This window comes from Pipistrellus hanaki (genome assembly GCF_964339955.1).
Source record: "Pipistrellus hanaki genome assembly, chromosome: 9".
Lineage (NCBI taxonomy): Eukaryota > Metazoa > Chordata > Mammalia > Chiroptera > Vespertilionidae > Pipistrellus > Pipistrellus hanaki.
Genome location: NC_140511.1, coordinates 40,616,248 through 40,760,426, shown reverse-complemented (window position 1 = coordinate 40,760,426; position 144,179 = coordinate 40,616,248). Strand labels below are relative to the sequence as shown.

Below are 144,179 nucleotides of genomic sequence, written 5' to 3'. Positions count from 1 at the left end.
TGCCACAAATTTGAAAACATTTATAATTATATCATAGTATTTTTTCTTATGTCTCAAGATCACAATTCACCCCTTCACAAACACTTTCTAACACTAATTCCCTCTTTCTCAATATATAACATTAAAACCATGGTGAATGTTGGTTATCTAACCTAAATAAAATCATATCTAAATTATACGGAATTTCATTCAGCCAAGAAGCATTACTACTTACAATAATGATGCCTAAGATGTCTGTATTTTAATCATATAGCTACATAATTGTGCAATATGATTATAAGATGAGTTAGGCTACTTTCAAGTTGATAACTGTTCATTAAAAGAAATAATTTAAGAGTGAAATGCAATCCACAAAATGGAAGAAGGTATCTGCAATACACATACCCAACAATGAACTCATATCCAAAATATATATGAAGAACTCCTACAAATAAACCAGACAACCCAAGGTAAAAATGGACAAGAGACTTGAATAGGCAATTTGCAATTATTCAGATGGCCAATACACATCACAACAAAATGTTACTACGCACCCAGAAGAATGACTACAGTGTAAAAGAGAAAATACCAAATGTTGATGAGAGGTGGGACAACTCTGCCTATCAACAGTAGAAAGAAATATTTGGAAAGGGGAATGAATGAGCTTAGCTAGATCTCACAAACATAATGTTGAATAAAACAAACCAGGCATGCATACTATGTGATTCCTTTTATATTAAATTCAAGAATAGATAAAATTTAACTATGGTGATTGTGCAGAAAGAGTTAATAGAGCAGGCCTGAGATTGCTATCCTTAGAAAGGCTTGCTTATAAGGTTGGCTATTTGGCTAGTATCCGGGTACTTGGCTGCTAAATAGTTTCCTATACTGATATAAAACTTGCCCTAACTCAGCCATGGCCAGGTTGATGGTTAGAGCGCCATCCTGATATGCCAAAGTTGCAAGTTCAATCTCTGGTCAGGGCACATACAAGGATCAAGCAATGAATGCATAAATAAGTGAAACAACAAATCAACATTTCTCTCTCCTCCCTCCCTCCCTCTCTCTCTAAAAATCAATTGTTAAAAGTTGCCTTAACTAATAAAGTGGCAATTACCCGATCTAGTAAATCCTATCTAATAAAAGTGATATGCAAATTAACCATCATTCCGAGGCACCCACCAGGCAATCAGAGCAAGTATGTAAATTAACCCCAACCAAGATGGCTGCAACCACAAAGAGCAAGGTGGAGGCTTGGGTTTCCCTGGCAATGGAGGAAGCCAAGCTTTCCACACACCCTGGCCAGACAAGGCTTCCACTCAAGAGTACAAAGTTTCAATTATAGAATTGCTAATGATATGCTAAGGCTGCCCAACCATTCGCTATGACGTGCACTGACCACCAGGGTGCAGATGCTCCAACCAGTAGGTTAGCTTGCTGCTGGGGTCCAGCTGATTAGGACTGAGTAAGATGGGCCAGACATGCCCTGGAGCCCTCCTGCGGTTCCTCCCAGGCCTGATTGTGCACTGTTGGGGTCCCTCAGCCTGGCCTGCACCCTCTCGTAATCTGGGACCCTTCAGGGGATGTTGGAGAGCTGGTTTCAGCCCAATCCCACAGGCCACTTCTCTTGGGAGAGCACCAGACGCAGGGCTCATGGCTGGTGCAAGCCTCTCCTGATCCGTACTGATTGTGCACAAGCCTGTGGCAGGCACAGTGGGGCATGAATGAGCAGGAGCGGCAGGTAGGAGCTGCAGGTGGCATAGGACTGCGGGTTTCAGTCCGATCCCTGCAGGCCATCCGGAGGGACCCTACCTGTGCATGAATCCATGCACAGGACCTCTAGCTAATTCAGTAAACACTTCTGGAAACTATTTCTTTATTATAATTAATTCTGCTCATGGTAAAAAAGAAACTGTCAAATACAGTAAAATTTGAAATCCTATACTATGAGGAGATTTGGTTTGGATAAAAAGACCTTGAATACATTATATTAAGAAAGATAAACCAGGCATAAAAGGACAATAATTGTATCATTTCACTTACATGAAATACATAGAACAAATTCATGGAGACTAAAAGTAGTCAGAAAGGATGGGATGCTGGGGGGCGGGGAGAGTATTATTGCTTAATGGTTATAATTTTTGCTTGGGGTAATAAAAAATGTTTGGAAATATATAGTGGTGATGGTTGCACAACATTGTGAATGTAATTAATGCCACTGACTTATACACTAAAATAATTAAAATGGCAAATTTTGTTATGTATATTTTATTTAAAAATTTTTAAATTAATAATGTAAAAATATACTGAAAATCACTGAATTGTACTTTTTTGTTCCTGTTAATCTTTACCCTTGGATATTTTTTCCGTTGATTTTTAGAGAGTGAAAGGGAGGGAGGAAAAGAGAGGGAGAGGGCCGAGGAGGGAGGGAGTGGGATAAAGAGGGAGAGGGGAGAGAGGAGAGAGAGACATCAACGTGAGGGAGATACATGGATATATCCACACACACAGGACCAGGTGAATTACATCTCAATTAAAAATTTGTGTGTTTTTTTTTAAGTTAAGAAAAGTTCATAATTTAGTCCTGGAATACTCAAAGGACTAGGTACATGAAAAGGGCACAGACTTGCTCAGTATGGCCCTGGGGACAAAACTAGGAATTCCAAACCATAAACTATAAGTTGGTATATATTTCCACTCAACACAAAGGAGAAACAATACCCGGGGCAAAGCAGAGAACCATCACTGGAGGCTTTTTAGGCAAAGGCCCACCAGTCAGGAATGCACAGGACAACCCCTAAGAGGTTGACAAATACCTTGAATAGAATGCAAAAGTGTGTGTCTATGTTTTTTCAAGAGTCCTTATGTTGATTCTCAAAGGGGGAGTGACCCCCCCCCCCCCAAAAAAAGGTTAAAACACCACTATAACTGAGAAAATTCCAGCATTTCAAGGGATATTGCACTAGATCTAAAAATCCTTCCCAGATCTACGGCTGTAAACCCTACAGGCCATACTCCTGGCTAAGAAGTGTAATGAAAAGAGAAGATATTCCCAAAAATGTCCTTGGGCTAAAATTTAGTTAAAATGAAGATAATGCTTATTAGGGTAAGGTTGAGTCAGATGGAGATTCTCCTCTTCTCTGGGCCCATAGAACCCCAAAATTATGCCTCATTCTCCTGAGCTAGCTCCTCCTCATCTCCCTGAACTTTTAAACATTAGGAACACTGCAAGGCACAACCCACCGACTTAACTCTGCTTTATTTAACATACATCCTGGCTTTAAATACCCTCTATAAACTGAGAACATCCATATTTATAATCTCCAGTCTGGAAGTCTCTAAATCCCAGACTTGTACATCTTTTTAATGGTTTTTGCTCTTAAATATTTAGGTCACTGATCTAAATATGGGCCACTGTGAGTTTATTTCTAGATATGGTTATGAAGAAAGACATCTATTCCTGAATGTCTATCAGGTGTCTTAAACTTCACGTCTCAAATCAAACCTTTAATATCCCCCATCTAAACCATTTAATTGGCTTCATCTTCAAAACATATCTCAAATGCAACAACTTACCGCCGCCTCCTCCTCTACTAACCTAATTTATTGCAATTGCCATTAATCGGTCTTCTGTTCTCACCTTTGCTTTCCTCCAATTTATTTAACAAGCAGCCAGTGATCTTGTTTAAAGTATATGTCGCTGCTCTAAACCCTTTGATGGCTTCCTATATCATTCAGAATAAATGCCCAAAGTGCTTCCCAGGGCCTACAATGTCCTAACTGCCCTTCCCTGCACCCCCCCCCCACCCCACCCCCCACACACTTTTCTGGTCTCATCTTTTCCCTCTCCCTCCTCCTTAAACCATCACTAGCAGTCCATGGACTTGTGGCTGTACCTCTAACAAGCATGCCCCGCCTTTGCATTTACTGTTTCCACAGATTGGAATGTTCTTCCCATAGAAATCTTCATGGCTCTAGCCCCCTTACCTACCACTGGTCTTTGCTCTAATTCAACTTCCTAGTGAGTCCTCCTCTGATTACCTTATTTAAAATAGCAACTGTGGCCGAGACCGGTTTGGCTCAATGGATAGAGCGTCGGCTTGGGGACTGAAGGGTCCCGGGTTCGATTCCAATCAAGGGCATGTACCTTGGTTGCCGGCATATCCCCAGTAGGGGGTGTGCAAGAGGCAGCTGATCAATGACTCTCTCTCATCGATGTTTCTAACTATCTCTCTCCCTTCCTCTCTGTACAAAATCAATAAAAAATATATTTAAAAAAATAAAATAAATAGCAACTGTGCTTCCCCTGCTACTTCTTATTCCCCTCTACCCCACAATATGCGCCTTTTCTCCATGGGACTGTATGTATCACTCCTGACGCGTGACATTTTAGTCTGTTTCCCCCCACTAGAAGGTAAACTCCATAAGAATTGTTCAATCATACACTCCCAGTGCTCAGAACAATGCCAAGCACATAGTAGGCCTTTCGTAAATACTTGTGGAACTAATAAATATAAAAGCATGTTATATTACAATCGTCTACTTATATTTGCCTCTTGAATGCACTGTGAGCTTTCTGCAGGCAACACTCATTCACTTGTGAATTTCCTGCACCCAAGACACAGCAGGTGGGTTGCTTTGAAATGACTACATCAACGACAGGCCAAGGGGGGGAAAAAAAAAATCCTCAGCCTTTCGAACAATCCCTATGAAGGCGTCAATACCAATTCCTGCGCCTGCACGTGTCCTTCCCTCACCCTCGCCCCCTTCCACCCGTTATCCCCACAATAACAGAACGAGAGAATGAGTTAACGGCCAGAGCTGGAACGAGTATCATTATCCCGGAGGAAAGATATTGTGACCTGAGATCAAAGAAGGTGGCCGGACTCGATCCGACCAGAAACACTGCCCCGGGGGGTGGGTTGTGCCAAGAAGAGGACAGAGCCCGGTGACGGCCCTCTTTTGACAGCTGTGGAGACGGAAGCCCCGAGAAGAAAGCGACTGGCCCGAAGTCACACAGCGAGCCAACCGGGGCAAGAGCCCCCTCTGACCGGCCCGCCGCCGCCCCGGCGGCCTCTCGCTCCGCGCGGTGCCCTGGGCCCCGAACCCCCGGCGGCGCACGTGCTCCCAGGCCCCCGGCGGCCCGCGCGGCCCCTGCTCGCGGCCCGTTCTCCCGCGGGGTCGGAGCCTGGGGCCGACGACGGTGCCGTCCCCCGCCTCCCACACGCCCCTCGCGGCCCGGGACCCGCAGGGGGAGCCCGGGCTGCCCGCTCGGCGCCGGCCGCTCACCTGGCCGGGTCCCTCGGGAACCTGAAGAAGGCCAGGTCCGACTGCGTGCTCTTCCGCGTGCAGTTGGGGGCCGCGCAGAAGTTCGGCATCGTCGCCCGCCCGCCCGCGGGCCGGCCCGGCGCTCCCCTCCCCGCCTCCTCAGGGCAGCCCGCCCGCCCGTCGGGGCCGGGGAGGGGAGCCCGGCCGGCCGGCCCGGCCGAGCGGCTCCGGCAAAGGCCGGCGCGCCGCGGGGAGGGGAGGGGCGGGCGGGCGGAAAAGCCGCGAGGGGCAGGAGGGGCGCCGCGGTCCGAGGCCGAGCTGGGGACGCGGCTCCACAGTGCTGTGAGCGGCCGGGAGGATTTACCGCCGCCACCGCCGCTGGTGCACCTCCCGCCCGCCCGGGACGCTGCCGCCTCCTTCCCACAATGCACCCCGGCGCCCGGGGGTGCCCTCTCTCTTCCCTCCGTCTTCCTCCCCGCCCCTTCCTTTCCGCCGACTTCTACCGAGGCGGGCTAGCGTGCGCGTGCGCGGGGGAGCGGGTGTGGTGAGGCGGAGGCGGGGCCTGCCCGGCGGAGGGAGGGCACTGCGCATGCGGGCGTGTCTCCCGGGGACGCTAGAGCTGGCGGGTGCGAGGCCCCTCCGGTAGGTCTGCCGTGCGCGGGGTTCTGCACCTCGGAGCCCAGCTTGCACGTTCCATCACTGGTGCTTCTCCGCTTGCTCAGGATACCACCACGTAGGCCTCTGTTGCAGAAATCGCCAGGCTTCTAAAGGGCCGCAGGCTCGGGCCGACCTTGGCGACAGACTTGAGCGTTCCCTGCAGATCTGCGTGCACGAGTTAGTTGCAGACGTGGGTTTGCAGAAGGTTTCATTTTGCCCCAGTGTTGCAGCTACTCCTTGGCACCATTAGCTTCTCAGAACGGGCTTCCCCGGCCTCGACTGAAAGCTGAGGTGTGAAAACTCAGAAAAGCGGTTGTTATTCTTTCCGGGTGAGGCTTCCACAGAGAATCAAGAAGAGGGAGCACCCTGATTCCCTTGCAACCGGATAGAGACCTGTCCCTTTGGGTAGAGATCGGTCTCTTTGTCTTCCCCCTCACAACCGTGACCTGTTAACGTTCCCGTATTTGCCAAAAAAATGAGTGACCGCTATCTAGAGCAAAGGATGAGTATAAAATTTTGCGTGAAAAGGAACAAGTCTGTAAGTGAAACCCACTACCTTTTAAAAGAAGCGTATGGGACTGAGGTCATGTCGAGGGCCAGAGTTTATGACTGGCACAAAAGGTTTAAAGAAGGGCGGGAAGATGTTCGAGATAATGCCCGGAGTGGCCGTCCAGTGACCCACCGGACAGATGAAAATATCCAGAAGGTCAAGGACTTGGTTTATTCAAACAGGCATTTAACAGTGAGGATGATGGCTGAAAAGTTAAATTTAGACAAAGAAACTGTTAGACTTATTCTGAAGGAAAACTTGAACATGAGAAAAGTTCCTGCCAAAGTTATATCGGGTATTCGGAAGGGTGATCCTAAACCTCGGAAACTTGACTTTCTTTCTGATCGTTCCAAAGAAAGTAGGAAAAATGGCTTGTGTCTGAAGAAAGAGGTAGCAAGTTCTGTAACATGGAGTCACCTCCGGTGCGAAGCTGGTGGGGAAATGCCACTGCCTGTATCTCAACCCAGAACCCACTCTGCTGCCAGCCAGTCCCAAGGCCTCCCCTTCAACAAGCCTTCCCCCCAGGGCAGCTCAGGATTGGTTCACCCTGTGGTGACAGGACCTCCCCGGAGGGAGCTGAACTTGAGCTAGAAAGCTGCCTCGCTGTTAGGCACCTTCATTTACTGCTTCTCTACATTCAATCTTGTCTGCCACCCCCCATGCCATGGCTCTCCTAGTTACTCTGCTGGACTGTTGGGCCCGCCATCTTCCTTGCTGTTCTCCACAGCTTTGAAAAATCTTTGGCTGTTAACTTCCAATGTTTGCTTGTTCTTGGTTTCTTTTACTTAACAAGTTTGGATCTCTTCACTGCCCAGGCCTTAGATCATTGTGGCTGTCCTGTTCCTATGTTCTTAACGTTCTGCCTCAGGGGGTCACACCGGTGAGAGGTGGGAGCAGGATCTCCTGCTGGAGTCTATATCTGCCTAGGGAGGCATACTCTTCTGGGAGGGACCCCAAGAGAAGGCCTCCAGTTCCAGTCTGCTTCACAGTCAGGGCCAGAGGTATGGTCCAGAAGGGAGTGTCATGCTAATATAGTGAGCAATACTAAGGGTCAGTGCAGCCCAAATGATTCATTGTGACCTGCCCCACCTCTTCCCCCCCAACCCCCCCCCCCCCAATGGGTTGGCCAACCCATATTTATATTGATCTACCCCTCACAAAAGAGCTGGGTTTGTTTCATTTTAGTCCTGTGCTTTCGACCCCCCCCCCCCAATCCCATCCCTACTCATTTGGGGTATCTTCTCTGCTGGAAGAGGAGGATCTGATCCCTGAAAATATAAACCAGGGGACTCAAACCCAGGCTGTGCTGTGTGGGGAGGGAGACCAGGTGACACCCTAGATCCTGCATTAAGGGAGTCTGCTGTCTACGTGCTCATGCCGATACCCACACAGCAGCCTGATCTTAGTGACTATCACCAACATTTTCAAGTGCTTTTTGAGCACCTGTATTTTTAGAACTTTGCTGGGCACTGATAGTGTGACCTTATGATACAAAATCACCAAGTGCTGGGTAGATTGCATGGATGAGGTGGTTCTTGAGCAGGATCTATAAGGAAAGATAGAACAAGGGGCTAGGAAATTAGGGAGAGCTTTTCAGGCAGGTGGAACAGCATGAAGCTTGGAAGCTACATTAGTAAGAAAATGATGGTACTTTTGGCTGAAATAGCAAAGTCCAAGGAGGAAGATAATGGTATTGCAGAAGATTAACAATTTGGAATCATTTTACTTCCTCTCCTCTGCCCCAAACTCTATGCCAGTCTATGAATAGTGGATAGATTTAACCTACTTACTTGATTATAATAACCTACTTATTTGATTATTATCTCATCAACCCCTTCTCCCCAAAGCAATCTATATACTAGTAAGTTCAAACCCCTTATATTTTCCTGCCTCTCTGCCAGGACTTATGGAATGGATCTTTTCTCAAGTGGGTTCCAAGTAATGAAACATCTCAGAATGTCTGGTGGAGGTGAAGGATGATTGGTTATTAATACCCTGTTTCCCCGAAAATAAGACAGTGTTTTATATTAATTTTTGCTCCCAAAGATGCACTAGGTCTTATTTTCAGGGGATGTCTTATTTTTCCATGAAGAAGAATACGGTACACATTTATTGTTAAATGAAAATAAAGGAAATTTATTACCTGTATACGGTACGGTAGTACAGTAGTTGTCAACAGAAACCAGACAAACTGAATCCTACAGTATCAAGAATTTACTCATTTATTCGATGACAATCATGTCATCATCTTCTGGAACATCATAATAACAATCCAATTCCTAAATTTCCTGGTGAATTTCTTGTGACTCCATTTCTTTCAGAATCAGTGGACCAAATCTCTCATGTTTAGCCTAGGGGGGCCTTATTTTCGGGGGGATGCCTTATATTTCATTCAGAAGGAATCCTGCAAGTAGGTCTTATTTTCAGAGGATGTCTTATTTTCGGGGAAACATGGTAGCATTTCATAGGATTGCCCGATGCCTGTGTTTTACCCAAGGATTTTTACATAGAACAGCTCCTATTATTTAATTAGTGAGTAAACAATATTAGTTGATAGTAGAGTTTACTGTTATTCAACAGTTATTTTTAGTTCTTTCCATATCGTCAAAAAAATTACAAGTTCACCACTAATATCTCTCAGTTTTGAGGCACTCTGAAACCTAGATTTTTTTCCACAAATAAAAGATAACGTGCAAGAAAACTCAAACCAAGCCAGATATATAGACTTCTACCTACTTAGTGATTTCTAGGTCTTCTATTTCTGGACAGTTACATCTTCCTACATCAGATGAGATCCGGAGTTCCCCACAGGCACTCTACACTACATTCTGGAACAAAAGCCCTGTGGCTGTTTAGTGCAACTGTGTGACAACTTCATATTTAAAAAAAAAAATTACTGAATTTGTTGGGATGATGTTGGTTAATGAACCTCATGTTAATCCTTAATAGTTGCAGAATTGTGTACTCCTGGGCAAGGGCCAGGATCCCTTAACAGTACCTACAGACATTATCTTCAACCTATTATAATACAGAGGTCCTGAGATAACTTATATCTGGACTTATTCCCATCCTGTGCACAGAGCTGGAGTGACCATGCTGGAGTGTAGGGTACCAGGAACAATGTTGGCCCCTTCAGGGTTTGGACACAGCAACCGGAAGCAGGTAATCAGGACTATTAACTCATTGTTTCAAGTAGCTATACTGAAAATGACTTAATTTATTATCTTAAGATCCTGTCCTGAGTAGAAGTCAAATGACTGCTTGAACCCAATACCATTTGCAAAGTTTCCTAGAAAGTACTCAATGAGATGATAACCCTGTTGTACCTCAGATTTTGCGGAAGTAAAATTACTGCCCAAACATTCATTCAGAGCAAACCACACGTGACTGTTCAGAATCACTAACCCCCAGGCTAGAGCATGATCTAGAAGTATCCTCACCTAACGTTTTTTTTTTTTTTTGCCCTGGCCTGCACCTTGCAGCCTGAGGCTCTTGAGCTCCTGATCCTATAATCTAAGGGACCCACCCATCACCATGCCCCAGGCTCTTGTCCTTGGGTTTTCTCAAACCTCTCTCAATTTATTCTTCATCAGTTTGCTCCTGCTTCTCCGTTTCCCTCGTGCTTTGTTTTCTGGTTCTAGACCACACCTCCCTCCAGTAGCTGCTTTGGTCACTTTGGTGTGCTGCCTTCAATTGCCCTTTTGGTCATTGTTTTTCACTCACCGTGCAACTAACTCCACTCTCTCCTGGGTTTTTGTTTTTTTTTTTTTTTTTTTTTTTTTTTTTAAATATATTTTATTGATTTTTTACAGTGAGGAAGAGAAAGGAATAGAGAGTTAGAAACATCGGACATTGATTCATCGATCAGCGGCCTCTTGCACACCCCCTTCTGGGGATGTGCCCGCCACCAAGGTACATGCCCTTGACCGAAATGGAACCCGGGGCCTTTCAGTCCGCAGGCCGATGCTCTATCCACTGAGCCAAACCGGTTTCGGCTCTCTCCTGATTTTTGATCCCCCTTCCAGCTCCTACTTCAGTCCTCGGTAAGGAAATTGTTCCAGCCCTGGCCCCAGGAGGCCTTCCTATCTTTAGAAAGTGGGATGGGCAACATGGGGGAATGTGTTCTTTTGTTTTTGTTTTTGATAAGGGGCCTGCAGAGAGGAAAAAAGCTTCTTTCCTCTCCCTTAGCCACTCCCCAGCAGTAATCAGTGTTACCAGTTCCTTAACCAGTTAACTGCCACGATATTTTGAATTTAACTTAAAAAGGTCCACTTCTGCTGAGACTGGTTTGGCTCAGTGGATAGAGCGTCGGCCTGCGGACTTAAAGGTCCCAGTGTTCGATTCCAGTCAAGGGCATGTACCTGGTTGCGGGCACATCCCTAGTGGGAGGTGTGCAGGAGGCAGCTGATCGATGTCTCTCTCTCATCGATGTTTCTAACTCTCTATCCCTCTCCTTTCTTCTCTGTAAAAAATCAATTAAAAATAAATAAATAAATAAATAAATAAATAAATAAAGGTCCCCTTCTTTCGTCTATAGTTGCTATGGCATACAAATAGTTAAGGAGGCAATTGATTATCTCTGGTACTCAAGAGAAATTTTTTAGAGATGTAACAGCCAAATTCCATTCTCATAGCAACTGTCTTTTCCTCTGCGGGAGTAGCTCCACCTAACCACAGGAGGTGCAGCCTCGCTCCCTGTAGGATGTCCGGAGGAGAGCTGGCCATCTGCAAGCCTTGACCATAATTTTCGAACTTAAAATGACCAATTAATGAATCTCTTTGGCTTTCATGCTGATCTCCCTTCCCATCCCCATTCTGATTCAGAATCCACATGGACTGTTATGTGCCACAGCTGGAAGTCCAGGAGAACTAGAACAAAGTTGTGAACTCAAATTGTTTCAAGTAGCTATAATGCAAAGGACTTAATTTATTACCTTAGATCCTGTCCTGAAACAATGCTATGTTGGTAGAATAAACACTTTGCAGGGCAGATTATCCCATCATTGATTTTATCCAACTTTTCCACCCATTACCCCACCCTACCTTACTCCACCTGATAATCAAAAACTTAAAGAATAAAATGTTCACAGATCTTTGGTTTTGAAAAATGTGGATAATTCTGCAGTCTTCCGAATTCTGCCACGGCTTTGAATCCTCATTGAAATGTGATTGGGAAGAATGTGTACCTGGGACCTGCTTTCCCGAGCCCTCCTTTCAGATCCATTTCCTAGTCAGAATTCACGTTTGCCACTGGATGTGCCCAGATAAATCTGGATGATAAATGATTTGAAGACATCTAGTAAAGAAGTGTGGCACTTTTGGGGAACAATCTGACTGTATCAACAACTGTTCAACCTGCCTGCTAAATAGATATCATTACCATCAAATCTTACTAGTCTTGGGATTGCATCTCACCAGAGTCCCATGTGGCTCAATTAGTAAGAGCTTCCTTTGCTGCTGGAGCTACATATGAAACCCTATGTCCTAACGTGTCTTAGTTGGGTCAGACCTCTCAGATTTTACAGGCTTTAAAATTCCTCCTGGGCAATCCTCGTGTATTTATCCTCTCTACCCTCTGGCTTATTAGATCCTTGCAAATACTATCCCAGCTGCATCACCTTTCTCCCGGTATTGATATTCAGAAAGAAACAAAACAAAAAAATCTGTAGTGGGAAACTTTAATCCCTCCAAGGACCCACTGAGGTCTAGTGAAGGGGTCAAAAAGGAAATGTTTTAGGATTTGTGGGCTATACAGTTTCTGATGTAACTACTCAGCATTTTATTGCAAAAGCAGACAGCTAATCAGGAAACAGATGAGCTTGGCCGTGTTTTAAAAAACAAACAAACTTTATTTATGGATACTGGAATTTTAATTTCATATAATCTTCACATGTTACAAAATATTTTTTTATTTTTTCAAACATTTAAAAAGATAAAAAGAATCATTTTTACTCTCCTTAGCTCACATACTGTAGAAAAACAGATGGTGGGCTGGATTTGGCCCAGGGACCATAGTTTGCCGACTCTTGGTCTAGTGCAGGTGTCAGCAACCTACGGCTCCAGAGCCGCATGCGGCTCTTTTGAAGCTTTGCCGCGGCTCCACAGGGCCGATAGCAGGGGGTGGTGGGTGGCGGGGAGCTGTATCACTTACCTTTGCTGAGCTGGAACAACCGGAGTGGCTGGAAAAATTACATTTTATGGTAGACATGACAGCATATCTAAACACACTAAATACAACCCTTCAGGGGAAAGGAAGCACAGCCCTGCACATGCTGGAGGAGGTTTTGGCATTCGAGCACAAGTTGACAGTGTTTGTCAAAGATTTACAGAGAGATACACTGTCTCACTTTCCCTCTTTGAGAGTTCAAACAAAGTCATGATACGATAAATTTGGAATATTTGAAGTCTGTAATCACCACAAAGTTTGTTTGGGAAACGATTCTGTGAGTTCAGAGAGGAAAAAACCACATTATCCTTCCCTGTCACTCCCCTGGCGATCGATCCATCCCTATTGAATATGACTGCATTTGCAGGTGTAAGTCAACCTGATCTTGAGATGGAACTGGCCGATATAGCCGACAAAGATATATGGGTGTCCAAGTTCAAATGCTTGACCGCTACTCTTGAGGATGTTGCCATTCTGGCCCAGAATCTTAAATGGAATGATATTGAAAACCTTTCCAAACAGGACAAACTTGTATTCGAAACATGGAATGCCATCCCCAACACTTATATAAGCATGAAAAAGTATGCATTTGGAGTCCTGTCGATCTTCAGCTCCACATATGTATGTGAGCAGGTCTTCTCCAACATGAACTATATTTAAAACAAACATTGATCACGCCTCACAGATGACAACTTGCAAGCCTGTGTGAAAATGAAGGTAACATCTTACAGCCCTGATGTGCAGACACTGTGCACTGAGGTTCAGGAGCAAAAATCCCATTAACCAGGTAAATTAAATATTTTAATTAGCTATTAATTTGCAAAAATATATTTTTCATTGTTAAGTGAAAAAGTCCTTTTTTTCTTCAGATTGACAGCTAACTGCACGATCCGGTATATAGCATTAAGGTAAGAAACAATATATGCAGTGTTATATTTGTTTTAAATGTCGCAATGGTTTTGCGGCTCCCAGGTTTTTTTTTCCTTCGGAAACGGGTCCAAGTGACTCTTTATGTCTTAAAGGTTTCAGACCCCTGGTCTAGTGTATATAAAGAGTATCTATAAAATGACAGATGATCAATTCTTTTCCATCAATATGCTTGCTACTGCCAAATTGGTCTGGTGGTGTCTGACAATTTACTATACACAAATTGCAGAATATTGATGGGAATCTTCATGGTGCCAGGGGCTTGAAGTAGAGCTGAATGATAGACTATTTTACTTTGACCTTATTCTGATTCACAAAATAAGTTTTGTGCTCTTTTTGAAAAAAGAAAAAAGAAAAGAAAATGATAATGTTATTGCATGTAACATTATTATATTTAAGATCATTTTTCTTGAAATGTTAATGTTTATTGTATGTAATATTATTATATTTAAAATTGTTTTTCTTGAAATAAAAAAGCAAACAAAATATTTTTTAAAAGTTAACAAAAAGTGATATTATACAAACTACTGCCTATATATGCCCTTGCAATATCTCAAAAAAATTTTTGTTAATATTGCAAATGATACCACATTGCAACCAATGATAATAGAATGAACTAAAGGTAGTTTCAAAATATTCCTAACCTCTGGCAGCATTTGAATAAATTTGTCACCCATGAAAGTGACTATATGGAAGTGTCAAACTCACTGAATTATATTTTTTGCATGCATGTAAAAAAATTATATATATTTGCAACTGGTGCCAAGATATGTCCTATTAGATGTGTTTACTTGTTTTTCCCCTAAAGAGAGCTCTATTGTGTCACCTTCATTTAAACTGATTTTCCAAAGTTGAACTAGAATCTCAGGATTGAATGGACCTTTACAAGGGTAACCCAGCTAGTCATGTTTCCCTTGAATTAAAGAGTAACTCAATCCCACAGCTGCTGAAAAACTGCATCTGAAAGAAGATTCTGTGTTAACTCAACAAATTTTTATTGAGCAGCTGTATGTGCCAGGTGCTGTCCTGTGTGTGCAGGGGTAGAGCAATGTACAAAAAGGACACAGTCCTTAGATCTGACAGTCTGAAATCTAATTATATTGCTCCACTTCCATGAAACTTGTTCCATGAGCTCACACTAACTCATTGTTAATTGCATACCTGGAAATAGGTATGACCTTTGCCACAGACCTCTATATGTCCCACTTAAATTTTATTATCCTTTAGACAGATCTATGCTGGTAGAAAAACACACTGGCAATGCTGGAAGTGTAAATTGGCAACGGCCTTCTGAAAAGCAATTTGGCAGTATCATTCAGGAGTTTTAAAAATGTTTATATCTTCTGATCCTCTAATTCCCATTCTGGGAACCTGTCCCAAAGAAATAGTCTCAAACGTGGGTGGAATTTATGCTTAACAACCCAGAAGTTCAAGAGTAGAAAATTGGTCATATAAATTATGGTGTGACTCTACAATAGACTATTATGCAATCCTTATAATTAATGTTTATGAAGAGTTAACACTGCCTGGCAAAATGTTTATAACGTTAAATGAAAAGAGTAGTATACAAAATTATATATATAAATCCAAACATGTTTTTAAAATGACTAGGATGTTGGAGGATGAGTATTTTTTAAATTCCCTGTTTCTTATCTTTTCAAAAATATTTCCAAAATACGATTACTTTCATTATCAGAATAAAACAGTGGCACCAAAAGTTGGTAATGGAAAGAGTGAAGCCAAACCACTAGCTTGATCCATGAGCAATCAATTAACTGGCTGAGTTGGCACAGGCTGTATGATACTGAGTTGGCAGCAGGAGTGGTCCAGAAGGGAAAGAGTCTGCCCCAGAGAAGAAGGGATGGGCCAGAATCCCTACAGAAAACCAGAGTGATATGATATGAAAAGACACCACAGTGGCATGCTTCTGTCATGTAGTCCTAAGTCCATGGTCGGCAAACTGGCTCACGAGCCACATGCGGCTCTTTGGCCCCTTGAGTGTGGCTCTTCCACAAAATACCATGGCCTGGACGAGTCTATTTTGAAGAAGTGGCGTTAGAAGAAGTTTAAGTTTAGAAAATTTAGCTCTCAAAAGAAATATCAATCGTTGTACTGTTGATATTTGGCTCTGTTGACTAATGAGTTTGCCGACCACTGTCCTAGGTAGGTAAAGGAGCATGTAGCAACCAAGTATATTTTGACAAGTGGAGAAGGATATGAAATACCCCTGGGTGAAATTAACCTTGTTTGGATTTCATTCTTACATTCTCTCATAAAAGTAAATATTCTCAAGATGGATTTTGCTACAAGTGACTCACTGAAGAACCCTTGAGCCTTCCGTATGACGTCTTTAGGACAGGCATAGCTTTCAATGTGCCAAGTCTACTTCTCCCATGCTAGGACACTCAGGCAACATGGATACACACAGGGATGTTAGCTATTCCATACTGAAAATACTACTCACATGTCATGTTGTAACATACAAAACCCTAAGGTTTGCAAAAGTTATTTTGTTGGTATCCAGAATTACTGTGCTTTTATTTATGTCTGAAGAGTAATCATTTTATGGAATTTTAAAGAGATAAATGATATAGATAATGCCTATCCATAGATGAAGTTGTTGTTATGCTGGGAAAATGTGTCCTTCATTGTTGCTTGAGCAAAATTTATCATTAAAATGCCAAATATATCTTTTAAATGACATTTCAAACTTTCAAATGAATACACGAGGTTTTTCTGTTTTGTTTGTTTTTTAAATATATTTTATTGATTTTTTACAGAAAGGAAGGGAGAGGGATAGAGAGTTAGAAACATCCATGAGAGAGAAACATCGACCAGCTGCCTCCTGCACCATCCCCACTGGGGATGTGCCCGCAACCAAGGTACATACCCTTGACCGGAATCGAACCTGGGACCCTTGAGTCCGCAGGCTGACTTTATCCACTGAGCCAATCCGGCTTTAGCATGCATGAGGTTTTATAGGCATATATATTATATATTTGTCCAGCTGAAAGAGTTCAAGATCTAGTCTAAGTCTTATTAGGTTTCTTGGTCATAAAAAGAACAAAAGAGTGAGACTTAGGTTTTAGTTCTGCTCCTTAACAAGGCATATATGACTTTGGGCAGTTCATTTGCACTCTTGGAACACTTTAGCTTACTCATCCCTAACAGGAGAATAATAACACCTGTCTCATGGAGTTGTTCAGTTTGTTCATTCAGCAGATATTTATTGAGTAATTATATGTATCTGACACTGAGAATGTAGTAATAAGATAAAAAAAAGTTCCTCCTCATGAGCATACATGTAAGTCAGGGAGACTGACAAAAAAAAAAAGATAGTGAGTAAAAATATAGCATTTTAGATAGTTATTAATAGATGTGAGTCTTACATTAAATAATATAGTATATGAGAAGCCCAGCACAAGACTTGGCATGTAGTAAGTATTCAATAGATAGTAATTTCTTTTTTAGTCTTCCTAGCAGCTGAATTATTCTACAAGATGGTAGTAAATTGGCAAAAAGCCTGACCCATTGTCTTCTATCTCTTGCCAGTTAATAAGCCTTAAACCTGTTTTTAATTAAGAAGACAAAAGAATTCTTACAGTGTGTCTTGTACTTCCTGTATGGCAGATTAATCAAGGTGCGCCTCAATACTTGGTAAATGGCCTTTTCCAAAGCCTGTTGGCAGGGTCCTTACCTGAGGCTAGTAGCAGGTGTTAGGTCCACAAAGACAAATGCATAGGGTCATTTTGCTGTTTAAGCAAAACAGAATAGGAGACTGTAATTGCTGTTTCTCTTAAAGAAAAGATATGTGCCCTATGTCCTGTTCCAAACAGTGTAGAACTGGGCAAAGTTTGCATTATTTATGAGATATCAGGGCATTGACAAAAAGCCAGGAAAAGGAGAGTTTAATGCCTGTGGTATGTTTATATTTCTGCCCATTGTAGAAAATTTGGAAAGTTTAGAAATGGATAAAGCAGCTGCCAAAAGTTCACCCCTCAAGTTCAGTTATTTCACCAGACCCATTTCTCTGCCTTAGCTTGCTCCTTCAGAAGCATTCATTTGCTGAATTCCTGCTGTGGGCTGGGCCTGGGCCTGTACTAAGCACAGAGGGTACAGTCCTTGCCCTTGGCAATGTCCAGTATTGTGAAATAGGGAACAGGACCAGAGGTGGAAAGACCACCGAGATTGTGCTCCTACTTTAGACTGTCACTTTTTCCCAGAGGACATGCTCTAAAGACCAAGCTTTTGTAAATAATTTGGAACAAAAAATTGGAATGATAGCACTTATGGTGAAAGTGGAAAAGAGAAAGTGGGTAATGAAGATGCAAAACACACAGAACAAAGTGCGTAATGAAGATGCAAAACATACAGAACAATGGTAATTGATCACCCCAATAAATTTAATTTTTAAAAAAAGGAACAATGGTAACTAACCTGTTGGCTGTACCAATCTGAACTCCTATGATGTAAAACGACCTTGAGCTCGATCTACAAGGATCCGTATGCAGTTTTACCTCCCAGAAGAAACTGGACATTAGGCTGTGGCCCAATATCCCTGTACCTTGCTTTAAGAAACTAATAAGTGAAAATTCAGAATTACAACTCAGATTAGAGGAGGAAATTGGCCCACAGAAGTTAAGTGACTTTTCTTGAATCACACATCTAGCTGGTGGCAGAGCCAGGATAATAATGAAGGACCTTGAATTTCACTCAGTCCAGTGAGTTTTTTCCGTTACTCCATTGGTAATAATTTCCTCTACCAAAGTGTGCATTCTTACATTCTTAAGATTTCTTTAAAATAGCGGTCACTCTTACATTTGATAAATATGATTTATCAACAGTTGGTTTACATGCAACTTTTATGGAATATATTTATAGCACAGAAGGTGCTACAAAGGTTTTTCCAAGTTTCCGTGGGGTGTCTAGCCCCCCTGGTCCTTCTTCCAGAGGTGTGTACTCATAAGTAAATGTTGGCATTCTCTCGTTCATTTTTTCCAGATGTTCTTCCCAAGTAGAGTGTTATGTTTTGTGTTTTTAATATTTCTCATATACATTTTAAAAATCTGGCCACATAAATCCTAATAAAGTTCTCAACTATCTCCTCTATGCTGTCTAAAGTTTCCGGGTGTGTTTATATTTATAATACAGTGTCTGAAGGCATGAACACTATCACATCATTAGGGCTTATATTTCTAAACCCTAGACTTGTGTTTCTGGATGTTCTGAAAATTCTTTACACTTCACTTATAAATGCCACTTTACTGTGCCATGACATTTCCATAGTAACGTATACTTCAAACAGGAAAACAGAGGAAGCCCAAGGTAAAAGAAAGTAGGTTTCAACTGAGAAAAAAAAAGTGTATATATTAAAAATAATTGACTACATAAGAAGGGCAGGTGTTCATTGTAGTTGGATGTCCCCTGAGAACAGCATGTCCTGCAGGCCCACCTTAGGAACCAGCAATATACACCACCCACCAAGTGACCCAATACTGGAGTCACACTTTCTCTGAGCCTCACATCCAGTCAAGGCCATGCCATTCCCCTAGCATTTCTTAGTGTCACCTACTACAACCAGACGGGTGGGTGGTCATCCACTTGTCACCTCATTGTCCTGAAGTCCATCTTCTACACCACGGCACATATGCTATTTGGTTTGGGGTTTGCTGAAAGCCAGAAGCTTTTTGACATCAGCCTTTTGAGCTGGTTCAGGTCACACTTTCTGCTGGAATCTTCCTGCTGGCATGTAGAAGGCACACTCCTACTCATCACTCATGACTCAGCCTTACCATTGCTGCTCTCCGTCCCCCACCCCTCTGTAAAGCAGCCACCCAAGTTCAATGCACATTCAAGGAAACTAACACTTCATTGGACTTATTTGCAAAACATTTTTCCTCCCCTCCAACCCATGAATTCCTCAAAAGCCAAGACCATATCTGATAATTCTGTGTATGCCCTGCATCCCAAATTAACTTGCCAGGAACTGCTCAATACATGACATGAGGAAGGTTTTCATATACATTTTACCAATTTTCTTTCATCCCTGACACTTCTATTATAGAGAAAGGGCAAATAGCAATATTAAATTATTTCCTCTAATTAATCTTTTAACGTGCACAGATTTTGTGCCCCAGGTCACTAGTATATGTTTTAATATTTAAAGAGGTAACATCATATAGTGATTAAGAGTATGGATTGTGGAACCAGGCTGCCTGGGTTCAAATTCTGACTCCATCTTACTAGCTGTTTACCCTCAGCCAGTTATATAATCGTTCTGGGCCTCAATTTCCTCATCTTAAACTTGGAATCATAAAAGTCCTATCTCATTGGAATGAGAAGGGGGTTAAATATTATAGATTAATATGTGAAAAGCATTTGGTTTAGAGCAAGCATTAAAAAATATTTGCTGCCAAAACCGGTTTGGCTCAGTGGATAGAGCGTCAGTCTGTGGACTGAAGGGTCCCAGGTTCGATTCCGGTCAGGGGCATGTACATTGGTTGCGAGCACATCCCCGGTGGGGGGTGTGCAGGAGGCAGCTGGTCGATGTTTCTCTCTCATCGATGTTTCTTTTTTTTTTTTTTTTTTAATATATATTTTATTGATTTTTTACAGAGAGGAAGGGAGAGAGAGAGAGAGCTAGAAACGTCTATGAGAGAGAAACATCTACCAGCTGCCTCTTGCACACCCCCCACCGGGGATGTGCCCGCAACCAATGTACATGCCCTTGACCGGAATCGAACCCGGGACCTTTCAGTCCACAGACCAACGCTCTACCGCTGAGCCAAACCGGTTTCGGCTCTCATCGATGTTTCTAACTCTCTATCCCTCTCTCTTTCTCTCTGTAAAAAATCAATAAAATATATATAAAAATATTTAAAATATATATCATATATACATATATATTTGCTATTATCTACACTAGAGGCCTGGTGCACGACATTTGTGCACTTGGAGGGGATGGAGGGGGAGGTGGGTCCCCTCAACCAGGCCTACACCCTTTTGAAGTCTGGGAGCCCTCTAGGGATGTCTGACTGACAGCTTAGGCCTGCTCCTTATAAATTTAACTGTGTAGAGAATTCCAGTTTGAGATTTATTTTCTTTCTGCACTATGAAAATGTTATCCTTTTGGCTTCCATTGTTGCTGATGAAAAGGCTGCTGTCATTGTAGTTAATAAACATCTTTTGATAACCTGTCCATTTTCTTCTTCTTTTATTTATTTATTTTTTTAATATACTTTATTGATTTTTTACAGAGAGAAGAGAGGGATAGAGAGTTAGAAACATCAATGAGGGAGAATCATCGATCAGCTGCCTCTTGCACACCCCCTACTGGGAATGTGCCTGCAACCAAGGTACATGTCCTTGACCGGAATCAAACCCGGGACCTTTCAGTCAGTCCGCAGGCCGACACTCTATCCATTGAGCCAAACCGGTTTCGGCTAACCTGTCCATTTTCAATGAAGGCTTCTGCATTTTCTTTCTTGACTTGTGGTTTTGCAGTTTCACTGGTCTTGACTAATTATGAAATTGTTTATTGACTGTCTTGGTATGTTCCTTCAATTCTAGAAAATTATCAACCTTTGTGATTGTTGAGTTTAGGTGACAACTTTACTGTGTTATGGGTTGTCCAGATATTTGGTCCAACATTAACCTGTATGTGTCTGTGAGGATGTTTTTGGATGAGATTAACATTTGAATCAGAAGATAGTTTAGCAGGTTGCTCTCCATGATGTAGGTGGCCTTCACCTAATCAGGCCTGAACAGAACAGAAAGGCTGACCCTATCAGGAGTAAGAAGAAATTCCTTCTGCCTGACTATTTGAGCTGGGACATGTCTTTTCCTGCCTTCAGACTCAAACTGAAACATCAGCTCCTCTAGGGTCTTGAGCCTGCTGGCTTTCAGATGCAGACTTATACCATTGGCTCTCCTGGTTCGCAGGCCTTTAGACTCAGCCTGGAAGTATACTTCAGCTTGCCAACTATAAATCTTGGGACTTGTCAACCTCCATAATTGTGTGAACCAATTCCTTATAATAAATAAATATCTATGTATATACATATATATATATATATATATATATATATATATATATATATAGTACAGATATAAGATAGAATTTTTTTTTGCATACACATGTGTTGGTTCTGTTTCTCTGGAGAGCCCTGATGCATACAGCTATAATATTTTAAAAAATTATTTCCCACCATTTCCCCTATTAAATATTTCTGGAATTCCTCTTAGAAATATGCTTGACTTTCTCATTTTATCCTTCATGTCTCTTAAACTCTTGTTTAGGTTTCTATTTCTTTGTCTCTTTCCTCCATTTTGACTGATTCCTCCAATGTCTCTTCCAATTCCCTCTTCAGTTAGATCTAATATGTAGTTTAATATCCTTTGAGTTTTTAATGTTTTTCATTTCTGGAAGTATTATATGATTCTTTTTTAAATATCCCAACTCCTCCCCCCCCCCAACACACATAATATTCTATTATTATCTTTCCATTTTAATCATCCTAAATTCATATCTCTTAGATAGTTCTATTTTTACTCTTCTCTCTAGTTGGTTGTGTTTATTGACTTTCTATCTTGGTCATTTCTTTCCTCATGTGGTTTGTTACCTTTTTTGAGCATCTTTATCAGGATTACTTTTTAAAAATATATATATATTATTGATTTTTTTACAGAGAGGAAGAGATAGGGATAGAATTAGAAACAACGATGAAAGATAAACATCAACCAGCTGCCTCCTGCATACCCCCACCGGGATGTGTCCGCAACCAATGTACATGCCCTTGACCGGAATCGAACCCGGGACTTTTCAGTCCACAGACCGACACTCTATCCACTGAGCCAAACCGGTTTCGGCAGGGATTACTTTTTTAGTGGATTCTGCAAGCCCCAGATTGTTAGGCATCCCTACAGAGCTACTTCAGATTTGTGTCAGCCATAACCTAAGAATTTTAGTAGGCTTACTTCAGCCCTAACTTAAGAATTTTAATAGTCTGGACCAATTTTTATGTTGTTATTTCAGTAGTTGCCTACATATGCAGGTAGAGAACATTTAAATCCCAATATGCATTTGGCAGGGATTGGGGTTTCTATAATATTTCTCATGAGTGCCATATCCACCCCACCTAAGGCCTTCAGACACCAAGCTTCCTTGAAACTTTTCTAACCCTGGGGTATAGCTTTTCTAGTCTCCTTTTCTTGGAAGGGGGCAGAGCTTTATGCAGGGGGCTGGGCTCAAGCTTCCTCACCTGACTGGGACTGAAGTCTCATGTCCTTCTCCTCAGTGTATAGTGGAACCTGGCCTTCAGTTCTCAGGATTTGTGTTTTTGTTTTTATTTTCTAATTTCTTTATTGATTAAGGTATTACATATGTGTCCTTATTCCCCCATTACCACCCCTCACCTCCCATTTATGCCCCCCACCCCCTGTTGTCTGTGACCATTGATTTGGCTTATATGCATGCATATAAGTCCTTTGGTTGATCTCTCCAGCTCTCAGAATTTGTAGCTGAGTGTGAATTCCCTATGTGCTGCTAAGGCACATCACCTGTACCCCATTTTTCATTTCTGGCATCTGGAGATTTCTCTTTATAGTTTTCAAAGTTAGCAATAAAAACATAACGCTTCTGGTGGGATGCGGGGCTCATCTACACTAGAATAATTGATCATGTTTCTGGAACCTGCCAGACTAGAAACAATAATTTTGTGAGAAAGATAATTATTGTCTCTATACTAATGAAAGACTAGGTGACCCTCATGCGACACCCTCACGTCATCTCAAGATGGCTGCCACAAGATGGCTGTCACAATATGGCTGCCACAAGATGGCCAGCAGGGGAGGGCAGTTAGGGGTGATTGGGCTTGTAGGGGAGGGAAGTTGGGGGCCATGGCTGGCAGGGGAGCAGTTAGGTGTCAATCAGGCTGACAGGTGAGCAGTTAGGGGGTGATTAGGCAGGCAGGCAGGTGAGTGGTTAGGAGCCAGCCGTCACGGATTATGAGAGGGATGTCTGACTGCCAGTTTAGGCCTGATCCCGGATTGGGCCTGAACTGGGTGTTGGACATTCCCCGAGGGGTCCCAGATTGGAGGGGGTTCAGGCTGGCCTGAGGAACACACACACCCCCCACCCCCCACCCCGTGCATACATTTCATACACTAGGCCTCTAGTTTTATAGATAAGAAAATGGAAATTTAGAATGGTTGTTTAAATTGACAAAGCCATAAAACTCCAAATGGGGAAAAAAGGTTTTGTATTCAGTCTGTTTGTCTACAAAACCCCATGCCAGATATGTAGATATCTTAACAGTAGCTTGGTACCTCTGGCTTCTCTCCACTGTTAGCCTTTTTGGTCAGTTCACCCCTGGCATTTTGCTAAGGCAAATACTCTGGAAAAGACTCCTCCTACTATTAGGTAAGGCCATTTGTGAGATAAGGCTGTTTGGGAGGAGAAAGTAAGCTGTGGACGCCTGACCCTGAGAGCTGCTGACAGGAGCATTTGGTGGGGCGGAAGTGAAAGCCAGCAGGCATTTCCACCGCCATCTGGAAGCATCCCGCACTTGTGCAGTAAGGGAAGGAAGGAAGGGATAAAGGGGAAAAGGGAAGGAAGGAGGGAGGAAAGAGAGAATGGGAGGCAAGTCTATATGTAACATGTAAGCATTCTAAAATGCTTTTTATATATCCTTTTGCAATTAAGAAGAGTCTTAGGATGAAAAGTTGACTTCTTTGCAGAGTTGTGAGGATCAAATATCAAAACAGACGTGAAAATCTCTTGAAAAATTCCAATGCTTCATAAATATGAGACAACCATTATTAATATCATTAGTTCTTTAGAGGGAGGAATTGTATATAAATATGAGTGTAAATAGAAACCCTTTGTTGAGCATCAATTACGTCTGAACACTGTGTACATGTGTATTAGAATTTTTTAGCTGCAAGTAATAAGTAACCATGACAAGCAAATATTGTAGATAGCTATGTTTTCTGACATACCAAGCATTCCAGAGGTGCTCCTTTGGCCTGTCCATCTTTTTTTTTAAATCCTTACCCAAGGAGTGAGGATATTTTTTTCTATTGATATTTAGAGACAGTGGAAGGGAGCAGAGAGGGAGAGAGAGAGAAAAAGAGAAAGAGAGAGATATTCATCGATTGGTTGCCTCCTGCTTAAGCCTGGACCAGGGCCAGAAATAGAACCTACAATCCAGTATGTTCCCTTGACCGGGAATTGAACTCCAGACCCTTTGGTCTGGGGGCTGACACTTTTACCACTGAACAAAACCGGCCAGGGCTGGCCTTTCCATCTGGATTACAAGATGGCAATGTTACCCAGGCCTAACCTCCAAGTTCAAGGTGGGAAGAGGTAGAGATGGGAGGGCAGTCAGACTTGGCAGTTCTATTTCATCAAGAAAGCAAAAGCTCTTCCAGTAACTCCCAGAAGAATTCCACTGGGAGTAGAATTCTATTAAATCTCATTGGCTTGTACATTGTCCCCCTAACCACAAGGGAGCTTTGATGAGAAATGGCTTCTGGGTAGCCACCTGATGGGTTGTGCCACATGCATATAAAGCAGCGTATTTGGCACTGAGTAAGTACTCAACACACTTTAGCTATTTTGCATGCCTGTAATGTGTGTGTGTGTGTGTGTGTGTGTGTGTGTGTGTGTGTGTGTGTTCATGTCTCCTAACAATCCTGTGAGGTATAATGCTCTACAAATGAGGCCTAATGCTTAGCTGGTAAAAGGTAGAGCCAGACCTTAGACCCATTTTTTTTTTTTTTTTTTTTTCAGTCAGAGGGCTCTTTTCATTGCTACTTTATGACTTGCCCTCCCCTTAAACTGGCCTCTTAGGTCTTGGTCTTAGAATAACGTTAGACCCAAGTGGGCTTGATGAAAAGAGAAGGTAGAAAAGGATCAGCTCTGAAATAAGTTGGTGCCTATCCTGGGGGTTTTCATGGAGTAGCAATGAAGTCATGAGAAGAGACTCCATAACTAACACAAGTTAGACGTGTGCCTCCACCTAAGTGTAGTCACTTTGGAGTGGTCACCCTGGGAGGCTGGGCCCTTGTTCTGAAGATAGCACTGCTGCCCAGAATTCCTGTGGGACTTTTCCTTTACTAGTCAGAAAAGACCTCAATCCCATTACTGCAAAATACACCTCATGTCTGATCCCAAACCCAGCTGCAGCTCCTCATCTCATTTACCACGAGTTCCAAACGGCTTTTGACTGTTGCCAAAAATAAAAAATCATTCCCCAGAGACAGAATTGTATTGTAATTTAGATGCAAAAGAACGAGTTGAATGCTCTGCAGGCAATTTTAAAATCAAGATGATAGAACAATTTAAAGTAGCAGAAGCACTATTGAAATAAATATACAGTCCCATGTCGATATCTTAAAAGAATACATTTCTAAATTTGGTCGTATAATTTCTGCTGTGTAAGAAAAATTACTCACCTTGAGGGGCATTGTGAAAAGAGCACTGGACTTTGTAAATATTCCAATGGGATAATGCTTAATGAGGGTCAGAGCACTGTGACATGGGACCACTCTTGCATTGTAAAGTGGTATCTCTTTCTCAGAGCAATTTTGTAATAAGCATCAAGAACCTTTAAAGAGTTTAAATCAGTTGACCTAGAAATTCCACGCATTTGAATCTTTCTTAGGGAAATAGTCAAAGAGGCAGACAAAGATTTATGTATACAGTAATTCATTTTACTTGTAAAATAATAAAAAGAAGTAAATAACCCAAATACCACAATGAGGAAACTGTCGGGTAAATTTTGGTGTACTCATGAAGTGAAATAATGCAGTCATTTAAAATGATATTTTTGAAGAATTGTTAGTGATGTTTGAAAATATTTACAATAGAATAGGTCATAAAATAGACTATTAAACTACATGAATTATATGTCCCATTTTTACTTTTTATATGCCAAAAAAAGGCTCAAAATATTACCAGTCATTTTATCGGGATGATGAAATCAAAGGTTATTTTAAATTTTCTTCAGTATAATTTTATATATAAATAATTTTTGATCATCATAACTAAAAATATTACTTTGTAATTAGAAAAATATGTATAATGAAAATTACTTTTTGAGAAATAAACATATTTTACTGGGAGAGAAGAGATCTGCCCTCAGGAAGCTGATGGCTTAATGGAGGAAGTGAGACATTCACAAATAAATGCATTCAAAGGTAACAAGGGCACTAATGGAAGTTTTACAAAGTGTGGAAGGAAAGACTAGCTCTTCCTTGGAGAGCTGAGGGTTGGTGAAAACAGGTAACATTTGTGGAGGGTCTGAAAGGATGAATAGGTGTTCTCTAGGGCTTTGTAAGTTGTTAAGCACTATGTAAGCAAAGGTTAGTTTGGGGCCTTTATTATTACTGTCAGAGTTTAGCTCGTATAAAGCTCTCTTTCTTGTCTCTTTCCCATGCTTTCTAAGCCCAGGATCCCTGGGACAGGAAGCAGTGGCCGTTAAACAGTCACACATCAGTGCTCTAGCAAGTGAACTGAGGTGCATCCAACTAAGGAGCAGATCCAGGACCAGAGGACATAAAATTATCTGGGAGCAGGGCCAGGACGGTGCTGGTGGGTAAACAATTCCCCTTTATTTGCCATCCTGTGGAAAGGCTGGCTTTGCTTGGGGCCTCCACCCTGAGTTATGGGGCCATCTCCACCTGGGGGATGGTAAAAACTGAGAGCAAGCATCACACATCAGTCCGTGATTTATATTGGCAGAAATGGTGTGTCAGATGTCCTTACAGCCTCCAGACAAGGTGGAGATGAAAGGAGGGGTGTAAGTGAGGGGTCTAGGAAGGCTGACAAGAGATGACTTGGGAGAAATCCTTAGAAGCTCAAGGTTAGGTTTAAAAGTTATCTAATTTAATCCTCCTGATCCCCTTCTCAACATTATCATGCTGCCATCCTTCTCTGCCTTCATGGTGGACAGAAAGGCCACCTCACCTCTTCTATTACCTCCCACCTCAATTCCTATGTTTCAGTCATTCCTCATTGTTCAATTATATGAGAAAAAATAATGAGTATGTCCTTCTGTATCTGCTTCTTGTTTATTTATTCAGGCAACAAACATATATTGAACACCTACACTAGGCCCTGCAATGTTCTAGATGTTGTGATAGAATGAAGAAAAAGACAGCCAAGGTCTCAGGTGCTCATGGGCCTGTCATTTGATCCATGGTTCTCTCGGACCATTCATTGCAGTGGAAAGACATACAATAAACAAAGGAACAAATAAGAAAATAGCAGGTTATAAATGTCAACGAGTCAGCTTTCAGAAGAACTTTCTATACAAGGAGAGCAGCTAATTCTAAGATCCTAACCTTTGTTTGCTCTAGGAACAAAAACCAGGAGCCTGACATTGTGCACTTTATCTGCAAATAAAAATCTTCTCATGTTTTAGGACTTGGCTTAAGCATTGCATCTTGCAGGCAAACCTCTCCTGATTTCCCCAGGTAGATGTGACCACTGTCTCCTTTCCCCACCATTGACTCTGAGTATGCTTCTGTAGGCACATTCTTACCATAGTATAGCATCGCTACTCCCTAGTGGACCCCAGGGCAGAGCTTCCTAACTCAACCCCTAATGCCCAGTACAGAGCCTGGCACAGAGTCCGTGATCAGTAAACATTTATTCCTTGAATATATGAAATCTCACATATCTTCTTGGTGATACTTATTCAGAATTATCAACTATTTATTTATCAGAGCCAAGTCCTATGTGGAGTACTTTCCACTCTGCTAATGCATTTTTTGTAATTAAATCTTTATTTTTGAAAGCATTACATATGTCCCCTTTCCCTCCACCCCCAATGATCCCTTCTAGCCCTCTCCTGCCCCTGCCCGAGGCTTTCACCACTCTATTGTCTGTGTCCATGGGTTATGCATACATGGACACAGACAGACTTTTATTGATCTCTTCCCACCCACCCATCCTCCCCCACCTACCTCATGACCATCATGTGTAGTGTTATTATATTATTCTGTAGTTGAAACTCAGAGAATCAAAGTGACTTCTGAGGCAACTCTAATAAGAATCAGAGCTGAGATTTGAACCAAGGTTTTTGGTTTTTTTTTTAAATATACAATATTTTATTGACTTTTTACAGAGAGGAAGAGAGAGGGATAGAGAGTTAGAAACATCAATGAGAATCACTGATCAGCTGCCTCTTGCACACCCCCGACTGGGGATGTGCCCACAACCAAGGTACATGCCCTTGACAAGAATCCAACCTGGGACCTTTCAGTCCATAGGCCGACGCTCTATCCACTGAGCCAAATCGGTTTCATCTGAACCCAGGTTTTTTGACACCAATATCCAATGCTTCATCTTCTATGTGATGAACCGGTCATGCATTAGTTAATACGGGAATCTATCCTCTCTTTTCTCCTAGATAGCTATTTCCCTGAAGGAAGGGTCAGTACGTGACTCCATTCTGTATTTTGCATGACAACCGCACAGTGGTTTGTGTTTGTACATATTCAGTACATGAGTCTTAAACATCCAAGGAGTGAAAAAGAAAGTATGACTGCCCACCCAAAGTGAACCAGCCTCTGATATCAGTTCATAGGATGGTGATGGGCTGGAGGGAGAGATGTTTTTGAGGGGAGGGGGCCTTCCCAGACACCTCCGCGCCCATCTGACCATCTCAGTAGTAGAGTACTTGTTTCTCAGAAATCACACCTTTTGCTCAGTTGTACATCTCAGCAGGCAGGCGGGGCACAGAGGGGAATGTGCCTGGCTTCCAGCGAGTTGGGAAAATGAGGTTAGGTTTCAATTCAGATAGTTATTTGTGTTTTCTGGGTCTGCACGGTCGATAAATTTTCAATGAGCAGTGATTCTGTTCCTCATCTTTCACGCTTTATGGGACTTCAGGGAATGAAAGCATAACATCCTGCTTTCCCATAAGTTCTCTGGCCGCTACCCTGGCACCAATTAAAGACTTGTCTATGCAATTAATCAAAACCAATTTGGAAGCACTCTGCCGCTGCTCCTCTGATGTGCTGCCTGCTCCACGTACAGTAGTTCCTCAGCTGCAGCCGTGGAGCCAGGCACATAGGAACTTTTGATGAACTGGCTGTACTGGCCCCAAGTGTTAACTATGTCATCTGACATGACTAATGAGGCTCCCAACTTGATCTGTGTGAGCGGAGCAGCCCTGCTGTCTGGAGGAGGCTCAGTTTCCACAGCCAGCCTCGAAAGAGGCTGCAACGTGCGTGGTACACACTCCATCATGTCAGCTGGAGTCCTGGAGGCCTCCAGTGTTGGAGCTGGGAGTCATCCACCCAGAGGGTGATGGAAACTGTGGACTAAGCCCTATGCTGGGCACTGGAGGGAATGTCTAGCTAAGCCTCCTCATTCTGTAGACATGGAAACCAAGACCTAGCAAATATGTGGGGCTTGTTAGATACCTGAGGGTTAGGGAGAGAAATGAAGGAGAAGAGATGGTCCCTATCCTTGAAGAGTTAAATTATAGATGCTTAGAAAAGTAACAACTGGAATGTGATGCAAGTACACCTTATCAAGGGTTAAATCATGGGTTTCCTTCTTTCATTCTGCAAATGTTTATTAATGGGAGGAGAGTGTGTTCTTGTCACCTCTGCAATCCCCAAAGCATGAAATCTGGAGTCAACAGATCCAGGTTACAGTCCCAGCTCTACTTTCAGTTGATGTAATCTTGAGCAAATCACTTCATTTTTCTGAGCCTTGGTTTCCTCAGCTGCAACACTGGGACAAGCCAATTACTACTGCCCACCCACCCTACTTCCTAGAGTCCCGGGGAGGCCCAGCAGAGTTCAGGTGGGTGAAAGTGTAAGCAAGAGTCTCTGCACATGTTATTTATTATTCATATCATTACAGCCTTGAAGAACTCCTGGCTGAAAGCTCTGGAATAAGGATCCACAGCTAGATTTAACTCTTTTCCTCTTCCTGCCCCTTCAAAATGCACAGGAAATAAAAAAGTATAAAACCAACTGGTCATATCTGCCTACAGGTTTAACAGTTTCCCCAGACAGTTAATGACACAGAAAGAGGAGGAATTCAGCCATTGCAATTTAACGTCTTTCCACACATTGATTGAGCACCTACCATATGCCAGATGTTGGCCACACTGTGTAGGGAATCGGAGTTGGATAAGGCATGTTCCTTGGCCACTTTGAGAAGCTCACCAGTTAGTGGGAGAAACAGACTGGGACATAAATAACTGAAGCATACTGCAGCAAAATACAATTACCATAAGAAAGATACAAACCAAGTGCTGTGGGAGGCAGGGGAGATTGGGAAATGTTTCCTCAAGGAAGTGGTATTAAAGGATGGGCAGGTTTAGCTCTGTCAGGAAGCTCCAGACTGGGGTAACAGCGTGGACAAATGCATGGAACCCTGAAAGGAATGGTCAGAATATGATCAGTGAGGGATGGGCTGTGAGCATGAACAAAGGAAAATCACTGGGTCCCAGCTCTGAAATCCAGGCATGGATGCTGCTATTTCGTTGTTCTCTTTGCTGGCTGGGGTCACCTTGGCCTCTCTGTCCTAATCAGAGAGAATCCCTTACTGGTCCTTCCTCCAGCAAGGCTGAATCCAAGCCCCAGGCAGGCAAGCCATCAGGGAATGAACAGGGAACAGCAACAACCATTAGATGCAAAGCAGCTGGGCTGAGAAGTGCCAGCCACAGCCATACCTCCCCGGCCCAGGTGAGAGCTTCGCACAAATGCAGCAATAACACCATTGTCTGGGGCATAACAAGACCGAAGCCTCTTGGCCTGGGTCACATGGGCTGTTTCTCTCCTTTCCTGCTTTGTCTAAAGAAGCCAACTTGTTTGTGAGTGCTGCTGTGAGAGTGCTTTTGTAGGGCTGGGAGCTGCAGCTAGACTCAAGGTATGGCCAAGGGGCAGCCCAGGGGCTCATATTTTCTGTCTTCCCATTTTTCACTATATATTGTTTTTTTATTTTATTTTATTTAATATACTTTCTTGATTTTTTACAGAGCGGAAGAGAGAGGGATAGAGAGTTAGAAATATCGACGAGAGAGTCATTGATCAGCCGCCTCTTGCACGTCCCCTACTGGGGATGTGCCCGCAACCAAGGTACATGTCCTTGACTGGATCCGAACCTGGGACTTTTCAGTCCACAGGCCGACAACTATATCAACTGAGCCAAACTGGTTTCGGCTGTATATTGTTTTTTACTGTGCAAAGAATACAGTGAAAAGTACATAAATCCTAAGATTAAGAGAAAGGAAGGAGAACACCTACTCACACATTATCTGTTTCCATGCCTCCTTGCCTCTTCCTGCTGTTCACTATGAGCATAATTTTTTTTTTGGCTGCTTTCATCATTGATACAATTATATATTCTATTTTTATTGCGGAGAAGTGTATCATACAGCTTTTTTCCATTTAGCTACTGCCAATCCCTGGTCTCCACACAGACAGGGCCCTGCTTGCCCATGACTGAAGAAAGATGCCAGGGCCATGTAAAAGTGGTACCTCCTAGATAACATGGTTGTCACTCATAACTGGCATCCACTGACTGCTTTGCCTTCACATAGACCAGAGTTGGGATCTCAGCTCCTCTGCTTCAAATCTAGATGGCCCTGCCCCAATCCCACTCTATCTCTTTGAGCCTCAGGTCCTTGTCTGTAAAATGGATATGGTATTAATACCACCCTTATGGGATTGCTGTGCAGATGAAATCAGATACCAGAAGGAATCATGATTACCCTATTCTTTTGTAAGTAATTGGATTAAAGGCAGGTTTGTGACCCAGCTCTGGCCAAAGATGTGGGAGGGGTTTCAGTGATGAGTAGCATATGCAAAGGCTTTGAGAGGAGAGATTTTGTGTTCTGCAAGAACACCTGGGAAAGGTTTCCTCACTCTTAAAAAACAAAACAAAACACCACAAATAAAGAGATAACCCTCTTCTGCTGCTGCATACTGTAGTATCTGGATGTGATGCCTCAAACTGTGGGAATCATCTTATTATCATGAGGAAAGCCAACCTAGGAAAGCTGGCAAATTGAGTTTGGAAAAGCATAAAGACAGAAAGAACCCAAATCCTTGATGAATTAATTAACCCATCTGAAACTTTCCTATTTCTGGACTTCTTGTCATGTGAGATAAATTTTTCTTTGTTGTTTCATTCATTTTGAGTTTTCATTTGTTACTTGTAGCTGCAGACATTCTAAGTGATACACATGTACTTTCTCATTTAATTGTCACCAGAAATCAATGAGAATGATGTTATTATCTCTATTTTACCTATTAGAAAATGAAAGCTAGGTAATTTGTCCAAAGTCATGGAGATTGGAAATGGCAGAATAGTATTTGAACCTAGTTCTGCCTAACTCCAGAGCCAGCGTTCTCAACCACATCATACTGAGACAATGAAAACTGAACCTCATCTGGCTGGCTCCAAGGACTATGCTATTTCTTCCATATTTTACTGCCTCCCTATTTCCGGAATGAAATTCCCAGAAACTTGAGTCCATGATATTTGGTACTTAAGATTTTATGGCCCCTGTTAGGAGGAAGAGGAGACAGGGTAGAAGGATTGCAAGAGGGAGGAAGCTAGACACATAAGTTGGCTTGGGTTGGTACTCCATTACCAGCAGATTGGGGCTTGGGATCTGTTGAAAGGGATAACCTGGTCCAGTGAAACACAACTGAACTAACTGTGGTGCTTTTGTACATGAAATTCCTGTCTTACTTCAGGTATTTAGTCCCACTTACCCAACTGCCCTAGTAGGAAATTATTTGGCATTGTCCCCTGCTAGGGGTGTTAGGAAGAGAGATTCCTATCATCAAATGCAGGATTGGACAAAATGACAGCTAAGACCCATTCCTTTGCTGAAGAGCCTAGGATTACACAAGAGTTACCAGGAAGGCTCTTATACTGAATCTACCAAAAAAATATGGCAGTAATGAGGTACACAACCAACTCAAATATTTCCAAGCATCTTGTTTTCACTAGGCCCTGTCCAGGACATGGTGGTACAGATGAATATACATGACCCCTGTTGTCTAAGCTCAGTCTAGTGAGAAGGCTAAGGCATGGGACCACATTATTAAAATAATGAGGAGACTATGTCCAGGGTTTAACAGAGAAAATACATTTTGTGGAGGAACCTTAAACAAGATGAGGTGACAAGTGACTGGAGCCACTTAGAAATATTGAAGGTAGCCTTGAGATGCGATTTGTAGAATGAGTAGGCTTTGAACAGGTGATAATGAGCAGGGAGAAGGAAGAGAATTACCAAGACAAGGAAACTCCATGACTGTAGAGAATGGCAAGTGTTCTTCTGGTTGGAGTATTTGGTGTTTATAGTGGAAGATAAACCTAGAAAAGGCATTTGGGGTTGTTCTCTGAAAGGTTCAATGTATCAGGGCAGATGATTTGATTTGGATTTGGTAGGATATGAGGAGCCAATAAGACTTTTGATCAGAAACATAACACAAGAGGCAGTTTGCTTTACTATATGGTAATTCAGCAGGTACAAGCACAATTGAAGTTGGAAAAGACGGAGAGTAGGGAGATGAATTTGAAGACTTAAGGAATCCCTTCTCCCTGACCACCTAATGAAGGCTTTGCAATCAGCAGAGCCCAAGTATCTGGCGTATTGCCGAAAAGCAGCATCAGTGGCCCTGGAAGAAACTCACACCTCACTCTCAAGATTCCTGCCGGCTCAAGGCTCACACACTACATGGCGCACACTGCAGAGGTGCTGACAGACCAGTGGACTGGGATCAGCTACACATGGAGAGGAGGTAAGACTGCCAAAGCTGAGTGCAGAGAATCATCACTAAAGACCGAAGGCCCCGAAGGAACCCAAGGCAGCTTCTTCTCAGCCAGCTGCAAGGAGCTCAGAGCAGGAGTTCCAGGCTCTGGGAGGGCTGGAGGCCCTAGATCCTTGGAAGTGCAGTGTAGTCCCAGAATGTGAGGATTGAGGAGGTTCCTGAAGGATCCAGTAACTCTTATTGAGTAGATGGGCCAGTTCTGCATGATTTCTGGGAGCAGCTCAGTCTTCTGGCCCTGGATCTAGACATGGGGGTTCCTTTGCATTTCCTCTGCATTGTCATTGGCTGAAGAATATTCATGCCATTAGCTGCCTCTGAGCCATGGACAAGCCCTTTTATGAGTCCTCTTGATTTCTTTCTACCTGATTCATCACCTAGGTGAGGCTCTGAGAACCAGTGTTGGCCCCTTTCTGACAAACTCTGGCCAGATATGTACATGTTTCTTTCCTACGCCTTCTTTAAGACCAGCATTCCTGGCACATTCCTTCTTGATAGTCTGTGTACGCTTGCCATTAAGTTTTATGAAAATGTGGCCCCCATGAAGTCATCACTCTATAAAGCAAATCCTGCAGGTAACATAAATAAGAGAAGGGGATAGGTTTAAGAGAAATTTGAAGTTTTCCAACAAATACACTGGTTTCTCCACTTTCACAAATAAATATGCTAGCCCCATTTTTTTTTTGAATGCCTGGTTTTTGTGGTCTAACCTCCATTTCCCCAGTTTCCACAGAGACACAGGTACTTAGAAATATTTCTCTCCCGAAAGAACAACAAGAATGCAAGTGTGATGACAAAAGGGTGTGGTGGAGATGAGCAAGTTACAAAACACATATGGCATCTGGGAGGAATAAACAATACTTAGCTCATGTGGGAAAGAGAGCCTAGTGTGGCTAGATCTTCTGATCTTTCAACAGAAGCAGGAGATCCAGAATTTTATCTGAAATCTCCCAATTTTAAAATGCTGACAAAACAACAGGGTCTGGTCTAAGCTCCTTAGCTTGGAACTCAAGCCACTTATGACCTAACTTTTGCTCATTTCCTTCCACTTCCCAACTGTGCCTCCATGCTGTTCCCACCACACCAACCCACACGCAGTGCCCTAGAACCTGACCTTTTGTCTTCACACCTCTGCTGGTTTTTGTCTGCAAGGCACATTCTCCTTTCTCTGCTTGGGAATCTTTTAAGCAATTTCTCAAGATTCAGATCAAACTATACTTTCTTCTGAAAGCTACCCTTTTCTTCGTAAGATTAGGTGCTCTTCATTTTTTTCTATGTTCCCACAGTACCCTGAACATATTATACTTCAACCAGACCTCCTACCACACTCCCCTGAAATTTCTGGCTTTCTTATCTGTTGTGCACTAGCTTGAGAACCCAGAGTAGGATAATGATAAATACACAAAGTAAAAATAGTTTCATCACAGGGAACAATGAAAATTCAAACAAGATAGAGAGTCAGAGGCTTGAACATTTCAAGTAGTATGTCCAAGAGGTGATACCACATGATAAACAGAAGACGAGCCCAGGAGTCAGGAATCAGGATGATTAAAACAGGTTGGAGTTAAGAAAGATGCTACAGACGAGTTAAGGGTGTCTGGAGCCTGTTTTTACGGGATGCTGAGATGTGATAGGAACAGAGATAAGTCTCACTGCTTTAATGTCTTAGTACTGGGCTCCACTATCAACCTGATAGTGGGATGAGTTTCTGTTTGCCATTTCAAGGATTTATTCTTTCAGCAAACATCTATTGGGCATCTAGTCTGTGCCAGCCATTGTTAGGCTCCATTAACTATAGAGAGGAATCAGGTGTGATTTCTGTGCTTGAGCATGTGGTCGGCGAAAGAAATGAACATATGACAAGAAGAAACAAATGCTACACAGAGGGAAGCCCACGGGGCTATGATAGCACAGAGGAAGGGCTCCCGGTCTATTAAAGCCCAGAGATGGTAATTTACTTGAGGTCATAGAGCTAGGGAGGAGAAGAACCAGGATGAGAACCCAGGCCTCTCAGACTACTCTTTTTCCATTGTAGAAAATTGTGAGAAGACAGAAATGACTTTATGGTGATGAGGGAATTTATGTGTGTCAGCTTGGTTAAGCTGCAACTGTATGGATCCAGATTAAAGTTGGTGAAAAATGATAGTTGCTTGAGATTTGGGAAGCAGAAGTGAATCAGCTCTCTGAAGACCATGGGATTAGTTGCAGCGACAACAGACATGGAAGTGCCGGTAGATTTCAGCTTGTCTTCACTCTCCTGCATTCCACATCCAGCTCTTCCCAACTGCTGACTCTCCTGGCCAATAGTAGCTCCAAGCCCACCACCAGACATTTGGCTGTGGACCCACAGACTTCTCCCCTACCTTTCCCCCAGCCTCTGCTTCATAGAAGCTCGTGTGACTGGCTTCTTCTCTGATGGATTGGCTGGTGACTCCACTGATCCCTAACTCCTCCACTTTCAGAGCTGCACTGTCCCAGCTCCTCCTGCAACTGCTTAAGTCCTAATTCTTATAGAAAATCCCTTATCCCGTAACTCACGGTAGTTTCACTTTCTCAGTTGAACACTGACTGAAATGCTGCGCTTTTCCAAAAATGAAAATAATTGAGTGTATAGAACCAACTAAAGTTAAAAGTCAGTTTCACCATAATTCTAATGCCTCTGCGTATTTAGTTCAGTAAATATTTGTTGAATTTCATTGAATTTTTACATTGCTTCTAGTTCTTCATTGGTAAAGATATCATTGCAAAGAATAGTTTCCAAGGAAGAGGTGTTTTGTTTTTTGCTTCTGTTTCTTTTCTTAGGATCAATACAGAGTATGGAATCCTTTATGGCTCAGAGTATGAAGTTTTGACTCAGGACCGTTGTGCTGGCTACATGTATTCTTCATCTCCTGGGGGGTATGATAGAATTTCCTCTGGCTTCAATTTTCCTCTCTCTCCTCACCTTCCATCCCTTGCAAAAGCAGAGAAAAGCCTCTCTCTTGCGCAATTTCTCCAAAGAAAGTATTTCACATTCTAATCAGATCTGGGGGGGGGGGGGGATTTGAAAAAGACATATTGGGTTACCCTTATGGGACTATGCCTCTGGCCGGGCTGGGTTGATAGAGGGAGAAACAAAGACATCTGGAAGTGGAGGCTCTGCTCACTGGGGCTGGACAGACAGCAATCAACTCTGAACCACTTAATTGCCAGGGAATTTCCTCCTTATTACCATTTAGCACTTCTTGGGAGAAGACATGTTACATGTTCACTTTGACTCCTGGAAGGCTGGATTAAAATGTTTCAATTAGACAACCATTTATGGATGTCTGTCCTAAAGTAGTCCTTATGCTAGTTGCTAGAGACATTACCTGGAAGCATTTTCAGCTGAAAAGGGTGATAAACAATGAGTTATAGCACAAATCAGCCAATAATAAGTGCTGAAAAGGAGGCATAAACAAAGCACCATGGAGCACAGGCAGTAATTATGCCCGTTAAGGGAGTGGTGGGGTGGGGAAAAGAAGTCTAAGAGAAATGTTAAATAATATATAGGCAGAGCAGGCTAACATTTGTTAAGCACCAAGCTGGGTTTAACAGAGGAAGGTTAACCAGAGGAGAGAGCTAATAATTACTTGCTGATCATCTATCCTATGCCAGTCATCAAGGTAGGCACTGTACATACATTATCCCCAAACCCCATCTGGAGGAAACTGAAGCACAAAGAAGTGAGGTAACTTGTTCAAAAACTTGAAAGTGCTAGAATTAGGATTCAAACCCAGATCTTTCTGACTTCCAAGAACATGCCCTGATCCCATCTGTGCTTGGAGAATTATTTTAAAAAAGACATTTGAGATGGACTATAAAAAAAAAAAATGAGAAGGATTTTGACAGGCTTCAAAAGACAAGTGAGTGGAAAGGATGGGGTAAAAATATTCTTGGAGAACAGCCCCAGGCTAGGTGTGAAGGTACAAGGCTGATCTGGGGCATTGTAGGCAGTCTGGGGCAACTGTAGGAAGACTTTACCATGTGCCTACACCACTATCTTCTTGGCTTCAACATGCCATTTGGTAATTTACTCAATGGTGCAGGGGATTCTAAGCTTGACAACCTTAGTCCTTGCTCTTAAGGAATCTCCAATCTAATTAGAGTGTGCTGTGGTAACTGGTGTCACGGATTATTTTGTACACTTCAGCTCAGGGTGTTGTGAGTGTATGTGTGTGTGGTGTGTTTGAGAGCACACGTGTGCATACTTACACAAGTGTTGTTTGGACCATTTCCTCCCCACATTCCCTGGGCTCTCCATAAGTGTGTATTCTTTTATAGCCTCTGCCTTTAGCAAGGCTTGGCCTTGATGTGATAAGTTGAAAGCCCACAGCATCTCAACAAGTGTCCTTTCAAGCCAAGCGAAACCTAACATGATCTTCCACTAGCTCACTTGAAAAATAATGATCAACCCTAGGGTTGCAAGGAAAAGATCTTCATTGGAACTGACACGAAAGTGGACACCTTCTTACATTTCTCTGCAGACTTTACATGTGCTCAACATGTCTTGAAAGATAATATGGCTCCAGCCTTTGGTTCAGATGGCTGGAGCAGTTTTAAAAATGCATTTTGCCTCTGGCAAATCACAGCAGAACGTCATAAACAGCTGGAAACTCTCTGAGGTGAAGACAAGCTGGATATTATGTTTGAATTTATAGCCCCCTTCCCCATGATAGTTGATTTCCATTTCTGACAGGGTTATTATTTCCATCTTTATGAAATATCTTGGATCACACCTTGGATAATTACTGATTATCATCAGCTCTTCACCTGAGGTGGCTTAGCACTTGGGTGAACCTAAAAAAATAAAAAAAAAATAAAAAAATGAACTAGGGAAAGCTCAATGTGTGAGATTATGTATTTCTATTTTCATTTGCAATTCCCTTTGGCTTTTTAATGATTGAGCCATTAATCATTGTCAAATCACCTTCCAAAGCACAGACAGTATTTTGCCACTTGGGTTCCAACATAGATTAAATGGCAATCGCGTGTTATTAAGTCGGTGCTCTCTTGTGAGTTCCTCTGGTATTCACAAACCCAGAGACTTTTAGGGTAAAATCAAGGTATCAGTGGCCATCTATAGTTTTTAGCTAGGGGTATACATCACCATTTTTTGAAATTTGATAGACATCCAAGTTATTCTGACAATGTACTCCCAGTTGAGAACCACTAAGAATCCAACATCCCTCATTTTGCTCCTTGAGGTTGCCATTCTATGCATCCTTTCATGCTAACACTCCTTTGCCTTTCCTGTTTCCTCTGCCATGATACCCCATCCTCTCCTCACTTTTCTGCCTGGTCAAATCCTGTTCACCCTGAGGCCCATCCCAAATGCTACCTCTGCTCTGAAGCTTTCTGTGATGGAAATAACCCTCCCTGGCCCCAGGTGTTCGTAAACACCTTTATGAACATGACAGGTTCTCCTATAGTATATAGAACTATGTGCATGTGTCTAAATTCTCCACTATGAGTTCCAGGAGGATAATAGTTGTATTTTATTCAACTTCCTATCTTCAGGGTCTGGTATGTGGCCTGACATTCATTCACTGAGTGAATGAGAAGGTTGATACCCAAAAGAAGTAAAGTAACTTTACTTTGGTTCATTTAATTTAGCCAGATTTGAGCTTCTTCTGCATTTATTCACTTTAACTTACAAAGAAAGATGTGCAAGGATCGGAAAAGGTAGAACTTAAAGGGTTAATTGGTTTTTAGTATTCTTTTAAAAATATCACTTTCCCAATAAAAGTAGTAATAGCTGATTTGATCTGAATTAGGAATGGAAGGCTCAATATCAATTTGAATTTGAGGAAGAGTTTTCAGATAAATCAAACAATCTCACAAAAATCCAAACCTCAATTGATGTTTAAATTCGTGTAGGCAATGTTAGCTTAAAAATCGGAATTGCCCTCTGGTTCCCGTGTGCCTTTGTACAAATTATTCCACCTTTCTGGATCTCAGATACCTCTTCTGTAAAATGGGAGGTTAAATTATTTATCTGAGGTTCTGTTACCTTAACCAGAATCATCAGTCAAGTGATCCAGCAGTTTCTTTATTTGGCTCTACTCCATACTTAGGAGAATGTAGTATTCTTCATAAGAGACCAAGGACTTTAATAAAATCATCATAATATGAGTAACTAAAAGAAAACTTGTAAAGCATAAAAAAAAAAAAAGAATCACTCATAGTTTTTTTGTTTTTTGTTTTTTTTTTTTACTGTAATATGTTATTGTTTTGGCATGTTTTCTTCCATTTTTAAAATACTTACACGTATATGTTTTTTCCATGTATCTTACGCATATTCCTTGATGTTAATTATTTGTAACTATTAATTTAAATGACTATGCAATGAGTAGGATATGTAATACTCTTCTATTATTAGGTTGCAATTTCTTTAAAAAAAATATATTTTATTGATTTTTTTACAGAGGGGAAGAGAGAGGGATAGAGAGTCAGAAACATCAACGAGAGAGAATCATCAATTAGCTGCCTCTTGCACACCCGCCAATGGGGAAGTGCCTGCAACCAAGGTACATGCCCCTGACCGGAATTGAACCTGGGACCTCTCAGTCCACAGGCTGATGCTCTATCCATTGAGCCAAACAGGTTTTGGCTGCAATTTCTTGATAGTACTGAAATTAGAATATCTATAAATATTTTTCCCATATTTCAGATTATTCCCACAAATGGGAATCCTGTATCAAGGGGTATGAACATTTTTTGTGACTCATCACATATTGCCATGGTTTATTTTAATAAACATCTGTGATTTTCCTATACAGCATTATTTCACCTTTCTGATAAACTATATGCTAATTTTCCTAGTGGGAACCAAGCCCACCCTCACACCCACACCATGTGCTTTAGAAATAATTGACTTTACCCAACCCCCTTTTCCTGTTCCCAGACAGTAACATGTGGTCAGGTCTGGAAAATCAGAGAATTATGTTTCTCTGCCCACCAACATGGAGATTCATGAGCAAAATAAATGGTTTAAGCCACAGCAATGGTTTATTATGCAACCAGATAACCAGAACGCCATAATATCTGTGTATTCTTGGAAAGAGTCTTCTGGTGATAGTTAACTTCAGAAAAATTCTTCTTCTCTGTAGGCCTTGTTTTCATTGTAAAATAAAACAGCAATGACTATGTCATTGGGAATGTTATGAAATTTAAATGAGATAGTAATACACACGAGACGTTCTTTTTATAATGAGACTTCAATAAATGTTACCTAATATTCAATTTATTTTCATCAAGTGGTTCTAGATTTACTTTTTATTTATTTTTATTTTTTAAAATATTTTTATTGATTTCTCACAGAGAGGAAGGGAGAGGGATAGAGAGCTAGAAACATTGATGAGAGAGCTACATCGACCAGCTACCTCCTGTACACCTCCCACCAGGGATGTGCCCACAACCAATGTACATGCCTTGACCGGAATCGAACCTGGGACCTTTCAGTCCGCAGGCCGACGTTCTATCCACTGAGCCAAACCAGTTTTGGCTAGATATACTTTTTATACACATAAATATAAAACCTGATTTTGTGTACACACACACACACACACACACACACACACACTCGCACTCACACGCACACACAGGCACATTGCAACAGTAGTTTCTTTTTTTCTTTTTCTTTAAAAAAAATATATTTTATTGACTTTTTACAGAGAGGAAGAGAGAGGGATAGAGAGCTAGAAACATTGATGAGAGAGATACATCGACCAGCTGCCTCCTGCACACCCCCCACCAGGGATGTGCCCGCAACCAAGGTACATGCCCTTGACCAGAATCGAACCCTGGACCTTTCAGTCCACAGACCGACGCTCTATCCACTGAGCCAAACTGGTTTTGGCTAGATTTACTTTTTATACTCATAAATATAAAACCTGATTTTGTGTACACACGCACACACGCACTCACGCACGCACACGCATGCAAGTACACACACACACAGGCATATTGCAACAGTGTAGCTTCTATATGCTCTCTCAGATCACTCACTTTGAAGTAAGTCAACTACTCTGCAGTAGTAAAGATGCTCAGGAGCCTCACAGGGAGATCCACAGTCAGAAACAGACCTCTTGCCTCACTAACTTGCCAACCATGTGAGAGAGCTGCCATGGAAGCTGACCCTCTAGCCCCAGCCAGCCTTTAGACAGCAGCCCCACTGACATCGTGACTGCAACCTCTTAAAGATCCCAAGCCGGAACCGGCCAACTAAGCCATTCCAACAGAAACTGCAAAAACTGTATGAAACATTTCCTTGTTCTTTTTAGTCACTATGGTTTGGAATAATCTATTATGCAGTAATAGTTAACTAATAGATATAACAACATGGGAAGGGATGTGGGAGAGAAACCAATCCAAGGTTGAGGACTGTTTTAGGGTCTGTGTGGAAGAACAGAGGTGGATGAATGAATTTGAAAGGGCTGATGAGACACAGTTTGAATTTAATGATAAAGGGGTTCGGAGTAGAAAGTAAAGTAAAGCCAAGAGGGCATCAGGTCTGCAACTGAGACTGTAAACTGCAGATTTCACAGAAGTTGAAAAGCAGGTTTGGTGAGGGTAAAGGAGTAAGAAATCTGGAATAAAAGGAAGTTTTGTTTAGAATGTGGAATACTTTGGTTACTGGTTTCACAGGTGGAACAGTTCTGGAGAAAAAAAGTACAGAACATAGTCTCATAAGTGGATGCTCGAATGGCAGTGCTGGGGAAAGGTTTTTACACCTCTTTTGAGTACAGAGGCAGAGAGGAAAATGGGAAAACCTAAGCTGATGATAGCAGACTGTTAAAAACATTCTTCCAGCTGAAACCGGTTTGGCTCAGTGGATAGAGCGTCTGCCTGCGGACTGAGAGGTCCCGGCTTCGATTCCGGTCAAGGGCATGTACCTTGGTTGAGGGCGCATCCCCAGTGGGGGATGTGCAGGAGGCGGCTGATCGATGATTCTCTCTCATCGATATTTCTAACTCTCTATCCCTCTCTCTTCCTCTCTATAAAAAAAGTTATATATATATATATATAAAACTTTCTTCCTAAGATCCCTTCATCCCTAGGGATGGAATGAAGGTGGCATGAAATTTGCATGGCTTGATGGTGCAGGGATAGCTGGTCTGGAAGTTGTGTGACAAGTTAGGAGAGTGCCAGCCTTAACTTTTGGCTCACGATATTGAAGATGGGGGTGAGGGTGGGGGAAAAGGAAGAACTCTATTTGAAAGGGCTTAAGTTAAATGTCACATTTTAGACAAGATAAAGAGGTGACAGCAGTGCTCTAGGAAAAGGTTGGCTGTGTAAAGAAGTTTCTTTGCATTGGCATCAGTTTGCTTATAAGAAAGCTGGAACTTTATTATGTTGGCAACTGAGAGCCACCGGAAAGTTTTCTGCGGGGGAGTGACATGATGAGCTTTGAGTTTTAGAACGCTCACCCTGACGCCACTAGGTAGTATGGTGGATGGATGCACTGTACAGGGGTACAGAGAGATTCCTTTGGTCTTATCATTAGCCCACCAAAACAATGGGGTAGGTGTTCAGGATGTAGTCTACAGTGAAGGAAAGGAATAAAGGCAGCGGCCAGACTTTCACCTGCTCTCTGAAGCTGTTCTAGCACTTCTGATCCTGCATTTTTAAAAAATATATTTTATTGATTTTTTACAGAGAGGAGGAGAGAGGGATAGAGAGCTAGAAATGTCGATGAGAGAGAAACATCGACCAGCTGCCTCCTGCACACCCCCTACCGGGGATGTGTCCGCAACCAAGGTACATGCCCTTGACTGGAATCGAACCTGGGACCTTTCAGTCCACAGACCGACACTCTACCACTGAGCCAAACCGGTTTCGGCTGATCCTGCATTGTTCAAAGCACTTTTGATCGTCCATGGAACCTGGATATGTAATTGCCAGTTATCCCCAATTTACTTCCTTCTTTCTTTTGTGTCCCCCATATGCTCTCATCTTGCTCTATTTAATATTCTATTTGTTTATTTTATTATTATTATTTTTTAATATTTTTATTGATTTCAGAGAGGAAGGGAGGAGAGATAGAAACATCAATGATGAGAGAGAATCATTGATTGGCTGCCTCTCATATGCCCTACATTGGGGATTGAGCCTGCAATCCAGGCCTGTACCCTGACTGGGTATCAAACCGTTATCTCCTGGTTCGATTTGCATACCTGTGCAATACTATAGGTTAACATATTTCCCTGACAACAGTGAAATCAACCTTGTCTAATATAGCACTACAAAATTAGAATGGTTCATACACATCTTGAAGAAGTCTGTTTTAAGAAATCTGCTTAATAGAGTAATGAAGTTTGAACAGGTATTGTACTCCAATACATTTTCCCAGACTAGGATAGTTATGTTTACTTTTCCTTCTTTGGAAGTGGAGGGCGGCTCTCATTTGATTTACCGCACATCGCCTGAAGTAAAAGTACCTTCGCTTGAAGCCACGGCTCTGCTACTTACTAGCTTGTTATCTTGTGCAAACAACTTAACCTCTATGCTTCTTCATCCATACATGGGGATAATACTGTTTCTCATTTTGTGGAGATTAAACAAGTTAATGTAGGTAATAGCATTTGGAATAGAGAAGGCCCTGGAAAAGTATTAGCTATTATTCTTATGCTGGGCACTAGTGTGCATAGATCTGGTCTCTCTTCTCAAATCACTCAAATGACTGTAACTCAGTGTTTTGAGTTCTGTAACAAGATGTATAGTAAGTGATGTAGGAACAGAGATGGGAATGCCTGTCTCATCCTTGAAAGAAGGGTAAGAGCATTTTTAGCTTTTTGAGGGTGAAGTTTGATCCTTAAGGAAAGTAATTTAATTCGGGAAATATGGTTCAGTCAGAGGCAGCATGGGGAAGGCCATGGCTACAAAATACAAATATGGCTAGGAGGAAAGGGAGGCTATGTGATAGATTATAGGTACTTGATGCCAGAGCATCAACATCACTTAAGTTTGTTAGAAATATAGGATCTTAGGTCCTATCCAGACCTACTCAATCTAAATTTGCACTTTAACAAGATCCTTAAGTGGTTCCTGTTGAACATTAAAGTTTGATAACCACTGGTCTAGAGCAGATTCTGGAGCCAAGCTTCTTAGGTTTAAATCCTTAGGTTTACTTATCACGCGTGACTTAGACAAGCTGTGTGTGTGTGCACACATGTGTGTGTGTGTGTGTGTGTGTGTGTGTGTGTGTTTATTGGTTTATGTGCAAATTGTTTCCCTTTTTTTAAAGACAAGCTATTTCATCTCCTTCCTATGCCTCAATTTCCTCCTTCGAAGTTTCTACCTCATAAAATTAAGGACTAAATGAATTAATATGTGAAATGTTTAGGACAGTATTGGCACCTCTTAAGCTGTAATTCTTGACTAATAGGCTTATTATGTCAGGGTTGATTTTATAAACAGCTTGTCTTTCCATTTCTACTCCTCTACCTGTCGCCTTGATGTTTGTTGTGGAGGAAGACACCTGGCAGCCAGAAGACATGAGGTTATGAAGCCCAGTTCTGAAAGATGAAACAGAGGGGCCGGAGACTGGGACCCAGGACACAGGCTTTATTGGTGGAGAATACCCCTGCCTGGCTGCCTTCCAAGGAGAAAAGAGCCCACGTGCTGGGGTGAACACGCCTTTTGAGGGGAGGAAAAAGAAGGGACTGGGCTTAGGGCATTCAGCACACACGGATTGGTGGTTTCATGTAAGGCACGTGATTAGGGACGTAGGAATGTGGCGGGGCGGGGGCAGGGGGGGCGGCTTAGAGTATTTGGCAGGTGCTGATTGGTGGTTCGATGTACAGTCCATATAAGGTGCCTTGTTAGGTGCTCAGGAATGTCCGGGCTGCAGGTGGAGTTTACATCTTTCTCTGTCCATCAGTTGGGGGAAGGAAGGATCTATCAAGCTTCCTTCAAATCCCAGGTTTGTGACATTGGGAAAGTTCTTGAATATGTGTTTTTGTCATTCATTGAACGGAGGAATCTTAATTATACTTGCCTCATTGAGATACTATGAGGCTCAATTCAAAGAAGGTACTTTATTTATTTATTTATTTAAAGAATGTACTTTAAACTACAATCTATTAAGGTTTTATTTATCATCTTTCCAAGAGTCTTAAGTAATAGGACTGAAAACAGGTGGCACTTCAAATTAGAGGGAAATAGATGGAAGGGAAAAGAATGCACTGAAAGACCACAGAGAGCAAGGGGGAGGGCTGGTGGTTTCTTGTCCCACTTTATGACTGTCTGAAGGGGCAGGCGTGGGTTTTACAGTAACCATTTTCCCGGACCTCAGAGTATTTCCAGCTAATGGGAAAATAGTAGAAAACTTAAGTGGTGTTACTTATTTTCTCAAGAACATAGACAGTCTCATACATTTGTATAGTGTCCACAATTTACAAATAACCCCTTTTTCTATGTTATCACAACATCCCCACTGTATAGCACTGACCACCTCCCCCCCCCCCCCCCCCCGCTTTTTTTTCCCCAAGGAAAAAAAGCATATTAAAAACCTCTTTGACTTGAACATTTTTTTTTTTAATCAGTTCCTATGTTTCCAAAAGTACAAAATTTAAGAGGGAGGGCAATCACAAAATTTGACTACATCTTCAATTCCAGGTACTGACTTCGATTTTATGGCCGCGAAGAATCGTATATTGGTCTTCTTTTCTCTTTGGGGGAAGGGAGGACCTATCACTCATCTGTAAAACAGGGACAACAGTACCTTCTTCACACAACTCTTCTGTAAGAACAAAAGCTAAAGGGTGAACCTACCAGGTCGTCGGGCCTCAAAATAAATCCCTTCTTGCCTTTGACAGATATAGCACGAGGCAGCACTATCATTCCCACTTCACAGGTGGAGAAACCCGAATTGGAGGACGCTTAGGGTTCCCCTTCTCCGCAACCTCGCAACCACTAGCTCAGGTACAAGCCACCTGTGCTGCCCACTACATGGATTCTCCTGGCGCAGATAACGCTTCGAGCTGCGTCGGAGGGGGGTGGGGGTGGGAGAAGGGAGCAGGGTTAAAAGCAGCCGATCATTGCTCCCAAGACTCCCATGAATCTGAAACTAATCCTCCACGTCCCTTCAAGGACATAGCGGCTCTCCTTCTAGCCCTAACCTCCCTTGGAATAAAGGTCGCGGGAAAACCTCGGCTCCAGCTGCCAACGCCATTTTGACCGCTATGGGTGACGCCACGTGCAGCAGAGAGCGCAGCTGATTGGCTGGGAGGTGGCAGCCGGAGACAGGGCGCGCGAAGCCGGGGTGCAGAGGGGGGACGGAGGAGAAGCCAAGGAAAACTACAATCCCAGTCCTCCTTGCGCGTGCGGCAGCCGACCGAAGAGTTCGGGTTCGGACCACAACTCCCAGCTCCCCTCGCGATGTCTCTCCGTTTCCTTTCAAAACGCGGAGGAAAAGAGGAGCGGGGAGAAAGGAGGCCTTCAGAGGGCTTTTCACCCAAAGGCGGGAAAGGCGAACTACATTTCCCGACGGGCAGCGCGCAGCTGCGCCTGCGCCCTGGCACCTGTCGCCATCTTGCCCCTTCTGAGGCACCGCAAACAAACCCGATTCCTGGTGTCCCCCTAGTCTTGGCGGAGGAGCCTTTTAGATGAGCCCCGAAAGGCCGGGCAGGTGGGTGACTCTCAGACAGGGTGCCGGGAAGAGCTGGCAGATGAGTCAGGCTGGGAGGAGCCCTGGGCTGAGCATGCAGAGCCCGGCTCGGGGCGCCCAGCCCCATCCTCCGTTGTCTCCTAACGGGATCGTTGGGTTCCCGAGGTGGGCTGAGGGGGGACTCTGGCAGGCCTCGTGCTGGGCCATCTGGGGTTCCAGCCCAGGGAGCCTCCCGGTGAGCTTCGGTCACCTGCCGGGCTGTCCACGCGCCTCCCCTCTCTCCTCGTTATTCTCTCCGCGGAGGAGGGAGCGGAGAAGCGCCGAGCTTGGCCGTCCGGGGCCCCTGACACCGGCTCCTGGCCCCGAAAGGCTCGGGTCGCGGGCTCGGGGTTGGGGTCGGCGCCGAACGAGCGGCGCCCCGGCCGCGGCGAGGAGGAGGGTGGGCTGGCCACCCCGGCGGCGCTGCCGAGAGTGCATGTTTGGGGAGGGGGCGGGGCGGGCCGGTCTCCTTGACACCTGAGTCGGGGAAGGATCGCACGCGATCCCTGTGCGGGGACCAGGCTCCGGCCGCCGCTGCCCGGGTCTCCGGGGCGCTGCGGCCCCGCGGGGGCATCGCTGGCGGGGAGGACGCCTCGGGATGCCGTGACGTGGTGGTGCCCCATTCCGGCGGTCGGTCGCCGGCCGCCTCCAAAATCCCGTCGGGGGCGGGGACTGGCGTGCGCAGGGAGCGGATTCTTGTAGCTCGGCCCCTTCTTCCTCTTCCCCACCCCTTTTCTTTTTGTCATCCTGCCTGCCGGGGCGCGCAGCCCGTCTCTCCTCGCTCCGGGGAGGCTCTTGGCTGAGAGGACGATGGGAAAAGTAGGGGGAGGGGGACCTCCACTCCGGGCGAGGAGTTGTTGGGAGTCCGCAGCCTCGGCGCCTGGAACGGGATGTAACTGTTCTCAGGGTTCGGTGCCCGACTCCTAGACCAGACCGTGAGCTGCTCGCTCGCTCGTTCTTTCGTTCGTTCGTTCGTTCGTTCATTCATTCACTCACTCACTCACTCACTCATTCAGTTCACTCTTCTCAGTCATTCATTTGTCTACTTAACACATATTTACAGCGGACCCACTGTGTGCTTAGCAGGTATTGCACAAGTGCCCAGCTCCGTGTTTTTTTTGTTTTGTTTTTTTTAATCTTCCAGCTTAGGGAATTCCCATTGCCAAGTAAGTTCCTAGCATCTAAACTTTTGGTAAATGGCTAAAGACGACAGGGTGTGCATTCATCTTTCATTGTTAGGATTGAGGAGAAAAGTTCTTAAGTTCCATTAAGCCATGTATGGTGCTAGGAGTTTTTCCATATTTTTGTTTCATGTAACTCATAAGTGAAAAAGCCAACAGAAATCAGGTAACTTGTCCAAGCTTACCAAGGTAGTAGTGCCTGTTTATTAAGTAATGTACCAGCCACGATGATAACTTCACATACACAGTTCTCTAATCCTCATCACAAACCAGGGGATGATACCTCTGCTTTAGAAATGTGTAAAAGGTATGCTCAGATAGGCCAGTTTTCTCGGGATCACACAGGCAGTAAGGTGAAACACGGAACTAGAGTTTACGCTGGTCTGACTCTGTGGCCTGTGCTTTTTCCAGTCATAGGCTGGAGTGGTATGCTCCCAAATGATCATTTAGTTATTTATTTGTCAGAAGTTGGAAAGTGTGGTGGTGAAAGAGTGGTTGTGAGATATTCTTATTGTTGGTTTTTCTTCCCAGCCTGTGGAGCGCCAGGTGAGTGTCCTTTGGAACGTACTTGGTAATTTGATTTTTTTTGTTTTGTTTTGGTAGGGAAGACAAGCTCTTTGGGGCTACCAAAAAGAAGCAGCAATGCCTGTTGTGTGGCCAACCCTTTTGGATCTCAGCAGGGATGAATGCAAAAGGATTCTTCGAAAATTGGGTATGCTTTTCATTTTCGGTGTTTTATGCCTCTGTGATACTTTTCTCTTTTTGTTTGGATCATGGCTGTTTGCAGGGATGACATATTTCTTGCTACATTAGAAATTCTTTAGTGGTATTCTTCTCGTCTTACTCATTGTTATTTCTCCAGTGCCTACCATAGTGCTTTGTACATAGTAAGTACATGAATCATAATAATCATAACAACTAAGAATTCTTGAGGGATACTGGGCTATTCTGAGTTCTTTACATTCTTATTTAATCCTCAAACTAAAAAAGGAGGTATTTTTCTTTTTTTTGTCCCCATTTTACAGATGATATAACTGAAGCTTAGAACTCAAGATAATGCTTTTAGTAAGTCCTGGAGTCAGTATTTCAATCTGGGGAATATGATTTCTGTCTCACTTTAGCATACTTTTAACCTTCATGAATGTATATGTGAATTACATATTGTTTCTGGATTGTAAGTTAATGTAAGCTATGCTCTCTTTCCCAAATTATATTTTACTATCAGTAATAAAATACCGTTTGTGGTGTAATGAATTACATAGTAATCCTATATAATAAAAGGGTAATATGCAAACTGATCCTAACAGCAGAATGAATGGGAACAACCAGTTGCTATGACACACACTGATCACCAGGGGGCAGACGTTCAATGCAGGAGCTGCCTCCTGGTGGTCAGTGCGCTTCCACAGGGGGAGCTTTGCTCAGCCAGAAGCTGGCTCATGGCTGGCCAGCGTGGTGGTGGTGGTGGTGGTGGTGGTGGTGGTAGCAGCCTCTCCTGTCTCCATGGCAGCGCTAAGGATGTCCGACCTAAGGGCTGAGGGAGCGGGGCCTAAGCCATTAGGTTGGACATCCCCTGAGGGCTCCCCGGCTGCCAGAGGGATGTCTGACTGCCAGCTTAGGCCCAACTCCCCTGGGGAGCAAGAGGGTGCAGGCTGGGCTGAGGGCCCCTCCAAGTGCATGGATTTTTGTGCACCAGGCCTCTTGTTTATTATATTTTCCGTTAGCACAGCCTTTCTCAACTAGCATTTAGGGACTTAAGCCCTAATATCGGGTCTAGTAATAATTAATGTCGTTTTTAAACATTCGTTTAAAATCTTGCTTGGCGTTGACTTGTATTGACATAACCTTCAAACACGTGGTATCTACAGAACGTGTGAAGTGCAATTAACAAGTTTTGCTTGAAAAGGTTTGTGTTTGGTTTGGTTTTTGTTGCAAAACTAGGGCTAAGAAGATGGCGGATGAAGAGCATATTAGGCACTGCATGCTTTACGAGTTCCAATTAGGAAGAAAAGCAAGTGAGGCTGCAAAAAACATCTGTAGTGCTCTTGGTCAAGATGCAGTTAGCGCCAGAAAATGCCAGCGTTGGTTTGAGAAATTTCGCGAGGGAAATTTTTCGTTAGATGACAAGAGTGGTCGAGGCCGTGTGTCCAATTTTGATCAAGAAGCTCTTCAAGCTCTTTTGGTGCAAAATCCTCAAATTACCCAACAAGAGCTTGCGACAACTTTAAATTGTTCACAAAAAACAATTTCCAATCAATTGCGTGCACTTGGCAAAGTCCAAAAGTTTGGAAAATGGGTTCCTCATGAGTTGACCGACAACAACCGTAATCAAAGAGTCACAATTTGCAGTTCGCTCCTCTCTCGTCAAAACTGTTTGCTGTTTTTAGAGCAAATTGTTACCGGAGATGAAGAATGGGTGCTGTATGTTAATTTGAAAAGGCGGCCTCAATGGTTGGACAAAAATGAGGCTCCGCAGCCCATGCCAAAACCTGACTTGCATGCGAAAAAAGTGATGTTGTGTGTTTGGTGGAATTTTAAAGGAATTCTTCATTATGAACTTTTACCATCTAACCAAACCATTACAAGTGCAGTGTATAGTGCCCAATTGGAAAGGTTAGCCCAAGCTTTAAGAGAAAAAGAACCCGCGCTGATTAATCGGAAGGGCGTAATTCTTCACCACGATAACGCACGACCGCATACTGCAAGAATCACTGCTGAAAAACTGCGCCAGTTGGAATGGGAAGTTCTCCCTCAACCTGCATATTCTCCTGATATTGCCCCTTCTGATTACCATTTGTTTCGTTCTTTGCAAAACTTTCTTCTTGGAAAAAAATTTAATAATGAAGAATGCCTCAAAAATGCATTGACCGAATTTTTTGCATCAAAATCACAAGAATTTTACAACAGAGGGATTAAAATGCTTCCTGAGCGTTGGGCACAAGTAGTAGAAAACAACAGCAACTATATTGTTGATTAAATTTTGTTGTATTGTTTAAATAAATTCGATTTAAAAAGTATTAGAAAACGACATTAATTATTACTAGACCTAATACTAAAGTATCTGTTGTATATAATGAACTAACTTCTTATGTATCCAGAATGATATTAGTTATGAGAAAAAGAGCAATTCAAATAATTTTCTGTATTTTGTGGTTCAAATGAGGATCCTTGGTTGAGAAATGCTGCTTTAGACTGCAAGGTAGAAGAAGGACCTTGTCTCATTTACCACTGTAGTCTCAGGCTAGCACATAGGTAGGTGCTCAGTAAATGAAAAAATATTTGAAAAGAACATTAAATGTTTTGGCAGTAGATATGAATTATTTAGGTATCTATGATTTTGACGGGAAAGTGTGGACCTTGAATTCAGACAGGCTTGGGGTCTTGGTTCTATTACATGATCAAGGACAAGTTATTTATTCTCCCTAAATCTGCTAGCACTTTCGTAAAGGAAGGTTAACAATATCTGCTGCATAAGTTTGTTATGTGGATTAACTGTATATAAAAAGGGCCTGTAACAGGGCTTGACATCTGAGCATACAGTATTTTAAAACAACTTTTAGACATTTTTTTTGCAGATGAATCTGTGAATTTTTTAAAATATATATTGTATTTTTTATTTTAGAGCGAAAGTGCGAGGGAGAGAGAGAGAGAAAGAAACATCAATGATGAGAGGGAATCATTGTTTCTGCTGCTTCCTGCGCACCCTTCACTGGGGATTGGACCCGCAACCCAGGCATGTGCCCTTAACTGGAATCAAACCTGGGACCCTTCAGTCTGCAGGCCTATGCTCTGTTCACTGAGCCAAACCGGCTAGGGCAGAACCTTTTCTTTAAAAGAAATGTTGGTCAGGAATTCCTATGTATAAATCTGATCATAGCTGCTCTTACTCTGCCTGTTAATAACTTTGGCTGTTTTTATTTCCCTTCAGGCCACTATGAAGATCTCTCTATTTTAAAAACTTAGCATTGTGTTTTAGTACAACTAGACAGTTGGTTTGTTTTTGTCTTTGGTCAGTCATTCTTTTATCTTTATTTTCCTTTAACTTTGTATCCAAACTTTTAGTACTAATTTAAGGATGGTTTTCTACACTTACATGCAGTTGCTATAATTTCTAGCAACTATAAAGTAAGGCTTGTATTTGTTTCATAGCTGAAATAATTAAGAGGAGCAGTTCGCAAGCGGCCGTGGTAGGAGCCTTTCGCGCCTCTGCGGCAGCGCTAAGCATGTCTGACTAAGCCAGCAGTCGGACATCCCCCAATGGCTCCTGGACTGCGAGAGGGTGCAAGCCGGGCTGAGAGGACCCCTACAACCCCCCTGCCCGAAGTGCATGAACATGGGGCCTCGATATATAAATGCAAATTCTTGAGCTATCACTCTTAACAGGGGCTTTATGGACAATAATATAATTGAATTGTTGATTTCTTTAAAGGGAATGGGTTGAGGACTTTATAAAAATGGTATGGTAAATCATTTGGGTTTCTTTTGGTGGTGTTTGCATGTGTTTATTATTTCATTATACTTATGTATCATTAAAGTTAACACTATGATAGAATGACATCAAAATTAATGTCCGAAATTGGTATTTGTCAGGATCTGAGGATACCCATCAAAATGGAAATCAATAAATGTGAAGGAGGTTGGGAAGCTATTAAAAGTTCTTTACAATGAGTGACTTTCTGGAGAAGGAGAGTAGGGGCCTTTGATTTTGTAGCTATGGTAACTGTTCTGAGTCCCAGTATTTTGTGAGGTTGCCACCTTACTTTTGTGCATGACTTTTTAATTAGACTTGGAGTGAGACTTGATACGGTATGTCAAAAATATTTATCACATTTCTTTAATTTCACTTTTTTTGAAGTAGTGTCTTGATCACTATAAATTCCAGAGCCCCAAAGTCAGTTTCTTTTTCTGTTTTCTCAAACTACTTTTCTCTGACCTCTCCATTTCTTATGATATTGACATTCTCCTAAATGTCTTGTAAACTGCAAAACAATTCTTTCCACATTCAGTTACTGAGTCCTATCAAATAAGAACTTTTTAGACTGGAATTTGAGGCTTTTCTTAGTCTGGCACCAAACTACTTTTCCATTTTCCTTCTCTATTCCCTTACATACACCCCTTGTTGGATTTTAATCCCCTTGAGGATAGGGAATTCGTTGTTTATGTAAATATTCTCCATGGTTCCTTGTTGTAGTAATGTTCAACTACTAGTTCGGTTTGAATTATTGACTATGCAAGTACAGACATATTTTTACTTCCCCTAGTGTGAAATTCTCACAGTAGTCACTGACTTAGTGGAAGTTTGATGTCTGTAGGAAACATTACCTGCTGTCTTATTCTCTATTCTTTTTGCACACTTGCCTTTTTCCCCTCTGCTTGCCTGGAGCACAGATATCTTCTGATTAAAACCTGTGCTTCCAGACGAGATGATGTGTTTCTCCTCTGTGCCCCTACCACTCTATTATACACTGTATCATAATTGTCTGATGACTTTTTTCTTTCTTTTTTTTTTTTTTAAATATATATTTTATTGATTTTGCACAGAGAGGAAGGGAGAGAGATAGAGAGTTAGAAACATCGATGAGAGTCATTGATCAGCTACCTCTTGCACACCCCCTACTGGGGATATGCCCGCAATCAAAGTACATGCCCTTGACCAGAATCGAACCCAGGACCCTTCAGTCCCCAAGCCGAGGCTCTATCCATTGAGCCAAACCGGTTTCGGCTGATGACTTTTTTCACTGTAGCTATATTCTAGAGTTAACTCTTTGATGGCAGGATTTAGCATACTGTCTGGTGTATATTTAACAGGACTCAATATTAATTTGTTGCATGAAATATTTCATAAGAGGGGCATAAACATTTAGAGTGCAGTGATTTCTTAGCTGGTTATCCTAGAGTTTTTCTGAACTCTACTTTGGGTCCTGATAATAGCTAAAATATTGATATGTTTTCTGGAGCTAAGTATTTCCTACACTATTCCAGAGCCTTGTTCGTCCAGAGAGACCTGGTGAAACATTGATCTTGTATCCAGCACAGAGTGGACATGCAGGATGTTTACAGCTGGGATAATTCCTTTGGTCCAGAGATTTCTAACTAATACAGTCAGCTCAGCTTTCCATATAAAGCTTTTTTTTAAACAATTAGAACTGTGAATAATATGAACTGAAGGAGGCTATTAGTTTATTATTGATATAAGTGCTGAGGATGCAAGTATCCTTGCTTTTATTATTTGGCTAACTTTGAGTGTCTTTTGTGTCAGGCATTGGCTTGTGGCAAATACTGGTAGCAAATTGAATTTAGTAAGGAGATAACTTTAGCCTGGGAACTTATTTCCCATCGTTTTGTTTTACCCAGCTACCTGTCTCTAGCATTAGTGATTTAAAACAACAACTATTTTATTATTTCTCAAGATTCTGTGGATTGCTGGTCTTGTCTGAGCTCTTTCTTTTGGCTGTTTTCAGTTGGTAGTTTAGCTGGTTGACTGGGCTCAGCTGAGATGGCTGAGCCTCTCTCCATGTGGCCTTTCATTCTGGGCTTTTTCATGGCTTGGTGATTTCAGAGTTCCAAGAGAGCCAGGCCCTGTGTGCTTGTCAGCTTGCATCACATATGCTGGTTTTAAAGGCTAAAGCAAGTCACATGCCAAATCAGGGGGAGAGGCATGGTTCATTGAGAGCCATTGAGGACTTTTTGGTTTTACTAGTTCCAGGGATTGACAGTTTTATCATAAGGGTTGTTGCTGTGTTGGTAGTATTAAGTCCTGTAAGAGTAATTCATGTTTCCTAATTTGCCTTAATCATTTTAATGGTTGTTTTTATAGCTTGGAGAAGCTCTTAGATCTGGAAGATACCTTCAGAGTCATATATATATTCTTTTTGAATATATATATATTCATATATATATGTTTTTTTTTAACTGATTTCATAGAGAAAGGGAGAGGAAGAGAGAGAAATATTAATGAGGAGAGGAATCATTGATTGGCTACTCCTGCACACCTCACACTGAGGATTGAGTCCGCAACTTGGGCATGTGCCCTGACGGGAATTGAACCAAGACCTCCTGGTTTATAGGTTGATGCTCAACCACTGAGCCACACTGTCCAGGCCCTTCAAAGTCTCTTTTGGATAAAGAAACGGGGGCTCAGAGATGAGAAAGGACTTGACCAAGGTCATACAACTTGTAAGTGGCAGTGTTGGAGCCAGAATCTGGCCACTTGACTCTTGTTCCAGTAATTTTTCAGTTACACAGTACTCAATAGTACTCTCAATTATCAAGGAGGTATGTGGACTATAGTTTGAATTCTTAAGCAAGCCTAAGGAATTATTTCAAGGATTAGAGGTGAAGATACCTTTCAGTAATGTTAAAACCTTCTTTATCACCCTTATTAGATTATTTAGAGTCTGTTTCCAGTTGTTGGTAGTAATCTGAGTTAAATGTCCTTTAGTGATAATGTGTGAGACAAAATATTTTCCGTTAGAATTTCTTTTTTCTTTTCTTTTTTAAAAATATATTTTATTAATTTTTCTTACAGAGAGGAAGGGAGAGAGATAGAGAGGTAGAAACGTCGATGAGAGAGAAACATCGACCAGCTGCCTCTTGCACACCCCCTACCGGGGATGTGCCCTCAACCAAAGTACATGCCCTTGACCGGAATCGAACCTGGGACCTTTCAGTCCGCAGACCGATGCTCTACTGCTGAGCCAAACTGGTTTCGGCTAGCATTAGAATTTCTACCTCCATATTTTAAATACATGACTTCTTGAGGCAGTAAAAAGAAAGTGATATAAAGTTATAAAAGCTACATTTTAATCTATGTTATTAGATAAAATTTTTGAGAGGAATTTAAAAAAATATTTGTATATTGATTTTTTTAAATCGATTTTTAGATTTCTTCCCCTGAAGCTTTACTATATGTAGCCACAGTATTAAAATATTGAAGGCCTTTCTTGATAAAATAATTTTCTTCTTCTAGAATTGGAGGCATATGCTGGAGTTATCAGTGCACTTCGGGCACAGGGGGATCTCACCAAGGAAAAGAAAGATCTTCTTGGAGAACTCTCAAAAGTTCTTAGGTAAATTATCATAAAAGTTTGTGAGACATTACTCTAGAATTTCATTTTAAGGGGTTTCAGTACTTTTCACACTCAGATTGAAGACAGGTCTTCAAGTTGTTGGTGTTTAAAGATCCTATCCCAGTCGTGTACTTTGTTACAGGAAATTATGCAATTTACCATTTATTCTGTAATATAATAAAAAAGGGTTTAAGGCAGGTTGTTTTAGGCTTGGGCCAGCTGCAAAAGGAAAGTATTTTTCATATGGGTAGAGGAAAGAAGAGCTGGCAGCAACTGGACATGAAGATCTAGAGTCTAGACCCAGTTACTTAAAAAAAAATAAATTTATATATATATAAATATACACACACACACACACACACACACACACACGTTTTTGTTGATTTTAGAGAGAGAGTAAGGGAGAGGGATAAAGGGATAGAAACATTGATCATCTGCTTCCTGCATGGCCCCCAATCTGGGCATGTGCCCTGACTGGGAATTGAACCTGCGACCTCTTGGTCCATGGGTCAGTGCTCAACCACTGTGGCACAGCTGCCGGGCTCACAGTTTTTTGAGGAGACGAAGGAGATACTAGGCAGTTGTCTTAATTTATAGAAATGGTGGTGATTATGTAGTCATAGCCTTAAGGATAGTTTATCCCTTCAGCTTCCTATTAGAGTGGCACTTGAATCCATTAAAAAATTCTTGTAGAAGGGGTTCTTTGATATTTTGATTAAGCCATTCTAATATCTTGAGCTTTCTCAGAAAATGTTCTGTTTTAACTGAAGTTTCCTTTCTGCATTTAAAAACAATTTTTAAAAAGTGAAAGTAGGGAAGAGGCTTTTCCTATATTAACATTAGTACAGGGACATTATTAAGCCAAATCATCAATCTTACTGTCTTCATGTTTAATAATTTATGTTTTTTGTTTTTTTGTTGTATATACTTCCTCATAAATTCTGCTTTCTAGTCCCTTAAATTTACTTTAATCCATAGAATAGATTTAGCTTTCACAGTAAACACTACAATTGGAAGAGTGGTATTTATTTTATTACTTTTGAATGGAATGCTGTAGCCTTTTTTCAGTATTGTTTTAGTATTTTCAATATTGTTTAGTATTAACTTTACATGTATTTAACCAGGTTCAATGTAAGCACATTTTTACCATAGTGGTAACATGACATACTGTAAAGACACATGGCTGAAATATGGAGTAATAAAGGAGTAATATCCTGGTGTTAAGTTTCATAGCAAGTTGCCACTAGAAACAGATTATCTTGTCATTTTCATTTCTTTATTATATTCATTGAACATAAAATTATAGACTGTGCGTGAGCTTTAGAGAGGACTTCAGAAGACTTTCTCCTGAGTGATTAGGGATCATTCAGTGAATTTGCATATTCAGATAATAGGAACCTATACTAATTTGATCATAGTCTGACATTACTGAGTTTTTGAGGCATTGACTTGAGATCAAGCTAAATTTGTCTTCCTGTGGTTTCAGATTTTCAGCTAATTCTGCAGTTACACAGAATCAGTCTGAATCTTTTTCTTTGAATTTAATTAAATAAAGCATTTAAAGATAAATGTTAGATTCCCATCTATATCTTTTTACAAATCAACTTTGCCCTCCCACCCCAAGTACATTGTTGGCTTAAACATTAATAAAAGTGTAGAAAAGAGCTGCCTGCTTGACAGAGTTCTATAATGGCTATTTTTTTTCATAGCATCTCAACAGAACGCCACCGTGCTGAAGTTCGGAGAGCAGTAAACGATGAACGGTTAACAACAATTGCACATAAGTAAGCCATTAGTCATACCACCCCTGATTTTTTATGACATAGTAAAATATAGTTTTGAAACAGTCTTCCTATTGTGTAGCAGATTCCTGAGTCTTAATAGTGATACTGCTCTACTCAGGGATCCTGACCATAATGCTATTAACTGTTTATTCAATTGGTTATGTTACTGCATTTGGTTAGGCAAGTCTAAATACTCAGTTCAAATCCCGTTACAATGTAATCTCTACAAAACTAAAGGCCCCCAGAATTTAGCAGATGATTCACTTGAAGCAGAGTTCAGTAACAAATTAGTATACTCCCCAAATTTGACATTCCGAGGTTCTTTGTAATGGTATTTGATATATATTTATATATATTGCTTTATAAATAGGCATTCTAAATTTTTTGATAACTAATATTTCACATGTTTTGAGATTAACAAAAAGATTATAAAATATGTGTTCTGCTATTAAGACATATGAATATAATATATTTTTAAAAGCCAACAAAATACAATTATAAAGGATTCTTATCAAATTATTTTTAAATCATTATAACTATTTGGCAGGTGGGGTAGAGGGTGATAGAGGATTAAGGGCAAGGATCAAACAGTAGAGTATGTATGGAGACAGTGCCTCCTAAAGAATAGAAAGGAACAGAAGTTAATCCTTTAAATGTTAATGCAAGATAATAGGAACATTTCATAAAATATAATTCATTTGTTTTTTTTATTTTTATGATGTGATAAATAGTGTATTTAAATTAATTGGCTCTGAAGATCCATTAGCTTCATGTTGTGCTTCACTGTTCCTCATTTTACTTAACCTATAAAATGGAGTGCTGTCTTTTTAACCTCATAGTTTGAAAGTTTAGCTATTTGAATTTTGAGAGCTTTCAGTGGTAGATATGTATGCACTGTAGAAAGCTGGCAGTTTTCCATTAGAGATATTAAATATTTAGTTGTCAGGCCAACATGGAACAAAATATTAATGTGTTCCTTCTTTAACTTACTGTAAATTTTTGAATTGTTATGCTCAAAAAGTAACAACTGAGCCTGGATTCTAATTTGAGAACTGGTAATGGGAAAGTAATGTGCTAGATAATAAAGTAGTTAATAGTAGCTTGTATACAGAGGCATTTAGATACAATATTAGTAAACCTTAAAACCATTGGAATAGTATTGTGGGGCAATAGTTGTAAGTTGATGCATCAGTGTCATACTTAAAAGATAACATTTATTTAGTCTCCTTTTCCTTTTTTCCCCTTTAAAGAATGAATTTATCCTTATATTTGGGTGAAAGACCAAGTTACAGGTATGCAAATAGGTTATTATTATTTCAGGCTTTTTCTTGTATTTATTTCAAAATTGAAGCTCTCAATTATTCAGGGGCGCATATTTCATTTACAAATTAACCTTGCCCCTTGCTTTTCCTTCTCTTCTCCTTCTCCCTCACCTAATACTGTCCACCCTTTAGCCATTTTGTTGCTTGGGAGTACTCCAGTCAGAGGGTGGGAAGGGAGAGGAGGTGAACTTTTTAATTAGTAATTTTATTACTTATTAGTTGTCCTGGAGAAGTTTGGTGGAATAATTTTCAAGTATTTGCCAAAGTATTTTTAGGTAATACGTGGGTTTCTTTAATCTGTTTGACCTCTCCCTTTCCCTCCTCTATCTATTAGCATGGATAATTGAGAGTTGGCTTTTATCTGCCTGTGTTCCCCTCCCCCCTTCTGATTTCTTTAATACACGAATTTAATTTTTGAAGTGCTTACTTCAGTGTATAATTTTAAACTTCTTAGGTTTTTCCATATTTCTGTTTTAATATTTTATATTGTGGTTTTAGTTTGATCAGATGTCACATTTATTTGTTGAGCCCAACCGTCAGAGTGGCAGTGGTGAGGAAGGCATAGATCCCTCATTTGCTCCATCTCCTCTGTCTTTCCCTAAGAGGGAGCAGCAGAATCTGGTTTTAAAGAATATCTGTAGGAGGGTGTCATACTCTGAGCCGGAAAAAAGCAACTCTAGCCAAGGAAGAATGCATCTGAATTGACTGCATTCCCCTTCTCTCCCGTCCTTCCCCCACTCAAAATATCAGCTTAGGCCCTAGGAATGTGGTTGAAAGGTGAAGAGAAAAATGAGAAGACTGAGCACAAAGGAGGTAGAAAAAAAAGGAGTGGGGTGTCTGGAATCAAAGAAAAACCTTGCCTGTGGCTTGAAGCATAACACTTCTTTATTATTTGGTACCAGGCCATTTATTAAGTTTGTTTCTCGAATTCAGTTTTGAAACATGTCAGAATATTATAGTATTAAAGCCTGGAATATCAAAAGCCTTCAGAGTCTTTAATTTGTCCACTCTTGCCAGCATTGTTTCTAGAGTTCAAAGAAAGAGGTAATTTGGAATTATTGTTCTCCTAACTCCTTTATCATCAGCCCAACATCATAGGAGACTGTGTGAGTTTCTATGTGAAAATGATGATTTCCTGTTAATGCCCTTTTCACCAAAGGATGTGAGGGCCAAGGTAGTTTTATTAGTTGTCATGTTAGATAAGGGGCTGGAACAAGGTTTCCACCCTCCTTTGCCATCTTAATATAACTTAGGTGTGCCAGAGAAGCCCTGGAGTAAGTAGTTTACAAAAATTTCTAAAATTTAGTTTAGATGATTTGTGCAACTAATGCATATTTATACCTTCATTGCTAAGCAGAGAGGAATTTTTCTAAATCTAATTCTAACATGATGTTTAATTTTTCATAATTTAAAAAAAGTTTGAGCATATTTGCATGAGTAGAAATTTGGAAGATTTGTATATTAAAAACTTCAGTGTGTCTTTTGCGCTGCAAATTTTCTTTTCAATAGCATATGTTCATGTGTTTGAAATTATTAATCTTCCATAATTTCTACCACCATTTAAACAATGCACCAGGTAAGTGTAGATAACACTTTATTTGTGTGGTAAACTCTCACTAAGCACATTTATTAGTGATATTCTAATAAAATGGTAGCAAAATAGGAGTTAGCCAAGAAAATGCTGAATATCTTTTCGAATTTTTTCCTTTGACAATTAGCTATAGCTGTTTCCTGCCTCTCTTGTTTATACCATTCTGTTTCAGAACTAGCATCAATGTGGAGATAATGTGTTAATAGATCTGTGAGGGGGTCTTAGGAAGTCCTCTTTCTCTTGTCTTAAGTAAGACTGTGTTAAATGATGAGGAAATGTGCATATTTCCCACAGTAACCCATCAACTCCTAGAAATTCCTTTCTGAATGGAATGTAAATCCTTCTCAAGTTGTAATTTTATTTGTTCTATTTAGTGAAAGTTGGTAGTAATTAGATAGCAGTGCCTGATTAGTATAAATCAAAAGCAAAAGCAAAAGTTAGACATAAAACACATTTGAAAATCTTTATATGCTCTACTTGTAATGTGAATAATTTCAGTAACATGATAAATGCTTGTTGAAGGAGGCAGTTAGTAGCTGTGTGACCTTAGGCAAGTTAGTTAAACTGTCAGTTTCCCTATCTACAAAGTGAAAATAGTATTACCAATTTCATAGGATTTTTGAAAGAATTACATGAGTTAATTGCATATAAAATGTTTAGAATAGTGCTATAGCAGAGATAGAGTAAGTGCTTAATTTATGTTAGTTATTATAATTATAACCATCATCATCATCATTATTCCACTGTCCCCTAATAAGGGCTTTTCTGTACCCTAAATATGAAGAATCAGTGGACAGAGTGTTAAACTCTAGGCTGGGTTATAGAAACTTTGGTTTTGCAAAAGATATAGAAATATTTCTGATTTAGTGAAGAGATTGATTGATTGACTCTAAGTGAATTTTAAACTTCAACCCTAATCATTAATCAGGAGAAGTGACACAACTACCTTTTACAGGGCCAAGTAAAGAGAGGAGATGCAACTATCTTTTCATATTTCAACCTCTGTTTGGATCCCTGGATAAAATTTGCTCAAGAACCTAGCCAGTTTTGCTCAGTGTTTAGAACATCGGCCCACAGACTGAAGGGTCTCGGGTTCAATTCTGGGCTAGGGCATGTACCTTGGTTGCAGTCGGGGCACCTACAGGAGGCAACCAGTGAATGTGTCTCTCTCACATCGATGTTTCTCTCTTGTATTTCCTTTTTCTTTACACTTTCTTTAAAAATCAATGGAAAAAATATCCTCAGGTGAGGACTAACAAACAAACAAATTTTTGCTCAAGAAGTTTAGAGTACAGAAACTGAGAATAGTGTCTGCTTGAGGATAGACTTCAGCAGCCTCAAAATACTTAACAGTGAAGAGTGGTATAAATAAATAAAATTAAAATAGTGGCAGTTTCTCCCAGTGTCCTCAGATCTAGTCTTTTTAAAAATAATATAAGGATAATAATATATAATAATAATATTGCCAGTGAAATATGCAGTGATATATACAGCTGCCTTCTACCCATCAGTCTCCCTCGTTTACTGCCTTCAGTTTTCCATCTTTGAAAGCCTTAGAACCTCTGGCCATGCAGGCAGTTAGATAATTTTGCAAAGGTTCACTGAATTCCATCCTTAATTATTGAGGAAAATTTGATTTTTAAAATTGAGTTCTTTTTACCTTTCTAGTTTAATTATAAAATTAAGTAGAAAAGTTAGTAGAAAACTAGATTTCATCCATACCACTGGATTTAAACTAATGAAAATAATACCGATATTTATTTAGAATGCATAGGAAAATCTTTTTAGAGTTTCAGTTATATTCATTATAATCAGATGATGGAATAAGATATGTAAGAAGCTAAGTATATATGAAATTCCCTGAATTCTATTTATAATTTTGATCTTACTTGCTTAAAATGAAGCTTCTCCTTTTCACCTAAGGTACTTTTTAAATGTAAAAAGTTGTATTTGTTTGAGCAAACATATTTGATTCACTTTCCGTGATTGAAAACTCTTGTAGCAGCGTTTTCTTTTTTGTTCAGTATGTCTGGACCTAATAGCTCTTCAGAATGGTCCATTGAAGGTCGTCGATTGGTACCACTGATGCCCCGGCTGGTTCCTCAAACTGCCTTCACTGTAACAGCTAACGCTGTTGCCAATGCAGCTGTCCAGCACAATGCATCTCTTCCAGTTCCTGCAGAAACAGGAAGCAAGGAAGGTAAGTAGAAAAATATTTGTGTATAGAGAAGACTTTTCCTAGATTCTTCAAGAAAAGTTGTGTTATTTTTTATCTGTTTATATCTCAGAGGTTTAACTGTTTATATCTCAGTTTAAAGGTTGCAAATCAATGAGCAATTTTTATTCTGAAACTAGAAACTGCTAAGTTTTTAGTCTCAGCCACAATTAATTTCCTCCCCCTTTTATGCAAAGTGTAAATTATATTAATTTAAAAATTGCAAAAAAATCTTCTTGGAATGAATTTTTGAGATTTGTGTGTTTTGTTAGGAGTGAATAAAAGGTTTTAATGGGTGACATGGAAAAATAAGTAAGATAATAAAAGTCACTTAGCTGCTGGTGAAAGATGCTAAACTTATTCTTTACAATATAAAGTTCTGTTTTTGTCTTCTGGAATCAGTGGTGTATGCTGTGTCTCTATTCCACTCAATGTGCCAAATCCGTTAGGGATTACCTGGCGGATGAAGAAAGCTTTCTTACTGTTACTTAATCTAGTTGACACATACTTTAAAAATCTTTGGATTTTCCTGAGGTCGCTAAGAGTAATATTAAATTTGAGAGTGCACATTGGATTGACTTTTAGTAGCTTACTTTAGTGTTGCATGAAAATGGCCTTGAAAATAATGTAGTTGTCAGCTGACTTTGGGGAATTGTCTTTTTGGAATAGCAGTGGGCTGTGGAGCAGAGTGAGATACCCTTTTTGTGCATGCCAAGTTCTCTTTAAGCTGAAACAGTTATATTCAGAGACAGTTACCAGGGTGCAAACTTGACCTCCATTGAGTTTCTGATTTGTTTGTTGTAGGAGAGGTATCTTTTCTTCCCACTTAACCCTTTCTATCCACAACTTTGGTAGAGTGGAAAGAATATAGGATTTCCAATAGTCAAATCTATGTTTGAATACTAGTTTTGCCATTTCCTAGCTCTGTGATCTCCAGTAAGTTTTTTAGCTTCTCTCAACCTTGGTTTCCTCATCTTTAAAATGTAGATTGGTATTGTAACAATCCTATATAATAAAGAGTTAATGTGCAAATTGACCCTCACACCTTCACAAGATGGCTGCCTATGACCAGGCCGGCAGGGGAGTTAGTGAGGGACAACCAAATGAATGGAAAAGCAGGCTGCGTGGGGTGACCAGGCCAGCAGAGGTAGGGGGAGTGAGGGGTGACCAGATCAATAGAGGGGGCAGTTAGGGATGACCAGGCCAGCGGGGGGTGGGGTGCAGTTGGGAGCAACCAGGCCGGCGGGGGCTGGCAGTTGGGGGTGAGTTGGCTGACAGGGGGACAGTAAGGAGTGACTAGGCTAGCAGGGGGGGCAGTTGGGGGCAGTAAAGGGTGACCAGGCAGGCAGGCAGGCGAGCAATTAGGAATCAGCAGTCCAGGATTGTGAGAGGGATCCCGGATTGGAGAGGGTGCAGGCTGTGCTGAAGGGACCCCCCCCTCCCCCTTCCCTTCTGAGCACGAATTTCATGCACCAGGCCTCTAGTTATTAATAATAGAAGACAAAGATTTAGTGTAGTACATTGTACTCAGTAAATGGTGCCTATGAGTTATTTTTGTTTCTTGTTATTCAAGATATTGAAATATATGTTGTCATTACTTTAGTTGAGTTATTGTTGCACTGCTTGGATGGCAAGTGACTAGTGAGTTGGTTTATAATAAAGGAACCTTGCCTTGTTTGCCCTAGTAGCCAAGTTGGAAATTGCTATGGTTAGGAAAACATTATCCATCACTGCATCATTGGTGCTGGTATTAATATTAAAAGGGAATTTAAGTACTGTTTAACTCCTGCCATGAATGGAAAATGGAAAATGATTTTAATTTTTCTTAGATAGTTTTAGACTTGATTTCTTTATAACTGCACTATTGGCAGTGTCACCTGTTAAATACTTGGGGGAAACCCAGTTACATGATGATTTTCATCATGTTCAAAAGGTTATTAATACCTTTTAATTTGTAAACCTAATATCTAGCACTGCCCTCTAACTTCTGATCACATGAAAACATTAAAATTAGCCTGTGGTAAAACTAATTTTTCTATATGAGTGGACAGTTTTCGTGAAAGTTAACAGCAGACTTTTTTTATTGTTCCTTCAGTAGTGGTTTGCTATTCCTACACAAGTACCACGTCAACCCCAACCTCTACCCCTGTTCCAAGTGGCAGCATAGCAACGGTTAAGTCTCCAAGACCTGCCAGTCCTGCCTCCAATGTAGTTGTCTTGCCAAGTGGAAGTACTGTTTATGTCAAAAGTAAGTGATATTCTCAGTGTTGTTATTAGGATCTTCCTGGCTAAATGCTGCAGCATAGGCTCCGATTAGATCTGCTTTCTTGGATTAAATCATTGATCCACAGGCTATTAGCGGTGGTTAGATTTTTGGAGGTTCTAAAGAATTCTTTACACGTGACTAGCTATATATTGCTTTTTAATTAGTTCTGGAGTTGAGAAATTTCTTTTCTTTTCTTCTCTATGGGGAATATGCCTTGAACAGTGCTATCCTTCAAGTATTTAGTTGTTTTGATTGTCATGGAATAGAAATGGGATTAGAAATGAAGAATGTGCTTATGTAAGTCATTCAGTGTTTACTCCTACAATTGTAATCTTTGTAGAGCTTTAAAAAAAATTACAGACATTATCTGTTAGATTCAGTGAAGCATTCTAGACGGTCCATCTTTTATATTTCTAATTGACTATAATTTTTTGAAGTTTATTTGTAGTTTTTAACCCCTCAATTCTACCCTGTAAAGCAGTTTACTATCAGTTCATTTTTGTTGTTGTTGTTGTTTTTCTTCTCCATTGATTTTTGGAGTGAGGGAAGAAAAGTAGAAGGGAGAGAGAGAAAAAAAAGAGAGAGAGAGAGGAATACAGACATCCATGTGAGAGAGTCACAGAGTCACATCGATTGGTTGCCTCCTGCACATGCCCAGATTGTGGCCAGAGGTTCGACCCTGCAACTGAGGCATGGGCCCTTGGCCGGAATGGAACCTGGGACCCTTCACTCCGTGGGCCTACTCTCTAACCACTGAACCAAACCAGATAGGGTGATCATTTTTTTGGTTTTTAATATCTATTTCTATTTTTCTGGTTTTGATGTTAACTAGAGATCATTAATATTTGATTTTAATTTTTGTCAATATAATTATAAACTTGATTTCTTTTTAACTGTTAGAGGTGGAATTAGCTGTTTTAGACAGGAATGATTTTAGATCATTGTCAATGTTGTTTAAATTAGACTCTAAAAATTAAACATGTAAGGAGTTATATTTTATTACAAGTTCCATGAGTCATGCTGTATCTTTATAAAAAATATCTTCTCCGTAGAGATTTTGTATGTGTGTTGCAAGGTTTTATGTTTCTCACTTGATTTTAAAAACAAACAAACAGTTGAGATTTTAGTACATAAAAAACTGAGAATTTGGGACTATTAAATTTATATCTGATTTCTGTGGATTTATCCAAGATGGTCTTTTAAAATAACTTTAGAGATCTACTTTTTAATAGTTTTTTTAAAACCTTCAAAGTGAACCTAACCATAAAATCACCATTTTACATAACATGTAGTTTGAAGTAACAAGAAATATATTGCTTTATTCTCAGAAGTTACACAGGCAACATTAGTTTGGGATAGAATAATTCATTCACTTAACTTTATATGTGCAAGGCATGATGCCAGGGAAACAACCAATAAGACTTAATCGTTTTCCTCTCATTACCCCTTAATTATGGGAGATATGCAGAATGACAGTCACATTGTCATGGAGTAAGTGATAAGAAGAGAATATACAAAGTGCTTTATAAGCTCAGAGGTGACATGGATTCACTGTGGAGATGGCTTGCAGGATGATGATTGTACCATGGTGAAGTGGTCGTTGATGGGAGGTAGTATTCCTCAAACAACAGCAGCATATAGAGACTTCAGATGGATAGAGTGTGGTAAGGCTTTGGGGAATGGTGAGCAGTTCAGTCTACCAGGATTATAGAGGTACACAGGGTTGAGTGGGACAGGTTATTGTGTTCTTGTAAAAATATGGGACTTTGATATAGTAATAATTTTGTGCCTTATTTTGTAGGAAGATAAAAACGGTTAAAGAATTTGAAACAGGGCGTTCCCATAAGATTTTATAACTGGTAGTAGGTTGGCGGGTGGAAAAGAAGTAGAGATTAAAAAGCATGAAAGCCTTTTAGGAGGTTGTTACTAAAATATGCAGGCGATAAGAGGGTCTTGCCATTAACATAGGAAAGAAGGCATTCAGAGACAACTTCTCTGTAGGAGGATTGATGGGACTTACTACTGACTGGGCATGACAAAGAGACAGGTTAAGGATGATTTAATGATACAAAGATATTAAAATACGGTGTAAAATACAATGTTAAATTGCTATAAAGATAGCAAGATTGTCCTTGTCTTTCAGGTGTTAGCTGTTCAGATGAAGATGAAAAACCCAGAAAACGCAGGCGAACAAACTCTTCTAGCTCCTCCCCTGTTGTCCTAAAGGAAGTTCCAAAAGCTGTTGTTCCCGTCTCAAAGACAATCACTGTGCCTGTGAGTGGAAGTCCCAAGATGAGCAATATCATGCAGAGCATTGCCAATTCCTTACCACCTCACATGTCTCCTGTGAAAATAACCTTCACCAAACCATCAACACAGACGACAAACACAACAACACAAAAGGTATATAGCGGTGGGAGTCTCTGCTTGCCAATTGCCATTTCCGTCTCTTTCAGTACAGTTCAGACTTAACAAACATGCACTGAGTACTTACTATGTGCTTGGCATTATGCTGGGAATATTCACATCTTAATTCTGCACAAACAGCTTGGGATAGGTATTTCACTTTTTCTAGATGAGGCTCAGAGATGCCAAATGACTTGCCTAATATGCCACAGTTAGCAGATCCCATGCTTCTAAAACTTTTATTCTAATTTATTATTGTAATGCTACTTGGAAAAAATTAAATATGAAAGATTATTTTTACCTGAGATAAGATGACTTTACCTTTAGGCACTCAGTTTTTACTTTGCTAGAGTAACAGAGTTATCAGAGTTAGGTGTTTCATACAAGAAGGAAGCATATGATTAAATGGATAATTGTCTTTTTTTTGTTGTTTGCTATCATCAGTTTATTCCTAACTCTTCTTCCGTATGTTCGAATCATCGGTATTCTGTCAATTTCATCTTACTAGAAACCTCTAACTTCCCACACTAATCTGGATGTTGATGGCATCCTAGGCTTCTTGCACACCTACATTTCTGGAATCTTCGTTCACTGCATTCCTCTTTCATGGTTTATTTACTCATTTGCTAGAGCATATCCAGCAGTAACTTCTTGGTATATAAGTGGATGGAGAGTATATTTTTGAGATCTTGCATGGTGGACTGATAATTTTTTTATGCTACCCTCCCACTTTCTTGATGGGGAAGTATTCTAGAGTGGCAGTCATTTTTTTAAAAGAATTTTGAAGCTATCACTCCACTCGCCGTTGGCTTCCAGTATTACTTTTGAGAAGCCCAATGCTGTTCTAATTTCAGATCCTCTTCTTTTTTTTGAAAACTCAGTAATTTTCAGAGTTCTGAAATTTCAAGGTAACTTTTTTAGTGTGAGTCCTTTTTTTTAATCCATTGAGTTGTGTACTGAGTGGCCTCCTTCATTTATTTCTTTAATTTTTTTCTGTTCTCTTTTTGGATCATCTATTATTCATCACATTGAACTGCTTGGATTGATTCTTTCGTTGTTCTTATCCTTTTCTCACTCACATTTTCCATTTGTTTGCTTTTTCTTTCTGCTTTAGTATAACGGTTAAAAGCCTGGATTTTGGAATTAGACTTTTTAAATTCAAATTTCAGTATTGTATTTGCCACTTAATATCTGTGACTGGAAAAACTAAACTCTAGACCTAAGTTTTCTTATTTGTAGAATAGGGAAAATAACATATCCATTTTATAGGATTCTGGGGGTATAAATGTAAAACTGTTAGAATAAAGTCTAGCACATAATTAATGTTTTATAAGTATTATTTCTCTGTATTCTTTAACTTTATCCTTCACTACTTTATGGAAATTTTTATTTTTGCTCTCATACTTTAAATTTCTGGTAATTACTTTTTATTCTCTGAAAGTTCCTTTTTTAAAAAATATACCATCCTGCTCTTTCATATAATCACTATATTCTCTTATGATAGTTCAGGGTAATTTTTGATGCTTTTTCTTTTACCTGTAAGTTCCTTTTATTTGTTTGTTTTGACCTCTCATATCAGAGTTTTCTTAAATGCTGGCTATTGATTATATGTGAAAGTGGGCATTAAAAAACTGACAGAAAATTCTGTGTATAGAGTGGCTGGTGACTTCCTTGTAGTTTGGCCTAGCTGGTTGACTATCCCTTTACCTCCATTAAGCTGTCACTCTAATTTGGGGCTTTTTCAGGGACTGGTCCGTTTCCTCAGAGGAGAATCTTCAGTTTCCTACATAGAGCAGTAAATCTTGGTGTCATCAAATTCCCTGGGATTTAGTCTTTCTTTAGGATGGGGGAGGATAACTGGGGATCTAAATGCTATTTAAACAGACTTTCAGCTAATTTTTTTCTCTCTAGTTCTACTTTTATCCCCACTTCAGAAGTATTTTGTGCTCTCAGTTGCTGAGTCTGAGGTTCTCTGATACAAGTTGTCTTGTTTTTGTTCTGTTTGCTGTCTTAGGTTTTCACTCTCTTGGGAATGCTTGATCAATTATTGCTTGTCTATTTTCCAGTTTCCAAAAGTTTTATAGCTATTGTCTCCTTTCCATTTTGACTTTCCAGGCTTATGCGGCTCTTTCCTTTAAAAAAATCTGTTCATACTGTTAGAGGAATTTGGGAGAGAGAGTGGAGGTAAATTTTTGTTTTCCATATGTGATCTTCCACCTTTCAATCTTCAGATATGACCTTCATTTAAAGAATCTCCTTGAGTTTTCTAGAAGGATACCATTAGCTAATATATAAAAAATATCATTTTCTTAATTAAGTAGAAGTGATAATAAGTTGATCTGTGGAATTATAATTCTATTTTTCATCTTAGAATGAGCATTATGGTGTAGTGTTAAAATCAAGCAAGGCCAAAACCAGTTTGGCTCAGTGGTAGAGCGTCGGTCTGCGGACTGAAAGGTCCCGGGTTCGATTGCAGTCAAGGGCATGTACCTTGGTTGCGGGCAATTCCCCAGTAGGGGGTGTGCAAGAGGCAGCTGATCGATGATTCTCTCTCATTGATGTTTCTGGCTATCTGCCCCTCTCTCTTCCTCTCTGTAAAAAAATCAATAAAATATATTTTTTTAAAAATCAAACAAGGATTTTTCTAGGTAAAGAGGCCTGGGATGGAACCCCAGTTCTTTCAGTTTGATCTAAGATAAATTAGTCTTTTTAAATCTGTTTACCCATTTGTGACTTGAGAATAATGCCTGTCTTAAAAGATTATTGTGAGGATTAAATGAGATAGGATATTTTAAAGTACAACATCATGTGTGTACTCAAAAATGTTAGCTCCTTTCCAATGCAGTTATTTTATGGAAAGCAGTGTTTTATTTATTTGCACCATTGTGAGTGAGTTGTTTCAAGTAACTAAACTCATCAATTAACTGGAGCTTACCCCTTAATATATAGAAATTGACTATTTTTGATGACTTCTTAAAAGTTATACTGAACATAAATTTTGTATTTGTAATTTGATGTCTCCAAGGTAGGCTTTTTGAATATCACTTTTTATATATTATTATAATATAATTATTGCTTTCTGGGCTAACCCTGTATTATGTGGCAATGTATTATAACTTTTTTACTGACTTCTTTGCTGGATCTTATTTTATCAGTAATTCTTCTCTCTACCTTCTCTCCTACTTTCTAAATTTGAGTAATAGTGTAGCAAAGTTATAGCTAAAAGAGCACCCACCTCCTATCCATGCCTATTTCCTTATTGTTTTATTTTTATTTATTATGCTTATAACTAGTTCACATATTACATATTTGTTTCTTTCCTATTAGAGTAGAAATTATTAAGAGTAGAGACTTTGTCTTACTCATCACTGTATTCTTCAGTGGTTAGAATAGTGTCTGGGATGTAGTAGGTGTTAATATTTGTTGAATAGTGAATGAATGAATGAATGAATGAATGGATTTGGTTCCAGTACTGGCTTTCTCACTATTCTTGAACCTTAGTTTGCTATAATACAAAGTTAATGACAGTACTTACTTCCTAGAGTTATCAGGATAATTAAATGAGATGATTCATGGAAAGTGCTTTACACAGTGCATTTGTTGAATTTTCAGAAATTGTCACCTAACATTATTAACCTTTCAATCTTCTTTGGTAGACCTATATAAATATACTTATAATAGATGGAGGTTTGCTTGTAAGTAAAGTTGGTGAACTTTTTTTTAAATTTAGTGACTTTATTTTTTTTCTTTCTGACTTATGAAAATGGATAGTTGAGGTCGTTACACTTGTGATGTTTATAAGAGTGCATATTTATCTCCAAAGTCATATATGAGTCCTACCATGAGATTTCAGCCTCAGAAGTTTAGATTTGTTCTAGTGTGTTTAAAAAATAAACATTTAAAACAAATTATGTTAAAAATAAGATTCATTGATTCCTCAAATATTTATTATTTGCTGTGTTCCAGATGCAAAGCTACTCTTACTTCATGTACACTCTACCATTAGTTTTATTATTTCTTGGACAAGCTGAGTATGGGTAGGACTAATAGATATTGTTGTTGTTTTTTTTGTTTTTATTTTGCTGGGTAGATGGATTTTTTTTTTGAAAACTTTGTAAGGCTGTTGACATTATTGTATTCACCTTGGATTTCTCACAAATCCTATGTAAGTCAACTTAGGAATTAATTTAGGTAAAGTGATTTTTACATTAAATATAATTATTTATGATTTTGTGGACTTGATTCAAATTCTAATAGGTCATATATTTTCAGGGTAGACAAACTTCCACCTATGTTAATGTGGTGCCATCTTTTTAAGTATAACATTGTATAGCACTTAATATAAACAAAGCAACAGAATATAGCTTTATGCTTTCATGTGCTTGATTTATATTTTTCATTTTATCCTTAGGGTGCAAGTCCCAGCACTCTTAAGGAGTTTTTGTGAGTGCTAGAAGGTCAGTAATTTGAATTATGGCCTGAATAAACACTGTTTGGTTCACTTGGTTTCAAAATCCCTTTATTTTCCCTGTTGTAATAAGTAACTTTAAAGTAAAAGTAGATTTTCTTCAAGGTAGAGCTCTAATTTTGAATAATCCCTTTTCAGATAAAAAAAATCAACCCAAAGACTGAAATTTCAAATATGTTTTATCTTTGTATCTATAACCTAAAACATGCTCTTAAAGACTCCAGATTTATTGTGCTGAAATTATGTTGTCTTAATGTTAGAAGCCTACATTCATATTCCAATTCTGAAATTGCAATATTTGACACAAGTGTGAATGCTTCCCCTTCCCTTGCCATGACAGACATTGCAAATTAACTGTGTCATGCTTTCTTGCCAAACCTTGGCAAATCCTCATCTGTGCCACAGAGTCCTTATAAACACTGTGCTTGAGAAAGCAACAACTATTAGTTCAGAATTGGCAAATGTGAAACCTAATTGCCATTACTACGCTAATTCGTTTGACTGTGTTAGTAGCTATGTGAATTCTTTGAATATACAGGGTATCAGAATTTTGGAAAAAGCTATCTAAAATTTTTTAATGTGGCAAAAATAAGTACATTTTATTTCCAGATTGATTTGGTTTATAACACCTTTGCTGATATCCTATTAACACTTATAAAGTAGTAATAATAAGCTACTAAAAAGTACCATTTGTTGACTGCCAAATATTGACCATCTGCTATGTGCCTGGCACTATGTTAGATGCTTCACATCATTATCTCATTTAATCCTTGTAATGATTTGCAAGGTAGGTATTATTATCCCTATTTTATAGATAAAAGTTGGAGCACAGATTTGAAACGTGTCCAGGGGTCACTATTTGTCAATGGCAGTGCAGGGTTAAGTTCAGGTTCTTTTGACTCTTAAGTTTCTGATCTTTTTACCATACTGGTCTCCTTCTTCTCAGTTTACATAATGGCTGATGGTTGTTTTTGTAATAACTATATAGGTATTTGCTCATCAAGTCTATATAGAAGTATGCTGGTCATGATGTGTATTTGTCTCTTGAGTCCTTAAAGTAATGGACATGTACTAATTATAGAGATAACACTTGAAATATATATAATAGAGATTTAGCCAAAGCTTCTTTGAGATGTAGGTATTGAGTATAGACATACTCAGTAAATTTTGACTAACTGATTTAACTTTAGGCCTTCTTTAGGATTGATAAAAATGAAAAAGAATCGCTACCTTAAATTCTTTAGATTTTTCAAAACAATTTTTCTGCCCTTGGTACAAGAAATTTTGATAAAATTTTGATAAAATGTCTATTCAGCTCTGTTTTGGGTATCACTATACCACTATGACACCAAGGATAAAACTGTAATACTACAGACTTGTAAATGATTTTTGTGTTCTCAACTGTAAAATAGGGATAATAATAGTATCTGCGTCATAGGATTGTTGAGAGATTTAAATAAGCCAATGCATATTAGCGCTAGGAGCTAATTTTGATTTTTCCCCCTTTAACTCAATCATTTCCATACATCAAGTCCTATTGACTTTACCTCTCAAAATAACCTGAAACTGCTCACTTCTATTTATTTCCACTAGCATCCCAGTTCAAGCAGCCTCTGTCATTGTCTGGTCTACTGCAAAAGCTTCTTTACTAGCTTCACTGCTTCCACGCTTGCATCTTATCACATAGCAGCTAGAGTGATCTTTTTAAATAAAAATCAATTTTTGTTGTAAAACCATCCCATGGTTTCCCATTAATCTTAGTATACAATTTAAATTCGTTACTCTGGCTTAAAAATTTGATCTGACCTCTGCTTATTTTTCTGCCCCTCCTTGCTCTATATGGTTTTGTTCCAGTGGCTTGCTTTGAGCTAATTCCCACCTTAGGACCTTTGCTCTATCCTGTTCTCTTTGAAATGCTTTGCCCCTATGTCATTTAGAGTTTTTAGCTGGACTGGCTATACCTGAAGTCTCTTTCTTGCCCTCTGCCCTCTGCTCCCTCCCTTTTTTTCTCTGTTCTCTGTTTCAACCTATGAGCAAATCCTGTTGTTTTCTTCTTTGAATATATTCAGAATCTTTCACTTTTCACTATTTCTACCATGAACACTTTGGTCACCATCATCTCTGTTTATTGCAGGAGGCTCTTAAATTTTCTCCCTGTTTCTATGTTTCTACTATCTCTGCTCTACTATACTTTTCACCTAGCAGATAGAGTAATGTTTTCTTTAAAAAACACACACACAACTTTATTTTTTGCCTGGGCCGTGGCTCAGTTGGTAGGAGTGTCACCCCATACACCAAATGTTTGTGGGTTCGATTCCTGGTCAGGGCATTACCTAGGTTGTAGAGTACTATGTACAGGAAGTAGCTGGCCGATGTTTCACACCTCTCTTTCTCTCCCCGCCTCACCCCTTCCTCTCCCTCTAAAAATCAATAGAACATAACCTTGGGTGAGGATTAAAAGTAAAATAAAAATAAAAAGTAGTTTAATTTTTAAATAGTTTTAGATTTAGAGAAAACTTGAGAAAACAGTACAGAGAGTTCTCATATACTTTGCAATAAGTTTCCATTATTTTTAACATTTTATCATATATTAGTATGGTACATTTGTTAAAATTAATGAACCAATATTGATGCACTGATATTAACTAAAGTCCATGGTTTATTCACATTTTTTTTTTTGAGTTTTTAACCTAATGTCATTTTCTGTTTCAGGATACCTTATTGCATGTCTTCTTAGGCTCCTCTTGGCTGTGAAAGTTTCTCAGACTTTCCTTATGTCTGATGACCTTGACAGTTTTGAGGAGCAGCAGTTAGGTGCTTTGTAGGATATCCCACTATTGCAACTTGTCTAATGTTTCCTCATGATTAGTCAAGGTTTATGGATTTTTAGAAGGAAGGCCACAGATATAAAGTGCCATTTTCATCATATCAGATCAAGGGTATTTACTGTCAACATGATCTTACATCCATTACTTCTCTGAATCTGTCTCCTACTACTTTCTACCTTATAAATTCCAATCCTATTTATTTGGCCCTTGAAGTTTCTTGAACATACCAAGTTTGCTTCTGCCTCAGGGCCTCTGTGTGTACTGCTCCCTATGCCATTGGATACTCTTCCTCTAGGTAGCAACATGCTTCTTACCCCTTTGTTGCTTACTTTTAGTTTCTGTTCAAATGTCACCTCATCATAGAGGTCATCATCAAATATTAGACAAAAAGTCATAAAGCACTCCATTTTCTTTTATGTCCTATCTTGCTTTATTGTCTCTTCCAACGTGACATGAATTTTTTTATTTGTTTATTATTATTCTCTTCCCCACTAGAATGTAGTTCCATGAAGTACAAACTTTGTTTTGTTTATCCCACTATCCCTAGCATCTAGAATCATGCCTGGCACATAGTAGATGCTCAACAAATATTTACAAATGAATGACTATTCAAATTTCTTTTTAGAAAGATTGTGCCAATATATATTACCTAAGCATCATGTTAACATTCTTACTTTACTGTCTTGAACAGCATTGCATGTTGTCTTTAAAAATATTTGGTTGGTAAAAATTTTTTGTTTAAGTATTTTTAGTTGTGTATTTATTTCTGTTAAATTGTTTCTTCATACTTCTGTTTCATAAGCTAGTCTAAATACATTAGTATAGCAGGTATATGGAAATAACTTATTTTTCATTTCTTAGGTTATTATAGTGACCACATCACCAAGTTCAACCTTCGTGCCCAATATTCTCTCCAAATCCCATAACTATGCAGCAGTCACTAAGCTTGTACCAACATCAGTAATTGCTTCCACAACCCAGAAGCCACCGGTGGTTATAACTGCTTCACAGTCCTCTCTGGTCAGTAGTAGCAGCAGTGGCAGCAGCAGTTCTACGCCTTCTCCTATCCCTAATACAGTAGCAGTAACAGCTGTGGTATCTTCCACCCCATCTGTGGTCATGTCAACAGTAGCACAAGGTGAGTGGTAATTCAACATGTAATTCTGTTCCTGTGTTCTATGGGAATTTTGAAGAGAGCTCTTTATTTTTCTGCTTTGGGTCTGAAGGCCTCTCCTGTTTCATCACATATTACCACTTTCCCTCTCCCGGTCTGAGAATGTCAAGATAGTAGGTTACTCAGTTTTCTTATATTAATATACTTCAAGATTTTCAAATTCACACGCATTGTATCTGATCACGAAGGTAATTAACATTCCCCAAATGTAGGTTAAATCTTGTCACAATAAATTTCAAAGGCGTATACAAATATCTTTAATATAGTGGGATTTTCAAATGAGGAACTTGAAATTACTTTATTATAGGTTCTTCATAGGCACTCAGTTTATAATTATGTACTCAGAGATATCAAATATGTAATCTCTTCAAAATAAGTTACCCAATGATATAAAGTAGGGGGAAAAGTATGATTTCAAGGACATGCCATTTGCCTTTTTTCAGTCTCCTAAATTTTTCTGTGTGGGCGGTAATGGGAGATATTGAGAGGAACTGAGGCTGACCTGAAGGACAATTGCTTCTTTATAGCAGAGGAAAGGAAATGTGGAAACATCATTTTTCTGTTAGCTTAAATCAGGTTAGATATGCACTATATTTTTATGTTCCTCCCAGAGGAAAGGTGAACAGCATGCAGTTAAGAAACTTTTATTTTGTGGGATTGGTGAGTCTTAAGATGGGGATCAGAGAGAAGTATTTATTATTTAGAATTCATACCCATGATGTAATCTATGAAAAAAGAGCATAGAAGCAACATAGGACAGAACCTAATATTAGTTTTTATTGGATTTTACTTGAATAATATATAGCTCAAGATAGACTGGGAAATATAGTTTATGAACTAATAGCAAATGCAAGCAGTTGAGTAGGAAAATAGTGTTTTTCATGATTGTTTTAATCATGTTTAATGTGTTCTATATAACTCTGTTAGTAAGGAAGAGGTTACATAGATGCAGTGTGGTCAGTATACCTTTTCTATAGCCCTAATAGTAGAATGCGAGAGCATCTGGTATTATTTTCTGGCTCTAATACTCATTTAATGTCTCAGTCAATAACAAGAAATAGCAGGCTTGCCGAAACCGGTTTGGCTCAATGGATAGAGCGTCGGCTTGCGGACTGAAGGGTTCCGGGTTCGATTCCAGTCAAGGGCATGTACCTTGGTTGCGGGCATATCCCCAGTGGGGGGTGTGCAAGAGGCAGCTGATCGATGACTCTCATCGATGTTTCTAATTCTCTATCTCTCTCCCTTCCTCTCTGTAAAAAATCAATAAAATATATTTTAAAAAAAAGAAAAAAGAAAAAAAAGAAATAGCAGGCTTGAAATTTTCTTTTGTTACCTTAACTGATTTTTTAAAAAGTTGTTTCAACTTTTCTATTTGTGCAGTAGTTAACTATAATATAGCATTATTAAAAATAGAAATAATTTTATATTAAAAGTCTTTAAAATGCTGGTTGTAAACATGATCTAAATTCATCATTTCAAAATTTGAAGGTAAGAGAAGCAAAGGCCACTTGTCTGCTCACCTGACCCTATATCAAAACTCTTATCATTGACAGTTGTTTTTCCCTTCTAGTCCTCATTACAGTTTGCTGAAGTTTTATTATATCAGAAAGGTTAATGTTCTTTTAAGGTTTTATTTGAGATAAGAGGAATATTCTTGGTTATTAATGAAATATCTTTAGACAAAATGAATATTCCATGCTTCTGTTTTTCATTCTTAATTTTCTCCTGCTACCCCCTGAAGCTCTTGGGAACTTAGGACTTCCTATTTTCTTATTTTCTTCTTGCATCCTGTATCTTTCTGTGAGTCTTAAGTAATTAGTTATAGGGGAGCTGGACAAGACGTCTCGGAGATTTCTCATGAATTCACTGGAATTCAGTAGAGCATGAGGGATATAAAAGTATCTGAATGTAGATAGTGAAGGAAACTGTATGATGATTTTGAGTTTCTGTTTGAGATATTTAATTTTTATATTCTAAGAAGTTAAGGCATCTTTTTAAAAAGATAAAATTTAATGGGATGATAATATATAGACTGTATTGTGATTCAGACTACGAGCTTCTGTAGCTCTGTGTAAGTACCTGGCGGACAAATGATTATTTAATGACCCAGTTAGAGTTCTTAAGAAAAGACTTTAATTTATAGATTATTGGAAGCGAAATAAAGAAAAGCTACTTTGCTATGCTAAATAATTCAAAAGATAAATGTTTCATTGTGAATTATTTTATTTAAAATTATTTTTATTTATTTATTTATTTATTTTTTAAAGAGAGAAGCAGGAAGAGAGAGAGAGAAAGAGAAACATGGATGTGAGAGCAGAACATCAATTGGCTGCCTCCTGCATATCCCGTACTGGTGGGGGTTGGGATGAGGGTGGCGGCAGATTGAGCCCACAACCTGGGCTTGTGCCCTGACTGGGAATCAAACCAGCAACTTTTTGGTGCATGGAATGACACTCAGCTATCTGAACCACAGCAGCCAGGGCAGTTATTTTATTTCATGCCATGTTTAAATTGGCTCACTAAACCTAAAAGGAAATGTATTAGAAATAAGATTTAAAACTTAGTTTACTTTGCTTTTATATTACATTAAGAACTTATATTTTCTAATGGAAAATCTGTTGAGAAACAAGTTTGAGAATATCCTGCTTGATATTTTTGTTTCTTTTGTGTTAACTTTTCACCAAGGGAAAGCAGTATTATTTTTTTTTGTTGTTGTTTTTTTTTGAGAATGAGAGAAATGATGCCGCCTCCCTTGAAGCTTTTGGGGATTAAATGTCTAATACGTAAAATATCACACATTATACCTGACATATAATGGGTGATTAATAAGTTATTGCTTTTATTGATTTACCTAGTTTGTGTTATCTGCTACAATAACCAGAAGTAACCTTAATTATACCTTACTATTGAATTTTTCCCCCCCTTACTATTCTACAGGTGTATCAACATCAGCAATCAAAATGGCATCAACCAGACTTCCTTCCCCCAAAAGCTTAGTGGGTACCCCAACTCAGATTCTTGCACAGTTTCCTAAACAGCATCAACAGTCTCCTAAGCAACAGTTACATCAAGTGCAGCAACAGACACAGCAGCAGGTGGCTCAGCCTTCTTCAGTGTCTCATCAGCAGCAGCCTCAGCAGTCTCCTTTGCCACCGGGTATTAAGCCTACAATTCAGATCAAACAGGAGTCAGGTAACTGGGAAATGTTTACAAGATATTATAATCCTTCTCTAATCACCTGCTCTCAGAATACCTCTAATATATATGGGTTTACTTCCATATATAGTTTCCTCAATTGCCAGATATTTAAATTCCAAAATGTATTTTGAGACTCTCCTATTGGAAATACCTATACAGAACTGGAGCTTGGGAATAGAAAAGGAATAAAAAGCAGTTTGCACAGCAGGAAGAGGTTTTTTGTTGTTATTTTTTCAATGAACTCTCAAGAGAGATAAAGAATGCTGAGGAAATAAACCCAGATTTTAGCATTATACTCTGTGACCTTTTGGGGTCATGGGAAGTGAACACTTGAAAAATTAGTCTGGTGAGTTGTGTGTTAGAGGGCAGTTCATATTTATGAATAATATGATATAAAATTTTCAAAAGCAGAAGAGGTGCTAAGATTATAGTCTAGAGGCCTGGTGCATGAATTTGTGCTCCGGTGAGGTCCTGCTGGTCCACTCCGATCAGGGCCGATCAGGCTGGGCCAGTTGTGGGGAGGGGCCGCAGGAGGATGGCCATCCAGCCCCACCCCCAATTGGGGTGGGGGGGGGGCAAGGCTGTGGGTGGTTGACTGTCCCATGCTGCCCCTTGGTTGAACTCCTGGGAAGATAATTTGTATATTAGCCTTTTATTATATAGGATCAGGTACAGTGAAGAAGTTTGTGGTTTGTGGAATAACAATTTAGCAGTTTATTGAAAGCTTCTCCAGCACAATGGGAACTCAGAGGTAGGAGTCAATTATTATAAGTTGTCAAATCATAAAAGTATTGAATAGAAAGGCAGGTAGGATGGAGGCTGAGTCACAGGGAAATTTAAAAAGCCTTATAACATAGGCTTTAAATAGGCCTTAATACCTTTAAAAGGAAAGAAAATGGGTGTTTTTTTTCTCTAAAGAATCTGGACTTTATTTGGTGATAGAATAGTATTTTGGAGGATACTGACATTTTCTATTTTTTTTTTTGATAGAAACATTTATTTTTTTGAGATAATTGCTGTATAACATTGTATTAGTTTTATGTGTACAACATAATGATTTGTTATGTATATAAGGGTAGGCAAAAGTAGATTTACAGTTGTGAGTATGCAAAACTCAGTTTATTCTTTTATTATTTTCCATTTGAACAACTGTAGACCTCCTTTTCCCTATCCCTGAATATTTTAAAGTGGTTATTTAACATCTATCACACACATAGTTACAAACTTATTTTCATATGATGATAACTTTTAATACCTACTTTCTTAGCAACTTTCAAATATACAATACAAGTATTGTTTGGTATAGTCACAGTACTGCACATTACATCCCCAGAACTTATCCTATATAATAAAAGGTCAATATGCTGAATGACTATTTGTTATTACGTGCACTGACCACCAGTGGGAAGACGCTCAACGTAGGAGCTGCCCCATGGTGGTCACTGCTCCCACAAGGGGAGCACTGCTCAGCCAGCAGCTGGGCTCAAGGCTGACGAGCGCAGCAGCGGTGGCAAGAGCCTCTCCCGCCTCCGAGGCAGCACTGAGGACCCCTTGGGAATGTTGAGTAGGCCTAAGCCGGCAGGTGGACATCCCCCGAGGGGTCCCAGACCATGAGAGGGCACAGGCTAGGCTGATGGATTGACACCCTCCCACCCCTGCCCCAGTGCATGAATGTCATGCACTGGGCCTCAAGTTTATATTATAACTGGAGTTTGTGCCTTTTACCGCCTTCACCCATTTTAGCCAACCTCTCACCTCTTGCTTGTTCTCTTGTATCTGTGAACTCTATTAGTTTTGTTTTAGACTTATTTCACCTAACAGAATACCATTCATGTTGTAAATGCAGGATTTCCTTCTTTCTCATGGTTGAATAATATTTCATGGTATCTATATACCACATTTCTTTTTTAAAGTATTTTTTAAAAATTATGCAGACTTAATATTTTAAGTATTTTCAAAATCCCCCAAATTATTTTTCACCCACATATAAGCAAACCTTAAAGTAATGTGTGATGAAATCAGTGATGAAAGAAACAACTCGTGAGTGAGGCTTATTCCCAGTTCATCACAGGCCTCAATCACAGCCTTGTCAGCGGCAGAAGCAGTGGGAGTAGTTATATATGCCACACCACTCCCTGAAAGGCAGCAATGCTCAGAACTGATAGAGACTTCACCAAGTTTGTCAAATCATTCCTTCTTCTCTGCCTTGGCTAATCATTCAGGGACTTCCTCACAGTGCTTTCCATGTTACTCAGTCTTCATTCTTGCTGATGGTTCCAGGACCATATTGATTGATCATTGGAGATTTCTCCTCTCTTCAGTCTGGTGTTAAACTTCATTGAGAGCATTCATTCGCCTTATCTCCTTCAAGGCATGTGCAGTGTGTTCGAGACTGCTGTCCTGCGCTTCAATATCAGTAACCTGGTACTCAGAGTTAGATTGAATGTATATTTCACAGCAGTGGTGGCCATGAAGAGGTCTGTGAGCACACATTCTGGCAAATCTTTAATCTTGGTAAAATCATTGCTAAATAATGACACCATTATTTCTCCGGTTTAGCAAAGTCCAAAGATAATTTGAACCAAAGATAATTTTCATCTGGATTGTAAGACTGATCATCTGAAGAACATAGTAGTTCCCACTTTTATTTTTAGAAAGTATTTTTAAAGCCTCTTCATATTCTCGGGCCGTGGCCGTGGTTGGCAAACTGTGGCTTGTGAGCCACACGTGGCTCTTTGGCCCCTTGAGTGTGGCTCTCCCACAAAATACCACGGCCTGGGTGAGTCTATTTTGAAGAAGTGGCATTAGAAGAAGTTTAAGTTTAAAAAATTTGGCTCTCAAAAGAAATTTCAATCATTGTACTGTTGATATTTGGCTCTGTTGACGAATGAGTTTGCCGACCACTGTCCTAGGGCAACAATACCATCAGATATCTCTCTGGATAAATTATGGCAGTAGGGACATCATATACTAGTATATCAGATAATGTAACAGAACCACCAAGGGAAGACATCCTGTCATCCCCTCTTGCTTGTGCATATGCAGTTGAAGCAGTGTTAGAGTTTTATACATGTTATAGACCATGCAGACTTCTGGATTTTCATATGAATGTAATAATATAATGTGTGGTTTTCTTGTGACTGGCTTTTTTCACTTAATGCTATCAGGGTTCATACATATTATACTAGGTTCTAGAGGCCTAGTGGAGGGAGGTGTCTCTCAGTCCGGCCTGCACCATCTCCAATCTGGGACCCCTGGAGGGATGTCTGACCACTCGTTTAGGCCCAATTCCAGTAGGACATCCCTCTCACAATCCAGGACTGCTGGCTCCCAACTGCTGATCTGCCTCTGCCTGATTGCCCCTAACTGCTTCTGCCTGCCAGCCTGATCACCCCCTAACCACTCCCATGCCAGCCTGATCGACACCTAACTGCTCCCCGGCCGGCGCGATTGCCTCTAACTGCCCTCTCTTGCCATCCTGGTCACACCTAATGCCCTCCCCTACCAGTATGATCACCCCTAACTGTCCTCCTCTGCAGACCTGGTTGCCCCCAACTGCCCTCCCTGCAGGCCCAGTCACCCCTAACTGTCCTCCCCTGCTGCCTTAGTCACCCCTAACTACCCTCCCTTGCCAGCCTGGTTGCCCCTAACTGCCCTCTCCTGCCAGCCTGGCCCTTCCCCCCCACCAACTGCCCTCCCCTGCAGGCCTGGCCCTCCCCGTCTGCCCTCCCCTGCAGGCCTGGTCTCCCCCAGCTACCCTCCCCTGCTGGCCTGGTCTCCCCCAACTGCCCTCCTCTGCTGTCTCGGTCTTCCCTAACTGCCCTCCCTGCTGGCCTGATCGCCCCAACTGCCCTCCCCTGCCATCCTGCTCTCTCCCAACTGTCCCCACTGCTGGCCTGCTCGCCCCCAATTGCCCCCCCCCCCTGCTGTCCTACTTGCCCCAACTGCCCCCACCTGGCGGCCTGATCACCCCCAACTGTCCTTCCCTCCTGGCCTGATTGCTCCTAATTTTCTCTGCCTCGGTCCTGACACCATGGCTTTGTCCGTAAGGACGTCCTGAAGATCTCCCGGTCTAATTAGCATATTATCCTTTTATTGGTATGGATTAGTTTTGGGTATACAGCTTAATAGTTAGATAATCATATACTTTATGAAGTGTTCCCCTCAATATTTTCAGTACCTATCTGGCACCATATATAGTTATTACAAAGTTACTGACTATATTCCCTATATTATATTACTTTACATATCTGTGACATTGTAAATACCTTCTTTTTAAAGGACTGTGGAATTATCCTGTGCAACTCTGGGCCTGCTATTTTTTGGTGATGAAGGAAGATCTCTTAAATATTTTAAGGAAATTTGTCTATTTAGGCATCTCTTTTCTGAGGTCAATTTTGATAAATAATATTTTTCTAGAAAATTATTTCATCCAAATTTTCAGCTTATCTGTAGGACTGAGCAAGGTAGTCTCTTATGATCCTTTTAAATTTTCCTCTGTGGTTATTTCTTTAGGAAATTCTTTTTTATGTTTCTTAAGCATTGTTATTATAATTCACCAAAGAGATAATAATAAAAATAATTTTCCCCTTGAACTTCATTGTTTATGATTTATTATAATTATGATTTCTTTATTTCTCTGATGATAATACTTTATTTATTGAATTCTTGTTATGTACTAGGCACTTTATACTTTTGATTTATTTAATCTGTAAAGATTAAATATTATTGTAAAACAGCCCTAGAAAGTATATAGTAGTAGTATATTTATTTCAAATGAGAAAACTGAGAGAGATTAAGTAATTTGCCTAATTATTCTTAGATGTCATAATTTTAACTTCTTTGTTAGCTATAAGAAGTTTAAAATTATTTAAGGCTATTAAATAAGTAGATTTATTATTTTTCTAACGTCTCAATCTAATCACCATCCAAAAAGTAATACAATTTTTAGTTGTCTATGGCAATACATTCAATCCCATGAAATTAGGATACTGGTGCAATACATTCAACTCCAGAATTATTTCAGTGAAGTTATGGAGGGAAAAATGTTACCAAAATTTTTCTTCCTCGGTTAACAATTGTTATTTAAAGTTATAGTTAGCATAAAATTTTACATTTTACATTTGGAAAGGCAATGTAACAATTATAATTAAAATTTTTGAAAAATATAAAAAAAGAATCATAACCTCACCACCCTAATATTTTTATTTAATTTTTGCATATTGCCTTTAACTTCTTGTCCAAATGCTTATTTTTAAATATATGTTTTTTATTGATTTTTTACAGAGAGGAAGGGAGAGGGATAGGGAGTAGAAACATCGATGAGAGAGAAACATTGGTAAGCTGCCTCCTGCACACTCCCTACTGGGGATGTGCCCGCAGCCAAGGTACATGCCCTTGACCGGAATAATCGAACTTGGGACCCTTGAGTCTGCAGGCCTACACTCTATCCACTGAGCCAGACCAGTTAGGGAAATTGCATATTTTTGTAGGTATAAGAATAATGTATCCTTTATTATTTGAGAACGTGTGCTATTAATACTTTTAAAAAGCTGTCAATTTAAGAATAAAGGTTCAAAAAGAAAACGTTCTTGCTTCTTTATAGTTTACAACAGCCTTTTTAATTTAAGAGATTAGAAAATACTTGGTGCAGTTGGGAATATATAAAAGCTACATTAACATTTGTTTTTGACTTCTTATCCTAGTCTTTCATACCCATCTTCATGAAACATTGTTTATTTGTCTGTAAAAGTTCAGGCCAATGACTGTTTGATTTGAAAGCTCTTACATATCATAAAGAAAAAAAATTGTTTTTATTTAAGAATTTAACAGTTTCTATAATGTTTTAATTGTGTTCTTGAATGAGAAATTAGGAATTTGAGAAGCAAAAGTTGGTGAAGAGTTTTTATCCACATGAATTTTAAAGCTTCTCTTTAGTCAAGACGGAGTAAATGCAGTAATGTTTATAACTACTGCCCTCTTGGCTTGGTATAAGGCACATGCATTTTTTAAAATAGTTTGTACTGATATTTATCTTTCTTCTTTCAAAGGTGTTAAAATCATCACACAACAAGTTCAACCCAGTAAAATCTTACCCAAACCAGTGACAGCAACTCTGCCCACCAGTAGCAATTCCCCTATTATGGTGGTTAGTAGTAATGGTGCAATAATGACAACTAAACTGGTAACCACTCCTACTGGTAAGTTTTCTTGAGCATTAGTTTATCTATTCATTATATAGATATTGAGCAATTTTTCTGTGTGTGACACTGGGGTTACAGATGTTATTGAGACAGTTCTTCAAAGAGGCCTTTCTTGACCTCCCACTTCCCTCCAACTAAAAAAAGTTCTTTCTCATTGTGGTATGGTCATCTGTACTTTTCCTTTAGAGTGCGTACTACAATTTCTATTTACTTAGCTACTGTTTGTTGATTTAATATTTTTCAGGATATTTATTTAATATCCTTTTTGGAGCTTTTTAGACCATAAGCTCCCAAAAGGATAAGGGAAATAAGGAACCATGTCTGTTTTATTATATATCCTATCTAATAAAAGAGTAATATGCAAATTGACCAACACTCCAACACACAAGATGGCTGCCCCCATGTGGTCAAAGATGGATGCATCCATGTGGATATAAGATGGCCTCCACAAGATGGCCAGCAGGGGTGGGCAGTTGGGAGGGACCAGGCCTGCAAGGGAAGGCAGTTGGGGGAGATCAAGCCTGCAGGGAAGGGCAGTTAGGGGGACCCAGGCCTACAGGGGAGAGCAGTTGGGGGAGACCAGGCCTGCAGGGGAGGGCAGTTAGGGGTGACTTGGCCTGCAGGGGAGGGCAGTAAGGGGCAATCAAGCTGGCAGGGGAGCAGTTAGATATCAATCAGGCTGGCAGGGGCTTGGTTAGGGGGTGATCAGGAAGGCAGGCAGATGAGCAGTTGGGAGCCAGCTGACCTGGATTGAGAGTGATGTCCGGCTGCCCATTTAGACCTAAAAGGGCAGCCGTACATCCCTTGAGGGTCCCAGAATGTAGCGGGTGCAGGCTGGGCTGAGGGACACATACCTCTGTGCACGAATTTCGTGCACCGGGCCTCTAGTATTTACACACACACACACACACACACACACACACACACATATAATACACACACACACACACATTTATATAAAGAGAGAGAAAGAGAGACATGCTATTCTGTTTTGTAAGTCGTTAGTAAGGATTTGTTGAGTGAATGAAAATGCAGTCCCGTTCATAAAGATCTCACTTTAATGAGGTTGAGAATCTCATTTATAGAGTAGTAAACATTCCTCAGACTGAGGGAGGCACAGGGTGACATTGTTCCTTGATATAAGAGCAATCAGGCTTTGCTCAAGGAAGTGACAGACGCTGCAGAACATTGATGTATGTATGTATGCATGCATGCATGTATGTATGTATGTATATATGTATGTATGTTAATCCTTACCAGAAGATATGAGAGCATCCAGGCTATGCTCAAGGAAGTGACAGTGCAGAACATTTATTTATTTGCTCATTTATTTATTTATTTATTTTTGTTAATCCTTACCAGAAGATGTTTTTTGCATTGATGTTTTAGAGAGAGTAGAAGGGAGGGGAGGAAAGAGAGACATATTGATCTATTGCTTCCCACAAGAATCCTGACCAGGGTCAGGGAGTGACCTGCAACCCAGGTATGTGCCCTTAACAGGGATCAAACCTGAGACCTTTTGGTGAGTGAGCTGACACTAACCATTGAGCACACAGTCCAGGACAAGTGTGTAGAACATTTTAAGTAATACAATCCTCAGTCTTTTCCCTTGTCTATTTAAATGGGATAATAATACCTATGCCATAAGGTTATTGTAAGTATTAAATGAAAACAAGTGTGTAAAGTCTCCAGCAGAGTGCTCAATAGCTATTACTATTAATTAATATTAGAATTATTAGGGGTTATGATAGAGAGGAAAAAAAGAATTATTCATTAATATTATTTTAAATTTGCATAACTCTTACCAATACTTTTGAGGATAGACAGAATTTAGATGATAGGATTTAGATAGTGTAAAATGATACCTGTCTGAAGTTTATAAGCTATCAGCTATTAGCCAGTATGTAAAGGTCTGTACAAACATTGCACTTAATCTCCCTTAGGCTCTCTTATCTCCATTTTCAGCGACAAAACAAAGACTTACAGTAAGCAACTTGCCCAATTTCATATAGTCAATGAAAGGCAGAACTGGAATTTTAATCCAGATCTGATTGATTCCAAACCAGTGCAAACAAAAATTGTGGTAAAATATATATAACATGAAGTTTTATATTTTCACCATTTTTAAGTGTGCAGTTTGTTAGTATTGGTACATTCACATATGTAGCCATCACCACTATCTAGCTCCAGAACTTTTTCATCTTCCCAAACTGAAACTCTGTACACATTAAATAGTAACTAGTCTCACCTACTTCTAAGATTTGGCAACTGCCACTCTACCTTCTGTCTCTATGCAAAGCCTGTGCTGTAGATATACCATTATTTTCATATTAAATCTATCATACTTCCCCCTAAAATTTTCACCACTAGGTACAAAGATATTAATGTTATGTATATATGATTCTTTATGTTGTGGAAGGTAGCAAAAAATAATATATCTATACTTATGTAACTATATTAGAGTGTTTCTTTTTAAAAAAAAAAAACAACTGGTTATATTGGGTCGGCAACTAAGCAATTGCGGATTTTTAAAAAAATCAAAGAGAATTTTTTCATGGAACTAAATAACTTTATTCTGTAATGTATTGCCCATTTTGATCAATGACCTTTTGCCATCTTTCAGGCAGCATCATAATCCCACGTTCAAAAAACTTCTGGTTTTTATTAGCAAAAAACTGAATCAAGTACGATTTGACATCATCATCATTATTGAAATTTTTACCATTCAAGGAGTTTTGTAAAGATCGAAACAAAAAGTAATCAGATGGTGCAAGGTCAGGACTATATGGTGGATGTGGCAAAACATCCCAACCAAGCTCCATTAATTTTTGCCGAGTGACCAAAGATGTGTGTGGCCTTGCATTGTCATGATGGAATACAACACCTTTTCGATTTGTCAATTCGGGCAGCTTTTCTTCAACTGCATTGTTTAATTTCGTTAGTTGTTCAATGTAGACATCAGAATTGATCGTTCGGTTGGGTGGTAAGAGTTCAAAGTAGACAATTCCTTTGTAATCCCACCAAACTGATAACAAAACCTTCTTTTGATGAATATCAGCTTTTGATGTTGTTTGAGTTGGTTCACCTGGCCTGCTCCACGATCTTTTCCGCTTGATATTGTTGTAAACAACCCATTTTTCATCGCCAGTTATCAGTCGTTTTAAAAATGGATCATTTTCATTACGTTTCTTTAGCAAATCGCAGCTGCTAATGCGTTGCGTTAACTGTGATTCTTTCAGTTCGTGAGGAACCCATGTATTGAGTTTTTGAACATAGCCAAGTTGTTTTAAGTGATTTTCAATGCATGTATGTGATACATGAAGCTTCTCTGCAATCTCACGTGTTGTACTGTGACAGTCCGAATTGATTATTGCTTTGATTAGGGCGTCATCAACTTCAACTGGACGACCAGAGCATTTTTCATCTTTGAGTGAAAAATCACCAGAACGAAATTTGGCAAACCAATTTTGACACTGCCGTTCTTTTAAGGCTTCGTCACCATAAACAGCACATAACTTTTTATGAGCTTGCGATGCGTTTTTCCCTTTGCGGAAATAAAAAAGCAAAATATGATGAAAATGTTCCTTTTGATTTTCCATTTTTCAACGAACGCCAAACGAAAATTACAAAACAGATCAAAAAACTTTTTTTACTGATTAACAGCTGAATAGCCAACTATCAAATAACAAAATGTGTTTTACATTTGTACTGCGTCTGCAAACCTAAAAATTCAACTGAAGCCATATATGTGTGAAACCCGCAATTACTTAGCTGCCGACCCAATAATTTAACTGATTCAAACTATGTAACATTTACTTTGCACTAATTTTTTTTTTTTCTGATTCAGATATATGTTTGTTATCAATTTAAACTAATTCTACTTAATGTTCTTCCCTTCCACCCTCTTTTGGATAGAGATTGTATTTTTAAGTGGTGAATAACTTGCTAAAATCATTTTTGGGGAAAGGGGTTGTTGAAAATGGTTTTCACAATGACCTTTGAATCTGATTATCATGGAAAAAAGTTTTTCTGTTGAAGAAGGTGTTATTTTAGTCATTTTCATTCTCCTCAAGACAAATAGTTCTTAGTTTAGGAATGGGATTGATTTCTGAGTTACCAGATTTGTAGGAAACTATAACAGGCTCATTTGATTAGTTTTTAACTCCTCTTTAGGAAAAGGGAAAAATCCTAGAAATAGTGGGGCAGAGTGTAAAATCCTTTGAGAAAAATATCTTTACAGGTCAATTAAAGTTGAGGAAATATGGAAATAGTGAACTTTTTAGGCTAAAAAGAAATATTTTTGGCAGCAGCATCTTTAATCTCTAATAAAATGATGGCATAATTCTTTAAAAGATGGAAATATATTTACAGGGTAGCAGAGAATAAAACAAATAAAAGTTTATAACATTTTAGGCAAACAGTACTGCCTTATTTCCTGAGTGCTAACATTAGGTTTGGCACTGAGACAGCATAAAACAGATGCACCTTAAAATCTGTAGCCTTAAAATCTATAACAGAAATAGCTAAAATGCTCTGGCAGGAAAGATAATAGTTTCTTTTGGCTTAAAACTAATGGAAGAAAAGTAGTAGGAGAAGGAACAGAGTTAACTTTTTCTGCGCTTAGTAATTTGATGCAACACATCACAATATTTCATGTGTAAAATTGTTTCAAATTGACTTGGCTATAGTTCTGTATGGTGCTTTGAAAACTAGCTGTAAATTGTTACTTAAGTCTTGACACCTTGAAATTCCATTTTCAAGTTAAAGCAATGTAGATTACATTGAATTATAGTAAAACTGTATAAATTGTCATTCTTCTATAAGCAATGACAAGTTTTTCTTTTGGCTTTTCCCATTTTCCAGGCACACAGGCAACCTACACCCGGCCAACAGTGAGCCCATCCATAGGTCGGATGGCCGCCACCCCTGGAGCTGCAACGTATGTGAAAACTACCAGTGGTAGCATCATCACAGTAGTACCCAAATCATTAGCCACCTTGGGAGGAAAGATAATTAGCAGTAATATAGTTTCTGGTAGGTATCTCTGAAACATATAAAAGATAACAGGTGATTAGAAGACAAAACATATTTCAACTGTTGAAAGATTCTGTTTGGTCTCAGTTTTCTGATTAGAAATCTAAAGCTTTTATTTAGTCCTCATGTTTAGTGATTACAGTTTTTTTTTTTAGTTTTAGTATTAAATCTTCACATATTAAGTTTTTGATTATTTTAAAATAGAAATAAATAAATGTTGCTTTTAATCATATTGGAAAGATTATGTCTTATATTTGCATAGAGATTTTTTAAATTATAAAATATTCTATTTATTTAGACCTCATAACTCTAAGATAGTTGACATCATCCTCAGTTTACAGGTACAGATTTAAGATTACAGAGATGAAATTGACTTTCCAAGATCACACAATCTAGATACTGGAAGAACTAGTATTTATTTATCTAAATGTGTTTGGGTAAACATAACGCATAATTTCAGTTACTAATGTCGCTTTAGCGTATTAAAAATAAAAATATATGAATATCTTTGCTTTTCACCATTTATAAGGACTGTTTACTTTAAAAAAATATTTTACTTAGATAGTGAAGGCTAATATTTATTGGTATTTTGGAACCTTACCTAGGTTTATATGATCTCATTAATTCCTAAAGTAATTTAGGTTGTGGATCCTGAAGTAAAATGTTAATATGGTTTTTGTTTTCAATGATTATTATTATTATTACTAGAGGCCCATTGCACGAATTTGTGCACTGGTGGGGTCTGGCTGGGTTGCCCTGACTGGGGCGGGGTGGAACTGGCCAGGGGAGGGAGGTCGGCTGGCCTGCCCCTGATCATGGTGCAGGGCACTGGTTGGGGATGGGATTGGCGGGGGGAAGGGGCCACAGGCGGTTGGCCAGCCCACCCCCTGGTCAAACTCCTGGCCAAATTCATGGTTGAAGGGACGTTTTGTATATTAGCCTTTTATTATATAGGATTTTTTTTTTTAGTGATAAATATTTTTTTATTTTAAATATTTTATTATTTAAAATATTACATGTTTCACCTCCCCATTGGCCTCTTCAATTATTATTATTTTAAAATTAAAATGATGTAAATAATCTTTGATCAAGCAAGTCCTGTGGACTTGTATGCCACAGGCGAATTGTTCTATCTTAAAAATGAAGGGATTGATATTTGTGGCATAATACGATGTTGCTGATAACCCAGGGAGTGGAAAAAAAAAAAAGCAAAGCAGGGCATGATATTGGCATAAAGTACTATATTTATAGCTGTTAATTTTGGCTCTACTTTTAAGTATAAATGAGAAAATCTAGCATTTGCCAAACTGAGGAAGGTGAAACCAGTAGGGAAAGACTTATCATACTCCGGATTTTAAGAGGCTATTTTAAATAACACAGTTAAAACTCAAGTTATAATTTATTACCTGACAATATCTTTAAATAGTATAGAACATATAGTCGGTTAAACATTTCTTAAAAATTATGTTTTTCATTGGTATGTAGCTTTTTATGACTCTTAAATGTTTTTTTATAATTCTCTGTATATTAATTTATGGTATTATATAGTTAGAAGGTATATTTAGATGTTATAAAGCCTCTGTTTTCAGACATTTATGATTTAGCTGCTTTTGTACTAGGTTAGAGCAATGCAAAACAAGCACATTTTTCTAGAAGCAAAGAGGTAGTCAGATAAAGGTTTTTATCATGTATACATTTTACCCACCTTTCTATTTAACTATAAAACAGCTCATAGTGGCTATTTCAGGAATGTGGGTATACATGAGAAGAGGGCTGAAATTTTCAGCACTATAGGATACACTTGGCACACAGTTGAAAGAACTCTATTGCATGGAGCTCATTTTGTCTGGCCCTCTGCTCACACTTTTATTCCAAAGAACATCCCTTATTTCTGACTGTTCTAAACTGATCCTTACGCTACATATTAATTTCCTTTATAAAGATAGTTCTCTTATTTTTGTTCTCTATGATACTAGGATTATAGATTAGTTTATTACTAGTTTTCAATTCTAAGCTACTTGTAATAAACTGGTAAGCCTGGTTGGATGAATTTAGACAGTTTCTGCTTTCACCCATGAGCAGATAATGCTGGATTCTAGAGTCTGTACATACCACAACCCCACACCCTATTTCCCAATAAGAAAAGATTACTTTTCTTAAAATACACTAAAAAATCTAGATGTAAGAATATAAGACTTTAAAAAGTGAGACTTTTTTCCTCACTGTGGGGAATTTGGAAAATATAGAAAGGTACAAGGAAAATTAAAAACTTAGAATTTTTATCATCCAGAGAAATGTGTTGAAATGTAAATATATATGTTTCAGTTCATTCCTTTTTCTATTCATTTCTTTGTGTATATATATTTACAGCAGGCATAAGGTGTCAGGTGGACATCCCCAGAGGGCTTCCGGACTGAGAGGGCGCAGGCTGGGCTGAGGATTCCGCCCTCCCCTCCCACTTCCTCCCTTTCCCCAGTGCACAGTCTGGGACCCCTCAGATTTTGGAGAGTTTGGTCTCCGCAGACCAGGCTGAGGGACCCCACCTGCCAGAGGGACCCTGCTCACTCTGCAGACACTCTTTGAGCTGTGGCACTGCCCCAGGTGTGGCAGACTGAGGAGGGACCATGGGAGGTTGGATATAGGGTGTATCCAGCCCTGTCTTGCCCAGTCCCACCCCACTGGCCACCTTCTAATTAATTTCTTTTCAATGTGCACGAATCCATGTACCAGGGCACTAGTTTCAGTATAATGCTGTACTTGCTTTGCCTTATGCTAAGCCTCCTCCACATTTGCTAAGCTGGTGGTCCTTATACTTTGGTGTAGTAAAAGCTTAGTTTACATTTCTTTGAGATAACTTTTAATGCTTACTTTCTAAAAAGTTTTTCTTAGCCAAAATTAGGTGAGGCTATATTGCCAAAGAAGTGGCATCATAATCAGTAACACATGAGGGACTGGAATTAATTAAGAATTAAAGTTTATATAAGTGAATAGTGGGCAGCCTGTTTTTTGTGGCTCTTAGCTTACTGTTTAGATACTACAGATAAAGGAAGAAACATTTGTGAACCTGGGGGTGCATAGATAAAAGTGTTTTTTTGGTGTAACCTGAGTGTTACCTTGGGCTATGAGATACTAGATGATGGCAAGTATATTACAAAGATATTGTAGCAAGATTATAAAAATGTGACATATAACCAGAATATTTTTATTCTTAGTACAATCTTGTTTCTAAATCTTTTGTACAAAATGCTAAAGTTTTTCAGTAGAAATTTTTTTTTAATTTTTCTCCTTGAGAATATATTAATCCATTGTATTTTTATGAGTACCTGTCCTTTGCTTAGTCATGGAAGAAAAATATGGCTTGCCTGTTTTCATAGGCAAAGGAAATTACAGGTGCAAAAGTTGCATTGGGACTGTTACGCTCAAGGACCCATATGGAAACCAACACTGAAGGAGAGGTATATACTCAGTAATCCTGAAAACTAAAGTCTGATGGAACCTGGAAAGCTAAGCAGAGGAGTTTGGCTTTGTGTGGTAGATAATAAGCCATAGTCAAGAAGTTACATGTTAGACTACAATTATGATGTGTATTGTGGAGTAGGAACTGTTAGAAATAAGGCGAGCCCCCCAAATCAGGGCTCCTGATAGAGCATGAAGCACCCTTGGGAGCCAGCTGCAAGGCACATATCTTTACTATTGCAAAAGGGTGTGTACCAACAGAGCCTGGCAGCATGTACACTAGCAGCATGGTCACTTGGCTTTTATTCCTGACACACGTGGTCTGTCCCTCACTCTTGATTGGAGGAGCTTAGGCTCACAGTCTTGTGCAATTGGCTAGAGGAGAAAGGGAGGAGTTGATCTTTGCTGTTTCAAAATGGCAGCCCCCATGGGAGCTGCAAGTCACAGGCCAAAATGTCAACTGCCTAAACTCCCTTCTTTGACTGAAAAGATTACTTGTTTCTTCTCACAGAACAAATAAGATCAAATTGGTAGATTAAGGGCAACATATAGGAATTTGAAAATCAAAATGGGAAGTTGGAACTAAATACAAGAAGGATTAGGAGGGTTTTAACCAATTTCACATGTTCTGGGTCCTTGGCATGATGAAATTAGGTGGTTTTTTATCTGTTTTTTAGGATATTTGCTACTGGTACCATCAGAACTATTTGTGTAGTAGAGAAAGTTGAAATAGGGAGAAAATAATGGGAAGCCAAAATATCGATAGATGAGGGTTGTCTATTGAACTGAATTTGATAATATTTTGAAAGAAGACAGATGTTGGTGACAAATTGGGTTCATTCACTACTTATTACTGAGTAATTGCCATACACTGTGTGCTAAGCATTGAGGAATCAGTGATGTGTAAAGATACAGTGTGGACCTCAAGAAACTTTCATTTTTGTCAGAGTGAAGACAAGGCATGAATCAAAGATTAGTACCCGGATTTCCAACTTGGACAATTAGAAGAATATAGTGTACAAATTTGATAGATAGATAGATAGATAGATAGGTAGGTAGAGTTCATAGGTAAGGAGAGAAGCAGATGTGGGGGAGATTGCAAGATAATACGATATTTGAGTGAGTAGATATAGCTCTACTAAGTAGATCTTAATAGATGAAATACAAATTTATGTATATAAAAATAAAAAAGAGATTCTTCCTCACTGTTTCCAGTGCTGCAGATTATAAGAGCACATGTTTAACCTGTGACTTACTCTATGAGTCAGTATTTAGTTTGTGGGTTTTTTTTTTATCACATAAAAATAAATGACTTTTCCCCATCAATTTTCTCTAGAGTCTAGTGTTATGTGAATTTTGATGAGCACTTAACTACCTCTTTTTTATGTTGTTTTTGATGAGTTTTTCCATCACACTAGTTACATAGATATATGATACTATGTTTGGGGAAAATATATATCATGGAATAGAGATTCTGATTTGTTTCAGTTAACTATTGGGGGAGGAATATTGATGGAGAAACTGATAGTAATATATTTAGGTTCTGAGTATGGTAGGTAGATCCTCAGATTCCAAAAAGATGTCTGCTTTAAGAGTTAATTCTTAATATTCTTTCATTCTAGGACAACTTGTAATTTACTATTCCAAGCCTTTGTTTTCATCCTCATGACAGCCTTCATGTCATCTTGGGATGACATTGATTACATGTATTAATTATGTACAACATAAATAGTTAAATATCACTAGTTCTTAACTCAGGCCTCCTTTTCTCCCCCCTTCTCTAAGGAACGACTACCAAAATCACTACAATCCCAATGACTTCCAAGCCCAATGTGATTGTTGTGCAAAAGACTACAGGAAAAGGAACGACCATTCAAGGCCTCCCGGGCAAAAATGTTGTCACAACATTGCTAAATGCTGGAGTAAGTAAGAACTTGAACTGCAGACTCAGCAATACACTGAGGACCTGAAAGACCAACTATACAAATAATTTGCTTAAGAACTTCAAAACCCCACAATGGCCAGAATGGCTTGATTTACCACCGCTGTGATCTATAATAATAACTGTTTACACACCATCTACCGATGCTGTTTTTTCACAGTAATTTCTAGAACATGTTGCTTATAGCCAGGTTGCTTATGACCATGATTTAGATACTTAGCTTGATCCTGATGGAGGATTCCGCTGGCTTAACTACTGGGGGACATCTGTTAGAGGATATTTTATTCCTGTATGTGGCCAGTAGAGAGCGACCAGTATTTGGCCTAGGCTGGGAAAAGAGAAATATTTGGGATTAAGACTAAATTAATTGATAGGGATTTATTTCTTTCATTTTTACCTTGGAGCTAGTAAAAAAATTTAACAGATTCAGTTATAGTTTTTTTTATTTATATAGTCAGTGGTTAAGAGGTTTGGAGTTAGATAAACTTTGGGTCTCTCAGTGTCATAGTTGTTTGATCTTGGCTAATGTATTCAACTTCTATCATCCTTAATTTATTCATTTGTATGCTGGGGATGATAATCTCTACCAGTGAGGTTTTTCACTAACTGGTAGATGTTTTGAGAGTGCTTAGAACAGTGCCTCACACATAGGAAGTCCTCAATAATTGTTTTTGTTTTGTTATTGTTATTACTCTTAGTACTTAACTGTTTAGGCTTGGTAATGTCCCTACTTTGCTTGAAAAAGAGTGCTATACTTCATTTCAATAGATCTCTATTAGCTTCCTAGGCATCACAGTCTTCACAGTGTTGATATGGGCCCAGCATTAGAGTTTTCATCAGGTGGGAAGACCTAGATTATTCCTAGCCTGAGTTCACATAGTAAGCCAAAAGTAAAGCCACAGTTCGAATTTAGATTTTCAGAACCTGTTTTTAATTTCATAGAACTTGATATGTAAGAGAGGTTACCATGTAACGTAGGTCCTGTGGTTATGTAGACCTAAGAGTTATTTGTGAATTGTAGTTGCTAGATATATATTATAGTAGGCACAAGGCATGACAGTTAAAAGAAGAGTATAAGACAAATCCTCTTTACCACATATGGACACGCACCTGTGCTTAACCACTTGCCCTCCTATGCATGTTCACACACACCCGACAAAAGCTTTTTTAAAAAATAGCCTGCTAGTTGGTTTTGAATTGTCTTAGAATGGGTCATTATACTTGGACAAGGGCCATCAAGCTGTTTAAATAGATAGGCATGCCCACTTATAAACCAGCAGCTCTTGGCCAGTGAACCAGAGCTCTTTCCAGAGAATGCAGCTGTGAAGGGTGTGTGTGTGTTAAAATAAGTAAGTGCACAATTGGCAGACACTTCATGTGTCCTCTAGGTAATTATAGCAGATAGTTAATCTTGTGATTTGTGTAATAATTTTGGCTCTTAAGTTCATAGTGATTTTCTTTTTTGCCAGCTCACCTGGGTGCTTTGTTTTCACTGGCTGTTAAGTTTAGACAGATACATTTAATGACTAAAAATTAAGAAAAACTGATAAGGTGAAAAAATTCAGATCCTTTTCTTTTTATTTATGGATTTTAATTTTTAAAATTTTACTAACTTAGTAAAATCACTGTATTTGAATTAAATTTAGTTAAGTTTAAGTATTGATTTAACAAATTACTAGAAATGGAACTTAAGAATAAAGCAGATGAAAATGTAGAAAATGGTGAAAAGTTAATGGGCTTATGCTATCTAGACAATAAGCTAAAGTGATATTAGTAACATACTAGTAATAAAACATGGGAAATGCCTTCAGTTTTTCCTGTGTGTTTTCCTATATGGCCTCAGAAAGAATGTTAAATCTTTGTTGATTTCATCTCTTGCCCATGCTTTTTCACATAGACATTATGCTATTTATCTTTGTCATTTATATTTGGGGATTTAGGCAGTTTATTTTATACCTGTGCTTTTAGCTATTGGTATAATGCACAGTAATTTTATTACATAATGTTCCTTTTAGATTAATTAGAAAATAAAGATGAATATGGGGTGGGGTAAGACATATAACTGCAACTCTATCATTGTTAACGTTTCCATACTCTATATAATAAAAGCTCAGCGACCCTTCGGCAGAACGACTGGTCAACCAGTTGCTATGACACACATTGACTACCAGGGAGCAAGACGCTCAATGCAGGAGCTGCCCCCTTGTGGTCAGTACACTCCCAGAGTGGAAACGCCACTCGGGAGACCTCAGCGGGAGTAGCCGCTCAGAGGTCTGGTCCATAGCCACTTGGCTTGACCAGAATGAACAGTGCTCCACAGCAGGCTGATCTGCGCGGGCCACACCCCCCCACCAGTGCAAGAATGCCGTGCACTGGGCCTCTAGTATAATTTTCTATAATTTTCTGACTTCTAATATATTTAGTCTATGAATGAGGCAGTATAATAGTTATTCTTATTCAGTAATTCTTTTAATTTACTCACCAGGAAATAATTAATGCCTTCTTTGGATAGAAAGTTAGCCAGATGACTTCTAAGATCATTTCAACTAAGTCTAGGATTTTTGACCACCTTGAAACATTGTACTTTGTTGCACAATTTATAGTTCTTTTTCCCATCATCCTGATAAAATCTTTAATGTGATTTTTTAGTAAAAGGACAGTTTTTATCATTTAAATGCTTATAAATCTCATATGTTACTGACTTCAATTTAGGGAGAAAAAACTATTCAGACAGTGCCAACGGGAGCAAAGCCAGCCATCATCACTGCTACAAGACCCATCACCAAAATGATTGTAACGCAACCAAAAGGAATAGGTTCCACAGTTCAACCAGCAGCTAAAATCATCCCAACAAAAATTGTTTATGGGCAGCAAGGGAAAACACAGGTATGCTCTAGATATGGTGATTTTTCTTGGCTCAGGTATGTTTTAAATTCCTAAAATTCCAAAGTAGAAATTTGAATGAAAAGATCACTAATATTTAAAAAAAGTTATTAAAAGTTATAACTACATGTGTATAATTATCCTATTTTCAAACCCTTTGTTTCACTCCTCGCACTTTTTAGAAATATCTAAATATTTGTGTCTTTTTTTTTTTGTGTGTGTGTGTGTGTGTGTGTGTGTGTGTGTGTCTTATTATGAGCAAAGACTGGAGAAAAGAATCCCCTTGGAATTCGTTGAAGTTGATAATTGTTATTTGAGGAGTATATTGTTGAGGAAGAATGGTAGTTATTTAGCATCTCTCCAAAAGAAAACGATTTACTTTTTATAAGCTAATATGGCCTTTGAAAGCACTTTATTTACTTAAAAAATTTGCTTTACTTGAAACTTAATAAAAAAGCTAGAGATCTGTTCAATTTTTCTACTACTAAAGAAACTTTCCTGGAAATTTGCTTGGGAAATTGAAGCTCAGGAATTAATCTTAGTTGCTGGGCTGCTGTGTATTTTACATGATGTCTGAGAATATCAAAGGAAGCAAGGTAGCTTTGGTTGAGAAATGCTATTCTAGAAATTTTGTAAAAAGTATTAATTTATCTATAAAATAATAATTTGAGTTTAGAATGAGTCCTCAGAATTATAGCTAAATAGTTTACTATCTAAACAAGTAAGTTTGATGATTTGTTCCATTATCTAAGTTGTATTATTTTTTCATTCTTGAATTATTAGAAATGGGTGACTTAATAGAGTCTGAAAAGGTTTAAAATCTTATATATGGGAGAAATAAAAAATAAATGTGGTGAGTTAACATTATTCCATGTACTGAATCGACGTCAACTCCTAGAGTCCAAATTTTGAATTGAAATGGTTCACTTTGAAAACCTTTCTTTGTTTCACTTGCTTTGGTATCTGTGGTTTTCACCTTTGCCAAGAGTTGATCTACCACATATTCCATATTGCTTCTAATAGTTGACTACATCATTGTTCCTCTGGGGATTTCTTCAGAAATGATTTCATTATACTTTGTATACGTGTGTCAGGAATTTCATTTGCTTACTAATGATAGAAAACAAAGAACAGTGACTTAAATAAATTAGGGTTTTATTTTTACTGTGTTAATTAATGTTCAGACTGGTGAAATCTGGAACTGTTATTGTGATACAAAAATTCCACTAGGAATCTTGTATCTTTCATGACTCATTTCTACTCGATAGCCCTAGATTGTAAAATGACTCCTGAAGACATCATAGGCAAGGAAAAAGAGGGGCAGATACTCTTGTCAAAATCATGGCTATAATAATATGGAATGTACTACTTAAAATGTTTTATGTAGCTTTACTATAATTTGCTCATAGATTGAATTAGTCTTTGATGAACAATGTTGTGCCCAAAACATAGTAAATGTACAGAATGCTGTTTAGTACACCAAGGAAATATGACTGTTCATGACATAGAAGATTGACATTTTAAATAGTGCTCTAATATTTGATACACTCGTTATATTTCTGCTCTTCTTCTAGGTTCTTATTAAACCCAAACCAGTAACTTTTCAAGCTACAGTTGTTAGTGAACAAACAAGGCAGCTAGTCACAGAAACATTACAGCAAGCATCCAGGGTGGCAGAGGCCAGTAATTCTTCTATTCAGGAGGGAAAAGAAGAACCACAAAGTTATACAGATAGTTCCTCTTCTACAGAGTCCTCCCAAAGTTCCCAAGGTAAGATTCATTTTCTATAATTACTGCTGACAATAGTGCCCTAGTTCCAAAATAGGTGCATCTAGAAATTTTAAATAAACAAATATACTTTGATTTGTCACCTCTTTTGATTTTATTTTCTTTTGTAATTAGTGAGCTGAAGTTTTGTTTTTGGTAAGGCCTACCATTCTTTACTGCAAGGCATATGTTCATCAAATAATTGGTAAACTTAAGGTAATGATTTTGACAGGGAGGTATTATCAAACTGCTTAGAGCTATGATTCCTCCTGTTTTCTTTGGGTAGGTAGAAGTATGCAAGAAAGTGAATATACCTTTTGAAATGGTTGTTGCCGAATCTTGAGAAAGAGTCAAGGTGGCCAGAGGTAGGCTACAAGTGGGCTGTAAGTAGGTTATCATGCATTGCAGTTGGCCTGGGACAAGTCCCAGTTTATGTCTGTTCTAGCATTATTATTAATAGCATTCCCTTTCACTCTCAAAGGTATCCTAGTTTAGATAATAATTATATAACTCTCCTAATTATAAGGAAGGGGCTATGAAGCCATATTCATAGTAGGGAAGCTTTTTGTTTTCAGTGCTGTTTTAATTATGTTCTTCTAGGAAGTCATTTGAAATTAAATCATGATCATAATCTTTGAGACCTTCTACAAATCTAATATTCAATTACCTTAAATCACTCTTATTGTCAGGTAGTATGTTATGACCAGGCTTATGCACTCTGATGCATCTAAGCAGAGTGGTTTATATTCCCTCGGTCATTCTTAGCCACTCTATTCCTGTCCCTGCCTTCCCATTATCCTTTCGGTAGTACCCTAATATAGACTCTTCATATTGTGCCAAGCACTTTATTTTTTTACTCTTAAAGTAGAGTCATCCCAAGTTAGTCTTACATGGTTCAGATTGCTAATTGTTTAATAATTCAATTTTAAAATTATTTGTTAGTTTATACTACGTACTAAGAATTACGCTAGACCCTATAAAGGTTGAGTAAAATATAGTTCTTGCTCGTTAGGAGCTTAAACTCTAGACTAGGGGATTAAAAAAAAATACATGTACAACTTCAGTATAAGAATTTTATTAGTAACAAAATGTTGTTACTAACAAAAATACCAAGTGCTGAAAGTTCACACTCCAGCCAGGAGCAAGTGAGAAAGCCTCATGAAGGAAGTAGCATTTGAAATGGTCTTTAAAAACTCATCAATTCAAAGTAAATTAAAAAAGTTGATTTTAATAAATGAACAATATGTCACTCATTTTGTAAAATATTTAGTTTATGCATTGGTGCTAAAAGGGGGGCACGAATAGTAGATGTGTGTTATGTTACACACACACACACACACACACACACACACACACATATGTATATCCTATATAATAAAAGTGTAATATGCGAAGTGTCTGACCTTTCGGTTGACTGCTTGACCAGTCTCTGTGAAACGCACTGACCATCAGGGGGGCAGATGCTCTGACCGGTAGGTAACCTTGCTTCCCTCCCTTCTCCGCCGCCCCGCTTGCTTGCGTCTCAGTCTCCATAGTTTTGCTCCCTTCTGCAGCACTTGGCTTCTTTCTACACTGTCTTCAGTCTTTGCTCTGCACCTGGATATGCAAATTAACCACCATCTTGGTTGGGGTAATTTGCATACTAGACCTGATTGGCTGGTGGGCATGGCTTGTGGGCATAGCGAAGGTACGGTCAATTTGCATGTTTCTCTTTTATTAGATAGGATAATCTCAAATGATGTTTTGAAATTGCTCTTCTCTTCCTAAGGGAGCCCTAAATCAATAAGTACTTCCCAAACATGTCACTTCATTAGTGAGTTTTCAGTTGCCATTCTAAGAATGGTGCAAGAGTTTGGCTATTTTTAGATGTGATTAAGTATAAGGTTTTCTGCTCTTTGATCTATTATAAGCATCATCTGTTTTTATTTATTAGTTTTCTTTCATTTTGTATTTTTTAAAAATATTCTGTAATACAGACATTTTATAGTTCAGATTAAATTAAGCATATCTAATGTAATTGAATATGAAGCCAGTTTTTATAACCTGCATTTACCCTTCTTCCCATATCCTTCTATAGCTCTTTATTTTTTATTTTTTAAAATATACTTTATTGCCAAAACCGGTTTGGCTCAGTGGATAGAGCGTCGACCTGCAGACTGAAGGGTCCCAGGTTCGATTCCGGTCAAGGGCATGTACCTTGGTTGCAGGCACATCCCCAATAGGGGGTGTGCAAGAGGCAGCTGATCGATGATTCTCTCTCATTGATGTTTCTAACTCTCTATCCCCCTCTCTTTCTCTCTGTAAAAAATCAATAAAATATATTTTTTTAAAAAAATAATATATATATATATATATATATATATATATATATATATATATATATATTATTGATTTTTTACAGAGAGGAAGGGAGATAGAAACATCGATCAGCTGCCTCCTTGCACGCTCCCTACTGAGGATGTGCCTGCAACCAAGGTACATGCCCTTGACCGGAAATGAACCTGGGACCCCCTCAGTTCACAGGCCGACGCTCTATCTACTGAGCCAAACCAGTTTTGGCCTTGTATAGCTCTTTAGTACATTCTCACAAAGACAAGGTGTTGGGAATATATATGCTGTGATTTAAAGAGAAAGGGATAAAGGTTTGAGTCAGTCTAAAATTGTGCTGCTTTTCAGGGTATTTCAGTGTCATAACTGCTAGAAATCTATGTACTACTTAGAAGTCTACTTTTATTTTATATTGCTTTTGTGGTTTTTAGTGCCACCTCTAACTCCCCCAAATAGCAACATTTTCTTTTAATGTAATTTAAGACAGGAGAAAGTAGCAGGAAGAGTAAAAAGATTACTTTTCTTATATTCTGTTTATTTCTAAAAAGTTTTAAGGTGGGTTAGATAGAATATAAGGTTATGTGAAGTAAAATGGAAGAGAATAAGGGTACAAAACTAAGGGTAGGGATTTATGATACCGTGTTTCCCTGAAAATAAGACATCCTCCGAAAATAAGACCTAGTGCATGGAAAGATAAGACATCCCCTGAAAATAAGACCTAGCGCAACTTTGGGAGAAAAAATTAATATAAGACACTGTCTTATTTTCGGGGAAACAGGGTAGAACAGGCATGAGGCAAATACAAAAATGCATCCTGTCAAGACATTGTTTTAAGTACGCCACATCTTGGTTTCTACAATGATTCTTCCAGAGCTTCATGATCTGGGAAGTCTTGGTGAAGGTGAGGAATAAACCAAAGTTAAGTCAAAGCTTCCTTATCGCATAACTTTTCAGAGCTGTTATGTGCTAATATGAGGAGTGTAGTATATAATGTAAAATGCTCCTCAACTTTTTTGACCATGGGACCCTTTTTTTGCAGAACATCTTGAGAAATTACTGTTCTCTGGAACATTTTGGGCGATGCTGTCTATGAAGGCCTTAGGCTTTATGACAGAACTTCAGAGGGAAGGTACATGTTACATCATAGAATGGATGTAGACATTCTGGGTTTAGTTTTAAAGAGATGGTTTAGTTGGGTAAGGCATTTGGGAATTATTTTATATGAGGAATGGTTAGTGAAGACAGACGATTTATCATGGAGAAGAGAAAACGAAGATTCAGTTGGGTTGGGGGAACATGGGCGATGTCATCAGTTATCTTGAGGAAAAGGAAGAAGAATTGGTCTTTGTAGATACATGAACGGAAACTAGAATCATTGGGTAGAAGTTACAGGAAAGCCTGCTTCCACTCCATAAAAGAAAATTTTCTAATTGTCATAATTGCGCAGGGTTGGGAAGGAAACTCTTTTGGAAAGTAGTGAGTTCTCTGGTGGCAGAGTTCCTGGAATGGCAGTGGTACTTTGTGAAGATTATAGCATAGGATTACTGTGAGCATTAAATGAACTTTTAAATCTTTTTTAGCTAACAGGTCTTATGATGTTATGAAAATGTGATATAGGCATTTTATAGTAAAGACATAGACATTCTTTCATAGAGATGCCTGACTCTGTCTTTGGATACAGTGTGTAGCTCTAGTACCCAACATGTGGTAGGTATTTAATAAATACTTGCTAAGTAACTTGTTGGGTTAGATATTTGAGGGTTAGCAGGCCACCATCTTTAAATGAGATAGGGTCACTAAAAAAAAAAAAAAAAAAATAGCCTTCCCAAAGAAAACAAATTCAACAAACAATAGATCTGGAATTTTTAATTATCATTTAAAAACTGTATTCCCCCATATCCCTTCAAAACAACAACAACAACACTGAGTAGAATGTGTACAATACCAGGGATGCATAATTTCCATTAAGCTTTCAAAAAAATCTACAAAATGGATGCACATCACAAATGAAATGGTACAATGAGATCAGACTCCTGGTACCTCAGTCATTACTTTGCTACCCCAGCATCAGATTTGATAGGCAGTAGATTTAACCAAGACTAAGCATAAGCCTATGGTAGAGAGGAAAATCACTCAGGAAATGGTTTTCACATCTAGGCTCACTCTCATTCTGTGTCATAGATGTTGGGATTGTTTTAGTAATACTTTGTGATGGTCAGCTACTCTTTCTGAGCATGGACAGAGAGTGAGCAATCTCCCCAGTCTCTATGGGATGATGTTATTTGTGGTAATGTCTCTGATAGGTGTTCCCATGTGGAAATTTGTGTTCCTTTTCTAGTCTCTACCATATCCCTCTACAAATGCAGTCCTTGCTTTTTTCTAGATAATCAATGTATATGGAATGGAGTTACCAGGTCATTCTTTGCCTATAGGTCCTTTCACCCAATCAAGGGATACTTATATCATCAATAGAATTTTTAAAATTTGAGCCGAAACCGGTTTGGCTCAATGGATAGAGCGTCAGCTTGGGGACTGAGAGGTCCTGGGTTCAATTCCGGTCAAGGTCATGTACCTTGGTTGCGGGCATATCCCCGGTAGGGGGTGTGCTAGAGGCAGCTCATCGATGACTCTCTCTCATCGATGTTTCTAGCTCTCTATCTCTCTCCCTTCCTCTCTGTACAAAATCAATAAAAATATATATTTTTTTTTAAAAAAAGAATTTTTTAAATTTGAGAACTTAGGTTCTCTAATATAATTCTCTTAAGTTCTATATATCTACTTTAAATGAGTTAGAAAAATTGTTATATGCTTCACATAGCATTTGGTATTACAGGATAGTATCCTTTAATTTTCTAGATTTTGGAGGAAATTTAATGGATGTTATACATCCTTCATGTGCCTTATGGTCCTACCTACTAGTGTGTGTGTGTGTATATATATATAAAATAACTTATTAATGTTAATTAAAAATTCCAGATTTATTGTATACTGATTTTGTTTTCTTTGGGAAGACTACAGGCAGTCCTCGAGTTACGTATGTTGCCATCTCCCATTTTTTATTAAAAGTTTTGACACATGTATATATGTGCTTTATGTTTTTTATTATTTATTTACCACAAGTAAAGGTCAGGAATTGTTATCTTTCTTTTCATTTTTTTTTTTAACTGTTTCACTTCATTACTGCTGTGTATGTGCTCCATGTGAGTGATGTAGGTGATTTTGTAGGTGGGTTCCGACTTACAGCGAAAATCTCGTTACATCGCACCGTAAGAACAGATCTCTGACGTAACTTGAGGACCTACTATATTGGTTTATTTTTGTTTTTATCTCTCTCTCTTTTATTTTTAAGAGTTGTTTCCCCTGCCTCAACCTCTTGGGACAGATTTGTGGTTTTCAAAAATATAATATTCATAGAAGGCCAAACTTGGGTTGCATTTATTCTTGTTTTGGGGGCACTACATGAATTCTTTTTATTATTCTGTGATGCTTTCCCTGACCATTCCAATTCAAAGCAGACTTTTTATTTCTATGTATTCATCTTATTTGCTCTAATCATTTGATTTTATCCCAAAATACAAAAACCATATGTATATCTTTATTTTATGTGTCTTTTATTATAATCCAAACTTGGGAATAGGGATCATGCTTTTACATACCCTGCATAATTTTCTATGTGGTGTCTTGGACAAAGGAATTTAGGAAATTAAAAGTAGTCTAGTCCAATTTGCTTATTCTGTAGATGGCAAACTCATAAATAATTTGTTGCTCGATTTGATGCACATTTAGTGTTTACATGCATACCGGTATAGCATGAATATAATAAACCTTGAATTAGGGTGTAATTTAATTTGAAACTATCAAAAAGACTTAGAATTGAGGACTTTCAGGCCACCACTACCACAATAATATTTCTATTGCCCTTCATGTTTACAAAGCTCTTTCACATGTATGATTTCTTTATATCCTCAGATCCTTAGAAATTCTGTGAGGTAAAGAGGTGATTTCATTGTTGCCATAATTAAGTAATGATACTAAGATCCAAAGAATCAACTTGCTAATAATTGATAGAGCTGAGGCTGTAGCCTCAGACTTTGAATTCCAGATGTTATATGTGTCCTATTATATCAGGTTGCTTCTAGTCTATCCAGTCCTTTGTCAGTGGACAAGATTTCCTTTCAGTAAATCAGTCATCCAATAAGTGTTCACTGGATGCTGAGGTGGTAATACAGAGCACATTTTCAGCTGTGTTTGGGAAAATGGATTCCTATAGCATTTTGTTCTTACACAAGCACATGCCCACTTACACAGTACTCATCTGTTTATTACAGCAGCTATCACATTGAATTGTAACTTGTCTTTTTTACATGTCTGTCTCCCCAACCAGATTGTGTGCTTCTTGAGAATCCTCTGATTATTCTGTGAGCTCCTTTGTATCCTCAATGCCAAATATAGACTCTGGCACATAGGTGCCCAGTTTGTTCAGTTAATGAACGGATGATTATGTGAATACAGACATGAAACATATTTGCCCTCTGGGGGCTTACAAGTCTTCTTGGGGAGATAAAGCATGAAGTTTACAATAAATACAAAAATTTTTTTAAAAGCAAATTGGTTTTTTGTTTTTTGTTTTTTTTGTTTTTGTTTTTGTTAAGAGAAACTTTGTTTATAGGGTTTGTTTTTTTTTAACTAATATAAAACAGATTCCCAGCCTGTAGTTCATGTAATTGCTTCCCGGCGTCAGGATTGGTCAGAACATGAGATTGCAATGGAGACTAGCCCCACCATAATTTATCAGGATGTATCCAGTGAATCACAATCAGCTACTTCAACAATCAAAGCTCTGTTAGAACTCCAACAGACAACAGGTATGAACTCACATGCTCAATTGAATGAAGCATGTTTTCTCTAGAGATGGGTTGTGCTAAAATACTACCACTGTTCCATTTTCTTTGTTCTTTGAGCACATTTCCCCCCTCTGGACTTGTCTATAATCATTGGTGCAGTCTGCTTACTAGTTAGTTCATTAAGATGTGCACAGGAGTACTGAAGGATAGATACAGTCAGTAGAAAGGTAGAAAAAAAATGGCAGAGCTCTTTCTTCTCTGTCTCCTGACTTAAGTGGACAATCCTGTTGCTTTTGTTATCAGAAAGGAGTAGATCTGTTACTTCTAAGTGGAAAGATAGATACAGTTCACCAGCTCTATTCAGGAATAGTAGGAGGCAGTTTGAAGGGCCCTGTCATCCTCCTTGATACTGATGGGACAGTTTTATGTTCATAAAATACCATTAATGGCCCTTTCTAGCATTCTGATTTGTTTTAATTTTATCTTCGTGTTTCTTTGAATAATTTACTTACTTGAACTTCCATGCAAAGCTATCCTCACAAGATTCTGTCAGTATTTCTAATAGTTACTAAATATCTTCAACAAACTACAGGCAAAACCTGTGTTATAAATACTGACCTCTCTATTATAATAGGTCAAAGATTGTCGGAATATTTAAGGGACTTTAGCAGTGATTTCATCCAACCCTTTCATTTTATGGATAAGTAAACTGAAACCTAGAGAGGTCACCCTTTTGGTTAGTGGCAGAGTGAGATTCTGTTAGTGGCAGAGTCTTGATTCCTAGTTCTATGTCCTCTCTACTTATAGGGTAACTTTTGTATTCTTTTGGTTTTGTTTTGCTTTGTTTAAATGATTATCTTGATTTTGTCACATTATATGCTTTGTGGGAATAGTCTGAATGATCATTCAGTGGATTTGATTATTGGTTACTACTCTTTGTTGTGACATTCACTCTACACTACCCCAAGAATACTAGTATTTAATGTAAGTCTTCGGTTAACATTTTAAATATTGATAACTATTTTTAACCTTAGTCATTTATTTCCTCAGCTCCTTGTTTTTTACATACTTAGCCATTTTCTTTAATGCCTTATAAGAAGGTAGAAACTGAGTAGTTCTGTGGAAAAAGTGATAAGATAAAAAAATAAATCTGTCCATGGAAACCATTCCTGATTCCAGACTATTCCAGAAGACATTTTTTTGCAGTAACACAGAAACCATTTTTTCTAATGTTGAAAATTTTTATTTTTTAAAAGTCATTGAAAACATTATAATATTTCTTTAGAGATTACCTTAAAATTTTAATGGAACAAATTAAACTGATCACTGAATTGTGTTATTCAGGGTAGGTGTGCCTGAGTGGAAATCATGCTTTGTGCTGCTTATTCACCCTTTGTTTTCAGGTTGGTGAACTCCAGGATACCAGGGCCTGCCTTGCAGAAGGGTAAAGAAAATGTTCGAAGGGAAATGTGTATAAGGGAAACAGAACCAGTTGTCTGGCCTAATGACAATGGGGGGGATTTTACTCTGCATATGAGTCCTTTTTGCTAGGCTTTTGGGTATGATCGCACAAGTTGTGGACTCTATAGCATAGCAGTCTGATTTTTCCTTTTCAACTCATTGTCTCCTTAGTCACTGCCAGTGTGGCACCCCAGAGGTCTGGTTCGTTATTCCCATGGACAACTCTGGTTTTGGTACTTGCTCGTAATAAAAGTTAACTTTTCCCCTTTTTTATGCAGTAAAGGAAAAATTGGAATCTAAACCAAGACAACCTGCTATTGACTTGAGTCAAATGGCAGTGCCTATTCAGATGACCCAGGAAAAGAGACATTCTCCGGAGAGTCCATCAATTGCTGTAGTAGAGTCAGAACTAGTTGCTGAATACATCACTACTGGTAGGTGTCCTTTTGAAAAGTATTATTACAATAAATAGGAGAGCTACCTTTCTGCATTTCATAGGGTGGTTGTTTGGGGGAGAATGTGTTTTTTACATTTCCGGATCTCTCTCAGTTTGCTCTGACAGCAAACTCACTTTGTCCTTGGGATTTTCTTTTTTTTCAATTGGCGAGGGGCGGGGTTGGGGGCGGAGGGGGGGGGGGCGAGAGAGGGGGGTGGCCGAGATAATAGGTTGCTACAGTTTGCAAGTAACATAAAACTGCAAGTTGGCCATAAATAATACTTGTGACTATAGGCTAACACTTATAAAGGTAATTTTTTTAAATCTAGAAATAAACATTTTTATGCATCTGAACTTTTTAATTTTGGGGGAGGGGGAAAGGTGGATCAAGGGAGAAAGAAGGTAGAAAATCCAATCCTTTTTTAATGTAAAGGAAAAAAGTGTGGAAAATTTTAAGTTATTATATATACTTAGGAGTTCTGGTGGAAAGTGAATTAGGTATTTGTTTAAAATACAGCCTGGAAGCAAAATACTAATGAGATTTTTGGATGGCGTATATAGAGAATGGAGCAGGAAGGATAATAGATTCTTTCAGATGCTGGTGAAACCACACCTGGAATACTGCTTTCTGTTTTGGACACTTCATTACCTTGAGATTTGAAATAGTTCAGAGAGTAGTAATGTGAATAATTCAGGGTTAGGAGAGAGGACTTATGAAGCACTATGTAAAGAACACCTGTCTTAAGTATTCCTTAGCAGTGATTAAAAGAGAACATAAAGTTAAAAATATTTTAAGGATGTAAATACTGAAGCAGAAAGGGAATTCTTTGGCATCATTTTAGAAGATATTAAGACTAATGGGTTAAAATTGCCAAATGGAAAATCCATTTAAAGATTATGGAAACCCATCTAGCATTTACTAGTACTTTAGAGATATTTAGCAGAAAGCTAAATAAAGCAGAGGGTAGTATGTTAGAGAAATCAGTATTGGCCTTGGTATAGACTAGATTATCATAAATAGATGAAAAGACCTATGATTTCTTCCCATACTTATCCTTTCAAGAGGTTGCTTTTCCCTTCTAGGTGAGCGGTGTGCATCCATTTGTTGTATAACCAAAGGTAAAGGGTGATTGTGTAGGGGAGAACCACTTCAATGTATGCGCTCTACTCTGATGTGGGAGGAAAGGAAAGCTCCAATCAGTGAAAGAGAGGAAGAGAGATTTTCTTTTTGCAGAATAGTGGGATTTTTTTTCTCAGAAAGAAACAATTTGATATTGGGGGGTAGGAAGGGGAGAGTTCTTTAAAGAAGTAAGTGACTGTTTTATGGTATTTATTTGGCCCAGGTAAGCTGTTTTCCAATGTTCACTCTGTGGCCTCCTTTCATAATCTCCTCCCAATAATATCCTCAATCACAGGCAGCATTTTCTTTGACTTCAAAGCCAGTTTCCTAGCCCTGGCCTCTTGTATTATCCTGCAATGGGTGTTAGTTTGTCTTAACTTTCCTGTACTCTGGAGAAGAGATTTATAGTATTTTGAATAAAGATTATTTTTAAATGGTTTTAGTTGATTTTCTATTAAATTCATTTTTTTCCTTAAAAATTAAAGTAATAAGTATAAAGATTAGTATGGACAGCAGAAATGTTTTATATAATCTGATAATCTCATCAGAAGTTTATTTTTTTAAATACCTTTCATTTTTTATGATGCTTTCATCAATAACAATTTCATTAACTTGCTTGTTTAATTTTAATATGATTTATTTTTCTCTTATTCAGTCATATTGTAGATTTCATTAGTTGTTTTGATATAAACGCCAACTCCTTTTTTTTTCCAGTTTGAGCACAAATGAAAGATTTTATTAATTCATATAATTTAAAATGAAAAATAAAGCAAACTGATACTACAGTACATTTATAAAGTAAGACTGGTGGTGCCTATAACCTCTCATATCAAATGTAGGCACACTAGTATGTACAGATAGCAACAATAGAGAAATGCATTTTTTTGAGTATAGATAGAATGTGTTATAGAAATAAAGCTTGTTTATGTTTCACTGGATAGTTTTAAAGTTCTGTACTTATTACACATAAATGGCATTTTTATATTGATTTCTGTAGTGATCATCTTAGATACCCCACTGATGACTTTTCTAAGTATGAAACCACTACTACTTGAAATTGTAGATCAAGATATATGAACATTAGCCCTCACCAATTTGGCTCAGTGGATAGAGCATTGGACTGCGGACTGAAGAGTCCCAAGTTTGATTCAGGTCAAAGGCACATGCCCAGATTGCAGGCTTGATCCCCAGTAGGGGGTGTGGAGGAGGCAGCTGATCAATGAGTCTCTCTTATTATTGATGTTTCTATCTCTTTCTCCTCTCTGAAATAAATAAAAACATATATATATATATATATATATATATATATATATATATGAGCATTAGAATCATGGATTATTGAGTTTTCATGTTCTCAAAATTCTTAGCTAATTTTCTAGAATTTTTTACTCTGTTCCTATCAGAAAGTTGATTTCTCAGTAAATATAAATATGTTTAAAGCTGTGTAGAATAAGAATCAGTGAATGTTTATACTGTTTAAAATGTTGAAAATCAGGCTGGTAAAATATGATTGATTGGCATCAATATAGATAGTTTACTACATGGGATCTTTGTAGCGAAAGAAAAAGAAGTGTGGTTATTTCAGTGTATACTCTTAATTATTTGTGTCAGATGAGCTAAGAGAAGATGAAAGAATACTGATTTTTCTATTATTTTGTTAACTTTATATTTTAGTACTTAACAGTTTAAGGAATATTACTTCATTTGGTCCTCTTATCCCATTAAAAAACAAAAATCAAACAAAATCTCTGAAGTTTCAGAAGTTAAATAAAGTTTACATGATGTCTTCAAATTCCCACAGTTGGTTGGTGGCAGAGTGGGGCAGAATCCAGGTGTGACTCTTGGTGATGACACTCTCTGCATTGTCATCTTGACCTCTTACAGCTTTAAGAACTGTAAGGCTACCTACCCTAATAAAAGAGTAACATGCTAATTGACCGCACCTTCATGATGCCCATCAGCCTATCAGGAGTGAGTATACAAATTAACCCAAACCAAAAAATGGTGGGTTAATTTGCATACACAGGTGCTGAGGGGACAGGGCATGATGCTTGCATTGTCACCATGGCGATGACACAGGTGTTATGCACCACCCCAGCTGCTGGGCAGCATGGAAAGGCAGAAAGGCAGCTCTGGGCCATAGTGGAAAGGCTGCTCTGGCCAAAGCAAAGGTCTGTTCTTGCACGAATCTTAATTTGTTCATCGGGCCACTAGTCTATATAATAAAAACCTAAGCGACCATTGCAGCAGAATGACCAGTCGGTATAATGTGTAGTGACCACCAGGGGGCAGACACTCAACGCAGGAGCTGTCCCCTGGTGGTCAGTGCCGCTCAGCCAGAAGCCAGGTTCACCCAGAAGCCAGGTTCATGGCTGGCAGGTACAGTGGTGGTGACAGGAGCCTCTCCCTCCTCTGCAGCAGTGCTAAGTAGCAGCAAGTCAAGCGGTAAGGAGCAGAGAGCAGGCGGGCAGTAAGGAGAGAGGGGTCCCAGACTGCAAGAGGGTGCAGCCAGGCTGAGGGACACCTTCCCCCCCATTCATGAATTTCGTGCACCAGGCCTCTAGTATAAACATAAAGGAGTGGATGCTTCTGGTTTTTGTTGCACTTGGAATTGGGGTCAACAGATTAAATAAACTTGTATTGTCTTACAATCCTAAAGAAATTAATCTGGGATTCCATTACAGAAACTGGGATAAAGGTCACTGGAGAAAGTGAGTACAACTCATAGGAGGGTGTGACTTTCTCGGAGTCACACGGCTCATAGATGGGCAGACTCTGGTCTTCTGCCTCTTACTTCACTTCACACTTTCTCTGTGATGCAGTATCACATATATTCCTTTAAAATGACTACTGGTTACATATACTGTAGTGGTTTCTGGAGAAATATCATTACCTCCTCTATTTTCAGTCAGCCATCGCTCCCAGCCCCAACAGCCCTCCCAGCCCCAGCGGACACTACTCCAGCATGTAGCTCAGTCACAGACTGCGACACAGACTTCAGTGGTGGTGAAGTCCATTCCAGCATCTTCCCCAGGAGCAATCACCCACATTATGCAGCAGGTTGTACCTCTTCTTTTTCTTCCTACCTTCTGTAACTGCACTTTGCCTGAAATGAGGTTCAGTTTCATCTCCTCTTGTAAGAGGAGAAATAACCGAATCAGAGTGTTTGTGTACTTCTTTCATCTGTGAGGAGTGAATAGAGGAAATGAGTTGAAAGCCTTAATAGAAAGTAACCAAGAAATAATATTCTTGGATTTTCTGTGCACTCTTATTATTTTGAAAGGGTGGGGCTATCTAAATGAATTTATGACATCAGAATTGGTCGCTGCTTCTATGATTTTTATTGTTATGAAAGAATTTATCACAGATAAATTTCAGATGAAATAGAAGTTGGCTTGTTTCGGTTTTTGTTACTGAGGTGGTTGTGTTTTGGTTTGTTTTTTCTTTCTTATTTGTTTTACTTTTTGATTTTATAATGAATCCTCATGGGAACATTATGAATAAGTAGATAAATAAATATTTGACCTTTTAAAAAAATTTTTATATGACCAATGAAGGAAAACACTCAACAGGGGGAATGATTTAATTAAAACCGAGAATCTGGTACCAAGGATAATGGGAGAAAGAAAACATGTTGATTGATAAGTTGATTTTTTTTGTCGGATACTGTGCTTTGAGCTTTAAATGCACTAACTTGTTTAATTCTATGTTCCTGTAAGATGGGTGTATTATCCCTCTTACAAATGAGGAAACATGCTTATAGAAGTTTAGTAACTTATCCTAGGTGGCAGAGCCAGGATTTAAATTCAAGGTAGCCTGCTTTTATTATAAAGTGATATCATAGTTATCACTTTTAAGTATTTACATAAATCACCAGCTCTCAACTACTGGTAGCAGTTGACCTTATTAGTAGGCAATATACCTGAACGACAATGAAGAAAATGTTGAATTAAAAACCTGTAGGTGTAAGTTTGTAAAGAGATGGGGGGAGGGTTTTAATTGAATTTTATAGAGGTGCAGCATATGACAAGGATGGGATTGGTGTCACTAAGGGAAGTCAGATAACCAGAGGTTTTGCTAGGTGTCAGATCTCAGCCTGGAGTCTGACCCTCTTCTGGCCAGTCCTGACATTGACCTTTCTCAGGGCAGCCAGAGAGGTCAGACAGGCTGGCCCCAATCATGTCACTCCAGATCAATGCTACTCCCAACACTATTATCACCAACACCAGACAATCTCCCTTCCCACTGACAGAAGTGCTCTTGGCCCCGCCCCCTCCTCCCCAGGGGGCCGTTGCCTGGTGGGCCTGGAATCTGAGTAAAGGGGTGAGTTGAGGAGGGCTAGTGCAGAGGGTGGTTTCCACAGACCTTTGTGAAGCCCCATAAACCATCTCCACTCTGAGCAGAGAGGCCCTCTGTGGGGACTGGGACGGGCATGTCCTCAGGCGACAATTCTTACCTCCTGGACCAGCGGTCACCAACCTTTTGGACCTGACGGACCACCAGTTGGCGACCGCTGTTCTGGACAGTGTTGGGCATGCACACAGCCAAAGTAGGCTTCTCTGCACCTTAGCTTTTCTCTGGATGCCTCACTCCTGGTTTGCTGCATGTTTGGTTAGCATCTCTGATTACAGGCTTGGAGCTGTTTCTGTAGCCAGGGCAGCGTTTTCTTTTTTTCTGTGTTGGGCAGCAACCTCAGTCTTCTTACCTATAAGTTCAGACCCTCTCAAATTTTTCTTATATTAGAAGTGAGTAGACTAGTTTTTTACAGTACTTAATGTCTGAGAGTTGAAATTACAGGAATCTCTATGTAAAGCCCCCTTTAGATTTGGAAATCTTGAGTTTTCTTAGTCTTATTAGGCTCTTTCCTCTGATAATTTTTGCATGAATCTCATAACTAAGTCTTTTCCAATTTGAGGAAAATGTAGCATTATAGGTGTTTTTCTTATTTCATTCTTACTTTGTGCCTTTTTCACTTAGGCATTAAGCAGCCACACTGCTTTTACCAAACACAGCGAGGAACTTGGAACTGAGGAGGGTGAGGTTGAAGAGATGGACACTTTAGACCCTCAGACAGGTCTGTTTTACCGATCTGCCCTGCCTCAGTCACAATCTGCTAAACAGCAGAAACTTAGCCAGCCCCAGCTGGAACAGACTCAGCTGCAAGTGAAAACTCTGCAGTGCTTCCAGACTAAACAGAAGCAGACCATCCACCTGCAGGCAGACCAGCTCCAGCACAAACTCCCGCAAATGCCCCAGCTTTCCATCAGGCATCAGAAACTCACCCCTCTCCAGCAAGAACAAGCACAGCCCAAGCCAGACGTACAGCACACACAGCATCCTATTGTGGCCAAAGACAGGCAGCTTCCTACCTTAATGGCACAGCCCCCGCAAACTGTAGTGCAGGTGCTTGCCGTGAAAACCACACAGCAGCTCCCTAAACTGCAGCAGGCTCCGAACCAACCAAAAATCTACGTGCAACCCCAAACCCCCCAGAGCCAAATGGCGCTCCCAGCCTCGTCAGAGAAACAGCCGGCCAGCCAGGTAACGGAATATTGATAGCATGCAAAGTTAAACTTCTCTGTTCACGGAAAAAATGAAACGATCACAACCCTATCATGATTAGCAGTGCTTTCTCCTGGCAAGAGGAAACTCGAAAGCCTCATTATGCTGGTGCTAGGGTACCCCATCAGAAGGTTGACATTAGGGAAGAAATGCACATGATTAATATAAGAAGGGGAAAAAATCATAGCCTCCGAAGTTGATTTTTCAGGCATTTTTTAAATGAAATCACTTCGGCATTGATCAATAGTGCATAGAAGCGATATCCCTAAATTATTTCTATTTGTTTAGGTTTAAAATATTTATTTCTATGCCTGTAAACTCTTATTTCTGTGACAGTAATGCTAAGTAAACTATAATCTTTTAAGGCGCTTCATTGAACGTCTTCCTTTATAGTTTGCATCATCACCATCTAGTTAATAAATTATCTTCTAGATTGCAGAGAAATTATCTCTGGATAGTTGAAAGAAAAACAATTTTCATGAAAGTCAGTGGCTTTGGAGTGAGTAAATTATAAATGCATAAATATAGAATCTGTGTAAATGTATTTTGAAGCAAAAAATTAAAAAAAAAACTTTTTATTTTAAAAAGCCGAAGATTATATGAAATAATTTGAGACAAATTGAAGATATACTGTGTAGAAATACAAATCCTAAAGGAAAATAAGACTTCTGTAACTTTTCCCCCCTTAATTTGCTATGAACTTTGGCTGGCTGAACTTTTGACCGCTCCTCTTCCCTAGGTTCTGTACGAGTAGCCAGTTTCTTCCCTACCAGCCCTCTTATCGAAACACCAAGCTTCAAAATGCCTTCCTAGTATAGCGCACGAATGTTTCGTTTACCATATTGTCTGGGGTGTTTGATAGATTTTCAAAAAGATGTAGCTGTAACACACACAACCCCAATTTGTTTTCAGGTGGAGCAGCCAATTATAACCCAAGGATCCTCTGTTACAAAGATAACTTTTGAGGGGCGCCAGCCACCTACAGTTACAAAGATAACTGGTGGCAGTTCTGTGCCTAAGCTGACATCACCAGTTACAAGCGTATCTCCCATTCAGGCCTCTGAGAAGACGGCAGTGTCAGACATTTTGAAAATGTCTTTGATGGAAGCTCAGATTGATACAAATGTAGAGCATATGGTAGTGGATTCCCCAAAGAAGGCTCTTGCCACTAGTATGCTCGCCGGTGAAGCAGGATCGTCGTCCTCCACCCACGTGGTGGTGGCAGGGGTGGCGAGTTGCACTCCCCAGCAACAGAAATGTAGAGAGTCCTGTTCAAGTCCATCTGCTGCCGGCCCTCCCCTAACAACAAGGAAAATCGATGCAGCAGGAATGCCCACCGCAGGCCAGTTCATGCATATTCAGAATGTAGGCCAAAAGAAAGCGGAAGAGAGCCCCGCAGAAATTATCATCCAGGTAAGAACTGGAAAGAACATGAGAACTCTTGGGCATCTTGGGGGTGGTGGGTTGGTGGGTTATGGGATATCACAGAAAAGGTCAAACCAAGATGGGGAAAAGACAGATTAATTTGAGATGGTGTTTGACAAATTTGGCTTAGTACTTATTCAACTATACAATTTTATACTAATTTTTTGGAAGTGAATCCCAGAAAATTGATCGACATTGTCAGACAGCACACCTTAGAGACAGTCAAGGACCCTGAGCCCATTCGTCAGCTTGATTTATGCAGGTCACACCTCACTATGTTAAATTCAGTAGATCACCCCTGAAGATTGGCAACTTCCTAGGGTCAGTTTTGGACTCTCTAATCTTTGCTCTGGGATATAATTGCATTGTACTTCTATTTCAAGTACATTTTACGGATCCTTTCCTTGGAAATACAGTTTTTGTTCTTGATCCAAATTTATGGTTTTTAGGATAATAAAAACTTAACTAACTGAAGTGTCTGGAGAAACAAGTGAGAAAATTTTCTAAGTAATTTAATTTTATATCTAACTTGGGATTAACTATAAAGCTTTGCTTTTTATTTCAATCATTATTATTGAAAAATCTCATTATGGTTACTGCCCTGTCTGGGTAAATAGAGGTTAGTGGACACGAGTCTTACATTCTCTTCATTCTCAACTCACCTTTCATCATGCATAGTCGACCAAGGTTTGCTCTGGACTAGCCCTTAGGAATTGTGTCTTATTCCCTCTCCCCTTGCAGAGTGCCAGGCTGATTGACAATTGTCATTTTTTGATAAACTGATTCTTGTCTCAGAAGGTATCAGAGCAACAATTTTAATGAGAATTTTTAGATTTATGAAATGTGAATGGTCTAGGATTTTACTGTAGATTCACACTTGGCAGTTCCTGTGGTAAACTTTTCCATGATGCCAAGCTCTGAGAGAATGCAAATTAACCAGCATTATCCAAATATGATATAATTTAAGCATGGGAAAATGCTTAAAGGCAAATTGAACTGGCCATTGAATTATTTAAATATCTTGTTTCCCCCCCCCCCCATTAAAAACAAATGTTAATGAATTAAATAATCTTTGAAAGGAATTTGTTATTGTTTTTCTCCGAAGACGTATAGTGAAAATGAATGTTTTCCTGGCTTTGCCATTCACCGTGTGATTTTGGGCAAAGCTACTTACTTAACCTCACTGTACCTCAGTCTCCTCATCAGTGAAGCGGGACTAAGGTGCCTACTTTACATGGTTGATGTAAGGATTACATGAAATTGAGATGAAGCCCCTGGCACAGTACCTGGCTCACAGTGATTGCCCAATAAATTGTAGCTAATACTATTTTTACTAAAATTGATTATGGCTTCTGGGGGGTTAATTGGTATACTCACTAAATTGAAAATCATTTTGGATAGCTTAATTGGAAATTACTTTCTGCACTTTCTGAACAGGGGTGAAAATGCAATCTATTGCATGTATCAGGATAATAGCTATTTAGTAGCTTCTCTTCGGAATACTCAGCTAACTTTTAGCATGTATCAGAGGGAAGAGCAGCATAGTGATTAAGAATCAAGCTTTTGGAGTCAGAAATATCTAGATTTGAATGTCACCTGTACTCCTTGTCAGCATTTTGGTTTTGAGCGACAAAGTTAACCTCAGTTTTATCATCTATGAAATGGAAACAATGACATTCTCCTCACAGTGTTGTTTTGAGGATTAGGTGAGAAGATGTATATAAAGCAGCTGGTCAAGTTTCTGATAGATTCAATAAAAATAGCTTATGTTATTATAATTATCATTAATACATTGCTAGAACATTTTCACATCTTATTAATTATACTCAGCTTTGACCTGAAGTACATACTGATTTTACTGATTCAGAAAAATACCTAAGGGGATGAGTGAAGGAAGTCTGCAAAAGTGCTTTGATAGTAAATGCTTTGAATAAAAAGCATGATTCTTTGTAGACAGAGGTAATGTATAGTTTGTTTATTCATTCGTTCATTCATTCGTTTATTACATTCCACATGTATTATTTAACTCTGTTCCAGGCACTGTGCTAGGTGCTGAGATTAGAATAGTAAACAAGATAGAGTATATCTGCTTCCCTGAAAGATCTATATATGTGGAATTCATAGAATTTTAAAACTGTAAGGATCTTTAGAATATATCTTCTTCAGCTATCTTATTTTACACAAAAGCAAACTTCTGTATAAAAGCTCAAGGAAGTGAAGTGATTTTTCAGAGATCCACAGTTAGAGCCAAAGTTGAACAAAAATCCTGGTCTCCTGACTCTGAGACTTTTTCACAAGGCTATGTGAAAGGAGGGCGGGAGGGGGGGGCAAACAAAAAATCTGACTACATATATATTTAAAATGTGCTTAATGATCAAATGAAAATGTCCTTCAAAGTCTGTCTCTTGAATTAGGCACAGCTTTCATCCTCCTTTGTTAGAAGAGGAACCGGCAAGGAGTTAGGAGGATTACTTTGAGTTTAATAGGACTTGGCTTTGAATCCTGACCTTGATTAAGTCACTGACCCTCCTAGTTTCCTCATTTGTAAAATGGGAATAGTATTTTCCTTATAGTGTTATGATGGGGACTTGGTAGAATATCATGTGAAAGTACCTAGCACAGTGTCCAGCGTGTAGTAACTGTCTAATAAATGTGGGATTCCTTTTTCCTTCTTTAGGGTTGTTGGATAATCTTTGTTACCTTTGCTTTCCATAAAGCTTCTGTCCTGTGTCTTCTCTTCCAGGCCATTCCCCAGTATGCTATTCCTTGTCACTCCGGCTCCAATGTGGTGGTAGAGCCCAGCGGGCTCCTTGAGCTGAACAACTTCACCAGCCAGCAGCTGGATGACGAGGAAACAGCAATGGAGCAGGACATCGACAGTAGCACAGAGGATGGAACTGAGCCCAGTCCCTCTCAGAGTTCTGCTGAACGATCCTAGTGTTTCGGACACAGGAGTGCACTTTAAACCTTCTTGGTTACCAAGGGCCCAGGGAAGCCCTTGTGTAAAGAAAGCACTTTGCCCATGTTTAGGCTGTAGATCCCGCAGCAGCAGTGTTTCAACAAGAATTGCTGCAGGAGAAGCATTTTAAAGCAAAATAAAACAGGGAATGTACTTTTGAAAAAGAGAAAAGCAAGAAAAAGGAAAAAAAGAAAAGAAAAAGAGATGCACATCTACCGGGCAGGAGACCTGATATTCTTCTGTTGGGCCGTGGCTGACTGGAAATCTGGCCTTGCAGTGGAAAGAGACTTTTCTGTGAATGTTCCTCTGCTGGCTTCTACTGAGCAAGACACCATCAAGAAAAGAGAATGTGAATAGTTTGTACTTTGAAACAGTGTGACAGGAACAGTTTCCCCCCCCTTTAATCTTGTATGTTTTTGCAAATCCCTGGAAGGGTTGAATTAACTAATTCAACATCTTACATTTGCTCAGATCATAGTTTATAGAATAACTAGAAAAATACTGGCATTAAAGAGTCCTTGTTGGATGATGAAAAGTCGGATGCCTAACCAGTGGGAAGTGCTTTTCTGGTGGTTTGTACATTCTCACCAATTGTATGCTAATTTATTGTGTTGTTGTTCCTTTGTGCTCCCGGCCAGCACACTTGCCTTCTATTTATTTAAATGTAAACATTTTAAAGCAGACTGTATTCCTTCTGACAAATTTCCTGTGAACCAGGATTGCCTACATTTCCACCTCCCCTCTCCTCACTTTAAGAAAACTTGCAAGAAAATGTTTCATTGTGAAGCAGAGGAAAAAGAAACATTTTCTGACCCAAAGGAAATGTTCAGTTATGTTCAGGAAAACAAATTGTTCATATGTTGCTATCTTTACATTGAAATTGCACATTCATGTTGGACTGAGACTTTGAAAAATCTTTTACATACTTTTGTTTAACCCCCCTTTGAAATGTATAAAAGGTTCATTTACAGTTCTAAATGTAATATTTTTAAGCCTTCTACCTTTTTAGGACATAGTTTGTTTAAGCAATATGTTTGGGTCTTGTGACCACTGTCGCAAATAGAGTGAGGGGTAAGAGGGTGGGAGGATAAGGCAGTTTTGACAAGTTGTGGCAAAGGAAATTATACTTTTCATTTTTAAAAAATGTAAATAGAAATGTTTTTAACGGTTTTATATAGATTTCACTATAAATGAGCGTTTTAAGACTGACAAATGTTGAACTGTACATACATATATCAGCATAACTGCCCAATTTTTTGGTGCTGAAGTACTGTAAGTAGAACTCATCAACAGTCTCCTGATTTTTGCATCTATATCTGGAAAGAAAAACTGTGATACTATAGTTAATAAATTCCCACTAGAGTGACATGATTTAAACACAAGCATTCGTAAGATGCACTGATCTCTGGTAGCTGTCATTATTTCTGGTAGGCGATGATGACCTACCCATAGATGGAGCTGTTGGATGTTATTTTATTGTACAAATTCATGTTTAAAAGACTTTGTGACTGTTTATAGTTAAGTAATTTTTTTAACCTCTCGGGTCATAGACTTCTTTGGAAATCTGATTACGCTATGAACTCTCTCACCAAAAAGATACACATGCCAATATACATGTTAGATTTGCATATAATTTTAGGGGTTTATAGGCCCCCTCAGCATATCCTGTATTCCAGGTTAAGCCCTCTGTTACGGTCAATTCATTACTTGCAGGTGTAAATTTTTATAAAATAAAATATCTTTTAAATATTTGTGGATCAGATAACAAGAGCAAAACTTGAATAAAATTATTACATTCTACTTCTATATATTCTGGCAGCATAGCATACCTGTCTCCCTTTGAGAATTTAGCCTTAATGTGTTTTAGCAACTGGAATGGCAAATGAAACTCCTATAGTCTACATTATAAAAAAATTAGTGCAAATATTAACAAATTCTCAAATGAGAGCTTTAAATTTGTTTTCTCTTAAAGGTGTTATTTTCAAGGGCAACATGGATTCTTTTTTTTCAAAAAAAGTATTAATTAAGCATCTCACGTGTGCCAGGTCCTATTCTAAGCCACCAGGGATACTATAGCAAATAAACAGAAAATTCTACCCGTATGGAGTTTATAAACAGGACTTCTGCTGCTGAAGTGAATGTGAGGCCTAAAGGAAGGAGAAGACAAGACACAGGTTTCTTGATTAAGTGGATGGTGACTCTATATGTGGATCTCCAGGCGTCCTTTCATTTTTTATTTTTTAAAATATTTTTATTAATTTCAGAGAGGAAGGGAGAGGGAAAGAGAGAAATATCAATGATGAGAATCATTGATAGGCTGCCTCCTGCATGCCCTCTGCTGGGGATTGAGCCTGCAACTAAGCGCTGGGATGGAGAAATTTGCAGTGCCGTGATAGAAGTGGGGAGATTGGAGAGTTTCCCTCAGGATGGAATGCCTAAGCTGTGATCTGAAGGAAGAGGATTTAACTAGGCAAAGAGGAGGGCAGCACCTGTCCAGGCATTTGGAAGCAGGTACACAAGCCCGGTGGAGGGAGGAGAACTTCGAATAAGCCAGTGTGGTGGGAGCAGAACGTATAGGCTGAATTATATGGATCATGTGGGTTATGATAAAGGCTTGGGTCTTTGTTTCAAGAACAATGAGACGTCATTGAAAAGTTTTCAGTCAGTGGAGTTTGCAAAATGAATTACCATAGTTACAAATTGTTTGGAGTTACATTGGTTCATTAGAACAGAAAAATGTATTTGACGTATCTTTTGTTGATGCCAGCCTCGGCTCCTTTTGTCCTTTTCTCAAACATCTTCCTTGGTTTCCCCAGTACTGTACTTTGAATCTGACATACCAGGGCCTCAGCCAAAGATTCAACCTTTGTTTCTAGATTCAAAACTATTTCACGTCCCTGATCGACTGCCTGTCTCCCTCACCACACACACATTTTATTGCTCTGCTTTTAAAAGTCTCATTCATCAAAGCCCCTCCCCCAAGACTTCCCAGATCTCTTCAATGAGGACTCATCCCACCCCACTGCTGGGCTCCCCTAGCATTTGGGGATAAACATATTTACTTAGCGCTCACCCTTAATAACCTACGGCAAATTATTTGCATTGCATAAAGGTGCTCTGTATAGGCAAGGATTCACTTTTTGTTTGTTTTTAAGTCACCCAATTTCTTGGATAACTAGAGGCCTGGTGCATGAATTTGTGCCCTGGTGGGATCCCTCGGCCTGGCCTGCACCCTCTTGCAATCTGGGACCCCTCAGGGGATGTCGGACTGCCAGTTTGGGCCCGATTCCCAGATAAGATCTTTAGTTAATCTCTCCCTGCCCTCCCCACTTCCCTCTGAGATTCATCAGTCTGTTCCATGTTCCCTGTTTGTTGAGCATCTGCCCCCTGGTGGCCAGTGCATGTCATAGCTACCAGTCAAATGGTTGCTTAGACCTTTATGTATATATAGATTAGGGGCCTGGTGCATGAATTTGCACACAAATGGGGCCCCTCAGGGTGGCCTGTGGGGATCGGGCCGATACAGTCCAACACTGCCTGCAGCTTCTGCCTTCTGCTCCCACTCATCCCAACCCTGCTGTGCCTGCTGTGCCCAGTCAATCCCCATAGGGAGAGGCTCCCACCACCACAGCAGCATTCACCAGCCCTGAGCCCTGCATCTGGCACCCATCCCATTGGGGGGGGTGGGGGCCTGTGATGCAATTGGTCCTCTGGGCAGGGCAGTGGGATGCCCTTGCCAGTCTGGGATCGGATATGTCCTGCTGACAATCACGCTGGTTGCCAGGAGGCCTCTTTTATATCATTTTTTCCTTGGGCTGCGTCTAGGGAGGGGAAGCAGCCATGGGGCCCTAGGCTGCCTTCCAGGAGGTGGTGGCACTGTTGGGATCATGCCAGTGGTGCTGGTCCTTTGGTGCCTGGCCCATTATCCAGAGATTGGACCTGCAGGACTACTGAGGGAGGGAATGGCTGCTGCCGGGCTGGGTTGATCAGCTGAGTAGTGCTTCTGCTGTGGGAGCGAACTGACCACCAGGAGGCAACTCCTGCTTTGAGTGTCTGCCCCTGGTGGTCAGTGTGTGTCATAGCGACTGGTCGACCAGTCATTCGGTCACTTAGGCTTTAATATATATAGATGACTAGAGGCCCGATTCACAAAATTCTTGCAGCCGCAGCAGCTTTCCTCGAAGCCCTGGCTGTTTGGCTGTCCGGTCTAATTAGTATATTACACTTTTATTATTATAGATACCTGATAGGAATTCCTTATGTACACTATCACAATATGAGGGTTCCTTTGCAATTCCCTACAATGTGCCTGTCAGTGAGTCCTTGAAATTCAACATGCTAGGGCAGTAGTCGGCAAACTGCGGCTCTCGAAGCACATGTGGCTCTTTGGCCCCTTGAGTGTTCTAATACCACTTCTTCAAAGTAGGCTAGCCCAGGCCGAAAACACTTCTGCGCATGGGCCACGAAGTTTCAATCGCACTGTATGTGCACGCCCGCACGTGGTATTTTGTAGAAGAGCTACACTCAAGGGGCCAAAGAGCCACATGTGGCTCACAAGCCGCGCAGTTTGCTGACCACTGTGCTAGGGAGTTACTCTAAAAAATTCTTTAAAGTGAGAAGTGCTGAGTTTCTCTATTTTTTTTTATGCCCTTGCATCTCAAGGTGGTTAGAATTTAGTGAGGTCATTGATGATCTTGGTAGGTAGGATTTACTCTCATTCAGTCAATAATATTATATTTGGCTCTGCATGGGATCAACTGCTTTTCCCCTGATGATAGAGTTCACCAGGGTTTGTATTCAACCTATATCCCTCTTACTCTCTGCAGTGTTCCAGAAGCTATCGTTCATATTGTGGCTTTAACCTCCACCTGTAAATGGTTTAAATCATCGAATGTATATTTATTGAGCAGTTATTCTGTTCCAGAAACTGTTCTAGCTACTAGGATAGCCAGCAGCAAACAAAATATGGGGGGGAGGGGAGGAGATTCTGCCCTATGTAGTTTACATTCCAAATGGGCTATAAATATGCATTTAAAAATATATAGAATCTTAGTGAAAAAAATGAGAGAAAATAGAGATGGAGAATACCCAATTTCGGGGTCTTATCTGTGTGTGTGTGAAATTTTAGATAGGATAAACAGGGAAGTACTCACGTGAAGGCAACTTGAAAAAAAATCTGAAGGAAATGATAGGCTTTTTTATATATAGACGGCTAGAGGCCCGATTCACAAGTCAGCCAGGCTGATGTCTCTAGGAAGAGTGTTCAAGGCGGAGGAACAGCAAGTGCAAAGGCCCTGAGATATGTATCTGGCATGTTCAAAGAACAGTAAGTAAATGGATTGGTTTTCTTACATTGAACTATTCTTGCATTCCTATTATAAATCCCATATGGTTTTGTTATACAATCCTTTTAATATGCCGTTGGATTCAATTTGCTAGTATTTTGTTGAGCATTCTTGTATCTATATTTATGAAGGATATTGGTCTATAATTTTCTCGTTATGTCTTTGGTATCAGGGTAATGCTGGTCTCATCAAATGAGGTAAGAAGTGTTTCCTCTTTTACTTTTTGAAAGAATATGTGAAAGATTGGTGTTAATTCTTTAAATGATGAAATTCACCAGTAAAGTTATCTGGTCCTGGTAATTTTCTTTGTTGAAGGTTTTGGATTAGTGGTTCAATCTTTTGTCTTGTTATAAGTCTGTTGAGATTTTCTATTTCTTTTTAAGCCAGTTTAGGTAATAGGTATATTTCTAGGAATTTGTCCATTTAGTTTCCGTGATCTGATTTGTTGAAGTATAATTGTGTATAGTGTTCTTATAATTTTATTTCTTAAGGAAGCAGTCATATCTCTGCTATGATTTCTGATTTTAGTTATTAGCATCTTTTCTCTGTTTTCTTTAGCAATAGCTAGTAGCTAAAGGATTGTCAATTTTATTGATCTTTCCCAAGAACTGATTTTTTGTTTTATCAATACTCTATTGTTTTTCTTTTTTTTCTTTTCTAAATATATTTTATTGATTTTTTACAGAGAGGAAGGGAGAGAAATAGAGAGCTAGAAATGTCGATGAGAGAGAATCATCTACTAGCTGCCTCTTGCACACCCCCTACTGGGGATGTGCCCGCAACCAATGTACATGCCCCTGACCGGAATCGAACCTGGGACCTTTCAGTCCGCAGACTGACGCTCTACCGCTGAGCCAAACCGGTTTCGGCAATACTCTGTTGTTTTTCTCTTCTCTATTTAATCTATCTCCATTCTATTTATTACTTTCTTTCTTTTTCTAGTTTTGGGTTTAGTTTTTCTACTACCGGTAGTTACTCAAAGTATAAAATTAAGTTATTGATTTGAAATTTTCTTTTCCACTGTAGGCATTTATGCCTATAAATTTCCATCTGAGAACTGCTTTTTCTGCATTCTATAAATTTAGGTATTTGTGGTTGTTATTTTTTATCTTAAGGTATTTTCTAGTTTCTCTTGTGATTTCTTCAATCTTTGCTTAAGAGTGTGTTACTTAATTTCCAAAATTCACTTATTTGTGAATTTTCCAGTTGTACTTCTATTAGTAATTTGCATCTTCATTCCATTGTGGATATTTTATCTTTAATTGAAAGTTGTATACTGAAGTCTTCAGAAGTCTCCACTGTATTTCTTCCTTCAATTCTGTTAATGTTTGCCCAAAATGTTTTGGGACTCTATTTGGTGCATATATGTTTATAATTGTTACATTTTTAAAAAAATATATATTTTATTGATTTTTTACAGAGAGGAAGAGAGAGAGATAGAGAGCCAGAAACGTCGATGAGAGAGAAACATCGAGCAGCTGCCTACTGCACACCCCCCACCAGGGATGTGCCCGCAACCAATGTACATGCCCTTGACCGGAATCAAACCTGAGACCTTTCAGTCCACAGACCAACGCTCTACCACTGAGCCAAACCGTTTTTGGCTAATTGTTACATTTCTTAATGATTCAACTCCTTTTCTTATTGTTCTTCTTTGTCTCTAGTAACAATTTTTGACTTTAAGTATATTTTGTCTAATTTTAATACAGTTACCTCAGCTCTCTTTTGGTTACCATTTGCATGGAATGTATTTTTTTAAAATTTTTACTTGCAACCTGTTTAAGTCTTTACATCTAAAATCTCATGAATAGATATTGTATTTTTCATTTTATTTTTAGAATTCAGTCTGCCAACCTTATTAGAGAGTTTAATTTGTTTACATTTAGTGTAATTACTAATAAAGAAGGGTTTACTTCTGCCATTTGGTATTTGTTTTCCATACATTTTATAAAATTTTTTAAACCCCATTACATTTTTTGGTGTTCATTTATTTTTATTTTTGTAGTGAAATGTTTTGATCCCCTCCACATTTTCTTAGTGTGCATTTTTTTTTTTTTTTAGATATTTAGATATTTTCTTTGTGCCTACCAAAGAGATTACATTGAACATATTAAATTTATATCAGTCTAGTTTGAATGATACCAACTTAACTTCAATAGCATACAAAACTCTGCTTTTATACAGCTATGTCCTGTCTTTATGTAGTTATCATCACAAATTATATATTTAGAGATTATGTGTCCAATAACATAGATTTATAATTATTTTATGCATTTGTCTTTTAAATTACATAGGAAATAAAAAGTGGAGTTACAAACCAATGATACAGACTTTTATATTTGTCCATGTAGCTGCCTTTTCCTGGAGATCTTTATTTCTTCATGTAGCTTCATAATTTTCTTCGAGGGATTGCTTTGGCTCTTATTTTAGGCACTATCTATTGGTAGGGAATTTCCTGACATTTTGTTTATCTGGGAATGTCTAATTTCTCTGACATTTTCAAAGAACAGTTTTGCCAGGTATTAGATTATTGATTGACAATTTTTCTTTCTTTCAGCACTTTAAATATGTCACTTCAGTGCTTTTGGAGCTTTATGGATTCTGGTAAGAGATGGGCTGTTAATCTTTTGAAGAGTGATTGTACATGATAAGTTGCTGCCCTCTTGCTTCTTTCATGATTCTGTCTTGTCTTGACAGTTTAACTATAATGTGTCTTAGTGTGGATCTTTGAGTTTATTTTAGTTGGAGTTCTTTAAACATCTTGAATGTGTAGAGTCATGTCTTTTCTCAAAGTTGGGAAATATTCAGTTATTATTAAAATATTTCTTTTATGATGTCCCATGGGCCCTATTCAGGTTTCTTAAAAATTTTTTCTGCTTCTTAGACTGGATAATTTTAGTTGTCCTATCTTCAAGATCACTGATTCTGTCTTCTGCATGCTTAAATTTTTATTGAACCCCTCATGAGTTTTTAAATTTTTTATTTACCAATATTTCCCATTTTCCCAACCTCTGGCAATTACCATTTTATTCTTTGCTTCCATGAGTTCAACTTTCTTAGATTTCATCTATATGTGATATCATGCAGTGTCTGTCTTTCTGTGTCTAGCTTATTTTACTTCTCATGATGTCCTCCAGGTTCATCCATGTTGTTGCAAACGATAGGATTTACTTTTTTTAAAAAGGCTAAATAAGTGTGTGTGTGTGTGTGTGTGTGTGTGTGTGTGTGTGTGTGTGTGTTTCACATTTTCTTTATCCATTCATCTTTGACAGACACTTAGGTTGTTCCCATATTTTAGCTATTGTGAATATTGCTGTTATGAGCATGGGAGTGCAGATAGTTCTTTAAGATATTGATCTAATTTTCTTTGGATATACCCAGCAGTGGGATTGCTGGATCCTGTGGCATTCTATTTTTAATTTTTTTGAGGAAATCCTATACTGGTTTGCCAAGAAGTTTTTATTTCAATGATTTTACTTTTCATCTCCAGAATTGCCATTTGGTTCCTTTTTATATTTTATCTTTCATGACATTCTCATTTAGTAAATACATCACTTTCCTTATTCTTTTAGTTCTTTGTCCATGTTTTCCTTTAGTTCTTTCTTCATATTTAAGAGTTACTTTAAAGTCTTTATGTAGTAAGCCCAATGTCTGAGTTTTCTTGGGGACTGTTTCAGTCAATTAATTTTGATTCTTTGAAAGGGCCAGACTTTTCTGTTTGTTTATAGTTTTTTATTGTTATTGAAAAGTGAAACATTTGAATATTAATTATGTGGTAACTCTGAAAATTAGATTTTCCCTTCCCCTCAGTGTTTGCTGGGGTTAGGTTTTTGTTTGGTTGGGTGGGTGTCTTTTGTTTTTTTTTATATTGTTTAAGGATATAGTGGTTACTAGTATTTGTCTAGTGACTTCTCTTAATTATTTTTTTCCAGAGACTATATTACTTTTCATGTGTGGCCACTGACGTCTCTGTTCCTCAGCATGCTTTCAGCTATTATTTTGACAGATTTTCTTGAACCTCATAAGTTAACCAAACAAATGAACAAACACACTTCTCATCTTTACAGATTTGCTTTGTGCTATGGCTCTTCTTCAACACTTACCCAGACTTCCACTAACCTAGGGACCAACCTAAGCTGAAAGCTTAAGGTTATCTTAGCTCTTTTCTAAGCATGTATGTAGCTTTCGAAATTCCTCCTTATACTAGTATATAGGTCCTTTTGAATTCCCCAGTTTCTCAAAGAAACTCACCTCAGATTCTCTTCCCAGGCCACCACCACCTCCTCTTCTTCCTCCTTCCCTTCTTCCCCTTTATCTCCTTCCTCTCCCTCCCCCTTCCTTCACCCTCTCCTCTTCCGCCTCCTCCTCCTCCTTCATTATATATCTTAACCATAATCTTTTACCTCTGGTCTCTGAAGATTGTTAGCCTTACCATGTTTTCAAGCAATGTCTGCTGCTTCTCCAACCTGGGTGAGTTCTGATTTATGGAAGACAGAGACAAGTGCCTTACATTAGTTCTTCAAATGGCCCTGAGACAGGTTAGAGCAGATGGACACAATAATTTGCAAATAAGGCCTACTATGCTTCTTTCAGAACCAGGGAATAGACCTCACACTGGTGACATGGGCTAACATGTTCAAGACTGTTGACAAGCAGGGTAGGGCAAAGGCTAGTAAAACATGCCACAAAGCTTTCCTAGTTTATTTCTGTCTTGTTTTTTATTGTGATAAAATATACATAGCATAAGCCAGGACCGGTTTGGCTCAATGGATAGAGCGTCGGCTTGGGGACTGAAGGGTCCCGGGTTCGATTCCGGTCAAGGGCATGTACCTTGGTTGCGGGCACATCCCCAGTAGGGGGTGTGCAAGAGGCAGCTGATCGATGACTCTCTCTCATCGATGTTTCTAACTCTCTATCTCTCTCCCTTCCTCTCTCTACAAAAATCAATAAAATATATTTAAAAAAAAAAAATATACATAGCATAAGATTTACCATTTCAATCATTTTAAGTATACAGTTCAGTGGCATTGTGTACATTGATGTTGTTGTGCAGCTATCACCACTATCCCTCTCCAAAACTTTTTATCATTCCAAATTGAAACTGTACTTGCTATAAATAGCCTCCATTTCCATCTCCCCCAGCCCCTGTTAACCACCTTACACTTTGGAAGTTTCCATTTTTTTAATTCAACAATTGGTTGTTACTGCAAACATTTGGCAATGTTCCAGAATTCTGACAAAGTGGATTCTGACACTTTCTGCTTGTTTTTCAATATTTCTGTGGGAGGATAGGAGCTTGAGACTGCCTCCACTGCAATTTGTTGACAACACTTTCAACACCAAGGTTTTGTCCTGAGCAACTTAGAAGATTAGAATGGCCATTAACTGAGGTTGGAAAAACTGTGGTCAAAATATAATTCTGAAGGAGGATATCAGTTTGAAGTAAATTAGATTCAAGTTGCCAATTAGACATCAGGTGGAGAAGTCAAGTAGGTAGGTAGAAAAGAAAAGTGGTCAAAGATCTCATCCCTGGGCAGGAGTCAGGAAGATGAAGCAGAACCAGAAAAGATACCAAGAAGTAGCCAGAAGGATGGGAGGTAAAGCTGGATATTAAGATTGTAGTGTCTTGGAAATACATAAAGAAAGCTGCTAAGTCAGTAAGATGAAGACTATGGAGTTAGTCAAGTGAAGTCATTGGTGACCTTGGGAAGAGCAGTGTTGGTGGAGTTGGGGACAAAAGCTAGAGGAGAGTGTGAGGTGGGAATTAGAGACTAAATACAGCCAATGAGTGGCTATAGAGAGGAGCAGAGATATGGAATAGTTTTTGGAAAGGCAAGTGAGATCAAGATGTTTCTGGCCTTTAAAAAATCATTTAAAGAAATGGGATTCCCAGAGGCATTGATCCAAAGGAGAGAATAAATTTTACAATGCAGGAGAGGAGAATGCTGGTGCTCGTTTTTGAGTAATGGCATGTATGTGTGTGGATGGGGGAGGGGGAACACAAGATTGTGGAAGCGCTGGGTTCATCCACTACAAGAGAAGAGAAAGAAGACATGCAGGGGCAGAAGCAGGTAGGTGATAGAACATTTGCTTCAATTTTATGATGAGTCTCAAATCCATATGTACAATCATTATCTCTTCCCTGACCCAAAACCCACTGCCTTGCACATCTTACTAGTACAAATACTGGATTTCCTACAAGTACTTCAGCTTCAAGTTGTCCCAAGCCAAGATCAACTCGTTTTCTTCTGATTCATGCTTTCTACTGTATCACTACCTGACATGGTGAGGAGAGGAAGAGTCAGGGTTTTGAATGGTGTGGAGGCCTCAAAAACAGGCAATCCCAGAGCTGAAGCTGGAAGATCGGTAGACCTCTTCCATGAGCAAGGGGGCAGAAGAATGGAATGGAGTGCCCAAAGATGGGGTGGGAAGCAGGCTTGGGTGTGGGCTGGCTAGGGAGCAATGATACTCAGAGCAGTCATCTGAAGGCTGTTACACACCTAGAGGCCAACAAAGCATTCTGACAGGTCCACGAGTTATCTATAGTTCTATCTACCATGTTTTCCCAAAAATAAGACATCCTCCAAAAATAAGACCTAGCGCATGGAAAGATAAGACATCCCCTGAAAATAAGATCTAGCACAACTTTGGGAGAAAAAATTAATAGATACTGTCTTATTTTCGGGGAAACAGGGTAGGTATCTATCTATCTATCTGTCTGTCTATCTAATTGTTTAAACTTTGTATTACATATAGTAGTACATATATCTCCCCCCCCGCCTTTGGCCTTCCCCCAGCCTCCCCTTCCCCCTGTCACATGCCTATCCATAGTTTTTGACATGATCCAAAAAGGGCTACTTATCCTGAGTTTTTCTTCCATAGCATCAGATTGTTGTCCTGCTGGAAGAACACTCACAAGCCCTTTCTGTTTCCAAGCCTTGCACAGGTGGTTCTCATACCTCTGCTTATTGACCAAGCCCCCTTTCACCCTCATCTCCAAAGTAACCTCCTGGGATGCTTTCTCAGACTCTTTCCTTCTTATCTTCCATTTTTCTCCATGAGGGTTTTGCCCTAAGAGTTGGATTCATCTCCATGTTTTTAGAACAGGACTTCCTATGGAGGAAAAAGCATTAACAAGTTTGCTGGTCAACTGTACAACTCCTTCTCCCCCGCCCCCCTTCAGACCACCCTGGTCCTGGGGCTCTGCCCACAGGTGCACAGATGCTTGTTAACTAAAATGCACAAGCAAATCCCAGAAATAGCCTCCTTAGTGTAGGCTATTTTTGGATGAGGATGTTATTGTTGAGAGATGTTTGTGTATCAGCCATTCTAGACTTAGGGGGCAGTGCCCATCTCTGCTGTCATTCTGTCACTTCAAAGGGCAGGAAAGCCATGGGAGGTGGTTTTAGAATCTTATTTAAGACCTTTATGAAATGAGTCATTTTGCACTGACAACTTTTCCGGATTAACACGGTGCAAATCAATTAAGCAATAGGATATTGTTGTTACTGTTAATTTGAATCATTTTGGATGATAAACTTCAGAAATTTATCATGCTTTCTTGAACATGATTCTACCATTTCTTATTTCTTTACAATTATTAATGGCATAATTATAATAATTTCCCAGCTCAGGAATGAAAATACAGAATCTTGCTAAAGGAATAAAAACTGGTTAGTTCATGCTCAGTTTCTCCCCAGAGCAGATCTGGATAAGAGTCCAAAATCTAAAGTGGAGGCAGCTGAGCTGCTCCAGGAGCAAGTGAGGGAAAAGAGGCAGGCCCTGACCCCACTGACGGGACCAGCGAGTCTCCAGCTTCAGTGTGCATTCACATCACCAGGGCATTTTGTTAAAATGCAGATTCCAAGTCAGTACATTTGGATTCAGTTTTGAGATGAGATTTGAGTTTCGCATTTTTAACAAGATCCCAGAAGATGCTGGTGCTGCTGGACCACAGACCCTATTTTCAATATCAAGTCTTAGTCGACCTCCTGGAGGCTTTCTTTTGATTGTCCATCAGTTTTATTGAGAAGCTTATCTTTAGCAACTTTCTCTGGGGCGTCTTACAAATACCGGGCCTCTGGTAGGAATAATTCCACCATGTGCTCAGTGCTGTGAAGTTTATAGAGAGGCCTCACATTCCCTGTTTCTCCTCATTCTCACCATAGTCCGAGGAGGTAAGTTAGCACCATATCTATGCGCTGTACACAGCTCTGTGAACTCTTAGCAGTGTGAGAATGCTGGGGGAAATGGTTGCATGTGCATGCTTGTGTGAAAATGAAAGGTTGGGCTGGTCAGCTATAGCACATGGGGTCTATGCAGTCTCATGTAGGACATCCGACTGAGAATAATATCTCTCTCCTCAAATCTTCACCCTTAGATGATGTTGCCTGATGTTGTATAGACTAAATAGTGGATCCATCGAAAGAGAGAAACAACAATTGGCTGCCTCTTGCACTTTCCCTACCGGGGACTGAGCCTGCAACCCGGCATGTGCCCTGGTGACCTCCTGGTTCATGGATTGATGGTCAACCACTGAGTCACACCAGCTGGGCTTACATTTTAATCCATTTATAGTTTATTTTATTGTATGGTGTAAGAAGGTGATCTAGTTTCTTTTTTTTTTTTTTTAATGCATTTTTTGTCCTATTTCCCCAACACCATTTATTGAATAGACTATCTTTACCCCAATAGACTATGCCTCCTTTGTCAAATATTAACTGACCATAAGGATCTATATGTCTGTTTTTATGCAGGTACCATGCTGTTTTGATTACTATGAGTAGTATGGACATTTAAATTTTTTATACTCATCTGAGGGTATATTTGTACTAGAGAGGGAAAGGGAGAGGGAGAGGGAGAGGGAGAGGGCGAAAGATATGAGAGAGAAACACTGATCAATTGCCTCTCATACACACCCTAACCAGGGATCAAACTAGCAACCTAGGTGTGTGCCCTGATCTGGAATCTAACCCACAACCTTTTGTGTGCACAGGATGATGCTCCAACTAACTGAACCACCCACCAGGGCAATGGTATGAATATTTTAATTATGTTAATTCTTCCTATCCATGAACACTGTATGCTTCCACTTATTTGTATCTTCTTTCTTCAGTGTTTTATAATTTTCTGAGTACAGGTCTTTTACATCTTAGATTAAATTTATTTCTACGTATTTTTTTATGCAGTTATAAATGGGATTGTTTTCTTAGTTTCCCTTTCTGGTAGTTCATTATTGGTGTATAAAAATAACTGATTTCTGGACATTTATTTTGTGACTTGCTACTTTACTTAATTCACTTATCAGTTTTAGTAGTTTTTTGGTGGAATCTTTGAGGTTCTCTGTATACAGTTTAATGTCACCTGCCTTCACTCTTTAAAATGCCTTTTGGTGAACAGAAAAATCTCTGTGCTTGAACTATGTCATTTACTCTATTTATACTTAATTTAATCACAGATATATTTAATTTATATCATTTATTTGAACTCTGTTTATCCCATTATTTTTATGTCTTTCTCCCCTTCATTCAAATTATTTGATTCCATTTCATCACCCCCCCCCATTAGTCTGAAAGATATACACTCTGTTTTTATCTTTTTAGTGATTTCTTTAGAAACTAAAAGATCATCTTGAATATACCAAAACTCAATGTAGTTAATATGTTTACCCTCTTCTTGAACAATAAAAGTGCCATAGAATATATGTACCTTCCACTCCTGACTTACTACTATTGTTGTATATTTTAATGCTATTTTAAAAACACACAACCCTTTTCCTTCAGTATAATATAATGCAGGACACACTGTACCTTGCAAACATGATGATTCAATAAATTTTCACAAACTGAACACAGTTTGCGAAATGTAAGCAGAATTCAGACCAAGAAAGAGAAAATTGTCAGTGCCTTGACATCCAGCTTGTGCTCCTGCCAGTCATTACCATCCCTTGCCAGAAGTTAATTACTATCTTGATTTCTAACAGCCTAGTTTTGCCTGCTTTTGTACGTTATAAGAATGGAATCATACAGTATATACATGTCTGTACCTGGCTTATTTTGCTCAACATTATGTTGTGAGAGTCATGAAGATTATTGCTGCAGATTATTGCCTTGATCAGAAATCTGCTTTGTCTGATATTAATATGACCATTCCAACTTTCTTTTGATTAACGCTTTTAGGGTGCACTCTTTTCCATTCTTTTTCTTTTAACCTGTCAAAATCTTTACATTTAGAGTGGGTTTCTTGTAGACAATGTGTTATTGTCTTGCTTTTTTAATGCAATCTGACAATGTCTGTCTTCTAATTGGCATATATAGAACATCAACATTTAATGTAATATATATGCACGGGTGGGATCCAGCCAGAGGGAGGGGCCGCAGGTGATTGGCCGGCCAGCCCTGCCCCTCCCTCTTCGAACTCACAGTGGAGGGGATAATTTGCATATTAGGCTTTTATTATATAGGATGATAGAGTTGAATTTAAATATACCATCTTATTAGTAGTTTTCTGTTTGTCCCATCTTTTCTATGTTTCACCTCTCCCTTTTCTGCCTTCACTTGGATTTATTTATTCACTTGTTTTTTAAAATTCAATTTCGACTATTATTATCATTACACTTGTTTTTAAAATTAATCCTAAAACATACCGCTTTCAGTTGTTTTAAAGTTCCCTTCTTAATAGTTTCAATATCTGGATTATTTCTGATTCTGGTTTTATTGATTGCTTTGTCTCTGACAATGAGCAATTTGTTTCTTGCTTTTTTTGATGTCTCATGTATTTATTTATTTTTATTGACTATCAGACATTATCTGTAGAACAGTAGAGACTGAGATAAATGCAATTCACACCTGAAAATAGGCATGTCTCCGGTTCTGTGAAACCTTTAGGGTGTGGGATTGAACTGGGTCTTGAACTGGGTTTGGGTTTTTGTTGTTATCATGGTTACCTTCGGTACATCCTAGGTTTCAAGTTCCTCTAGAGTTGCCTTGTGCTTAGGATTGGAACTAGGATGCTGGGGGATTTTTCTCAGAAATTTCTTCTTTTCCTTTAATCATCCTCTTATTTCTTTCCCACAGAAGGACTCACTGTCCACATTCTTGCTCCTCCCCAGTCGTAGACTGATGACTCAGTGCTGTGAGACTCACCAAAGGCTCAGGGAGGTGTTCTTTTTGTTGTGTTCCAGCCTTGGTCTTAGGCTAGCACTGTGCCTGGCCCTCACGGCTGGGAATTTCCCCGCATTCCTGCTCCTCCTTCCGTCTGTGCTGCACCTTCACCAGATGGGATTTCCTTCCCTCTTCCAGTGGAAAGAGCCCTCTAGTGATCCTAGTTTAGGATGTGAGGCCCGGGACAGTTTCTTGTTCTCTACCAGAATAGAGATATTTTTCTTTTATCCTTCTGCCGTCAAGCTGTGGGGTTTTGCCTGTGTCCTTGGGGGCAGTAAGGTGTGATGCCCTGCCAAGTAGCTGCGGGGTTTTGTTCCCTATGAGAGAAAAGTCTGGGCAGCTGGCAGTGCTGTGTGCCTTTCCTCTGGTAGTTGCTGAACCTTCCTGCATAGCTGAACTCCTGAAGGCCACTCCCAACAGTCTCTCCCCCTCTCCCCACCTTTCCCATGGCTCCCTGGAAGAGGTACGTGAAAGAGAGCCCAACGGTCTGTGAAGACTCCATGGAGTCTGGAGCTCTGTACTATCATGCTAGTAACACGTGGCTGTTGGCAGCTATTAAACTCCTAGCTGTTTTCTTCTTGTTGGTGTGATTGGTGGCTAGTGCCTCTTCCTCCTGGTTCTGTCACAGGGGACCCAACCCCTGGATTCATCTCTCTTTGGAGCTGCCTGTCCCTCCTGGGGATTCAGGGTACTTAATTGTCCTCCAACCTCATATTTCTGGTGGGTACAAACTATGGTTTGTAGTTTTCCTGGCCCTTTCTTGTGAGGATGGGAGCAACACTGTTTCTAGCGTTCAGTATTTTGAGCAGTAGTGAAAACTCTCATTCATTCTTTTTTATTAAATTTCTAAAAAATATTTTATTCATTTTTCTTTTACAGAGAAGAGGGAGAGGGATAGAGAGTTAGAAACATCAATGTGAGAGAAACATCGATCAGCTGCCTCCTGCACACCTCCTACTGCGGATGTGCCCGCAACCAAGGTACATGGCCTTGACTGGAGTCAAACCTGGGCCCCTCAGTCCACAAGCTGATGCTCTATCCACTGAGCCAAACTGGTTAGGGCCCCTCCTTCATTCTAAATAAAACAAATATCTTTTGCCAAATCTTTCCCCTTCCCTGCTGCCCTTTGATCCCGTTCTTCTCTGCATACCCTCCAACTCCATTCTCCAAAGTAAAAGATTCTACCTGGCAGTGCAAGACCCTCCTTAGAGGGTGAGGAAGGGAAGAAACTGAAGAAAGGCAGAGACTTGTTAGTGGGCAGGGCTTAGGAGAAGCCTTTGATACCCATCTACACTAAGAAACGAGTAAGATGCAAATTGACCGCACATTCGTGATGCCCATCAGCCGATCAGGAGTGAGTATGCAAATTAATCTAACAAAGATGGTGGGTTAATTTGCATACACAGGCACCGAGTGGTGGGGGCAGGGTGGGACTCAGACCTTCTGCACCGCCCCAGACACTCCGGGCCTCTGGGCAGCATGGGAAGGCAGAAGTGCAGCTCCGGCCGGAGCAAAGGCAGTGCCAGCAGCCAGGGGAAGTGAGGCCCATTCTTGCACGAATCCTCATGCATCAGGCCTCTAGTATGTTAATAATTTTGTCCTACCACAGATTTATAAAGAGTTGTTACTGGGATGGACACAGGTCACTATGCAGGGTCCCCATCCTGCCAAAGGTAATCCTGTGAGTTTCCTCCCTTTTCTCTCCCATCGCTGGATGATGGACTAAGTTGATGCACATACTAAAGTACTGGGGAGGAGGGAAGTTGAGAAAAAGCTGAATAGTACGGGGTTGGAGGAGTTTTCAGGGTGTTGAAGGAGAGAGAAGCCAAACCAGGCATAGGGAGGAAGTGGCTCGGAGAAGGAAGTGGCTTCTGAGAGCTCGGCAGGGACTCTGGATTCACATTTCTCATCAAGAACATCAGGTACAGCCGAAACCGGTTTGGCTCAGTGGATAGAGCGTCGGCCTGCGGACTGAAAGGTCCCAGGTTCGATTCCAGTCAAGGGCATGTACCTTGGTTGGGGGCACATCCCCAGTAGGGGATGTGCAAGAGGCAGCTGATCGATGATTCTCTCTCATTGATGTTTCTAACTCTGTATCCCTCTCTCTTCCCCTCTGTAAAAAACCAATAAAATATATATTTTTTTTTAAAAAAGAACATCAGGTACAGAACCGGTTACTCCTTGGCCTTGTCTGTGGAGGTGCCCTTCTTAAATGCAATGCCGAGCTGAGGCCGAACCGAGTGCCCGTGGCTTCCCAAGGCGTACACTGCAAGCTGACTGCACACAGACCGGCTGTGTTAATACTTTATAGATGAGGAAGCGGAAGGTCAGAGATGATAGGTGACTTGCCCCAGCCACACAACTGAGAAATGTCAGAGCTTGGACAAAAATCCAGGCAGCTCTGGCGTTTAACCTGAGGTCTTTCAGTCTTGCTGCTCAGTTTTCCTCCGATTAGCCACTGACCCTGAGTGTGTCCCTGCCCCTCTCACACTCCCTGTCCCCCAGTCCACGGGACTAGCTAGGCTTTGCCACAGGGCCGGCCGGCCGGAGTCTGCGCCCTACTCAGCTCTGGCAATTTCAGTCTCTGGAAGCACCTCCCCTGTCCCCATCAGTGAGCAGGGAAGATCTTGGCTTCCTGACACTCTCCAGACAGCCAGGCCCCAGGGGCTGCAGCCAAGCGGAACCCCTCTGGGTGCCCCCAGCCTGGGCTCGGGGTGTGTTCCCTGTCACAGCCCAGGAATGTGGACATCCAAGCAGCGGCAGCAGACACGCTGGCTGTCGGCCGAGCCAGGGCCTCTGATAACTGGCAGGAGCGCAAAGAGCCACTGGAGAGGAAGGCTGGGTCAAGGGAGCACAATTCAGTCGTCGGAGCTGTGCAGAGCCGTGAAGGTCAGCGGGGGATGGCAGCCTCGGGTAGGCTGCTGTCTAACAGGCCTCAGAGTCCCCGTAAGTAGAATGGGGTGAGAGTTCTCGTCCTGCCTGCCTCACCCGGCAGCTGTGCGGAAAGCAGATGTGGTGGCTTGTACTGCCCACCCCAGTCCACCTCAGAGAGCGGCAGGGAAGCCAGGGCCCGGGAGCCCAGCGTACACTTCCCACTGGTAACAGAGCCGGGAACGGATCCCATGCCCCTGCCCCCCAACAGGGCCCTTCTGTCCTAAACACACCCAGAGAGAGGGCAGCTTCCTGAGCAGGGGGCCAGGACGAGGCAGAGCCAGTCTAAGGATGGTGCCGGGCGTGCTGGACCCCTGGCTCAGGCCGCCGCTGACTCACTGGGAGAAACGGCAGCCCCTCCTTTGGGGCCCCGGACCCTGGCGTGGCCACACATGGCACTTCTCGGACTTTCAGGAGCTTGTGAAGCACGGGGCCTTGTGACTAGGCGGATTCGGAGATAGCAGGACTGGAGCAGGGCCTGAGGCTCTGTGTGTCTGACGAGCTTCCAGACTCTGCTCATGCTGTGGCCCTGGGAGCACATTTTAAGAACAAGGGCCTGGAGCAGCCCTCCCAGCTACCAGGTCTGGCCCTTCCTTGTAGGCTGCTGGGCTCTGGGATGCCTCCTTTGCCTCATCCCAGGGCTGTCCAGAGGTTCTCAAAACGCCTCCTTGGGGGTGTTTCCTCCTCTTCTGGACTCCCCCCTTCCTCCTCCCCCCCATCTGCTCCTGCTCCATCTTCAGGATCCAGAGGTCTCCGGTAGCTCCTTCCTCCTGCTGGGGCTTGCTCAGGAGCTCCCTCCTCCAATCTGCAGGAGCAGAGTCCCACCTCCACTGGGGGTGCAGGGAACTCATTGCACAGTTACCCAGCCCCTCAGCACCGGCCAGGGGAGCAGGACAGAGCAGGGCTCTGAGAGCCTCCGAGCCCGGGGCCTGGCCCACTGGCTGGTGTGGGCCCCTGGGCTTCCTGCCCCTCCCCCCTCACACCCACCCAACAGCAGCAGCCGCTGGCGTGAGATTTATGTGGATGCCATTGGGGTTTGGTAAAGAAAAGAGGGTGTGGGTCCACAAGGAAGGAAGAAAACCAACACTTCTTAAGGTCCTATTGTGCGGCAGACATCACTTCCACCCAACTCTTGGCCCCGGAAGGAACACTTGCCTGGAAGGTCATGGTGAGGGTGAACTAAGACGAAGCCTGTGAACCTCCTGGGCGGCTCGTCAACGAGTTGAGGAGCAGACAGAGGCCAGCCTGGCTTCAGAGCACAGAGCAAGAGTGGGCTGGGTGAGCAGAGGACGGGGTGCCCGGCTCTGGCGGGGCCTGCAGCCCTCAGGTGCAATTAGACTCTTTGGAGGAGTGCTGCGAGTCTGATAAAGAATCGGGCACGTTTTAGGCCCCATCAGATTGTCCAGAAGTAGTTTGGCCACTGAGAGAGGAGGTGGACAGAAGGGGCGCGGCTTGATGTGAGGTCCCGGGGAGTCCCGTGTGGTCCGGTCCACCTCTGGGATCCTGAGCTGGACAGCTGTGTGGACGTGTGTTGTTTGTCCATACCCTCCATCTCTCTCCAGCACGTTTGTACCCACAGTGTGAGTGGCCCTGTCAAAATCCCCAACGGGGATGGCCCGAGCCTCCCCTTTGGCAGATAAGGTCTGAGGAGCACCAGGGGCTTCCTCAGGCTCACCCTGGATGAGTCACTGGCTGGGGGAGGAACCAGGCTCCCGTCGGCTGCCTTGCTGCCAGGACTATGGGGCCCCGGAGGGAGGGAGGGAGGGAGGCCGGAAGGCCGGGGCCAGCCCGGGTCAGCCAGCGTCCATCCCCGGGAGCATCCCCCGGCTGGCCTGGCTCAGAATAGCTCTCCAGACACAAGGACATATTCCATCTGACTCTGCTTTCCCACCCCAAAAAATAAATAATAAATAAACACTTCCAAAACTCAGTGGGGCCGGACTCCAAAGAGGGGGGAAAGGGAGCGAGAGCATGCCCGGCCCCCCACTGAGAAGTTCTTGTTTCTGTCCTTCTCGTTCCTCTCTGGAGGGTCAAGACTTCACTTCATGACATGAGTGAGGAGACTCCCACGGCTTTCCCAGCGGCGACTGGCTTTCTTCTGGCGTCGGGCTGTCCTTTCCCAGGGGTCAGTCATGCCAGGCGTGGTGCTGCCGGCGGGACAGCTGCAGGGACCACCGCGGAGAAACGGAGCACATGACCCTGCCCTGCCCTCAAGGGGCTTCCGCGCTGCCTGAGGAGCCCTTAGGAACGGTAGGAGAGGACACGGATACCCACTGAGAGCCCACCGTGCCTGGTACATCCCAGACACTTCCATACACATCATTCCGTGTGAGCTCCCCAACAGGCCTCCGTGTCTGCAATGATCACCCTCCGAGTGATGAGCACGCTCACACCTCAAAAATGAATGTTTTTCTAATATAATCAGATACCCAATGCGTTTCGTTTCCCTGGTCGCCTTCGTAATGCGTTTGCTTGAAGAAGGAGCCAACACAAGATGCAGACATTGCCTTTGATTGTTTCTTAAAATTCTTCTTCATTTCGAAAACAATCACCAACCCGAGAAGCTGCAAGCACATTACAAAGAACCCGCCTTCCTGTGAAGCCCGTGAGAGCTAGCTGTGGTCCCCGTTTCCCATCACCCCCGAGTCGGTAACATTTCCCACAAACAAGGGCGGCCTTCTCTGTAACGACAGCACGACCACTAGAACCAGCCGGTTACCAGGGAGCCATGGCTGCCATCTACTCCTCGGACCCCCCTCCAGGGGTCGATTGTCCTAAGAGTGTCTTTTATG

At 39.9% G+C, this 144,179-nt stretch overlaps 3 protein-coding genes across 12 annotated transcripts in view; 2 read left to right on the top strand and 1 right to left on the bottom strand.

Annotated features, from left to right (window-relative positions):
* Window positions 1-5,690, bottom strand: part of THAP12 (THAP domain containing 12) — a 17,008-nt gene extending 11,318 nt beyond the window's left edge. The window contains exon 1 of the mRNA XM_084893599.1: window positions 5,269-5,690. Within this exon, the coding sequence (XP_084749725.1) occupies window positions 5,269-5,357 (89 nt within the window). The 5' untranslated portion in view covers window positions 5,358-5,690. The remainder of the gene's footprint in view (window positions 1-5,268) is intronic.
* Window positions 5,691-5,847: 157 nt separating this feature from the next.
* On the top strand, window positions 5,848-8,607 carry GVQW3 (GVQW motif containing 3). The gene is given in 2 exon segments (XM_084893443.1): window positions 5,848-6,945; window positions 6,947-8,607. Coding segments are annotated over 2 exon segments (630 nt in total). The 5' UTR covers window positions 5,848-6,379; the 3' UTR covers window positions 7,011-8,607.
* Window positions 8,608-47,409: 38,802 nt separating this feature from the next.
* EMSY (EMSY transcriptional repressor, BRCA2 interacting) lies at window positions 47,410-123,755 on the top strand. 10 transcript variants are annotated; one of them, XM_084893368.1, is made up of 21 exons: window positions 47,410-48,009; window positions 49,812-49,920; window positions 57,178-57,277; window positions 58,987-59,061; window positions 60,312-60,353; window positions 63,999-64,174; window positions 66,288-66,437; window positions 68,599-68,858; window positions 77,019-77,295; window positions 80,269-80,523; window positions 86,580-86,729; window positions 91,596-91,766; window positions 97,008-97,144; window positions 99,877-100,050; window positions 101,622-101,817; window positions 108,843-109,007; window positions 110,726-110,881; window positions 114,912-115,063; window positions 116,981-117,544; window positions 118,478-118,978; window positions 121,734-123,755. In XM_084893368.1, the coding sequence occupies exons 2-21, from the start codon at window positions 49,851-49,853 to the stop codon at window positions 121,926-121,928; spliced, it is 3,966 nt and encodes a 1,321-aa protein (XP_084749494.1). In that variant the 5' UTR covers window positions 47,410-48,009; window positions 49,812-49,850; the 3' UTR covers window positions 121,929-123,755. The 10 variants fall into 10 exon arrangements, with proteins under 10 accessions (XP_084749494.1, XP_084749498.1, XP_084749491.1 ...); XM_084893365.1 differs by having other exon boundaries at window positions 47,411-48,009; window positions 66,285-66,437; XM_084893367.1 differs by lacking the exon at window positions 47,410-48,009 and adding an exon at window positions 48,827-49,113 and having other exon boundaries at window positions 66,285-66,437.
* Window positions 123,756-144,179: the final 20,424 nt, after the last annotated feature.

What these genes read in the sequence shown, in the direction of transcription:
- EMSY (XM_084893365.1), top strand. Translation starts at nt 49,851, where the DNA reads ATGCCTGTTGTGTGGCCAACCCTTTTGGATCTCAGCAGGGATGAATGC. An exon ending in TCAGATCAAACAGGAGTCAG is followed by an intron (nt 80,524 to 86,579) that starts GTAACTGGGAAA and finishes CTTCTTTCAAAG; the next exon opens with GTGTTAAAATCATCACACAA. An exon ending in TGCTGAATACATCACTACTG is followed by an intron (nt 110,882 to 114,911) that starts GTAGGTGTCCTT and finishes CTCTATTTTCAG; the next exon opens with TCAGCCATCGCTCCCAGCCC.